The following is a 121,896-nucleotide window of genomic DNA, read 5'->3' as shown; positions in this document are numbered from 1 at the left end:
CCTTAGTGCCTAACTCCAACTCCGTCCAGGGTTCAGGTCACAGTGCCCAAGGAATATTTGTGTGTGAGTCTGGGTGTGAGGACTGGAAGTCAAAGTGGAAAAATCTTCTCCTGCATTTCCCATAGGGTGTCAGATTTTCTGGCATGTGCATAACTGCCAGCCAGAAATTACTATGCTTTGCCCCCTAAAAGTATTCTGCTTTGAGGAAGCACTGTTTAAGCTTTCTTCCTAAGCCCAGAGGTGAATTTTCAGTTGTTTAAAACCTAAGTGATTCACCTTAAGTACCCCCTCTGGTTTTTGATTCCTGAAGAAGCTGTGATAACCCTCCACTATGGAACAGAACACAACCATACATACAATACCTGGCCCACAGTGACACATAAATGCAATATAATATGTTCCCCCAAACATACTGTATGCCTTTGCGATATCTGTCACACATCTACCCATGTGGCAATCACACCTTTAATTGCAGTGTGGATATACCAAGACAAAGATGGTATTGAAGTGAAGAACATAAACAACAGGACTGGGATTTTCAAGACACCTAAGGGAAATAGGTGCCATACTCCCACTGGAATTCAGTGGAACTTGAGTATCTAACTCCCTGAGGCTTCAGGCTGGAATATCAAAACCAGGGTGCACTTTGAAAGAAGAAATGTCTTAGGATGAGGCAGGGTATAAAAACTGGAATGAAAGAAGGGCACTTAACAGCAGTTCACTTTATCACATGTATAAATGATCTAGATGATGGAATGCCCAGTAAGGGGATAGCATTTGCTGATAATACAAAACTGAGCGTGAGGAGGACAGCCAATCCACAGAGGGAATTTCAGAAGGACTTGGTAATTCTGGGAGCATGAACAAATCAGTAATTCATTCTAAATAAAAGGAGGAGGCATCTTAATGAGACAAGAGTCCCGTGGAAAAAATAATATATGATCATGTGATATTGTTCTCCTTTAGGATCTCAGCATTCAGGAAGCTACATATTCATCCTTGTGGATCTAGAAAAAAAACAGAGCTCTTCATCTTAGAGTTATATTTTACCTTTAAAAAAATGCATAATTAATTGTATACTTGCCAAGCCTTTTATGTACATGTACAATGAATGAGAAATCACTAAAAATAAAATTTAGAAGATAGATGGTGGAATAGGCATTTCTGTTAATTGAGCGTTTCTCTACATAAATATTTCCTATCTCCAGTTAGCCATAGTTCTTCTACCATCAGATTATATTTGTATTTATTTTTAAGATGATTCAGAGGAGGAGGATCTTGTGGTTAAGCACAGAACTCGAACCTGAAGACCAGAACGCTATTCCTGGCTGAAGCTAGACTTCCTGTGTGACCTTGGGCAAGTCCCTTTCAGGGGAAATTTCAAAGTGCCTCCATTGGATGCTCGGCAGTGTGTTTGCCAGCAAGTTGTGGGTGCTCAGAAAGGGAATTGTCAAAGCAGATTGTGATGTATTCTTTCAAAATATGCTCTCAGAACTTAGTGCCCAAGATGTCTAGACACTGAGGTACCAATAGGAGATGTGATCACTTTCAAACTCTCACTGCTATATGCTTTATCCTCCAGGCACAGCTGGTTTTCCCAGTTTCTAAGGTCCTTTCTACACTAGAAAAAAATACCCATTAAGCTGAGAAAAGGTTCAGTTCAGAGAATGGGTGAACATGTGGATATCTTCATTTCCCCAAATCAATTTCTCTGTGCAAGAGACTGGTTAACTTCCCTTTAGGGAAATAATAAAACAGAACCAGCAGCAATTCCATCAAGCTCAGATGATTTTTTTTCAGTTATAAATAGAAAAGGAGGTAGGACATTTGAAAAAAGCAGCACTAGTATACAAGCAATTATTTACTAGCGAAAGCTGCTATGCTAATATTTTCCTAGCTTAATCATGCAGTCTTTACAGATAAATTTCTCACCATCCTATCAAATTTAAGATGGTATTTCTTAACAGAAGATACTGTCATACCATTTAGCAATAAGGCAGTTATTTAATTTCATAATGGGGCAACAAATTGCTCAGTGGATTGGCTAAGAGAAGTCTGAAGACATACATAACATATTTTAAGTGAGGGCTCAGATCTACTTTAGCCGATAAATGTTTGGGTCAAATTTTCAAAAATAGCATCTGCGAAGGCCTATTAATTTCTGCCTGCAGTTTTGCAAGTGCAATCACTTACAGACAGAAATAATAAAATGCAGATGTCTGAATTGATCAGACAGTCAGACATCGAGGTTTTATTACTCCTCCATGAGGTCCACTAAGGAATTCAGGATTGCTACTAATTATATGTGGAAGGTGCTCAGATACTACAGTGATGGGTGGCAGTAAAAAACAGATCAGTAGGCATTTTTTACATTCATAACATTGTTGGGGCAATTCATTAGGGTTTGCTGAGCTCTTGTGAAAATGTGACTATGTTGTAAAGCTTCAGTTAAAAAACCCCCCAGTAATTAGTAAATTAAAAAAGAAAAAACCTAAATTGAATAAACTGAATGACAGAAAGATGAATGGGCCAAATACTGAGCTGATGTAAATTAGCATCGTTCCTTTGACTTCAAGTCCACTGATTTGGGCGTTATGCCGATTTCTACCAGCTGACAATCTCATCCACAATTTTTAACATCTTCAGAGCAAAATAGTGTTCCAAAACATCATCAGATGTAAAACAAAACTAAAAAAAGAGTAGCAAAATAAAACCACTTCAACAATATAAAAATCCATAAAAACAGACATTTTAGAGAGGAGTTCACTCTTAAAATGGTCAGGCTAAACTAGACATAGTGTTAACCTGGACTTTCTCCTAAGATTCTCAAACACTAGACTTTCAAAGTGAGCATGAAGGAAACTGTAACCCTAATTGTTTTGAATAATCTCACCATATACATAATTAAATTAATAATGTAGATATTAGTTCCAGAAGGGTAGCCGTGTTAGTCTGTATACAGCAAAAACAACGAGGGTCCTGTAGCACCTTAAAGACTAACAAATTTCTGCAGGCATAAGCTTTCATGGGTTGCAACCCACTTTGTCAGATGCACGAAGTGGAAACCACAGATAGGAGGTGTGTATATATACATCCAAAGGTGAGGAACATAATGGAGAGGGCAAGTGCTAACGAAGTCAATTCAGTTAGAGTAAATGAGGCCTATTCACAACCATTGATTAGAAGGTGAGAATGTGTGAACAGTGACAATTACTTCTTGTAATGAGAACCGTTCCAAGTCCCTATTCAGACCCAGTCTGATTGTGTCAAGTTTGCATATGAGTTCCAGCTCTCCAGTTTCTCTCTGAAGTCTGTTTTTAAACTACGTATGTGGTGAGATTATTCAAAACAATTAGGGTTACAGTTTCCTTCATGCTCACTTTGGAGGTCTCGTGTTTGAGAATCGTAGGAGAAAGTCCAGGTTAACACTATGTCTAATTTAGCCTGACCATTTTAAGAGTGAACTCTCTTCTAAAATGTCTGTTTTTATGGATTTTTATATTATTGAAGTGGTTTTATTTTGCTACTCTTTTTTAGTTTTGTTTTACATCTGATGATGTTTTGGAACACTATATTGCTCTGAAGATGTTAAAAATTGTGAGTGAAATTGTCAGCTGGTAAAAATCGGCATAATGCCCAAATCAGTGGACTTGAAGTCAAAGGAACGATGCTAATTTACATCAGCTGAAGATGTAAATATAAACAATATCCACATCTGAGTCCTACAAGCCAAGGGATTGACAATCTTAAATTATAGCCCAGAGCTGAAGCCTTAGCTAATGTGAATAGTACCAATGAAGACAACACATTTGAGTAAGTGACTGAACCCTTTGTGAATTCAGGTGTCTTTCATACCCCCACAATGCTCTGATATTGTTTTTTCAAGCTTGCTGATATTTTTATTGTGACTTGCAACAAATTCACAAATGATTTTTTTAAGCAAATAAAGATGCTAGGAAACAAACACTTTGCTCTTTGCAAAGTACTAATCAGATGGAGAAGATCTTGATTTACAAACATAAAGATATTAACATTTGACATATCATTACTTAAACATCAGAAGATCCTTCACATTCCCTTTGAGGGCTGACAGAGATTTAGAACATTTGTGCTCCATAGTTTTGCAGGTGTTTTAGAAGCAAAAAACAAAGAAACTTTGTTTTACATCAGCTACTACACATTAAATTTCACTGAGAAGCACTAATTTATAAAGCAGTGTCCCATACCTGGGTGTTGCTTGGCTCCAGTAACTCTGGATAAAATGATTTAACCACAGTACCAGTACAACATGCATTCTGAAAGTTTAGCATTGTGCAGAAAGGTTTAAAAAAAAAAAAAAAAAAAAAAAAGCCACATTCTGCTAGTAGTCACATTGGCATAAATCCACTGACTTCATGATTGGAAGCACAGAAATGCAGGTGCTTCAGATTACCTGATTGGTTTTGGTCTGAGTCAGATCAGTAGCTTGCCCACTGAGAGAAAATTTGCTTGTACAATTGAGCTATCAAACTTCAGTTCATTCATCACATTATATTATCAACATAGTGATAATTTATAACAGAAGACATTGCCTGTGGATAAATGACCAGCAGGGAGGAGATGATAGCTGCTAGCCAAGTGAATGAATTTTCCTAATGAAATCTGCATGTAACACTAGGGTAACAGGAACAGAACTTGCAATATCTTTCAGTAACATTGCAACACACCCTTAAGCTTGCTGAGGTCATAAGAGTGCATTTTTCAGAAAAACACAAGAAGGAGCCCTATTTCTAAAATGCAAATGGTACATAGAAATAATCATTTTATATATTCTGGGAATCTGAGTGGATTTTGTTGTATAATATATGGAAACTTTTATTTAAGTAGATGAGATTTTAAATTAATAGAAATGTCATCTTTACAGTAACTGAAATTCTTTTAACATTTTATAAATTTGATCTATTCTTTAAATTTTTAGAAGCTGATGTACCTGTAGTTTTCCATTGTAATATACTCTACCTGTATAATACAAATACAAAAAATGTATTAACCTCATATAAATGCATATCATCCTTCTATAGAATGTTCTCATTGGTTTTCCTCTCTGATAAACATTTGTATATACATTTGATATAAGTAAGATGCTATGCAGAATAAAACAAATTGTTAAACAGGATTTTCAAAACAGAAGGTCATTTTCTCAGACATAATGGGTGAAATCTGCAATAGCAACCTCTAAATTTAAATGCAGAAAATGATGGGTTCAAATTTATGGCCTGATCCAAAGAGCACTGAAATCAATGTGAGTCTAACCATTTTCATTGAGCTTTGGATTAATTTCTTACGGCAATCTTACCAACTTTAATGCACATGTACTATCTTTGGCTGCATAAGTAGTCCTATGGTATAATTACTCACATCCTAGGTGTTGGCACGGCTGGGCTCTTAGAAACTGGACTCAGACCACTTTGAAAATTTGGCTCAATAGGATTTTGTAACATATTTCATTTGGATTACATTCAACAACACAAAGCCACGTGATCTTTATCTTAATCCCATAACAACAGTAAAGTGGAACCCCAGACTAAGTGTGGTTTAAAATATCAACATTTATTTTTACAAGTTAGTAGTGTCTAATTTTGGCACATTTCACAAACTAATCCTAAAAGTGAAGAGACTGCAGTTGAAGAGTAGGCTGTAACCAAACTGTTGTCATGATGTAAACTGTGTCTAGTTCTTTCTCTTGCTTAGCAAGTTTGAAAACTGTAAATTTGGAGTGCTAATTTCAGAGCTGTTTCCACTGGCAGCATTGCAGAAACTAAACAAGGCCAGAGAATGAAAGAGCATTTCTCTAGCTTTAGATTTTTCTAAAGTCTGTTCTTGGGAGAGTTGAAGGCTTATCTGAGTTAGGTTATTCATGATCAAATTGGAAGTCAGGAGGTTTGTTACAGAACCACACCTGGTCAGGTTCTCTTCAAAAAACTGTTTATAGAGCTCTTCCACCTTTCTATCCATGTAGTTGTTCAGCGCGGAATTTGAAAGAGGCTGTTTATGGAGTGTCATACTCCTTTCTCCACCTTCGTCACCATTCAATAACTTTGTAGCTGATGTTTCAAGTGGCTTATTTAGCGGGGAATGACCTAATGGAATATCTACTGACAGTAAAACAGGGCCATCAATGAGTTCATCACTTATGTGGTCCATAATACAACCTGAATCCCTCATATAGTCTACTACATGGTCTCCTCCAATATGTAAGTCAGGATAGTTTTGATAAATACTGTGGCATGACCAGGATCTATACAAATCCAGCTGTTTTTCATGTTGTTCTCTTCCTGGTATAAGTAAAGCTGTAGATATGGTTCCTTTAACACATGCATTATTATGTTCTTTTGCAGGTAGCTCCTCTTTAGATTTCCATTGAAGCTCTTTATGATGTTCAAAATTGCTACCTTTTGCAATGATCTTGTTTTGCTTCTCAGATTCTGAAGCAAAATCTTTAATTGCTGGTGTATCTTTTAGGTGATCTTTCCAGGTTTCCCTTTCATTTTTTCTGTTTATGTGACATTTGTGGGGTTTATCTATGTTCTGGTTTCTTTCTTTGTATAGGATTCCAGTTAGGATGCCTTCTGCCAACATGTTGATCAGTGCAAGAGACTCACTAACCAACAGCGTTCACTATATTCCTACAAATACAAAGAAGCCATGTAAGGTATTACAAAATAAATGTAACAATAAGGGTTATTTTATCCTTAATTGAATAAAATGTTTTTTTTTTAAATTAAGAATGTATATTTCATTCAGACTGCAATGTATGGGTTTTTTTATTTTAGCAAACAATAGCTTAATTGCTTTTTCACCAATTTCATTTCTATAGCCAGATAAAGTAAAGCCATCAGGTCAACAAAATTCATTCTGAAAATGAAAAAATAAGAGCTAGGCCAACAATCTGATCCTTCATTTTCCATACCAGCTCAGTCTTGAACCCTTCTTTTTAATTGTGACAATTGTGCTACATTATGCACATGACTTGTTCTCATTAAGATTTAATCAATGAACTCTTTTCATCTGATGACTGTGCCAGCTCCTCAGCCGCTGTACCTCGATATAGCTCTATTGAAAACAACAGGGCAACACTGATTTACACCAGCTGAAGTTCTGACTGGTTATGTTAATCAAGCCTCTCTGCACTTTTTTTAGTAAACTAAGGCAGTGGGTCTCAACCAGGGTTATGCAGAAGGCGTCCAGGAGATACATCAAGTCATCTAGATATTTGCCTTGTTTTACAACAGGCTACATAAAAAGCACTAGCGAAGTCAGTACAAACTACAATTTCATACGGACAATGACTTGTTTATACTGCTTCATATACTATATACGGAAATGTAAGTACAATATTTATAGTTCAACTGATTTTTTTTATAATTGTACTGTAAAAATGAGAAAATAAGCAATTTTTCAGTAATAGTGTGCCGTGACACTTTTGTATTTCTATGTCGGTTTTGGTAAGCAAATAGTTTTTAGATGAGGTGAAACTTGGGGTATGTGAGACAAATCAGACTCCTGAAAGGGGTACTGTAGTCTGGAAAGGTTGAGAACCACTGAACTAAGGGGCTGATCATTCAACGTGGTTAGCTTTTCTGCGAAGAGCCTGAGTGGCTGCAACTTCCACTGCCTCAGTTTGAGCTGAGGATATTCATCACCACCCAGGCATGCTCAGCACCTTGCAGGACGGAGCCCTGACTGCAACAATACCTTGCTCATTTACATAAAAATATGCGTGTGTCACCCAACCATTAGCCAAAATTTAAGTAGATACTGTAGTGAGCGCTTAAGACTGCATCATTTTACTAAATACACTGTATTCATTCACTAGTACATTATGAAACATTATCACGAATAATTAAAAACTAAACTACACATCTCAGAATAGTTAGCTACTACATTTTGTGATTCCTTAGCTTTGCTTTTTAATTGTATTTGCTCACACATCAAGGGCTTGATCTTGCACCCTTTGGAGTCAATGGCAAAACTCCAATTGACTTAGATGGAGCAGGATCAAGCCTTTGAGCTCAATCCATCTCCGACTGAAATGAACAGGAGTCTTTCCATTGACTTCAGTGGGAATTGGTTCTGACACATACTCATTGAGGACCACATTCTGGCTGATACTTAGGTGGGAAATGAAGCAGGAGAACTCCAGAAGCCCCCTCCTCATTTTGATTCCTTTCACAATGTTGTCTCTGCACATGAGGACTGCTCCTTTTGTGCATCTCTGGAGCACTAAGGGTACTGGACTAGAAGACCTTGAGGTCCCTTCCAGTCCTACAATTCTATGTCTACACAGACCATGGAAGTGAGCCTCCCAGCCCAGGGTTGGCAGACTTGGGCTAGCAGGGCTTGCACCAGTGCTTTAAAAACGTTTAAATCAGGGGATAGCTGTTTAATATAAAGTGACACCTCTGTAGAGTAGACGTGATACCAGAACCAATCAAGCCTTAAAATAACTCTTTCCAAAGCAGAATTAAAGTACTCCACATATTAATATGAATGCTCTGATTCAGATGTCATAAGACAGAAACCAGTGCTCAGAAAAAACACAATACATAGACCCTTCAGCAGTTAAAATAATTTAATCGTTTACTTTATTTTCAATGCTTTTCACACATGCAAAGATGCAGGGTAAAAAATTTTAAAGTGCCCAGGTGCCATTTTCAAGAAACTCAGGCACTTATGAGCCTAAATTTCATTGCAAATCAATGGGACTTAGGCAACTAGGTGCCTAACTCACTTTTGAAAATGGGAGTTAAACCCAGATGTGCAAAGGTATTGAGGTGCCTGATTCCTCTTGAAATCAATGGGAGTTAGGTGCCTAAATAGCTTTGAGGATCTGGGCCTTAGTCACTTATGAAAATTTTGCCTCTAATGCTTGGAAGATGTTCAAGGTGTTAGAGCACGATGTCAAAAATACAGTAACCTTAGCAAGCATACTTGAAAAATAAATACCTGTACTTTAAGTTATTAAGGTGAAATAAGTGAGACTTTAAATTCTGAAACAAAAGATAAGCTGAGGCAAAATAAAGAAAACCAGACTTACCCTTTCAGAATCAGTATAAGATGTGGATAGTCACATAGCCTAACATTCCACTACTACAGCTGAAGCAAACTTAGGATAAATTCTCTTTGTCTTTATTCACTGCTAACGGTGTGAGCAATAACTGGAGCACACACAATTTTGTTCCTCTTTTTAAAACAGAAGTGCCGTCACCAATGGAAAACTGTGTGAGCTGTCAACAAGCAGTGACATCCAAAAGAGGATGTAAAAAATGAGACTGGATGGAAATGATTCTGGTGTAACGTTCACAACTAGCATGACTGCTTTTTAATTTTGTAATACATCAACTAAAAATAACTAAGATTACTAAAGGATTAGTGTATCTAGAAGATTTCTGCTGGATATCTTTGGTCATGCTGTCAATAATGAAACCGAGTAATACATTTCAAAATGCAAGGATGCAATTAAGCATTCTATTGCTCATTTCCATCTACAAACTGAATTTAAAAAACAACGAGAGTTCTGTAGCACTTTAAACACCAACAAATTTAATTTCTGCAGGCATAAGCTTTCGTGGGCTGCAACCCACTTCATCAGATGTAAGGAATAGAAATCAGATTGGGGGTATATATACACATCTAAGGTAAAGGAACAACAATGGGGAAGTTAGGTATAAGCAAAGTCATGAATAGATCTGATTATGAACAGGAGGCTACCAGACAACTCTCCAACATCACATTCTACAAGCCACTACTGTCCGATCCCAGTGAAGAATACCAAAAGAAACTACAACATCTACTTAAGAAACTCCCTAAAGAAACACAGGAACAAATCTACACAGACATACCCCCTGAGCCCCGACCAGGGTTATTCTATCTGCTACCCAAGATCCACAAACCTGGGAATCCTGGATGCCCCATCATCTTAGGCATTGGCACTCTCACAGCAGGACTGTCAGGATATATGGACTCTCTCCTCAGGCTCTATGCCACCAACACTCTTAGCTATCTTCGTGATACCACTGACTTCCTGAGAGAACTACAATCCATCGGTGATCTTCCAGAAAACACTATCCTAACCACTATGGATGTAGAAGCTCTCTACACCAACATTCCACACAAAGATGGACTACAAGCCATCAGGAACATTTTCCCTGATGATGATATGTCACACCTGGTAGCTGAACTTTGTCCTGACCCACAACTACTTCAGATTTGGAGCCAATCTATACCTTCAAGTCAGTGGCACAACTATGGGCACCTGCATGGCCCCACAGTATGCCAACATTTTTATGGCTGACCTAGAACAACGCTTCCTTAACATGCGTCCCCAAGCACCTCTCCTTTACCTATGCTACATTGATGACATTTTCATCATCTGGACCGACAGGAAAGAGTCCCTCGAAGAATTCCACCGGGATTTCAATAATTTCCATCCCACCATCAACCTCAGCCTGGATCAGTCCACACAAGAAATCCATTTCCTGGATACTACAATACAAATAAAGGATGGGCACATTAATACCACCCTATACTGAAAACCAACTGACCACAATACATATCTTCATGCTTCCAGCTTCCACCCTGGACACATTACATGATCCATTGTCTACAGCCAAGCCTTAAGATACAACCAGATTTGCTCTGATCCCTCAGACAGAGACAAACACCTACAGGATCTCCATAAAACATTCTTAAAACTACAATACCCACCTGGAGAGGTGAAGAAACAAATTGACAGAGCCAGACGGGTACCCAGAAATCACCTACTACAGGACAGACCCAACAGAGAAAACAATACCACCGGCCATCACCTACAACCCCCAACTAAAATCTCTCCAACACATCATTAAGGATCTACAACCTATTCTAGCAGATGATCCCTCACTCACTCAAGCTGTGGGAGGCAGACCTATCCTTGCTTACAGACAGCCCCCCAACCTGAAGCAAATATTCATCAGCAACTGTACACCATACAAGAAGATCACTAACCCAGGAACATATCCCTGCAACAAACCCCATTGCCAGCTCTGCCCACATCGACTTTAGTGACACCATCACAGGTCCTAACCACATCAGCCACACCATAAGAAGCTCACATGCACATCTACTAATGTTATATATGCCATCATGTGCCAGCAATGCCCCTCTGCCATGTATATTGGCCAAACCGGACTGTCACTACGCAAAAGAATAAATGGACACAAATCAGACATAAAAAATGGTAACATTCATAAACCAATCGGAGAGCACTTCAACCTTCCAGGACACTCTGTAGCTGATTTGAAAGTTGCTATACTTCTATAAAAAAACTTCAAAAACAGACTTCAAAGAGAAACGCAGAATTGGAACTCATCTGCAAACTTGACACAATAAAACTGGGTCTGAATCGGGACTTGGAATGGTTATCTCATTACAAGAAGTCATTGTCACTGTTCACACATTCTCACCTCCTAATCAATGGTTGTGAATAGGCCTAAACTACTCTAACTGAATGGACTTTGCTTATACCTAACTTCCCCACTGTTGTTCCTTAACCTTAAATGTATATATATATACCCCCAATCTGATTTCTATTCCTTACATCTGATGAAGTGGGTTGCAGCCCATGAAAGCTTATGCCTGCAGAAATTAAATTTGTTAGTCTTTAAAGTGCTACAGAACTCCCGTTGTTTTTGCTGTATACAGACTAACACGGCTACCCCTCTGGAACTTTTCAAACTGAATTTAGTTATTAAATTAGATGCCTATCCGATTCGAAGAGGCAAATGTTGTTTGTATGTATAGGTTTCTTGATTTGCAGGTGCAGAATATGCATGTGTGGGTAAAAATATAAAGATTGTTTTTTTTAAATGTAATGCTTAGAACAGAGCCAGTAAATCAGACTGCTGTGTCCCTCCTTGTAGCCAGAGTGCATGCAGCCAACCAGCTGCTAGCAGTTTGCAATGTCCTAGAGTTATCAGCTGTAAACTGGGCACCACAATTTGCCTGCACTTGCTGACGGCAAGAGCATATTGCTTCAGGGATGGATTTACGGAGGTGCTGAGATTCTGCAGCTCCTAGTGACTTCAGTTCATGCAGAGGTTAATTCAGCACGTTTGAAAGTGAGACCCCCATGACTCTGTTTACATGCATAGGACCAGAGGATGTCAGGGAAGTCAAATGAACAATCAAATAATCATAATGGATTGTATATTAAGTGGGTCAAAAATTGATCACATTTAAAATACACTAAGTAGACTATTATTTGCAGAATTAATGTTAAGAAAATCCAAGTGGTTTTTCTTCACTATTGGCTTCTTTAGAATGTAAAGTTCCCTTAGACCCTAATTATTAAACTATCACTCCACCTCCTCACAAATAAAATTAAGGGCACAGTTAAATATATGTGGATATTCGTCCGATCCTTTGACAGATCAACTATCACTAAAGATACATTGCGTATGTTTTCTCTTCTCTTTCATAATGACTTGGTGAACTCATTTCTTAAAATGCAGAGTTCTTCTAAGGATTCAAGGGCCTAAGCAGGTTAGATGTTTTTGAAAATCCAATTAAGCATCTATCTGCATCTTCAGGTGCCTAAATATCTTTGACAATCTTTTCCCAAATCCTTATAATATATTCAAACTATACGTTTTTGGGGGAAGAAAGTTTCTTTTTGCTCTGCATTTGTACAGGGCCTAACAAAATGGAGTCTTGATTCATGACTGGGGTTTCAATGTGCTACCATAATACTACTAATATATAATAAAAATGTCAATTTCTTACATGGAGCTAGTTTCTGACGCTCTTACTCAGGCCATGTCTATATTGATGGCGGCAAATTCGCCGCCGCCAGATTGATCTTTCTGGATTGATTGAGCTGTCAGTGTAGACCCACTCAATTGATCAGGAAGTCGACGCTAGTAAACCACCCCCTCAAGTAGCATAGCGCTGCGTCGACGGGAACAGGCACAGCACAGTGTAGACAGCGCACAGAAAGGAAGCAGAGCAGTCAACGTGAGTTACACAAGCTACTCTGTGTAGTTTGCGTAACTCATGTCGACTGCCGCCCTATCTCCAGGTAAGTGTAGACCAGGGTTCAGTGAGTAGTCCCAATGGGACTATTTGTTGAGTAGACTACTAAAATTGAATGCAAGTATAGTTATCAGAATCTGACTCCCAGTCAAACCTCCTAGCTACTTCATGAGATATCTGCCACTGAGAAGCCTGGAGGATTATGCTATAATATATTATATGTAGACAAGCCAATCAGTATTGTTTTCTTTAAATTAAAAAAGTGCTGTTTTACAAGAACACAGTCATACTTTCTTTAGTTGCAGAACCAAGATCATATTGCAAGTTTTGTTTAATCAGGTAAGTTCAAAAAAAGACAACAAAAGATCATTCTTCCTATGAAACAGTACAGGACAACATATAAAGTGCCACTGGTCCCAAGTCATATAGACAAAACAAGAGTTCATGAACTGCAGAAGACAAATGTGGATTTGGTTTTCAAATGAGTCTGTGACCAACTGATATGACTGACAAGTCATGTGTGAAAGCAATTGCTGTTTGTTAACACTGTAAAATGCTCTCAAGCACTAGTTAATAAATACACTGTTCCTTTGTCAGTGACTTTTCCATTTCCTCTTTCTAAATTCCTCTGAAGAGTTTCCCTACCTATATCATGTGATTGCTTGCATGACAATTTGAAGGCTCTCTGTGTAGATCCTCCACTGCTTTGCCCTCAATTAACAGAAATGCATACTTTTTACTGTATTATTTATTCTCTTATGCACCCATGCTATGTTCTAAGTGAATGTAAGAAACACATTTAATACAGAGCTGAGTCCAAGTGAACTCCTAAAAAATAATCTAATATTTAAAGTATATTTAAAAAAACTATTTCCACTATATCATGAATGAAATTCTCTTTCCACACAACAGATTCAATGCTGATAACAATTAAGCATTTCTCCATCTTCATTAAGATGCCTTAACCCTGACCGGGAACAATCAACTTTAAGAAGAGATGGGGTAGTTCACTCCATGGCCCCTCTACTGAGGGTACTAACTTAGTGCCAATTGCATAACATTGTTTGTGAAGCAGAGCCATGCAATAAATACAGTGAAAACACAGAGACAACCAGATTAAATAATAATTTGGGAAAAATAATTAAACTTTCTTATTAATGTGTGCCAAGGAGTCAGCAGCACCCGGGGGGGGGGGGGGGCGTAAAATATAGGCTCAATATTTAAATTAATAAAAAAAATTAAGGGAGACACCAATAGTATCTGAGAAGGTGAATGCAGCTTACAAGTGGAAGTGTAAACAGACATTAAGTCACATAAATGTGTTAGCGTAGGTCTTTGAATTACAAGTCTAAAACTTTAAACAGAATTTAAAAGGAAAGAGGTATCTGCAGATATCTGACTATAGAACTGACGTAAGGAAAATGCAGACATAGAATGAAGGCTTCCTCCTGGTCCCATACCAAGATGATGAACTGGTAAAAACAAGCATATCTTATGATTTGCCTCTGTTGCAACTCATTCTGCCATATCTCTGTCTTCACCCATTGTTTATTGTCATCTCCTGCAGTATTATGACTTTTTCACATTGTAAACCACTTGAGGCAGAGACCTCTCATTTTTATTTACTTGTAAAGTGTCATGCACACCTATGGTGGTGCATTAAAAATAAATTGTAATCAGTAATTGCTCAGGGTGAGATTTAATATATCTTTTCCAAACAAGTCACAATAAATTCCATATTTCAGTTCAGGCTATATCTTTTATACACACACAAATATGAAATAGAAGTTGATTACATTGATTGATTTAGCTAATGTAGGTCTATCTGCCTCTTTAACCCACTCCGGCAACACTACATTTTTCTGCAACCTTAATCTCTTTCAACTCCTCAAAAACAGCTCTATATGTTCCTGCAGCAACTGCCAGCCCATGACCATGTGTTCCAGCTTCTCAGTGAGGCCTCTCCTGCTTAACTGTTTATTGTGCAAGTGTATATGTTATTAACAAACACGTTTCTATGAAAAACACTAAGGGCCTGATCCTTCACCCATTGAAACAGGATTGGGCCCTAAATCATACCAGATTTGATATGCACCTGCATGAAAGGCAGAGAGGGTGCAAGAAAGATTTCCACCTTTCTTGTACCAGGATGGGAACAATCAGTCCTTGTGTTTATTATGGGTTGCCAAAAAGGAGTCCCGCTGCATAGTCTTGGGTCCAGGGAGTTCTACGGGAAAGGATGGTATCTTTTCTCCTCCCTCTAAAAAGCTGCAGTATCTTCTTGGTGCTACTACTGCCTGTGCTTGTTTCTTTGGCCCCTGGAGCTGGCTTCTCACTAGAATTTATCTCTCAGGCCCACCTGGCTCTGGGGAGGAGGCTACCATATGGGACCTAGCACCCTATGTAGCAATCTGTCAACACCCCAGCTCTCTCCACAAGCCAGCTGAGTTGCCACATGCTGAAGAGGAGCTTGTCCTAAACCCTGTTGAAGAATTGTGCTTTGGTGACACTTCTGCGCTCCTGGAGGCATCACACCTAGCTGAGGCACAATTGCTCCAGGAGTTCCACTTGAGGCTATATGGCTCTGCACTACCCCCAATATGGAGCTGTGTTTTAAAAGAACAACTGAGTTCATTATTTATACAAGGATAGTAATCATATTACTATTACAAGCCACTATCACATTCATAAAATAAACCCCTGAAATGCCATCCTGCTCAGGTACAGTGTAAACATAACTACACTTTCCTCATGAGGATTTTTAGTCCTGATACAGGATCACGTCTCTCTTGCACCACCTACTGACTGTATTGTAAATCCTACAACTGTCCATTAAGTTTGGGGCCTAGCTGAATTTTTCATAGACAAAAATGATACATTTCTTCTTTGCTTACCATTATACTTCTTCAAAACCCACTTCTTTCTTCCCATTTTATAAATTGTAGCAAATCCGAAAGATATAGAAAGAACAAGTTAATTTGGATTTATACAGTACAGTAGTAACATTTTGTATTATAATAGCACTTTTCCATTTGGGATCTCAAAGCGCATTAACAAATTAATATTCACAATACTCCTGTGAAGCAGGCGTTATTACTCCATTTTAGAGATGGGGGAAAAGTCACACAAATTGCCCAAGGCCAGACATGAAAGCAATTGCAGCCACTGGCGTTCTGTCAGCAGATATTTTGCCCTGAAGTCTACAGTGCAGCTGGGAAAGGAACCCACATCTCTTTAGCACCTAACCCCTTTTGCTGGCATGACATTCCCATATGTCTTTAAAAAAAGACACACAAATAGGACCTCAGGAGTCAGCCAGGCTGGCCTTACCCCTGGGGCACTGAGAGTTTGTGAGATGTCACAGATCTTGAGGCTCAATGTCATGCCTGCCAGACATGCGCCCAGGGGGGACTGCTGAAACCTGAGCCCCAAGAGGACAACTCCGGCTTAGTAGCTGTAGGATCACATTTGGGGCGGCCCTCTTCTTTCTTGGGAATGGGGAAAAACAGGGGCATGAGTGCTCAAGGCGCCTGGAAGATCCAGCTCCTGCCTGGGGCCCTGGTGTGCATGGCTGGACTTGGGGGGGGGGGGAAGGGCTGGAGGCCCTGCCTTGGAAAGGGGTCCCACAAATGATAGGGGCATCCCTTGACTTCCTGGGAGCATCCAACTGACAGCCATGGAGACGGGGCTGGGTCGAGCAGGAAAGACCCAGACGACACGGGGCAGGGCTGGGGCCTCCCTGCTCGGGCCTGGGGCCTCCCTAAAGCAGGGCGCTGCGGGTGGGGGGAGGGGGGAGCAGGCACCCGCTTTAGCCTTGCGGGAGGCCCGGCACGGGCGGCAGCGACTCCCCCCTTCGGCCCCAGCTAGGCCGGGCAAAACAGAGGCGCCCGATGGCTGCCCGGAGCCCTCGCCCCCACATTCCGCTTGAGCTCGCGGCCCAGGCTCCCAGTCCTACCAACGGCCGGCCCGAGCGGGGCCCGGGGCAGCCACCAGCGCCGGAGGTTGGCTGACTGAGCAGCAGGCCTGGGGCGGGGCTGACTCTGACTGACAGCCTGGATCGACCAATCCGAAGCAAGAAACGAGCCTGGCCCCGCCCGGCCAATAGCTGTTCGTTACCTTAGCAACCGCGTCGGGCGGGCGGAGGGACGGCCAGTGAGCGAGGCGCTGGCGGGTGGGGTGGGGTGGCCTGTCTGGCTCGTGCACCATGGGCACCATTAGGGTCTATTACACCAGCGTCACTGGATCCAGGGAGGTGAGCGGGGCAAGGCCCCCCCGCATCCTCCGCCAGCTCTCAGGGGCCCGGCGCCACCCTCGCGGGGCTGCACCCTCCCCCTCCAGCAGCTCCGTGCCGCCACCCCCCAGTACCTAGAGGCCAGCACCAGCTGTACACAGCTTTAGCCCCCACCCCCATCCAGGGAACCAGCGCCACCCCCACAGGCCTGCAGCCCCCCACTAGCAGCCAGGTACCCCAGCCCCTTGGGGCCTCAGCCCCTCCTGCCCTACAGCTACACCCCCAGCACCAAGAGGGGCCCCAGTTCTACACAGGGGAGGCTGCGCCCCACCCACTTACCAGCACCAAGAGGTACTTTTCCATCCACCCCCTGGACCCAAGAGGGGCCCAGCCCCCCTTCCAACCTCAGAGTCATTGGCCTCAGGGAACATGGCCCTGGCACCCACAGCGGGCAGCGCCACCCTCACCGCCCACCCAACTTCAAGATGGCTTCTCCCCTCCCCCACATGAGGAGCAGCGAAGTAGGGCCCTGCCACCTATGCTGGTTTGTACCCATCCACTGCAAACACAGTGTGAGGTTGGCAACTCCCATCCCCCGCCTACCATGAAGAGAGAGGATCTCTGACTCCCAGAGGATTCTTAAATGATTCTTGAAACCTGCAAATATTCAACAGATTTTGTTAAAAAATACCTGGAAACAAATCTCTCTCAGGCTGAGAGCATGTATGCCAGGTTCTAATCTGAATAAAAATTCAAAAGGGGAAAATATGAGCAGTGAGCAACATGTACTGCAGATGAGCTTTCCTAATTTGTTTTTGATCGGCTATTTAGGTAGAATGCTATTTCAGTGTGAGGGGGTTATTTAAAAAAAAAAATAAAAAAACCCACACAAAAAAACACCACAAGTGAGGCTAACAACAGGGATAGGAGCCTGTTTTTTAAATTTGCTTTTTTTTTTTTTTTTTAATCTAGGTGAAGCAGAGACAGGCAGAAGTTATTCGAATTTTAGACATTAACAAAACGAAGTATGAGTTAATAGATGTGTCCATCAGTGAACATCTACTTCAAGAAATGAGGGCAAAGGCTAGTAACCCTAATGCAGTACCGCCTCAGATATTCAATGGAGATGACTACTGTGGAGTAAGAAAAAAAATCTAAATTTTATTTTTTAAAAATAAGGAATACAATAAGTAGTATGCTTGTAGAGAATTTTGCATGCTAACTCCCTTCAGCTATCAGATAAATACAATAATTGATACTTGTATGCCAGTGCATTTTAGGGACTGAATACTATCTCCACCAGTCTACACAATGAAGGGTGGCAGAGATACTACTCACAGCACTCTGTTCACAAGGAGTCCTGCAGCAGTTGCTAGCCATGTCATTTTCCAGCAAATTTAGAGCTAGTCTACACTAGAAGCGCTGCATCGGTGCAGCTGCGCCACTGTAGCACATTTGGTGAAGACGCCCGATGTCTACAGGCAAGGCGGTAACTGTGTAATGGTGGGAGAAGCTCTTCTGCCGACATGTCACTGTCCACAACAGTGCTTAGGTTGTTGTAATTTACGTTGCTTGAGGGGGTAGGGAGGCTTATTCACACTCCTGAATGACATAAATTATATCAACATAACCTGTAGCATAGACAAGCCCCAAATTCCTTAAATCATAAACCATGCTTCAGAATGTTAATTGGGCTTCTTTCTGGCCGCTATATCACGTACGAAGTTGCTTGTGCTTTCCTTAGGTCTGGTCTATAGTGGCATTAGGCACCAGCTAAGCTCCACAGATGCAAACCAGTTGTGTAGATGATTTCCCCAGATACATATTGTATTATGTTTTTATGCTTTTAACATGGATAGGGCACTGGTTGTAGTCAGTCCAAAAGCTCCATTTCCTTGAAGTTACCTTGTAATTTGTTGGGAATAAGGAGATGGCTAGAATTTACTGACCATGGATTTGGCATTAGGTATTTGCATGTGCAATAAATTCAGATTGTCACATTTTTGGAAATCTTCATATTGTGACAGTTAGGAATTGGCATATGTTAGAATGTTGTTTGTGCAAGACAAAAAAAAAAAAGGCTTGCCAGCAGGGTAGTGTGTACAGCTGTTTGTGCCGGGAAAGGGCGTTTACATAACATCAAGTTTTATAAAAACAGAACTGGGATTTAATGTCATTAATATACGTATTTGCATTTCTTTTAGGACTTTGAGATGTTATATGAAGCAACTGAAAATGAAGAAGTTGGGAAGTTTCTGAAGATGGCATCAATAGACAAACCTGCAAGAGAGGAAATTACTGTCTAATGGGTGTATCCAGATTGGATGTCCAACAATGCTTCAGGAACCAAATATACTAAATATATTTATTCCCTAATTGTTTTAATTATTCAGTGTAAATAAATCTTATGTATTTTTGTGTTTGAGTATTATAGTATAGCAGATTCAGATCTTCTGTGATAGATATGGTATAATGTACCATAAAAAAGCAGTTTTTCAATCAAACCAGAAGATATGTCTTAAATGCTTCTAAACCTCTTCTGTTCTGAGACCCAACTTACATTGTTTTCCATGTTTCTCAGGAGGTCTTTTATTAAACAAAGCAGTTCATACAAGTCTTCTTTAGACCTTTGTCATAAGACAATCTTATTATCCAAATACAGTATATTGAGAAAGATCACATTTGTTATAGTCATTGAACAGTTTTATTTTTCTGAGACATTCAATAAAAGGCAATTTGTATAGTAATCAATCAATTTTGGTTTAACAGATTCTTTTTTATAGGTAGTACTACTTCATATATCATCTTTCTTCCATCATGGGACAATAAGGCATCCTACTGTTATGACATGTAAAATTACTTTCATATTCTATATATTCCTCCTTAGAAAATGTAGTCTCAGTAGTTGAAGCTGTTCCACTGTGGATAGATAATGAAAGTGTGATTGGAGTAGGGGGAGTAGAAGTGGGGTCTCCTACCTCCCAAGTACACACCCTAACCATTAGGTCACTCCCAGACTCACTCTCTGGTCCAGTAACTAAGTATTTATCCACAGTGGAACAATCATTAGACCAGAGAGAAAGAATGACTCTGTAGTCTAGTGAGTTTAAGTACCTACTGGTTTTGGCAGTTTTGTGAATCACAGCAGAACCAAAACTGTGACTTGGGCACCTAAGTATCTTTGTGGGTCTGGGGCTTTATGTCTAGTGCTTGAATGGGGTGTGGGCATAAGGCATCCTGACAGCCCCATGCATAACCAGCTGCAGTAGAACTCAGAGTTTATCAGGCATGGTGTTGAATCCTTACGGAGAGCCTTTCCATGAAGTGTTTTAGTTAATTAGATGCTAAAAGGGGTTTAAATAACATGAATAAAAATCCCTTTCCCTCTGTTAATCAGATTTCATTTCCTTGGTATGTCTGTCATATACCTCATAGTTGTCCATTCATCCACACAGTGTAAGGGTACTAATGTTCAAACACTCCTCCCCACCACCCATGTGATCAGTAAACTTGTGCCAACATATCTTTGTAAAACTTAACTCTTTCATTGTCCCTGATACATATTATTGTGTTGCATTTATCCATTTCCTCACAGTATTCAGTCTAAGCAACTCATTGTTAGTTAGGCTAGTTACTACACAAGTCTTGTCTTCACTGAAAAAAGGTGCATTAACTCAAGGAAATTAACTCAAAGTAAACTAGTGAAGAAAAAAAGGCAGTTTGTAATTTTCACCAATTAGCAGATTGATTTAAAGCTTATAGGGAAGCCTAGTCATTAATTTGACCTGCTAACTTGTGGAAACTACAAACTATCTTGTCTTTAAGACTTGACCATGAGTTAGCTAACTGAATTTAAGAACTCTCCTGTTTGGGCTTGTCTTAATTTCAAATTCTAGTTAACTTTGCGTTTTGCCCCTAACTTGAGTTCTGACCACATACAAAAGCCTCTTAACTCAAGTGTAGTGGTGCTTTTAGCTCAAGCTGGCTGGCCTGTCAGGGATTATAAACTAAATCTTGAGTTAGTACAGCTCAGCTGTTAATATAGTCACTGTGTAGTGTGGATGCAGGCTGGTTCCACTGGAGTGCCACTCGTCTGCCAATGCTTTCCCACAGTTCCCCGAGTGTATCCAGAAATGACAGACAAGTTCTTCCACAACTCACAGGGAAACTATTCATAGAGCATCTCAGTTTACTGCAGTGCAAAGAACCCTTGGATATTCCCTCAGAAGTCTTAATGCCACACCCAACGGAGTGCAGTGCCAGTGTGGACAAAGCCAGGGCCCAAGCATAATTTTTTCAGGCCCAGTACAAACTTGTAACACAGGCCCCCTCCCACACACATACCACAATCCCTCATCCCATACATACAATCTTATGAGCCATGAAATTTTTTTTTCTCATGGTAATGGGTGTTGCAGCCTAGGCCGGGCCCCCATAGGCCTCCAGGCCCCGGTAAAGCGTACCCTTCCCCACCCATGTGGGGGACCTGGACACTGCAGCTCAAATGTTTTGCAGAGTGGCTACTTTCACTCACGGTAGAGTAAGGCCTTGTCTACACTAAAAAAAAAAGTCGACCTAATAAAGTTGACTTATGGCACCTGTGGTTGCTGATGTCCACCCTACCCTCCTTGGGTCAGTGGAATGCATTCTCATCAGGAGCACTTCCACTGACCTAAGAGGGGCAGTGTGGGAAGCTGAGAGATTGGGTTCTCAGCTCCCTGCCGGGAGCCCCATAGGCTAGCTCCTGGTGGGTTCGCCCTCCCCCGCACTGTCATTCCCCAGGAACCAGCCCTGGGCTTCTCCCCTCCTCGTTCCTCACCAGGAGCTGAGGGAAGCCACCAGGGGCTTCCCCCCTCCCCATTCCCAGGGGGAAGCAGCCTGGGGCTTCTGGCTCCTGAGCACTGGGATTCCAGCTGCCCTGGCTTCTGAATTCCTTCCCTTCTCCCGCTCCCCCATCCCCCGCCTGCTCCCTGCCAGGAGCCAGAGGGCTTCTTGCTTCTCTTGTCCCAGCTCGCAGCTGGGAGCCAGGGTCCAGCTGCCAGGGACTTTTCGCCCTGCTCACAGCTGGAGCCCTGAAATTGACAAGAATGACAGATGACTAGGGATGTAGGGAATGCAGTGTCTACATTGACACTGCATCGCCCTATCTATTCCAACATAAAACCATCTCAATGAGAAGTGTAGGGTTTATTATGTTGGCATAACAAGGTAATTACATTGGTGGGAGGAGCATTTGAATGGCTACACCTCCACTGTTTTGTCGACAAATGCTGACTTTTTTCAACAAAACTTAGTGCAGACCAGCCCTTACTCAAGAGAAGTAACTTGAGTGTAGATAACTCAAGTTAACTCTACAGTGAAGACACAGCCACAAAGTTCACTAACCTCTAATAAATTACTAGCAAGGACTCAAAGTTATGAGTATATGATGCTGAGATGCTTCAACAACAACAACGTACAGGTTAAGAACATGGGAAAAAAATCAAAAGAAAAATGAATAAAACTTTGTGTATAAGAAAAGATTTTATTACTACAGTGCACATCACTGTAACCTGTAATGGCAAGTAAACATTAAATGCACACATGCAGTTTTTAATTACAGATTTTTGGAATTCTTTTTTATGAAGAGCTTTGCTTTTGAGTAACAATATTCTTTGCTTTTAAGACTAACTTTTAAAACAGTAAACAAAATATGTTATAAAAGTGAAACATAAGGGAAAAGAAAATGGATTCCTTGTGATGAAAGATCACATCAAAAGCCACCTTTTCCTAACTGACACCATGGACCACTTATTAAAACACCAAATAATAGCAAGTAAGAGTGGAAGATACAACAGAACCAAAACATTATTCAAAGACATGACAGTAACTGTGATAACTGCTCCCAATTCTGCTTTATTCTGTTCAAAAAACAAGAAGAGAGTTCATCCTATAAATAGGTAAGTAAATATGCCCTTTCCTCATTCAAAAACATTCTTTGAAACCTAAACAAAACACACAGAAATTATAGTTTAACTGAGAACACATGAATATAGTTTGGAATTCTGGTGACTCCCTGTACCGTACAATTTATGGTTGGGAATTCAGGTTAGTGCTTCTATGGAATCCAGCAGAAAGACTGCTAGCTGGTTTAATAACTGAACACATAAAGCACATAGACCCTGTGAGGACTATCATTCGTTTAGTGCATATACCAGATCAGACATTACAATTGCAGTGAGTTAGGGTCCTATCCTGGAAATCCTCACTCCTATAAGCAGTCTTTTACGAGTCGGTAACTCACATAAATGAGGACTGCAGGACCAGGCCCTTAATATGTTGTTGCCTGATCTGCTGAAGCAGGATTCTTTTACCAGGGATCTTCATTCTGAAGCTGCATCTAAATAGCCTGATCTTGTCATAGATTCAAACTCAAAACTGTCATTGAACTCAGCAGGACTTTCACATGCATAAGGACAGCAGGATTGGGCCCTAAGGCACTTTTTTTTTTTTTTATGTTAAAGAGCTGATATACAGAACCTCTAAATAAAGGTGAATGTTAAATTTCTGTCCCAGTTACTTAGTATCTATGCAGCAAACCCCACATTATGAAAATGAACTGTTTTAGTTTAATGTAATGTCAAATACATGACCCACTGTCCCTCCTGCAACCAGTATGAACATACTTGTCCCACTGTTCTAGACAGTTCAACTGAGTTCAAGATCTATTGTGGCAAAGTAGACTAAGTTGTCTAACAAGCTTTACTACAAAAGGTGCTGAAGTTGGTTGACCTATCCATGCAATCTAGATCAATTGGGTTCAAGATCAATTTGGGGGAGAGTGGGGATGTGTGGAGGAAATGTATTGAAACCCATTTTCTACATAGGTCATGTAAGTGGTGTGGGTACATGGATGGGACTAATAATCTTAATTCCAGCAAAAGGGCACAAAACTATTAACATGAATTAATAGTAAGGGAGGAGGAAGGAATGTATGCACCACATTCATTTTGTGGCTGTTACAGATACTGAAATTTTAAAGCAGCTCTTCTGGTCGAAAACCCCTTGATTTTCTTTGCAAGCTAAAAGGAGAGAATCCTTTCCAACACTGAAAATGCCAAGCCAAAAAAATCCCAAAACCTAACATGAGAAAAGATTCTAAAATAATTGTATTGGAATGATACATCAATAATTAATAAGATTGAAAGTTTGATGCCTCATCACCTTACCTTCTATATAGAAAAAAAGATGAGGGTAGGAAGAAATGAACAAATTCTTCTAAAGCTGTAACATCCATATTTTACCTAAAAACATAGTAATGTGAACCACAGAACCAATGTGTTCAGAACACCACACAGGTATAGTCTCACCTCTGTCACTCCTAAACACATGCATGAAATCTACATCAGTATTAATGGGAGTTCTACATACAGGCCAAAACAAGAATAGACAGACCACTTAGATATTTTTCAGTTTGTGTTCATGCTTTGTCCCTTAGACACCAGACGAAATAAACCAGTCCCTGTCTTAACACCCTCAGGAATGCAGATACAGTTTGAAAGTTACCATATGGCAAAGGAGGACTGGAAGGGGGAATTGGCATTGCTTTCTTAAAACTTGGCAACTTTTTCAAAGATCAGAAATAGAGATGAACTTTTTTCAGAATGTTTTGGGTCACTAAGCTGACAAAATTTGGCAATGATTTTCTATTACAGCTTCTTCAAAATAATGGATGCAATTCACAAAAGGTTATGCCATGTGTTCTTTACCCAGGAAACACAGCGAATCAGCAGGAGTATAGCAACCTGTATGTCAAATTCCATTTTCTTCACAAAACTCCTTTCAATATTCTTATGCATTTCCTCAAATTTGTCTAGTAGGTCTAGGCATAGAAGAGATACTGCCAATACTACCAGAGATCTTATTTAGAAAGACTAAGTCATGTTGAATCATGAAAGGCAGACACTTGATTTAAAACAAATAAAAAACCCAATAATACCCCACACCTCCCTCAGCAGTTAGTAGTAAGCTGACTAGAGAGAAAGCACAAAATATGCTATGGGTTCCATCCTGAAGTTTAGGCAACATTTAACTGCCCTACTGACATACAGACCAGGGACAAGAGTCAGGCATCTGTAAGCAGAAACTACAAAATGTCTATTCCAAGGCTCAAAATGAGGAAAAACATGAACTAAATGCTAATATAACTAGCCAGGTTCCAAACTCCATTATAGGTCCAATCCTGCTCATGCTGACATCTATGGGAATTTTGCTCTTGACTTCTGCGAGAGCCAGACTGCTCTCATAACAGTGCAAGGAAAAACCCTTCTCTGCTACTTATTTAGGTGTTGATGAAGATACCTCTTGTAGCTGGGGAAATGCAGAGCCTAAGAGAAATATGCTGGCAAGAGGAAAATATTTAATTATTCTCTTTTATAATTAAGCCTGTACTTCTATCCTGTTACTAATTTTGGATCTTAGAATTATAAATGTCTCAGGAAGCATTTTAAAGCACTGAATAAATTTTATTGCATCAATATAAGCAACTGCATGGCCATGATATACTACAGTCTGCAAGTAACATAAAAATCTTTACAAGTCTTTTGCTCATCTATACCACCTGTTTCTATGTCCTTATAAAGCCAATGAAAATAAAATGTGTGCCATGTTTGTAGAATGCCCCTCCAACTACAGTAAAGGCTACCTATCACTGTTTTATGGTGTCAATGCATTTGGGAAGTAGAGAGGTTTATACTGTGCAAGATACATTTAAGAATCACACATGTTAATTTTAAAACTACTCCTTACCACTTCAGGTGCACCTATGCTTAAGCTTTTAAATTGGTCTTCGTGATTTTCCAATGGATGACCATAATATGCAGGCTATGTGAATGCCCCTTTGCCAAACATCCGATGTATACCTAAGGCATGGAAAGGGTTAATATTGCACTTGGTGAATTTGCCAATACAGGATGCTGTTCTTTAATAGGATTCACAAATTCCATGGCAATACAATCCACTTTGAAAACTTGAAAGAACACTACCCCCCTGCCCAATTACAAGACTTCTTACAACTCAAACATTTAGTTCCCCACATGAAAAACTACTATATGCAACTAGTGACAACTAGAACATGCAACCAAATGTTTAAAACTATAAACAATGTGAATTTGTAGAATATTACATTAAAGGCGCTAGCTCTTACAAGTGTAAAGAAATGCCATTTCTGGCCATTTTGGCTTATTTGTGACACTGCCCAGGAATGAGTGCATATTTCACTGAGGTGCACTAAATCTTGCACATAAACTTGTAATCAAGTCATGGTTAGGCAGCTATGTGGTGAACTTGCCAATGGAAATGTTATCCATTGCTCAATCTCTTTTTTGTGGAAAGGGCCCACATTGGTCACTTAAATGAGAAATACATGGCAACATTTGTTTTTAGATCTGTATAACGTGTTACAATACAATTTCAAATTTCATTCTACAAAAGAACAAACATCACAATGGTTACTACACTACACAATACCTACAATTTCATTTTAAACCACAATTAAAAAGACTGAGAAATTACTATATTTTTGTATTGTTCAATAACATTTGAACCAATTCAGGCACTAGAATTATCAGATAAGATGTTATGTTGTTGATTGTTTTTCCCTATGTTGAAAAAGCTGAATCTCTACGTGTAAGTGTATCTGCATAATTTGTACTAAAATAGGTTTTCTTTAAGTTTACAAAAATTGACACAATTGCCCAGGCAGAGTTTAAACCACTTTAAATCAATCACTTCTAATTGATTCAGTTTCTTACGCTTCCAACTTTGCAATAGTGTCTTCCATACTCTCTACCCTAATGTTCCCATTTTCATCATATTCAAATTTATATTCGTGTATCGTGGATGCTGCAAGCACCAATCAAAACGTTAGAAATTAAATCTATTTTTCTTGAAGCAGAGACAATTTTACTGTTTTATAAAAAGCTGTGGAAGTTCCCTTTACAGAACATTTAAAGCAGTTGAAAGTCACGCTTGCTGCTTTGCCAGTGCTTCAGCTTCCTGAAATAATAAAATAAGGATTAGTAAATACTTTATCAGAGGTAACAATCTGTACATATATTTGTTACGAGTGGACATCTGTACTACATGACACAAAAATTCCAATGATACGTGGCCAAAAAGCGAGCTGCCCTGAGCCTTTAAGTCAAATGAAGCTCTCTCATTTACTTCCATGGGGCAAGTTCCTGCCATACATTGCTAAGAGCTCACCCCCGTAAAGTGCTAAGTATCCTTAACTTCCACTGAATTAAAATAGGAGTTGTAGGTGTATTCAAAGAATTCAAGTTCTCTCCACTAGCTGCTACCTTTTCCAGCCCATGATAGGTCACGTTTGTTATCCAAACAGTGTATTAAAAGCAAAAGATCAGATTTAACATTCTCTCTTTCACTATTCATGTTAGGCTACAAAAAAAGATTAAAACATTGTTAAAGTCTAGAGGATGACAGACTTTTTGAAGCATGATAGCTAGGTAAGATGTTTAGAGAAAAAAAACTTTGTATAAAAAAGCATGAAGCAATTTCACTATGGAAATATAAACAGGTTCTTGGAGAGATTTAATCTACCATCTAAATTAATATTATGATTAGAGTCCTACAAATCCATGAATATCTGCTTCATATTCGCAGATCTCCACAGGTCAGATATCCACGGACCATTTTTGCAGATCTCAGATAAACGCGGATCCAAATTTTGTATCCATGCAGGGTTCTAACTATGATGCAATGAAAAGTGGCTAGTTAACTGTGTCATAATAGAAACAATTTAACAGACATGTCAGCTAAGCTCTAGAATTGCTTAGTGATGAGAATTTTCAGAACAAATGTTTAAAAAAATACCCCACATCTTCTGGTCTTCGGTTTTCAGAAGGGAAGGGACACAGAATAGAGGGAACACAAAAAGAGACTTACTTTCCTCAGAATGATTTCTGCTATTGTCCTCCTTATTTCTTAATAAAAATGAAGATTAAATTTAATTAGATCTATTATAAGTTTCTTCCCACTAAGTGCCAGCTTTCCAAGAGCTCAGCACTCAGAACCTTCTACTGTGGTACTTATAGCCAGATTTTCAAAAAAAGACAATGTGCTGAGCTTTTCTGAAAATCTAGCCATTTATTTTGGTGCCTAAATGGGAGCAGAGCTTTTCCGAAACTCTGGCACTATATCATGAGCTTGAACAATTGTGTCTATTTTACAAATATGCAATATAAGTAAATCAATACTCAAAAAAAGGAAATCTATGCAAAATTTATACAAAATTCCTCATGTGAAGGGAAAGAGAAGAGACACAGCGAATGACCTCAGCCCTGCCCTACATATCTCTGTTATTTTTCAGATGGTGGGTCATTCTGGTTTTTTGGCCATTAGCCTATGTATCACATCTTACTGCCTTTAAATTCAAGAGTGTGGGAACAGTGCGTAGCTCTACACCACTGATTCAGGTCTCCTACACTCCCTGTAATCTGTACTCTGCTGGCCACGTTATAGGCAGAGGGGACAAAGCAATCATCCGGTGGTACAGGAGTCACACAAGCACTGTGTCCACACAAAGTTTATTCAATGGGGAGGAGGCAGACAAGGAGGGTGGGAAAGGAGCAGGGCAATAGGACAGGGGAAAAAAGATGCTACATGTTTTCCAGAGGATAGCAATATCTCACATGGCAGAATGGAACTAATGAAAAGTGTAGTGCTTCTTGTCAGTTTCTAGCAGCTCCCGCTGGCTGGATGAAGGCGCCAAAGGAATGGAATCCAGCCCTCCGTGCCAGAGATAAAGGCACCACAATTCAGGCCTTTGGGAGCAGGGGGCTCAGAACACCGCTCCAATCACAAAGTGCACCCCATGCTAAACATATTGCCCTATTCCTCTCACAGGTCAATCAACTTCCTCGCCCTTCTCAGGCCCAATCCTGCGAGATACTCAGGAAAGGCTCAAGCTCCTCAGAAGATCCGGCCCCTTGTTTGCCAATTGTCACTGTCCCCTTTCAAATCCTTCCTTAAAGCTAATTTCTCCCATGAGGCTCTTCCCTGAGCACACTGTCAGCCCTTAACAAACAATGAATCGTGAACTAACTCCCCATGGATGCATATAAGAGAGCTGCACCCCTTGAAGTCTGTACAATTAATGTATCAAGCGGTCTGTATTTGATTTATTCTGGTGTTATCTGTAGGATTGTGTATTTCCCTAAGCGTGCAGAGCCCTGAACAAACTACTGACGCTCAATAAATAGCTATTTGTCTTTCTAATAATGTTGCTGAGGCTTGGCTCCTAATGTTATTCACTTTACATAACACCCCTATATTGCTGTCAAACAAATTTTCTGAATCACTCATGGAACACGGAGTGTGCTGTCAAAATTCATCTCTCCCAGATGTGTGGTATGCAGCTTGCTCTGATACCTCCTTCCACTTTACAGAACACTGTTCAAAGGAATTATGTAGATAGCTGTTATACAACAGCCAAGCATGGCCCCTCCAGCTGCAAGGAGGTATCCCTTATCTGCCATACACTGAAATCCAAACATTTTAAGGTAAATTTCTCATTTTAAGCAGCAGCCAATCAGTTTGACCTGCTAGCATTCAACTGCCAAAAGACAAGCTGACAGCAAAAGTAATAGCAACTCTGTCAAAGTCACATGGTATAGGGTTATCTCGATTTACCAAATGATCTCCTAAAATTTAGTAGGCAACATGGGGATTAAATACATAATGGTATTGCACCTATTTGTTTCTCTTTTCCTTCCAGTCACCCTTATGAGAGTATCAGGCTGACAAATGGCCAGGCCAAGGAGGTGTGTGTTTTCCTTCACTTCAGTTATTAAGTGTCGGTCAAAGAATCAATAGAGTGGATTATGTTAGCGGTGATGTTTCTACATGAGACAGAGGGTTGGATCCTGTAAGGGGCTTAAGTGCCCTCCAGTCCCATTGATTTCACTGGGAGAGGAGTGCGCTCAGCACCTTCCAGGATTCAGCTCGAATGGAGCAATCTATTTTTTATTTATACATATACAATTCACTGACTTCACTGGGGCTGTTTGCCTGTAACAGAACAGAACTTGGCAGAGCTTATTTTTCTCTTTTAGCCTGACTGAACTCCTTTGGGGGAACATCTAGTACAGAGCCCAAGTAGGCAGGCTGTGTGCTGTGAGTTCAGAGCACATGGGGCGTAGGTGGGTGTGTAGGAGTTCTCTTGCCAAGGCTGTAGGGCTGCTCCACAGCTGCTACTGGATTCATGACATGGCAGCAGCTCCTGCACCACCAGGTGGATCTTCCCAGTTGCAGATCCACTATCCACATCTCTGCTCTGGCCTGCTCCCATAAGCTCTGTAAATGACATCGCTCACAGAGCCCTTTGCGCTACAAATCAGGCCCCTCTACATCGTAGAAATGCACTGGTTGCACTGCACACAGGGACCTCAATGCCTGGAGAGCTGGGGCCAGGATTTACTCTCCAAAATTTTGTTTGCATGAGCTATGGATGCAGGTACGAGTGACCGGGACTAGTTTTTGTGCATTTATCCAATTTGTACAGATTCTGTTCAATATTCTGCAGATGCTCCTAGAACCTGACATGGGTGCATTTAAAATATACCTAAGGAATTTAAGTAAGTATTACATTATGTGCATTTGACCTTTTGAACCCAATTAAACATTAATATGGGCATGTACCACCATCTTTTGTTATTCTGGAACTCTGTAGATCTGAGACAAAGAAACAATGGGCCATATTCATCACTAGTGTAACTCCCCTGATATCAGTGGAATTACCTCAGGGGATTAATTTGGCCCCCAGAATTTTGAGCCTCAGCCTGACCTACAACTGCACCTGTTAATATTAACTTCTCACAAACTCTTAACTCAGGTGTCTGTATGATGTATGCAGAATGGAGCATTCAAGCTACCTCTTAATTCTTAAATAAATAAAGTTTCTCCATGGGATCAAAAGGGCTGGTACTGAAAACTTGACAGTGACTCAGGGATCCTAATGCCCTCCAGTAAAACGCATAAAGCATTCCTATCCTATCTCATCAAAATCAAGGGAGGAATTCAGTTAGGTGGATCTGTATTACAGCAACCCACTTTATAAATGGTAAAGACAAGACAGCTTCAGGTAATGGAGGGTGGCGCAAAAAAGAACATTCTACGATTGACCTATCTATGGCAAATCTGTTCGGCAAAAACAACTGAGTAGCATATTCAAGACCTGTTCCATTGCAAAATCTTAGTGGCTTGTTTATTTGAATTTCATTCTTTTGCCTTTGTTTCAATTTTTGCCCCCAGGATATCGAGTGAAATTTACTAGAATGCAAGTTCCTCTGAGCAGGGATTGTGTCTGTAGAGAAGACATTGTCCAAAGTCAAGAGGCACCAAATACTAATGCAGGGTCTGATCTAGCTCCTATTTCAGTCAGCTGGGGCTTTGCCATTAACTTAAATGGAATCAGGATTGGGGCTACCCTGAAGTTCCAAAACAAATGTCAACGGTTATCATAACAAGTCTGCACACTGAATTATTCTGGGCTAAGGGGAATGGGGGTGTGGGAGGGGGGGAACAAGGAACAAAGCAGGGGGAATAAGGGTGAATACAGCAACCTCCAAATAAATGGACACACAATGCCCATGCTCAAAGCAAAAGTCTTTGGAAAGTGAACGTCAAAGCCACTGGAATAAATATACACAGCAACTATAACACATTAACAGACAAAATGTGATATTACCTATTTTGACTGGGCAAGGACAAAAGAGCTGTGAACAGGCTGGCTGCTTTGCAAGTGCCCTCTTGTGGCCTGCAGATTGCTATACAGGCAGCCTGCCTCTGTTTCCCCTCAGTAACTCTCAAAAGGATTCTCTGTTCAGAAATACCCCTGCTTAGGGTCTGGTTTTATGGGCACAACATTCAAAACACACACCACACACACCACACACACAGGCTACGGATAAACTTAAGTCGAGTACAGCATCTTCCCTCTCAGGTACTGTCTGAAAATTCCCCGGTTGTCTCAGGGATTTACTCCCAGGCCTTCCTGCCTAGAAACTGCCCAGGTATCTCAGGAACTTCCCTGCTTTAGCAAGCCACATCCAGCCCTTCATTGCTGGGCCAACTCCCCATATTTATCTGGAGTCTGCTCTCCTTAGCCTTCTGACTTCCAGGCCCAAACCTATTCCCAATAGCATTTGATCTCCTGCAAGAGCTTCCTGCTCATTGCAGTTCCTCTGCCACAGCTTCCTTCAGTTCTGTCCCCTCAAACACTCTCCACTCCCTGCAACTTCTTGCTACACTTCAGAGGACAATCACCTGATCCCTTCTCAGGTGTGCCTACTTAGTAACTAGGGTTGGCTGGCCCCCAAAAGGGTTAACCACCCTGTTACAAGAGTGTAAATAAAAGTTGTATAAATTAGTCTGAAACAATAAAGAATAACACCACCTACCTTTGAACCAGGAGGAGCAGTCAAGCCTAAAAAAGCATACATCACATTATTCTCTCTAGCGTCAAAGAAAGCGTCATAATCCTTCATGGGGGGGAGAGAGAGAGAGAGAGCGATTATGAGCCATCCGAAAATAATAAAGGGTCAGTTCAATACAGTTTACCCAAGCCCACACTGAGCAAACTAAAACTTTACAGGACTCGTGTGGGTTAAAGCACAATTCAGAAAGTCAATTCATATTTCTAGCATTAGTTCTGGTATCTGTAAATTTAAAATTTAGTACTTGAGAAAGATGCCAGGATGCAGCAGCAACAGTGAAAGCTTCATCAGCGTATCTCAATCCTGACTGGAAAACACCACATCCATGGCAATTCAGTCTTTGGTGTCTCTGCTATTACTGCTGATGATTGCACAAGATGGAAGTAGCAATGCTGTCACATGGACGCCTCTCCGCAAGGACAGAGATGGGCCCCTAACTTGTTTCATCAGAGGAGATGTCAAAGTGTTGCTATTAATCTGGGACAGATTCAAACATACTATCTGAAAATGAAAAGTTACACTTTTGTGTTACTAATTCTCAAGTCACAGTCTTACTGTTACACAAAATCATTAAAAGGAATGGCAGTGTATCTGAATGCACGAAAGCAAGTGCCACTCCCCACTCTAAAGGCCAACATCTGCATTTACACACTGCACATGTATGGGTTAAGCTTGCTTTGAGGTAAGCTCAATTAATGCACTAGCCCAGTAAACACTAGATGTCTCTGCCACATAATGTTTGGTGCTCAATTAAAGTTACAGGACAGTTACACTAACACACAACCATTTCTAGGGAGGAAAAGGAAGGTGGAGAATGAGGAGGGAAAAACACCACGCACGCACGCACACTCTGCTTTCCTTGTATTTTCTGTGTTTTTCTGACACAGAATGCAAGTCTGCCCTGAACACAAACTCTATTTTGTGTCTGATAAGTGTGGCAAGAGTTACACAATGAACCTGTGGTTTTGGCAAGCACAGCTGCTAAACACGGGCTAATTAATTCATAGGAGGCTTGTACAAGCCACCGTCATTTGGATTACTACACACATCCCTAGCTCTGATTTCCAAAGTCACATTACAGATCTAATACAGGCTTTTTCTGCCCTCTCTCCCCCTTTGCACTGAAGCTATAACTCTGGTTTTCTCTGCTTCTGTTGGGGATTCTTTTGAGGCAAGAATCCTGGCCAGACATCTAGCTTTGGAATGCCAGTAATCCAGAGAATGTGGAATTGTGGGTTGAAGTTAGTGAGGGAGCTGCCATTGAGGGCAGGCTGCTTCACATGTCCATCCATCTACAGGCAGGCAGAGAAGCATGAGACATGAGCAGAATCAGAATGCTGTAGAGTCTGCAGGGGAATGCTGTGGGCAGGAGCATATCCCGAGAGGCTCTGTAGCAGTTGGGAAGAAAGACAGACCAGGGAACTGCGAGTTTGTGGGGAGCCTGGAGATTGGAGACATTCGATGGTTGTTAAACTTGAACGTGTCTTTTTCGGTTTGTTTGTTAAATAATGTGTACAAACCCTCACTAAAGTTCTTGGGATGATAGTGCCAGATACATGCCGGAGTTGTTTGATAACAAGAAGTGTCTTGGTTGTCCGGCTTGTGCACCGTCCAGCAACCTGATTCCTAGCACAACTACTAAGAAAGCAACCCTTTCTTAGAGGGTGACCCTTGCATGCCAAGTTATTGATGCATAGCGTTTATAATCACAGCCTCTCTGCTGTGCATGTTGCACGTGTGCATACAGAACATGCATCTCAAGGTAAAATAGTAACAATTCCTGTTTACAGTGGATCTGATAAAAATAGAAGGGTGGGGTACATGTATAATTTAAGTTTCGGCAAGCTGAATTCCTGTGGTTTTGGATTCAGCTATTTAAACTGATGGCATCTTTCCTACTAACTGCCAAGTAGAATGATCACTCATGAGAATTTTTGCAGCAATAGAGTGCTGATTCTTTACACGTAAAAAGAAACAACATTTACTTTAGCCTATCTCCCATTAATTTCAAGGGAAGTTGGGGCTCTTGTCACCTCGCAGGATTAGAACCTTTGGAAGTGATGCTCTAGAACAGTAGATCAGAGTACCAGAAATCTCCTGTATGATGGGGAGGAAAATCTGCTTCTCTGCCACTTGATCCACTAAATCATTTATGTAAGAGAAATGCAGCAGATCTACTTTATCTGGACTTCAGTAAAGCATTTGACATAGTACAATGTGGAAAATCATTAGTTAAACTAGAGAAGCTGGGGATTAGTGCAAGAATTGTAAAGTGAGTAAGTAATTGGGTAAACGGGAAACAAAAATGAGGCGTGCTTAAGGGAGAACTATCAGGCTGGAGGGAGGTTACTACTAGAGTTACTCAAGGATCAGTCTTGGGACTGATCTTATTTAATATTTTCAGTAATGATCATGGCACAAAAAGTAAGTGTGAATCATCTGCAGACTTCATTAGCACAAAGTTGGGAAGTGTTATCAATACAGAGGAGGATTGGAATATTATACGGGAAGATCTGGAGGACTTTGAGCACTGGAGTAATAGAAATGGGATGAAATTTAATAGGACAAAGTGCCAGGTCATGCATTTAGGAAGTAATAAGGACTTTTAATATAAGCTGGGTGCTCATCAGTTGGAAATGACAGAGAAGGAGAAAAATCTGGGTATATTCACTGACCACGGTATCACTATGAGGCAAGCTATTTTCAGTAGAGATAGGGAAGTATTAAAGCCACTGCATAGGTCACTGGTAAGCCTTCATCTGGAAACTATCTACAATTCTGGTCACCCATGTTCAAGAAAGATGAATTCAAAATAGGATAGGTGCAAAGAAGAGCTTCTAGGATGATCAGGGGAATGGAGAGCCTATTTCATGAGATCCAGAGGGGTAGCTGTGTAAGTCTGTTTTCAGCAAAACAACGAGAGTTATGTGACTAACAAATTTGTTAGTCTTTAAGGTGCCACAGAACTCTCGTTTTATTTCATGAGAAGAGACTACAAGAGCTTTGCTTGTTTGACTTTGGAAAATGAAGGCTGAGAGGGAATACAATGGCTCCTTACAACTTCATCAGGGGGGTAAAACACTAGGGAAGAAGAACTGATTTAAGCTAAGGGACAATGTCGGCATGAGAACAAATGAGTATAAACTAGCCAGGAGTAAGTTTAGACTGGACATTAGAAAAAGGTTTCTAACCATCAGAGAAATGAGGTTCTGGAACAGCCTCTCAAGGGGATTAGTGGAGGTAAACAACCAACGTAGTTTTAAGATGGTGCTTGATACATTTATGAAGATGTTTATATGACTGGGTTGCCTGCAACAGGGAGGGGACCAAACTTGACCCAGGTGATCCCTTCCAGGTCTATGTCCCTAAACATAAAACTGATAGGCTCCGAGGAAAGCAGCAATGCCTCTCTAGAGAACATACCACTTTCTTCTTAATCTGCTACACTCATGTATGTTACAGCTGAAAACCGCATAAGCAGGTGCTTCTAAAATCTACCTAGCAACATCCTAAGCAGGAGAAGACACTACACATGACTGCTTCGCACAGCCACGCTACAAGGCTTTAAAAATCTCCTTGTAAGGAGGAGTGGTCTCTGGGATCTTCAGCTTAGTCCTATACCCACTTGAAACCATTTCCCCTGGCGAAAATAGGGACCTTTACTGTAAGGTGCCAAGAGACCTTGTCTTGCTCAGTAGGAGCTGAAGGCACTCAACACTTCCAGTACCTTGCAGAAGCAGGTCCATAGTTCTCAGACTTCTCATTGCATTGTGAAACTTGAGAGCCTCTAAGTATCAAACACTGTACAACTTCAGTGCAGCCCACAGCCCATCAGTTTGGGCTCTCCTAGCTTGAGAGTCCCTCTAATATAATATTTCCCATTGAACTGCCATAGAAAGCGATGAAAAAGAAAAACTGTGCTGTGATATTGCTATTTGAAGTTTTAGGATCCATGCCACCAGTGATTCAGGAGGAGTCAGCAATTAAAGGTTAAGGAAGAAAGATGGCTGAGGGCTTTAATTTCATTCTGGCCTGGAAGGGAATCTCCTCCTATTCTCTTGGAGATGGAGTTTTGTTTCTTTGCTCTAGGAAAAAAACATTAAGAATCAGTGTAGTTGCTTGTAACGCTTTTTCCCTTGTTGTTTTGGGCTCACTCTCTCTTTCTCCATGCTATATGTGTCTCAGTTTTCTTCAGACCTATGCTCCAAGATTATGGCAGCTAAAGACCAAACTGTCCTCAGCATAGCTGTGCTCCTGTATCAGATCCAAAGCTCAACTATGGGCAGTTTACTAGAAAAGAGAGAACTGAATGCTCAGCTGGTCATTTGCAGAGGACAGTGACAGACTCAGTGTCCTGAAAAAACCTTTGCTCAGTACTCAACAAAATTACAACAAAATATAATATAAGCAAATGCCACCAGACCAGGGAGAAGCAAAGAACAGTCTATTATTAGCTAGTCTACAGTTCTATGCCAATTACTGTTTACAGAACTCTGATCCTACAATGATGGGCACTCTAGAACTATGTACGATAGTGAGACATCCTGTTACAGCTGCACAGTTTTCTTCACTCATTGTCCCAAACCATTGTGTAACATTGCCATGCTTCATTTGACAGCTGCCCCTCAGCAATATAAAGGTGAATGCATTTCATTGGTAAAGGACATCTGTATAATGTCCCTGCAGGCATACACATGGGCTCTGGAGCTCTGTGGGAAGGATGGTGATACTGTATATAAATGAATGTTTTTATTAATGTTACAGGAGAGTTCTATAAAAAAAATAAAGAACTATCCATATATATATATATGTCAACAGCTAGTTACTAGAGACGTGCACCTCTTCATTACTATCTCTTTCCCAGCCATCAGTCCCTCAATTATTAATCATGTCATGTGACACAATGCAGAAAGCTTTTCACGTTATGTCTGAGGACCACATGGTACAATAGTTTATTATGCAAGCTTAGTTAATACACTGAAGATTTAGGTTCAAATTTTGGCTCAGTTACAAGCAAACTCCCTTTCTCTTTGTAGGCAAAAAGCCAACTCTCACAGTCACCAGGCCACGGATAGTCTATACCTTTTCTGTTGCATCTGGCACAGGTAATAGTAAGAGCAACGTTGTGGTTAGCAGCAGGATAAAGTATGGGAAAGTAAGAACAAGGCAGCCAAAGAAAAGCTTAAAATGGTTTCTTACCCCAAGATATCGGCTACCATTGAAGATCCGAGGGGGCAATGGGTTTCCACTTGCTGGTCGACACTCAGCAGGGACATTCTCTCTCATCCATTTCCGGTTCTCCTCATTGGCTGCAATGTCTTTTTCCTCAAATTCAATCTTGTTGGCTTCCAGGAAGCCTAACACATCTTGCTGCTGTTTTTTTATCTACAGTAAAAGGTGTGCGAGGGGAGAGAGGGAAGTAAACTAGTCAGTGCTCAAATAGATTATTCTGCCTTTGAGTTTCTGTTTGTGCAAGTCCAGGGGTGCAGGTCACTCACAGCACTGTTACAAATTCTTTTCCTAGGCCCGGTTACTGCCTTTAAGAAAAGTACCTCCCTCAGTCCCCCTTAATATTCTTTTTAGTGAAGATTAGTGCAAGGTGCCACAATGACAACCTGGGAGACCAGATCCTTCAAAGAAAAGATCAAATGTGGGTAACAGCTATCCAAACGTTCCCCAGGGCCCAGAAGGGTTTTGCACCCGGCACTAGAGAGACGACCACCAGTGGGAGCACAGCAGTTTAGCTTCCATGCCCAATGAATCCTCAACTCATCTGATAAGGCTGCCTACAAGTGTACCAAACATGATGGTAACTTGTGTGCTGTGGACATCTGTCCTTTAGGAAGTACGAGACTCTTCTCTCCACTCACCAAACCATTTCGCAGACAGCAGTGAATGGCCATCAGATAAAAATACTTTCAACCACTACCAACTTGGGCATGACATGAAAGACACTTTGAGACTTCAAGTGTATCATCAGCACCCTCTGTGCCCTCCTAAGGTACTTCTTTAGTGGTCTCAGAATAGCACATTCTATAATATAATGGGTTTATTAGTGGCTAACCTGTATAAGAATAAGAGTCTTACTGCAACAGTCAGCTAAGAAAGTTAAAAAAAAATACAGGTTTCTGTCACTTGATTTAAGGGTCCCGATTTATTTCCCAATGGTGCATGTGCGCTGCTATATCTGTAGGCACAGGTATGTCACAGCCCATCCTACCAAAGCAGATATCATATCACTTGAATTTCCCCTTAATGCCTCTGAAAATAAATACAAAATACAAAATAGAAACAATGGGTTACAAACACTCCAGGGATTAAAGACAGGAGTCAGAATAGTCCCTCAGAGAAGTCAAATATTTTCCAAAGAAGAGCTGAATCCAAATGCTGGATATTTGTACTGTATTTGAAACAAAACGTGTGTTTCAGTCGACATGGAGGATTACTAGAATGCAAATCAAATGAGACTCTCAAAGAACCACAAGTTCAGAAAATTCAAACCCCCTTTTTCTCCTAAGCTTCAAAAGTTCAAGACTCAAGGAATATCCGAGGTGGCCAAACTGTGGCTTGTTAGCCACATGAGGCTCTTTTACAGTTAAAAAGCAGCTCGTAGAGCCCCCTATGCCCCCCCATTCTCCGCCTACCAGACTGGGGTGGGGAGCTCAGAGCTTCTGCCCTGTGGCAAGGGGATGGGGCTAAAGGATTCTGCCCAGCGGGGACGGGGGTTTCGGGGAGGTCAGTAAATTTGGCCAGCCCTGGTATATACACCACACCATCACATAATGCAGAGTGATCTAACAATCTTTGCTTGTAGGGAAGAGTTGCTTCCCAGCAAGCCTGATTAAGCCCTTCCTTGCCTGTTACACCAAGAGTTGAGTTTCTTTCACAGGAATCACTTGATTTGGCTCCCCATAGGATTGACAAGACTTATACTTTGAAAGGCATTGTACGTGTATTCTAAACACAAACGGACAACCAAAATATTCCCTCTGGCTCTTGAAAGACCCTTACTGTAAAAGATGCACGCACCAATATACCAGTACATATTTTTAAATTAGGACATTACCCTGAGAATGGCATTTTCTTATTTCACATTTTAATCAATTATATCTGTCCAAAGACAAAGGGAGGACAGTTGTCTTGCAGAGGCTGTACCCATATGTCTAACGATTAGCCAGGTAACTGTAGTTTATTAACTATAGTTAAGTTTGCTGGAGGAGATGGTTCTGGCTTAAAATACATAGACTCACTGGAATCACAGCAAGTCCTGGGAGGATGCGCTCAGCTGAAACAAGACAAAGTGAGGACCTCGCAGCTTACTATGTATGGATCTTTCAGCTCAGACCCTCTAACACAGAGGTCCTGTCTGAACAGTGGTTACACTGACGACCCCACTGGCAATTTTCATAAGAGATGGGGCTTGCTCAATTGTTTCTGGCCAAAAACCTTTCCACCCACCACTTCTGTTCAGGGTGCTGGCTGGCTGCCGTCCCTCCATCCCAGAGCTGGCCAAGTTTCAGTGGAGCTATATAGGTATCACTTGGGAAGGGCTTTGGGACACATACATTAGAAGTGGGGCGACATCAGATACTGTGTGAAATCCTGACCTTATTGAAGTCAGTGGAAGTTTTCCAGTGAAATACCCACCATGTTTATCATCATTGTTCAAGTATTCCACAACAGTCCTTATTCCCTGGAAATACACTTCAGATACTACACACAGGCAATGGGCGCATGCCCATGTGCATGGTGGGGGAGGAGGATTACAAACTCCTACTACATTTCACAATTATTTTTTCTTTCTTGTCTGTTGTAATTTAGTCACTAGAGCAGGGGCTTTTTCATCCCTGTTCTCCTTTAGGGTTTTCCCTTGAAATGAAGTGTATGGAGTGAACAAGATCTATTCACATCCAATCCAGTGCCTCCTCTATGCTCACACATGACACCAAGTAGAAACAGGGATCTCTATTGCAAAAGATGTTACTGGCTTTACATGAAAGATGGTTTTGATTATTGCCATACATGAAATATTAGTTTCCTGAGAGAGAGACGTTCTATTTACGCTCTGGTTTGCTTCTTTATGACTGTACTAACATGAAGGAAATTGTAACCATACCTATCCCTGCAAACAATGAAAAAGCAGGGTTTAACAGTAAATTTGCCTTCTTCATACTGCCTCCTTCCCAGTGAAAGCAGCTAAAGTCCTGGCTTTTACCTAATTAGTTCATCATGACAAAAGCTGCACTCCACTAAGACGTTGCATTACTTCTAATTCAGGTCAGATACCAGACTCCCCAAGCAGCCTTTCCATATATGGACAAGTAAAAACACACAAGTCCTCAAACAAGCAGATATGAGGTCAGTGGACAGGCATATGAGCTCCAAATATGGTAGCTGAGCTTCCCTGCTTGCAATAGGATGTTTAAAAAGAAAGCAACAGCCACAAACACTAGCTGACTGTACGATCTCAGATCCAAACATAATGCCTATTAAACCATTAACATTAGAGCAGGGTTTGTACATTTTATAGATTGCTTTGGGGAGTAAAAGTCAGACCCGTAAGCACACAGGATTGAGTTTCTGAGGTATTTAAAGGAAAAATAGTTACCACAGAAATATAGAGAAGTCTAGACAACAGAGTACAGCATCTCAAACGACGCCACTGGACTCGGTTGTGTCAATTCATTTCTAGACAATTATTAAGCACCTATTCGCTCAGATTTTAGTGGTTCATTTGTAGCTATTAAAATTCATTGTTTGTCAATCCATAATATGGTGTAGTTCCATGTTTAGTTTAGATATTTAAAAATCCCAACAATTTGTTTATAAAGGCACTTAAAAATCATCAGAGGGCTTAGTGTTAGGGCCCCCACTGCTGTAGTCTCGAAGAAGGCAATAATGTTCCCCTGACTTCATCAGGTGAGCTGCTTGCCTGGAAACTGCAAAATCCAAAGCAATAATGATGACTCGGAATATTGTGTCCGTGGAGTAGTTCATAGACCGGATTAAAATCTGGGTGAGAGTACTAAATAGGAGAATGTTGCTGTGCATTCGCTGAAAAATGACTGCTAAAAATAAATGAAATGGACAGGTTAATACCACCCAGCAGAAGTAGTTCATATTATAGGCTAAACACAAACGTTTTTCAACAGGATCACCTCTGCCTCTAGGACAGTGGTTCTCAACCAGTGGTATGCGTACCCCTGGGGGTACTCAGACGTGTTCCAGGGGGTACATCAACTCATCTAGATATTTGCCGAGTTTTACAACAGGCTACATAAAAAGCACTAGCGAAGTCCGTACAAACGAAAACTTCATACAGACTATGACTTTATACTGCTCTATAAACTGTATGCTGAACTCTAAGTACAATATTTATATTCCAATTGATTTATTTTATAATTATATGCTAAAAATGAGCAATTTTTCAGTAGTGTGCTGTGACACTTTTGTATTTTTATGTCTGATTTTGTAAGCAATTGGTTTTTAAGTGAGGTGAAACCTGGGGTACACAAGACAAATCAGACTCCTGAAAGGGATACAGTAGTCTGGAAATGTTGAGAACCACTGCTCTAGGAGATTTCTTCCACTGCTCCTAAGGAGGCTTGCACTGGAATGGAAGAGGAAGCGGGGGGATAGGAGATTCTTCAGAGCCAAGTTATAAATCCCTAAATAAAATAAATACGTTTTTAAATGATGCATTTTCCCCATAAATGTTCTAAAGGAAACGTTGACAAATGTCAAACTTGAACAGGAGAATGACTTTTATAACCGGGTATTGGAAAGAGTACCTAATGCACTGGCCTGGCCTGGGTGGATAGACAGGGTGCTTGCTTACTTTAAATAAACGAACGAAAAATACCCTGATTATCCATAGACTTAGCCATTAACAGTTTGCAAAAACTGATCTAGCTAATTTCCAATAGTCTCACTTCCTTAATCTTCAACAAGAACTAATATAAACAGACCCTTAATTGAAGAGAGAACTTTTAAATCAGTAAAAATTCACAAAGTCACCACCTTGCCTTCTTACCAATCTCCTGTTAAAACCTACCTCTGCCATGAATGACAATAAAACTTGACCATCTGGAGGCTTTGAAGATTGTGACCAACCGCTACCACTAATTTATGCAATCGTGCCCACCTGTATGGTCACCTAATCTCTCTACAAACCCCTTTTGCCTGTTTATCCCCCAGTAGTATCTTGTTACAATCCTAGATTGTGAGCTCTGGGGCAGAGACTGTCTGTCTTTAATACTTTTGTACAGTGCCTAGCATAATGGGGTCTTGATCCCTGCCATGGGCCATCAAGGAGCTACTGCAATATAAATAATAAAATGTCCTCCCGTTGTCCCTAAGTACCATTTTTTATATTAGACTTCCAATACTTTCCACCAGATCTGTAAATCATAGAGACAGCACAATCCTGCAGAGGTGCTGAATACCTGAAGCTCCCATTGACCTCCATGTGCAATTCACAGCTGAACTTTGAAGTCAGTGGGAGTGGTCGGTGCCCAGCACCTCACAGTACCTGGCCTATAAAGAAGACATGTTTCCAGTATTTGAGAGGAAGATTTTATTCAGATTGTGTGAGAGAGAGATACACCTATCTGTTTCCTTATCTATTATCTCATTCTTTTTTTGTGCTCCCATCGTGTCTTGTCTTATACTTAGATTTTGGAGGGCAAGGACCATCTTTTTGTTCCATGTTTGTGCAGCACCTAGCACAATGGAGTCTTGGTCCATGGCTGAGGCTCACAGGTGTTACTGCAATATAAAATAACAGTGATTTTTTTTGCTTTATCTAGGAATGTTAAAAAACCAATGGTGACTGTGGGGAGGAAAAAAAAGTGTCTATTAATCTAGGCCAGGCATGGTGGTGGAAGTAAACCAGAGAGTAGTCATCTCAGCACTGCTCTTAATCACCCTACTAGAGATGGGAAGTAGTTCTATTCCCAAGGCAACTTACTCTAAGGGTTCCCCAAGTGACTGATGCTGGAGTGGTTGGTGGTTTGCTAGTGTGGAGCATTAGGGTATAATTAAGCCTTCAGAACCCAGCTCATTTTATTCTATATCTTTGATTAGAACTGTCGAAGCCTTCTTCTCAATTCTTAAAACGAACATTTGAACCACGGTGACAAAACACTTGCCCAACTGTATGAATGCCAGAATTACTCCTGATCGAGGGCATCTCAATTGCTGGGTATAGTTGTTGCAGAGCTGCCAACTTTCAGTAATTTATCTCGTCATTTTATCTGTTTTTAAAGATGATTCTGTTTATTTCAGGCACTCAAATATTACAGCAATGTAAGTACCTAGATATATCAATATACCCCCACTGCAATGTCACCAAGTTTTCGCTTATTCCGAAGGGCACAGTCTCCTGTTATTTTCAGTAGGACAAAAGCCATGCTTTCCTACTGTCTTGCTCTCCATGTGTGGACCAAGCCTGAGACGCTGAGAAAATACACCCAACTAGAAACATGACTATCAATGCTGAGTACCCAATCTCTGAAAATCAGCTCCCTTTCAGGTGTCTCAAGTTGGACACCCAAAAAATTAAGGCACCCCAAATCACCAATCACTTTTGAAAAGGTTGGGCTTAGTATAGTCAATAGCTGTCGTGTTTTACATCATGTAGACCGTCACAATTAACCAGAACCTGCTAACAATTTTAAACACAGCAGTCCTTGTCTACGAGTGGTAAGACATGTTTTAGATTGTGTTTAGTTAACATGATTTTGAACACGTTACCAATACAGCCCCAAGGAGACATGGAAATGGGCATGGAAAGGTAGGGACAGCAGAGAGACTGTAGAGAAATAAAGGGATGGGGTGGTTGTGAAAACACTGAGTGGAGGAGGGAGGCTGAGCAGAGACAAATGTGGGGCAGGAGCACAAAGACTGAAGGGTATACAGGGGAATGATCATGATGATAGTGAAGATAAATGTAAAGAAGGAGGGATGTTGTGGGACAGTAATACGGGGAAGGGAATGTTCATTTGGAATGAAGGAGAGAAAAGGTGGGGGCTGAGTGAATGTTGCGGGAAAGGAAAAATGACAGTAAGTGAAGTCCCCATCCGAGTAGCCAGGAAAACGGTCTGTATTTGTGTATGCTCATTTAAGGATGACTACTCTATATGAAATGATCACACACAAAGTGGGGGCAGTAGTCTTCCCCTAAACAATCAAACAGCCACTGGGCAGAACAGAATGAAAAGTGATTTATTGTGCTTGTTTAATCTCCATTTTTAAGCCAGACACAAGATTTTTGATTGCTGACAATACTGCTCTCACAAAAAACAGTTTTTTCCTTAGTATTTCTTATCATGGGTGGTTTTACTTTTTTTCCCCAATAAAAGCACAGTTCCCTGATCTGAAAAACACCACTGCTTCTGCTTTTCTGTGTGTCATTTATTCTGCAAAATATTTAGAATTACAGAAGTTAGAGGAAATCCCACACTTGTTGCTCATGTTCCTAAAATGGAGTTGAAAGGAATAATTTTAATCATATTAATCTATTTCCTTGTTTGACTTTAACTTTCATTCTGCACTCTAATGAAGGAAATACCCTTCCATTAGGTCTTATTTAAAAATAGTTGGATGTTATGAAATTGGAACCTTTAGAAACTAAAATCTGCATTAAAAACATCACAAGCTATGGTTCCAATTCTCCATTCTTAGCCCATAAATAGCACTCACTCAAGTCAAGGGAGTTTTAAGAGCACAAGGACCCTTTGTTAATGTGCTCCAGGATGATGTTTAAATATTCTGTTCTCTAATTCATTTAAAAAAAAAAAAAAAAAAAAAAACAACAAAAAACGGACTTCATTCTTCTCCCAGAGCATTTTTTCTGATTTGATAATCTGCTATAATTTCCGGAAACTTTTAACATTAACATATGCGCGCACAAACATTACATTTTAGAACTATACACTAAAAAAATACGAATCCCTCATTTGATTACTAGCAAGACCCTAAACCAGTGGTTCTTAACCTGCAGCCCAATCAACTCTCAGCTACGGCCCATGTGACACCCCCAGGGTCATACATGTAGTACTGGATGCGGCCTACATATGCAGCCCACAATGGTAAATAGGTTGAGAACCGCTGCCCTAAACTAATGATTCCGAGTTTCACTCTGCAACAGCTGACTATCTCACTAAAGCAAGAGAAACCCAGATTTCAGCAGGTAAAAAGCCTGACAAGACCATCTTGCAGATGGATTTATCTGCAATTTAAGTCTACGCCTGTATTAGATCAGTCATTTGTCAAGTGAAGTAAACATGGCAGTTCACTGAAGAGAAGCACCCCTGTCTGAAAGAGCTGTACAGGGCAGCAGATTTTGAAAGTATTGGAACAAACCACTGACGTGCTGCCTCCTACAAAAAGTTCCCCTAGCCTATGATAAACCTTGTCTATTATATATTAGGGGTACATATGCTAGTAGAGATTAGAGGTGAGGAACTGGAGGACCACTCAGTTTTGGTCAGCTTTACACCACTGCAGATGCTGTCCAAGCCACAGGAAAAGCATGACTGTGAAGGAGCACAGGACCAATATAACTAAGGGATGACTCCACGGAATATTTCTGTATAGCAAATGGGAAAATGATGGATTACAATTCCACAACCAGTTTCACTCCCTGGAAGGAACAGAGGGTCATTCCTAACAGTATTTTGCTGCAAGGAAAGGTTTATTTTCTATTTCTATTTGTTTTTAATATTCATTTTTTGAAGTGAGCTTCAGAGGGGTTCCTGTTATGTAGTAGGACTTGGATTTTATACATGCAGGGAGTACAATGAAAAGAACAGTCTATTTTGTACCTTTGTATAAGGATTCCATTTTTTTTCCCAAGTCTCCCTATTTCTCTGTTTATCAACCAGTTCACGGTACGCACTGTAAATCTTCTGGAAGTCTATTCATGAACCAGAGAAACCTTAAGTAATTTTATGGATTGAGTGGTACCACTGAACTCAGTTTTGGATAACTCAATGCAACTGCTTATGTCCATAAAGTTTCTCTCATGCCTTAGTAGCTGCAGGATTGGAGCCTTAGTTATACCAGGTGCAGTTAGCATACAGCATTCTATTCTACTAGTTAAGGGTGATGTATCCTGATTTCTATGAATGGAAATGACTCCAGGCCATATTTGTAACTATTGATAAAACTGGCTCACCTTGTGTGAGGATTTAAAATAATTTGATTTAAAAAATTAACACTGAAAATGAACCCCTCCGCTTCTGTGCCAGATCATCAGTTGGTGGAGCTATATCAATTTACACCAGATGAGGATCTGACCTATAATGTCTCACGATTAATTCAATTTTCTTCTACCCAGTACATTTGAGGGCATCCTACTTTTCTGCCAGTATCATGAAACAGAGGATATATAACTGGATACATTACTTTGAATTCACACAAATCCCCTACTGATTTCAGGACCCGAGGGACTTGGCTTCTAAAATTGCAGATCTTTGTGTACATCAAAACCTTAAAAAGTTCATCCATAACCATATTCAAGACCATTCAATGTAATGCATTTGATTTTAATTTCATCATCATGGATCATCTGAAATATTGTCACTCATTCAGCTTTTCAGTGTCATATTTTTAATGAATGATGCCTCCCATGGGATTTGACAATATTTTAGAACATTCTCTTTTGATAAGGAGGTTTTAAATTAGTATGAGATTTGATTTATACAGGAAGGTTAAAAAAAGTTTCCATATCCTCAGATGAAGTTAACATTTATACAAAGTTCAATAGCTCCCAACAGTTGGTCCTTCAAGTTATATATATAAAAATGAAACCTTTTACTTTAACATATAAAGAATGGAAAATTACAACAAGAAAAGATCTTCAAGTAAATCCTCAGTACCACAGCACTGATCTTTCAATTGCTGCAACTGAGGTGATAATACTGAAAAATAACTTTCCTTTTGAAGGAACAGGGTGACACAAAGAATACTGTACCACTGCCAAGACAAATTAATCTGCCACAGGGAATCAAGCCAGACTGAGGTCTTAACTGTGTGTTGAGCTTTAGTCTAACATTCCAAAGAATACTACAAATGTACTTACAGATCCAAGTCAATAATGCACCCTGCAAAATGTCCAGCTGAGAACAACAATTGTGCTTCAGTCTTACTTCAGTGGTTAAACAAGGACAGCACTAAGCAGTCCAAGAAGTTAACCAGCATGGCAATAACAAATAAAGCCAAATATTCTTATAAAAATGTTCATACTGATTTTGTAGTGTCATTGGTGACAATTTGTCAGATTTGGCTGCCTGTGTTGCACAGTGAATGCTGCTCTAGCTAGTTAACAAAGTGACTGTTCTAATTCAAATTTTGATAAGGAAAAAACCCTGTGTTTTGCGCTTTGCATCCTGTTTCTGATACTTTAGTGTCCTCCCACTCCCATCACGTGGGTTGCAAAAGCAGAAGCTAATACTTGCAAATCAGTTGCAGAGAAGGTGGATAGAAGCATATAATTACGTCTCCCAGTACAACACAAGTGTGAGAGTTAAGAAGCATGGCAGCTGAGTTAAGTATTTAAATGTCATGGATTCCTAGAGGCCGCATCAGGTCTGTCCTCCACCAGAGATAAAGTAATTCCGAGACTCCATTCTGAGAAGGAATATTTGTAAGCAGAATCCATTCCTTGCCCGCATTAGAATTTTCTCCACTTTATTGCTATAATATTCAAGGAACAAGCTTGTATATATAACATCTATGCCAGAAACCATGAAATGATTATGATGTAGTTCTCAGAAGTAAGGAACCCCAATTTTGCAGATGCTGTCCATCTACAACTTCCACGAATTTCACTGAAAGCAGTGGATCAGACACTCATCAGCCCCTCAGCATGTGCTCGGCACTTTGCAGGACTGGCCCCTGCAGGTCTATCCCATTATTCTAGAAGTCTCAGTATTTTGTTTCACTGTCTGATAGAACACACAGCAATTTTTAGAATTGGGCAATTATCATTACAGAACTTTAACTTTGTGCTGGCTTTTTTAAGGAAACTATTACACATATCAAAGCCACCATTTTCTCCTCCAATGCTTGGCTTCACTGCCATAAGGTACAACACTCTGGGCAACCACTGCCAACACGAAAGGAAGCGTGTGAACTAAAACAAATGTTGAAGATTTGAACAGCTCATCTTAGCAGAGCTGCAGAAGCTGCATACATTTGATTCTTATTTTTGCAAAAGTTAGGGGGGGGTTCATCTGAACATTGGCTAAGTCAATGGGAGATGCCGCAGTCCAACTGAGAGAAGAATTTGACATTTGGTATTAGTCTTTCAAAAGGCTACTGCAAGGGCCCCTTGCTTTTAACATACAGAGAGGCATTCTGTCAATAAACACAGAAGTTCAATAGAGGTGTTTACTAAATTCCTGGTGTTGCTCTGATACATGACAATAATCCACCACAATTTAGCACCAAGTTCTTTCCCCAGGCAAGCCCGTTAGGGGACACTTTTTTGTTTGTATTTTGTTCTCTCCCTCTCTTGCAGCCCTACTCCTGGCTGCAGGGAAAAAGAGAGAATGTTCCTTTCTCACCTGCTGGGTGATTAGTGGCCAAAATCCCATTTCCTCCTTTGCCCTTCTCTTGCCTGCCCCTCCTACATGAGCACTGAGGTAACTCTCAGACGCTCCACTCTACTCACTCAACATTCCCTCCTAGGCTGCCAATTCACAAGAACAGCGTTCTGTCTGCTTTGCACAACACTCAGATTAACTGAGCCATGTGCCAGTCAGGTGCACAAAACCCACGAAAGCAGCACATACGGTGGCCATCCAGACTAGATGCAGTCTGCATGCTGCAGATTGTGCATAACAACTCTGGTGCCTTTTCTTCAGTGAGAATTTCTTCATGTACACTCCAGATTCTTCACTGAAGAAATATGCGGACTAGAGAATTAACAAGTGCCTGCCAAAAACTGAGATGGTGACAGAAGTCAAGGGTGTAGAACCAGAATTCCACAGTATGCACTTACAATGTAACATTCAGGATGGATTTAGTTCTCCTCCTATGCCTTACACAGCAAAACACTCACAATATTTATTCATTGCAATTTCTAATTATAATCACTCCTCTTTGTAAAGCTGTAAGTGCCATAACATTAATTAAAAGATCAGAAACAAATTTAATATTTATTTTATTTCAGCGTTTTATTACAAAAACAGGCAAAGTCTCACTATCATTATACACACATTTCTCCAAGAGCGCAGGGTACAAAAAATAATGGCTTCTCTATGTTAAGGCTGGGGGCCCATAGGTGACATGGTAAGATTAGTTTGTAGGAAAGAGCTGAATTGCTAAAGAGCCTGGGGCCCAACAAAGATATTAATTTGGGTGGTGGTTGGGCTAACACTCAAGAGCTCAACTCTCTATTCATTATATTCAAACTGTTCTTGGCTTCATGCTTTTAAACACAAAACAAGGAGCCCTTCACAATAAGATTGTTCATTATAATGGACAAATTGTTTAACATTACACAGTTTAAATGTGATTTGTTTCTAGAGCCAAGGGAGGGGGGGGGGAATGAAATTGCCCTAGTTAGTCCATCAACCACATCACCAAAATACCCACATCTTTTCTGATGACCAAATGAAAGATAAAATAAGAGGCAGTTGGTTTTCTTATGGGAGGCAGAGACATCAGCTGAGACTCCCATGCAGCTGACAAGTTTCAAGCTTCATGCACGTTCAACACACAGAACGGAGCTCCTAAGGTTAGCTGGGAATCAAATAAACTTTGGAAGCTGAAACAGACATTGCAAAAAGATTTATAGGATAGGTGTGTGGGGCATGGACCAGGGAGCCCTGCCTCAAAGAATTAAATGAAATGAAATTGAACAGGAAAGGAATGGCATCAGCAGTGACAATCCCTGCAGGGTTTGTGGGTAGAGTTTCAGGATTGTTGACAAAGGCAGTGTCTCCCAACCCGTGTGCCGCACGTGTGCCACGGAATTTTTTGAGAAACTACTTGAGTTCTGGATTGGCTCATGAATATTCATGAGTTCATTTGGAGACTGCCTCAAAATAATTAAGGGTATCAAGGTGTGCCATGGCAGAGAAAAAGTTGGGAACCACTGGACTGAGGGCTCAATCCTGCAAGAGGCTGAGTGCCATTGCGGTCAATAGGAGCTGAGGGTGCTCCGCATTTCACAGGACTGCTCAGAACCTTGCAGGATCAAACCCTCATTGACAGAAAGCCTTAGGGCATTGTTAAACTGATTTTAAGTAGAATTCATTCTGCAGGCTCTAAGTTGGCCAACAGCAGATATTAGTGGCCAAAATGCAAAAACAAATAATCCCAGAATGGCCATATGTTTGAATAAGAACAAATATTCCCAGCGGTGCTGTTTAGACAGTGAATGCACTGAGAATAAATTATCTGGATTTTTAAACAGTGATGTTCCTGGTACATCAATACTCCAGTATATTTTATTGCAGTGGTTGAGGTACAGTGCACATGGGGCCCCATCAGTTACAACTCTAAACATATATTCCTTCATGTACCAAGAGATAAACTTTTTGTCATGCAGATAATGACAGCAGTGCCTGATAGGACTGTTATAGTGTAGTGTCTAGAGACGTCAAAAAATATTTTCAGGGATCTAAATGCAGAGCTTTAAATATTATTTTTAAATATATATTTTAGGTTTATGGTGCAGACATTTGTTCTCAGGATGGTAGCTCACACAATATATCTGGTCCCTCGGTGATTTCATACCCACACAATAATGGAAAGTGAGGAGTTAAAACCCTAACTGAAGCCATAATAGAGACTTAAATCCACAAAAGTAAGGTTTGTTAACAGTTACTGCTGCAGAGAACACTAAATATCATTACACACACACACACACACACACACACACACACACACACACACACACACACACACACACACACACACACACCCTTTTTGTAGCAAATGTAGCAGTCTAAACATGTTTGAGGGTGAAAACAAGAAATGTAATTAAACGTTTCAAACCACGAACATATTGGTTCGTGAGGACTGTTGAAAGCTGCTGTACCCACATTTGCCTTGTCTTTCAAGTAAGAATCTGTGCATGACAGATATTGGATTATACACCTTTCATCACACTAGCCGCATAATTTAAACACGTGACCTTTTAAGGGTTGTAATGGGCAGTGGGGCAGGAGGAAGAGATACCACGTGGTCATGGACATCAATAAGACTTACAAATTTCAGAAGTCCCCAGTATTCTCCTAAGGTCTAATGATATCTTTTTGTTTGGCTCATATCACATTACCAAGGACTTTATATTTATGTTGTGGGAGGGAGGCTGAAGTGCAGTCAGAAAGGTGCCAGGCCAATGTAAAACAATTCACAAAAGTTTTATAGACCTTAATTGAGGAATTAACAAGCAAAAGTTAGAGTAAAGCACGAAAAAATAGCTTCCAGACTGTGTAACTTCCCCCTGGGGTTATATAGCCAACTGTTTCTAAACATTCACCTTCTCCTTTTTCTAGCCAGATACAATGATTAAGAACTAATTCATGCAGAGAAAACAAACATGTCCCTTGCGCTATTTATGTGGGTTAGAACTTCAATTCAGCATTATACAATCCAAGCACTGTGCAGCAAAGAGGGATAGCCAATAGGTGGGAGACGCCATTCTGTGCAACATGAGCCCATCTAAAATCCACATCATTTTACATATAAACGTATGCATTCTGTGCTATGTTTATCACCACAATGAACCAGGGATTTCAAGTATCATCTTGTGAAACAAGACTGGCAGCATCAGCTCTTCCTTCCACACCTCCCATTTTGTGACTCCTGCAAACCACCTCACCAGGACCAGTGTGTGATTAGGCTGAACTTTATACTTCAGTTTAGCCTATTGTTTCTTAGTACCAATCAACGATTGTTTGAGAAGCCTGGGTGTTTCCAAATGTCAACATGAAGTAATGAAATCTAACTACCCCTGTGGTAAGAATGCAGGAGCAATGCTCATCCCTGATGGATGAGGGGCTCACCCCAGCTTTAGTTTCCTCTCCCCTTGCACAGGTGACTAAAAGCAAGATTATAAACTGAATGCTTGGCAGATAGAGAGTGGAAAGACTGCCCGTGGAATGGTCCACAAGCTTTGGGGGAGTTTTCTGTGAGTAGGTTTTTGTTTTGCTTGTGTTAAAGGGACAGCATTCACCTTAAAAAAAAAAAAACAGTGCACACTCCTGTCTGAATATATTTACTTTCTGTTATTACAAGTAACCCCTAAAATTGCTAACGCTGATGGATTAAAGTTACTTTCTCCTTCCACTGTTTATTTTGTGCATTTGACAGCAACTTGTATACAGTCATTGTCACACTTCTTCCTCTACATGCAGTCACCTCTCCGGATTGTGTTCCCCCCCCCCCCCCACACACGGCTTATGGGCGAGCTCTGCAAGGGTTACTGAAATGCAAAACAAAACTACCCTTTGTATTTCAATTACTGAAAAGGTTTTTATTCTTATTAGTTTTTATAAAGATTGTCAGAGTTTGTCTATGTCAGTTTAGACCAGAATCCAAACAAATACTGTCAGATTGCCAAACCATGCATTCCAGCATATGTGTTCTGCCTTTTTGCCAGAGCAGAGCAGCACCCAAACTTACCATGGTCATAAACACAAATTACTCCCTTACAGCATGAAAGAGCCTGGCCCCTGACACTCTCATAAATCAGCTGAACAACATTTGACTTTTACAAACCTGAAAGCTGCCTTTGTCTGGTCCAGAACTAACACAGAGGATTATAGACTCTTATCTTAGTTATCCATTAACAAATACAGCCAGCAGAAGAATATGAACCCATCATGTCCACACTTTCCAGCTGTCCTTGTGTTACACACCCATAGGTCTACTTCAATTTTGGCTATGTGTATTTTATTTTACTTATTTTTAAAGCACTTCCTGTCACAGCATCTAAGTACAATATCACATTACATTAAGAACAAATTATGCCAGCTCCGCACAAAACTACCATAATTGCTGAGAGTCAGAATATATGAAGCCATCAGAATGCCAGGAACAACATAGACATTTAAGCAAATAAACACACGATGCTTTGAAGACAGCCATGCTCCCAAGGCTGCCAAGGAGAACGAGTTGGCAAGTCAGGCGCTGGGCCCACAGCGGAAATAGCTTTGCCAGAAGCCGTGAGAGCTCAATTCCAGGTACTGACTGCAAGAACACCCCAGCCAGTCTGAACTGCCAGTGCAGGATGTAAGATAAGCAAGAAAGGCAGGGGTTCCAGGAGTAGTCCCTTAATAGAATTCGCGAAAGCACTTTAGCCATACATAAAGGAAACCTGTTGCACCAACCTCCTCTTAATTTTTCCACTCTTTCATCACTTGGTTCTTAGACTTTGTCGTCTGTTGCCTCGTTTAAAACCAGGCACAGCGAATTGCACTACACTCTTCATCTCTAAGTCTTTGTACTGCATTTCAGATTTTATCATGGTCAAATATTTCTGATTATTATTCTGTGGGAGGTGCCATGGTCTGGAGGAATAAATGCTGATGGTCAGGAAGTTCGGAGTTCTAGGACTGACTCTCATCTAGTGACTCAGTATCCAATCTAGGCTAAAGACCCTCTTTCATGCCTCCGTTACCCCCCTTTCCCCCGCCGCCATCTTCTAAAATAAGCATAATAGTTAAATACCTCACAAGGGGGTTGCAAGGCTTAAGCAGTGAATGTTATATGGGAGAGGCAATGAAGTCTAATGGAGTGACCACCTCTACCACCCATAGATTTCCTGTGTGATTTTGAACAAGTCACTTAGGACTATATTCACAAAGTGATTTAGGTGCAGTGATGGTGAGTATTGCTGTGACTAGCTTTTAGGCACCTGGTAGCCTAGTGAATTCACAATCCTGAGTTAAGCACCCAGGCTCCCTATATAATGTCTGGGAAAGTCAGGCACCTAAGAATGCGGTTCACAAAAGCCAGCACATTAGGCGACGGGCCACTTAAGCTAGCCAACAGCAGATCCCCATCCCCCACCCTCAAAGGACTTAGGCACCTAAAGCAGGGCTAGAGGGAGGTGCCTCTCTCTGCTGCAGACCATCAGCTGGCAACCCTCTCCTGTAGCCAGGCACCTAAAGTTGTTTCCTGCAAGAACGACAGCAGTCCCTGCCAAACGAAAAGGTCAAGGGGGAAGGCATTGGTGTGAAGTTAGGTGTGCTCTGAGAAGACCTACTGGATTGGGTCCTGCAGACGAGACAGGTAGGCCCATGCCTGGTTTCACCTGGTGTGAGGATCACTCTGGGGCTTAGCAGGTGTGAGATAGGTGCCCAGGTGCCTAGACCAAGACAGCAGTGCTCATGCTCAGGGGCAGACACGTAGGTGCAGAGGGATTTTAGGCACCCCAGGGTGCAAGAAAGATTTTTTGGGACATGACAAAAATTAAGGTTTAGATATTCAAAAGTGCTCAGCACCCAGCAGCTACTATTGAGAACAATGGGAGTGACTTAGGTGCTGTGCACTAGTGAAAACCCAGCCACTTTATTTACATGCTTAAGTGAAAACTCAATTTCTGAAAATTGGGCTCAGATTATGGCTGTCAAACACTTTTCATTCAAACTCATGTTTTCAGTGAGTTAAAGATTATTTCTCTCTTTCCATACATTTACATTCTACAGGGGACTCCAAGAAAGTTCTTAGATTGAATGTGAGCCTATGAAAAATTGGCAGCAGCTAAAATCCAGGAGAGGGTTAACTGCCATAATATTGGAACCATAGTAAAATCATAGGTGTAGGTCAAATTCATTCCACTATGGAATTTCAGTTTCCACGGACTGCCCAGCGATGGCTGTCACATCCTTGAGAAGCAGCTGGAGCAGTCAGCCTTAAATCAGGGGTCTCCAAAAAAGACAGACAGTAGAAGGCTATGGTTTAGGTTTATTTATTGGAAACAGCTGCAAAGAATTTGGTATTTGCCAGTGACTTTACATTGGTGATGATGAGCTTGTATTCGGGGGACAAAGCAGAAAGAAAGGTTTGACGTTTGTTTGTTTGGTTTTTGTGGACAGGATGGAAGAAAATAACTTTGCTATGGTTAACAATTGAGCTAAAAATATAACCAAGTTTCTTACAAGGCTCTTGTGGTTTGTAAGAAAAAGGGTATTTTTAGAGCCAGTAAACACAGAGACTAAATGTTCTGTTAAGATTGAAAGATCTGCCATTTACAGTACTAATTTTTGCTTTACAGAACATATTTATATTTAACTCATCTTTAAAGGAGGAGATGTAATATAACTTGTACAAACCTAATGTAAATCAGACTGCTACTGATCTATGTTACTTTCCATCTTTAATGCATTCATATTTTATAAGACTTAAAACAATGTCTTCAATATTTAAAAGTCACCAATTTTTCTCTATAAATAAATATCCAGAAAAGAATGCTACTTTTTATTTTTTTTAAACAAAGATACAGGACTAACTCAATGTAAAGATGAAAACAATACAAAGTCACTCTGGACAAAATCAATATGGTTGAAACTTCAAGTCCAGGACAGCCAACCCTAGCATTCAAAAATCCTGATGATTTTTTTTTTTTAATTTTCTTTTATTTGTCTTCTGGGTTTTGAACCTGTAGGATACAGTCAGCTCACATTTCAAGCTTTTTCTTTTATAACCATGAAGGCTAGAAAACCTTATTTTCTTTTAAATGAAAACAAAGATTCTTATGAAATACCATGACTCCAGGAACTGGGGCTTTAAGAAAAACACCAAATTGCATTACGACTTGTGACAGCTGGCAACACAACAAGTTTTAGAATAACTATTTTCTATAGCCACAGGCATATGGCCAATTCCTGCTTGCCCTAGTCACACAGGGCCAGACTCTGAGTTCCTTTTTCCCTTTGAAATACTTGACCCACAAGCAGCTCCCCTGAAGTCACTAATTGCATGAATAAGGCAAGCAGAATTTGGCTTGTACAGAACAATTGTCCTCACCAGCAATGCAAGAGCAGTGGTCTCTCATCCATTTCCATCATTTTCTTCCTGCATCTACTCATGTTAACTTCTACCCTGTCCTGAATAACATGCCATTATTGATGACCCAGGGTAGCAAACTGCAGACAAGATCAAGGGCAATACAGCAATCTGAGGGTCACTTCTGAAGCTCCCCTCTCACCTCTTTATAGACCATGCTCTTCACTTTTTGAATACGTTATTACTTGTTTTTCTCCCAGTCCCCACAGTATTAAAAATTATTATGTATTTCACATGCATAAGCTAAGCCACATAAGTGAGTTCTGCATTTTGTTCTCAAAGAACTACGCCCCACAGCCACTCTTATTCCTTGCAGAAGTGAATTCTACAGTCATGAGCCAGCAGCCAAGAAAACTGAGTCACCCATGCTCACAAGTCTCACCCTGCTATTTGACTCTACTAGTAGCACAAAGTGCTGGCTGTCTAGGACTTTCCTTGCTGCTAATTATGGTCCTAAAACATCATTTTCTTTGGCACGTGATGCCCAAATGTTCAATACACTCCCTTCTCCATTTCCACAGGTGTTACTTGTTAGAAGAAACGTACATCGCAATGGCTTTATGGAGTTTGTTTGATCTTCACACAGCATGTACACACACACAAACTTCAGTCCTCTGTGCGTAATACACAGACATCTGCCTGCTAACTACTGAGCAAGCTACCATGATAAAAGAAAAAGAAAAAACGACTCAAGTACAAAGGTTGTATATGAATTTACGCCCCCAAACTTCTTGCGTATCTGCCACATAGGGCAGAAAGGTAATTCCAGAATATAATCAGAACTTTCAATACTTATTAACAAGAAGTGAATCACACACTCTCAGAGTAGCTTGTTCTCCATATAAGTGACTAGAAATAAATGTTGCCTCTATTTCCTATCTGGAAAAATCTGTGTTCATTCTTCCTGAAGAAACAAACTGACCTCAGCTTCACTGCTATCCAAGCCAGGAGAGAAAGTTTGAATTTTCCTATTATATTTAATCTGTTCCCCTACATGCATTTGTAGTTCTGTGGTCACATTGTCTAGTGTCCTAGCCTACAATACGTATGTAGCAATGGTAAGTATAAATCAATGGCATGATGAAGTCCTGCATACCACTAGTGAAAATCTGGCCCCACTGAGTCAATGGCAAAATTCCCATTGACTTCAGTGGGTGCTCATCCCCAGGGGTATAATGCAGCCTGGAAACTATCAAATGCATAAAAATGTGGCATTAAGTGAAAACAATAAGTTATTTTTCCCTTGAGGTTGCTTGTTTTGTGTTTCCAGGAGGCTTCTGCCTTTTGACTTATGTTTAAGGCAATGGATGTTTTCACTAAACCTACTGTATTGTCTAGGTCTGATATCTGAATGTGATATACACTCACAACCTCTGTTAATGATGCACATGTGACTGAGCCCAATCTCTATGTCTGATGCAGTCTGGGTCATCAGATGTGTCCATCTTAGACCTTTTATTTTAGAGTGAAAAGAATAAAAATGCATAAAATGAAGGTGTCCATGTAATGGTTTTGTTTCTGGTCAGCTCTTCTCTGTATGACAAGCAGCCTTTTAATTTCTCTAATTTCAGCCATGTTTAAAGCAACTGGTGGAAACACTTCCTCCCATCCAAGATCAAAGGAGAGAGAACTTTGAAATTTCAGTTTTGTAGGTGGACAGCTAGATTCCAGTCATCTAGCAGCATTATCACCAATGTTAGACATGGAGGATGCAGCCCTTGGATCTAGATCAGCTGTACTCTATGCAAGACCCAGGTGTTGGAGCAAATGCAAAATTATACTTCCTTTGCACGGTCCCAATCCTGGAATCAACCTGGAACCACTTTGTAACTTGGTTCAGTGTGGAAACACCTGAGGTTTCTATGAGTCATACCGGCTAGGAACAGCCTCTCAGAGGCCATAACACCAGGGAATAGCAAGATTGTAGTATTTTCACTTTTCTCCCAGCAAAACTGTCTATGCTAGATGTTGTGAGAAGGATAGCATAGGGCCTGCTAATTCTATGGCTTAGATTCCACCATATTGCAGGAAGACTCACCTGGACAGCTAGATCTGCTGTCTAGCTCCTTGGGGTCATAACTGAAGCCAGGATCCTGGCTCCTAAGGGTTAGTAATGCACCATAATTGTAGAACAAAAGCTCTAAAGATCAATCTGCCTTTTGGATTATGTAGATCAAATCAATTTCTTCTGAGATTTAAGTTTTGAGGGTCTTTTGACCCATCCATTCCTAGGGTAGACCACCTGAAAATGCCAAGGTCAGGGCAGGCTGCAAAAGAACAGCAGATTCTCCCAGCACTGGTGGGTGACACTGAAGTCAGACTTCTCAACCAGCCACAAACAGTGCTTCTGATTCCCCACACTGGTTATCAAGAAGCTAAAACAAAAATATACACAGCCTCCTTTACTGCATTTCAGTCTCTGGCTCCCAATCAGCCACTAGGTCCAGTAAAGAGATCAGTTATTTAAAACTCTATGCTCTTTACCAAAAAGGCTCTCCTCACCCCAAAGTGTCAATCACAGCACCAGATCAATGTAAGTTTAGATCTTATCCAAAATACCATGCTGCCAGCCAATCCTTTAGTAACTAAAACTAAAGGAAAGAAAAACTATAGGATTAAATGATTAAAGCAATCACATACATACAAATGATTGGAAAGTCCATATAGTTTAGGTTTCCAGTAGATTTGTGGAGTTTGCAGGCTTGTACAGTCCCTCTGGTGTACATCCAGTACCTAGATGGGTCTCAGTCCTTTGATTCACAGTTTCAGTTGCAGATCCAGTTGATCCAGAGGCAGGTGAAGACTGATTGAAGACTGAACAACTGAAGACAAAATGGATGGGGCAGCTGCCTTTTATGTCCCTTTGCCTTTGCCATGCTGCTTGTGGAATTTTACAGGAATAAGATGGAGTCCAGGGTCACATGAGTAAGTCCTTGTGTCTCATCAGGTGTATCCCTTGCTTCTGGGCCCATCCTACCTGCGAGTTTCCTTAATGGGCCATTAAGCAGGCTAGTGCTGCAGCCATCCTTTCTGGGATGTCGCCCAGAAACACAGCACAAGTACGGATACATCAAACATATACCTAACTTCCAACAGAAATATGACACATGCACATAAACAATATCATCATACTTAGCAAATAACAACCTTTCTAACATGGCCTATCTCATATGAATATTTTAATTTTGAAATATTGATGTTAAATAATACCATCAATGGTTCCCCTAATTCAGCCAGGGTTACAGGTCTAATATATAAGTAACTTCCACATGTTAGTGAAAAAAATAGAATCATCACCCCTTAGTCTTGCTCTCAGCTCCAGAATGGAGCTGCAGTTGTTGGGATGGAAACCAGGAGGAGATTATTATTAACTTTGTTATTTTCTATTGCTGGTTCCTAAGATACAGTGAATAAGTACAGTCAATGGCTCTTTCCACTCCCCACCTCCACCCCATTTTCCTCCTCTGCTGCATCACAAAGCCATAGGTGGAATTTGTAAAAGAAAAGAAGAAAGTGAGATCTGCAACATTACTGTGGAACTAGTGAATCTGAGGGGACAAAAAGCAAAGAGACTAAGTTTGATTCATTACAGGAGAATTTAGTCATCTGCAGAAAATGGAATAAAAAGCAAAAAGCATTTTTGCCTCCATATGTTCTATAAAATCCAACTTCCAGCTAGAATTCTCCTAAAAAAGTCAGCGCCACACAGCTAATTAGAATTTTAGGCAAGTTTAATAGGTGTCAAGAAAATGTTTAATCTGTATGGCACATTGTAAATATCCTGTGGAACTAGTGTCTTTCTTGGTTCTTCTCAAGCCAACATGTTGCGTATGAACCATTTTAACTTGGATCACCACCACAGTTTTATCAGTGTGGCTAGCCACCTCACTTTAAGTAAAAGAACTCCATTAAAACCAAAATCTTCTGACGGCCTTTTAAAAGCATCATCACACCCATTTCTTGCAGAGTAAAGTGTTTCTTGCAAGAAGACCTCTGAATGATGGTATCAAGAGTAATCAATTCCACCTGTATTTTCTGCATTCCTAACTTTTCTCACCATGGAAGAGTATGCCCAAAAATTTTTCAAGGAAACTTAGCTCCTGTGAACATTTCTACTGTGGCTCTAAGCACAGCAAAGAGCCACATTTGGGGTGTACCTGGTAGAAAAATGTCATTTTTCTTAAGTTTCAGGAGAGTATCATATTGCATAAAAATACTCTTATCACATTTGAGAGAGTAAAAGACTTAAATTGTCCTCCTTTAAGTTTTCTGATGGTTGAAACCATTATTCCTTCTACTTGTAATTTACTTATTACATATAAAAATAGAAGCTTTTTGAGTTCTCCAAGTTGTCAAGTTAACTACATACATATAGCTGCCAAGCAATTTTTTTAAAAAACATTTAAAAATTGCTTCTAAGCAAAGAAATATCTGTCAAGTTTCAGCCTTACTGAATTTTTACAAAGACATAAAGCCATACTGAAAGGTAGTGTTTCTAATGTTAATATTTACAGTCCCTGAACTTTTCCAGCACAGGAACCCCAATTCAGAAAAGCATCCCTATTCAGGATAGCACTTAAGCATGCATTGAAGTCCCACTTCAGTCCTTGATACCAGGCATGCTCTGAAATGGCAGTCCTGAACTGGAATGGCGGTAAGCACGTGGCAGTAAGACCTTTCCTGAATCAGGGCTGAGGTGCATTCGGTGTACCCAAGACTTCTTGGTATGACCACAACTCCTTCCTGCTTTACTCTTAGCTGAAGGTAACAGATGAGTACCAGCAGTGGAGTCCTACAGCCTTTTTTAAGCCTTCCCTTTTAGATGTTCCTGTCTCTGCCCAAAATATTGGTGCCCACACCTCAAACTGGACTAAAGCCAGTGTTGCAAACAACACTCTTGAGTCTACAGCTTCATGTTTAAGTATAAACAAATAATGTAACAGTTCTATATGTTCTAGAGAATTTAATTTTCCAGCTCACTGACTAATTCAGCCATCTAGGAAAGCAACACTGACTATGAGTTGAAGCTAGACAAATTTAGTCTGGAAATAAGGCATACATTTTTAAACAGTGAAAGCAATTACCATAGGAACAATTTACCAAGGGTTGTGGTGGATTCACTTACACTTTTTAAATCAAGATTGGGTTTGGCTTTTTTAAATCTGGTCTAGGAATTATTTGGGGGAAGTTTTCTGGTCTGTGCTGGAGGTCAGGCAAAATGATTATAATGGTTCCTTCTAGTCTCAGAATCTATAAAAAGCCATCAATGAACTAGACAATGATCCTGGAAAAAGAGCAGTAACCTCGTAAGTCTGTGGTAAAGATAAACATCCTTGCTGTAATCAGAGTCAAAGCCTTGAATCTCCCACCTAAAATACAGGGAGACATTTCTGCTAGCTCTATGTTTTCCTTACACTGCTAGTCTCAATCATGATTCTCTCCCCCACCATTACTCCCCCCCAAAAAAGGAAAAGGAAAAAAAAAAAACGAGAAATTGGGACAAGCAACATAATAAATTGCTAGACCAACCTTGCATGCAGTCCTAGTTTTGGCACCCTCCACCCTTATTCACGTGTGCAGGTCCACTAACTTCTGTGAGAGTTTGGCAAGTGTAAATAATGCTTCAGTCAATGACTCGGGGAAAATAAATGTATTTGCTTTAAATCTGCAAATATTTATTAATAAAATAAATAAATACTTAGCACTTATATGCCAACGTATGGATCAGAGCTTACAAAGTGCAGAGCATCTACTTTTAACTGACGTCAGAGGGAGTTAAGACCAGTCAGTTCCTTGCAGGATTGGGCCCTACTTCATCAAAGCACTGTGCAAATAGGAAGTATTCATAATATACCCTGCAAAGCAGGCATTTCCCATAGTTATACACAGTATATAAATACTCTGAACAAAAAGCCCTTTCAACCTTAACTCTGGAACATAATTCCCCATATCTGTGTACATATTCTCATGTGCTTAATAAATCCTTTCTATTTAAGAACAATAGAATGTCTGCCACTGTGGTTTTTATTTAAATTTGCTGTGATTAGCTTTTGCAACAACTGCAATCAGCTGAATCCTTCGAATTCTGCTGAAAATCTGAATGTGATGGTTCAAATCATTCTATCAAGGGTTTAGAAGAATTTCTTTAAAAGAGAGAGAGAGAGTGACCGCGAGCGCGCGCGCCCCAGGTTAACCATTCAGACATGTTCATGTAACATTTCATTTTCTGCCATCTAAAAGCACTTCTTTAGAATAATTAATATTATTCTATCCAGAGAGACATTCAGCATGGAGCTATTAACAATATAAAGGAATACTTCATGCAGATGTTGTTTACAGAAGATGTGCTGCAAACTCAGTACTGTGGCCATTAAAAAGTTACTGCTCAATCATATTATAACATGTTGTATAAGTTAAATCCAATATAAATATTATTTTCAAAATGAATGATTATTCTTAAACTACACATACATCTGATTTCCCCTCAAAATTATGCAGTTCAACAAAAGCCTCCACCAGATTAGTCAGAGTATGACTAAAAATAAAACGAGATGTCTACCAGTATTTCCTTCTTCCTATCATTTGGCAGTACTGATTTGTACTAAACCCACAAAGCAGAAAAGAAGATATAAACTGTTCAGATAGGGATGCTTCATCTAATTAAGGCTTTTGGAATTAAAAGTTTCAGTGAGTGCTATTCAGCCTTGTCCACACCAGTGCATTCCGGTTTTGCTTCCAGCATTGTAACTCAAAGGATGCCTGTGAAACACTATACATCCTCTTCTATTGACACATCAGTTTGGGACAGTACTTCAGGTTTGTCACCCAAAAAGAATAGCTCTGATGTGGGTATCTTCCCCCGATCCTCTAGTGAAGACGAATGCAAAGAATTCATTTATCATCTCCACCATGGTCTTGTCTGCCATGAGCGCTCCTTTAATACGTTTGTCATCTAGTGTCTCCACTGCCTATTTGGCACGCTTCTTGCTTCTGATATACTTAACAACTTAACAATATTTTACGGTTAATTTTTGCATCTTTAGCAAGTTGGTTCTCCAATTCTTTCCTGGCCTGCTACTTCTATACTTTTTTATTTGACAAAGTTTGTATTCCTTCCTATTTTCCGCATTAGCATCTACTTCCAAATTTTATAGAATGTCTTTGCACCTTTAATGGCCTCTATTACTCTGCTGTTTAGCCACAGTAGCATTCATTTAGTCCTCTGTCTTTTTTGATTTGGTTTATACATTAAAGTCTAAGCCTCTATTATGGTGTTTTTAAGTAGTCTCCATGCTCCTTGCAGGCCCTTTAGCCTTGGGACTGCTCTTTTTAATTTCAGTCTAACTAGCATCCTCATTCTTGTGTAGTTCCCTCTTTTCAACATAAATGTTACTGTGATATGATTTTAGTATCTTCCCCCTTACAACAATGCTACATTTAATTACATTATAGTCACTATTACAGAGCAGTTCAGCTACAATTACCAGTAGGACCAGATCCTGTGCTCCACTTAGGAGTAAATCAAGAATTGCCTCTCCCCTTGTGGGTTCCGTAACCAGCTCCAAGAATCAGGCGTTTATGATGTCTGTTTATTTTCATCTCTGTATCATGCCTTGAGGTGACATTTACCCAGTCAACATGAGGAAAGCTGAAATCACCCATTATTATTGCATTTTTCTAACATCTCTTAGCATTTCACAATTACAATCATCATCCTGGTCAGGTGTTCAGTAGAATACTCCTACTGCTGTAGTCTCTTTACTCAAGCATGGAATTTCTATCCATAGAGATTCTACAATACAGTTTTATTCATTTAAGATTCTCACCTTATTTGAGTCTATACTTTTTTTTTTTTTTTAATTTTTATTTTTTTTTAAAAACAAACAGAGTGCCAACCCCCCACCAGTGCATCCTACTGTGGCATTCCTACTGATTTTGTACCCTGGTATTACTGTGTCCCACTGAATATCCTCATTCCACCAAGTTCTATGATGCCTGTTATATCAATATCTTCATTTAATGCCAGGCACTCTAGTTCACCCATCTTAGTATTTAGATTTCTACTATTCGTATATAATCCATGGAACCAGAGAGGAAAAATTCAGTGGAACAGGAACGTTTTATTTCCCCACATACTGTATATCTTGGATAGTCCTCCTCTGAAAATGATTTCCATCTAGCTTGACAGCACTGCAGACTGAACTACACTGCCCAACAATGACAAGGAAAGATCACAGTAGCGCATTGATTTAGTTTCATTGCCTTTTGACCTCCGTATAAGACTGCAAAAATCACTAAGGCCAGCTCTACAGTACAGACTTTTGTGCAAAATAGCTATGTTAGTCAAGGATGTGATGAGCTGTGATTTATGACTAATACAGCTGTGCCAGCAAAAGTCCCTTGTGTAGGTGCAGTTATAGGAGAACAACTGTGGTTTTGCTGGGGGGGGGGGGGGGAGGGAGGAGACACGCAGGAGGGAGCTGGAATAAGCCATACCAGCAACAGGTTTGCCTGTATAAACTGTGTCCACTGTATAAACTGTGCTTTGCCAGTAGAGGATACCGGTAGAGATTCCTAGTGTAGATCTGATCTAAGTGTGCTGGTGATTTTTGTGAAGCCCACTATGCTCTGGATTGAGACAGACCATCCTTTATATAGGCCATCAAAACAGAGTCAGTTGTCCACATCTTTTAGTCACTACCAGCTTGAGGAAGATTTGAACCAGTAACTACGCATCCCTAGGCACAAAAAATGTTGTGATTTTTTTTTTAAACTATGTTTGTTTCCAATTGATCAAAGCATAGAACAAGTTCAGTGTGCAAGACACAAAATTCAGTGTTTACATAGTGGTACAGCAATAAACTCTAACCACTACATCAGCTGCCAAACAAATTTCTATCATCATCAATCACTTGGCATAACAGAAATAAAGTCATCGAAACAGAACACTGACATGATCTAATTGTCTCTAGCTATTGGAATAAACATTGTGGTTTGCCTAAACATTCCAGCAGCAGGGGGCTGCCTGTGAAAATGTGCTATTCCACTGAAATTCTTTAAGAACAGTATTTGGGAGTGAGTGAGGGAAGATCAGATTAAAAGCCACGCAGCAAATTCCTAAATCGCAAAGGAAACAAATGTTTTCTTTTCAGTGACTAGCAACAGCAAACAGGACACTTTCAAGCACAGGCTGCTCCTCCCATTTAGAACAAGACCTGAGCTGGTCTGCACATTTTTCTTTAATTATTAATCAAGCATGCTGTATTGCAGAGTGGTGAGTGAGGTGGCTCTTGCTTAGAAGTGGACCTGCCTGCAGGCACAGTTTTCCTCACTTATAAATAACTGTGCTTATCCTGAGGGAGAAACTGGAATGTGGCAGAAAAGGGGAAACGAGTATTCCATTTCATGGCCAGAATAAAAACACAAACCAACTGTCTGATCCCCCTCGCTCCTCAAGTCTCATACAGAGTTTATAATGCTTAAAAAGACTTAGAAGCTCCACCATGATTACATTACAGGAATTTCAGCAATGCATAACTGCTGCTGGACTGATTAAGAAGTAGATACTTGGATTTCCTAGGGAGATTGAGAGAAGAAAAGGGGGAAATATTGCTAAATGTATATAATTTTATCTCTTTAAGAAACAAGTAAAAAAGCCAAACCCTTTAGATTCTCTCTCCATAAACTAGAAAAATAAGTTAGTCTCTTTTAGGTGCAAAGCATTTAGCTTTAGGAAGTAAAAGCACTTTCAGAAAACAAGGAAATCAACCTCCCCCATGGCCTTTTTCCAGGTGTAAAACATGAGCTGTGCTGCCTCTGGCCTGGGGCTTGTGAGGAGAGGTCCAGTGAGATGGGTGAGGAGACAAACATGGGTTAGTGGCTTGGAGGTTAGAGAAACAGGAAGCAAGTATTTACCCCATATCAGACCTCAGCTTTCCCAACTCTGGCTCTCATAGAAGGTGAGAAACACACACTTGCACATTTATCATAGCCACTATTCAGGTTTCATCCTCATTATCATGTTTCCAGATGAGCAGCTTGAAGTAGCTGTTAGTATGTATTAAAATATCCAGAGCACTTTCAGCAATAGCTTCATCTCTCTCTCTCTCTCACACACACACACACACACGGAAGCCACTTGTGTAATTGTGTTTCCTCTTTCACTGACTCATTTAGACTGCAAGTCCAAGGATCTCTCTAGAAGAGGGGGGAAAAAACCCAGTGCAAGCGACAAGAGAGAAAAGAACTCCGGCATCACAGAGACCCAGGATCATCTCGGGCAGCAGAAATTGAGCAATTCCCCTTCACACGTAGGGCCAAACCCCGGCCCCCATTGAAGCCAATCCGAGCTGTGCTGTGGGTTTCTCGTGGTTTGGCCCGCCCCCCTGCAGACAGATGTGTAACCCTCTCCTCCCCCGCAGACAGATGTGTAAAACCCCTTCCTCCCCGCCCTCGCAGACAGATGTTTATTTTTAACCCCCTCCTCCCCCGCAGACAGATGTTTATTTTAACTCCCTCCCCCCCCACCCCTGCAGACAGATGTGTAAGACCCCCTTCCTCCCTCCTCCTGCAGACAGATGTGTAATCCGGGCTCACATCCACGGGCACAACCCCGCCAGCTGAAAACGTCCCCAAAACTTCCCTCAGTGCCCTCCCCCGCGCGCTGCACAGGGGCAGGCGCCTCTGCACAGGGGAGCGAGGAGGGATTTCGCTTGATGAAAATGTTGCAACTTCGCGCGGGGCGGCGCGCGGGGCTCCCCCTTACCGCCGTGGAGCCGGAGGAGGAGGCGATGTAGACTCGGATGACCATCCTGACGGAGAGCAGCAGCAGCGACGGGGGACGCGGCGCCTCGTGCTGGGTGTGCGCGGCCGGACTCGGACTCGGAGCTGGAGCTAAGCGGCGCAGAGGCAGAGCGCAGGCGGGCGGGGCCGTCCCAGGCACTCACTCACTCACTCAGGCCTGGGGGAGGGGCCTCTCAGCCCCGCCTACCCGCGCCGTGCCCAAAGCGGCACTCTGCCAGGAGTTGCGTCCGAGGTTGCACTGAGCATGCGCACACCAGTTGACGTGCGCCTGCTCAGTGACATTTGCTGAAGCCGCGGCGCTGCCCTCACTCGGGATCAGATCCTGCTGCTCGCTCTTTAGTGGGGCTGGAAGGGGGCACGTTGGGGGCGGGGCGAGCAGGGGGCGGAATTTTACTGGCCGGGGGGGTCAAGAAGCAGCTGGAGGCAGGGGCAGGAGAGGGACAAAATGTAGCCTGGGGCAGAGGTGCTGCCCGCCGGCGGCAGAGGGTGAAACCCCAGCACGAGGAAGGAGGGGCAGGGGGGTGATGGTTACCCCCTGGGATAAGCCGCTGCCCTGTTTGCAAAACTACGGGGGAGGGAGGATTTTTTTGTGTCCCCGCTCACGTTGTATGTTTCGGCAGCGGCTTCCCAGGGCTGGGTTCTTAGGGGCACAGGCATCCCATGCCTGGCAGCGCCTCAATATCGGCTGTAAGTTGCGGAGGTGGTACCGGACCCTTGAGTCACTGAAACATTCACCCCCTCACAAACTCTGTGTCACGCACCTTGAGTATTCAAAAGGATCCCTTATCAGTTGCTATGTCTGCATAAGGGTTCACAAATGTGTCTTATCTGTTGTGATTCCCTGAATTGCACTCCCTTCCTTCTCATCCATTGTAAGTATAGTGTTGCTCCTGTTAAAAGGTTATTTTTATTAGGCTAATTACTCTTACCACTTCATCATTTACCTTTGTTAGCATTGTGTGGATCCATGTCATCATAGACTCATAGACTGTAAGGTCAGAAGGGACCAATATGATCATCTAGTCTGACTTCCTGCACAAGGCAGGCTGGGGAACCTCACTCATCCACTCCTGTAATAGACCTCTGAGCTATGACTCTGTTATTAAAGTCCTCAAATCATGGTTTAAAGACTTTAGGGTACAGAGACTCCACCAGCAAGTGAGCCATGCCCTATGCTACAGAGGAAGATGAAAAACCTCCAGAACCTTTGCCAATCTGCCTTGGGGAGAAATTCCTTCCCAACCCCAAATATGGCGATCAGTTAAACCCTGAGCATGTGGGCAAGACTCACCAGCCAGACACACAAGAAAGGATTCTCTGTAATAACTCAGAACCCACCCCATCTAACATCCCTTCACAGGCCATTGGCATCTTTACCACCAGTAGTCAAAGATCAGTCAATTGCCAAATTAGGCTGTCCCATCATACCATCCCCTCTATAAATGTATCAAACTTTTGAAGCCAGCTGGGTTTTTTGCCCCCACTGCACCCCTTGGAAGGCTATTCCAGAACTTCACTCCTCTGATGGTTAGAAACCTTCATCTAATTCAAATCTAAATTTCCTGATGGCCAGTTTATATCCATTAGTTCTTATGCCACATTGGCGCTAAATTTAAATAATTCCTCTCCTTCCCTGTTATTTATCCCTCTGATGTATTTATAGAGAGCAATCATATCTCCCCTCAACCTTCTTTTGATTAGGCTAAACAAGCCAAGCTTCTTGAGTCATTGTGCTATTTATTTTTTATTTTAACAGCAAATACTCATTTGTGTGGCTTCAGGACTGATTTCCTAGTCTGGTGTCAAACCTTTGTTTGCATTTGCTCCACCAATGAGGATTGCCTTTTGCAACCATTATTTTGCCTCTGACTCCAGCAGCCCTTTTCACGTTGTTTTTTCACATGTCGTTGCTTGTGTGTAGAACTTGATTCTCAAATATACAATAAGGGAAGTATAATATTGTAACTGTGTGGAATATGAATAACCATTTACAATATTACTGATATCAATATTACAGAATTGCAATAAATACCATATAAAATATGCCATGCAAAGTATGGATTGAAAAGTCATGATTCACTAAGATAGATAAGCACGTTTTACATACATAAGCATGTATGTATCAGCTTTGTATTATGAGTCCTAAATATGCATGGTATACTTGTATTTCAAACTTGTGCTGTGTTTCTGCATGACACCCCCATACAGGATGGCAGTAGCATTTAGCCTGCTTGACAGCTCATCCAGTGAACTAAACTGTGCAATTAATCCAGTGAAAGAAGCCAGGGACTACAACTCATGAGTCAACAGAACACGTAGGAACATGCCATTGGCTGTAGGACTCTGAGCTTTTTCATGCCATGTGCTGTATGGCTATGTCTGGGACAAAGGAAATAAAGTCTCACGGCAAAAAGAATAAAAAAAGACAGCTGTACCACCTGCATTTTGTCTTCATTCCTGGTTTCTACCTCTGGATCCACAGTTCTGGAAGAATCTACTCTCCTTTTGCAGCCTGCGCTGACCCTGGCATTTTTAGGTGGCTACCCTAGGCACAAATGGGTCACAACTATCTCATAAACATCCTTCTATAGGGCAAAAATCTTCTGTACTTTTTGCTGAACAAAAGAACGACCATAGTGGGTCAGATCAATGGTCTATCGAGCGCTGTATACTGTCTTCTGACAGTGGCCAATGCCAGGTGTTTCAGAGAGAAAAAATAGAACAGGCAATCATCAAGTGATCCATCCCCTGTTGTCCACTCCAAGCATCTGGCAACCACAAGTTTGGCAACATCCAGAACATGGGGTTGCATCCCTGGCCATCTTGGCTAATAGCCATTGACGGACCTATTGTGAGGAACTTATCTGATTCTTTTTTGAACCCAGTTATAGTTTTAGCCTTCACAACGTAATGAACACACATCTACAACCCCAAGATAGCTTGACAACCACAAGAATTCAAAAATCAGGAGTTATAGACCCCCAAGTCATGAAATTATAAAAAAAGAACACATGATATGGGTTCCTTTTATGTGCCTCTTTGATGATGAACCAGCCTTTACGGTGTGGTAGGCCCTGGTCCACAAAAGCATAGTTTTCTATACGGTTGTCATAGTTCATACTAAGCATGCCATGTAAGATATCTAATAAAAGGTCATAATCTGCTAAAACCCATTGGGCTGACAAAATATGTGTATCATTAGCGTGAATCTAGTTATAAAACTTTTGCTGTTTAGATGTTACAAATTAGGCTGCAAGTTTAACAACCTTTTCTACAAGGGCGGTGAGGTCAATGCCCAGGAAGGTGTTCACAGACTATTATCCTGCAAGAGAGTTCTAACTGTGATCAGAGAATCTACAATTCAGTGACTGTTGCACAAGCACCATATAGGGCAATAATCAACCTTGTGAGTCAGCAGAGTCCACCTGAACATGCTTAATAGCCACATGGTCAAAAGATATAAAATAAGGGACAGAGGCACTTGCCTTGGCCTTTCTCCTCCTCCCAACCTATGCTGAAACTGAAAGGTACAGAGACTGCAACAAGATACTGGACCCAAGGCTCAGAAAGAGGCTTGTGCATTGAAAACAATAACATCTACTGGGATGAGAAAAATGCTTAATGTAGATGCTGCCTAGTGTTACTTAGAATTGTGCAGTGAGATAAGTATTCTGCCATAGGCACTTATTCTTCAGCACTGTGCACCCTTCAATCAATGACCTTCACACAAACTGTATGGTTACGTTCTGCTTTTTAAACCTTTTCCATGCCTCTGATCATTATGATACTGAGATGTGTATGTTATATGGGTTTCTTTATTTCAGATTCTTCAGAATTGCAGAAAATTGTTATCTCCAAAAGAGCTGTACTAGGCAAAAAATGAACTGTGATCAACATCAGTATGGCAGGTAAGGACAGGGTTTCAATATATATTCTCTTGTTTTCCAAATACATTATACATTATCTTCAAACAACCCTGCATGTGTTTATTTTAAATTAACATTTTTTGCTGTTATATTTCCTGTCCTGATTTACTGTGACTGTATTTGGTTAAAATCTTATAGGTGATCTAATTATTTAGAATGACATTTGATCTCTATTGATCTAATACAGCCAGATTTTGTAAGACACAAATACTTCGAGCTTTTGCACATAGCTCAGATTTACTTATGTCTCTCTTGTAATTGGCCTAATAATGATGCATTGTAGATGTTGGTTTACCCTGCTTATATGTCTGCAATGTACAGTCATACCTATTACATGAAGTCTGATTATTATATGGATAGATAATACATGTTTGCAGTAATGTACATGTTAACATTGTGAAATGTTTTCTTCTGTGAATAATACTTAGGAAAACCATTTGAGTAAAAAATTGCATAGGTTTTGGCATATAAGGTGAGTAACACATATCCTGAAGGAATGGATAAAGGAGGCTGACTTAATCTGCATCTGCAAAATATTCTTTGCAAGGCAATAAATAATTTTTTTCATGTAATACACATACATATGACAATGGAATCTTCAGCATATAAATGATGGAAAATCTCCTTTGCCACCTATGTAAGCGATGCAACAGGCGTATTTGTCGATTACATGACAACTAAGTATGCATTATAAATATTACCCAGAAACCTTATAATGTAGCTTTATTTCTCAAGTATGTTATCCAGTGTATCCAACAACAATCCATATATGTTCACTGAGCAATGATTTTGAGTTTTAAAAAAACATTCAACATCAAATTCTCACCTGATAGTGAAATTCCTTTAAATGAATATGCCTTATAATGAATCAAAGACTTTGAAAATAACTGACATTAGGTTAACTGTAACATGTCTCCATCTTCTCTGATAATCAGTGGAACACCTTTCCATTCTGCAAAAGGAAGAAAGGTTGCAGTTGTGCACACCATGAAACAAGCCCAACAGCTCTTTGAACAGTATCATGACAGTGCACAAGGTGAACATCAGGGAGTACACAAAACAAGAGTTGCGCTGACTTCAAGATACTATTGGCCAAGGATGACAAACGACATCACAGATTGGGTATGTAAAGTAATTAAATTAAATCCTGAAGTATGTAATTTACAATTTAATACAAATTTGAAATGTACAGTGCAAAGAATGATATTTATACATTTGGTGTGAAAATGTAAACTCCCCTCCCTCGCAATAATATTTTCAGACAAGAAGGTTAATGTCATCATATTGTTCCGTCCAGACTAGGTTGCGTGATGTCTGCATTGCCAGAAAGTGGAAAAGGAATTAAATGTGGATACCACCTTGAAGAGCATAAAGGTACATTTTGTACTCTGAGACATCTACTATGTTTCTTCAGAAATTTCTTTTTCATCCTTTTCATTCTCAATGCATCATGAATGTTCTTAGTGCAGACAGCATATATGTGACATATTATTCACTTCCTTAAAAAGCAGTAACAAATCTTTGAAGGATATTGTCAGAGATAATTGTTGATCATTATCTATTTTTCTTATGGCTACACAATGAGGCCTTGAATTCGCAGCAGTGAGTGCAGTGCATACAAGTGGCACACCAGAGTGCAACAATGACCTTTATTGCTCCTTGAACTAGCATGGCATATTTCTTCAGGTTCATTCTTGTATCTTTATTTCCTATCCCTTTCTTATATTTGTTTTAGGTTTGTTTGTTTGTATTTTTTTCTTTATTTATTTTTCTTCTGTTTTTAAAAATGTACAATAGATTCTGACTGTGTGGCTGTTAAAACCACGACAGTGTTTAGTGTGCTAGCTACAGGCTTATTGAGAACATTCATTTAGAGAAATGCAAAGTCAGACAGTAACCTGTATCCCTGAAGTTGGCCCTGGGACTTGGTGGGAATGGATTTAATAGGGCCATTACCAGCAGCAAAGAAGGGATACCAGTATATAATGACAGACATGGATTAGTTTAAAAGACAGGTGGAAACATTTCCACTTTGAAATAAGTCAGCATATAAGGTGGCTAAGAAAATGTACAAAATTATTTTTCGATTTGGATGTCCACAGCACATATTGTCAGATTGCGGTTCTGAATTCAATAATAAGGTAAAAACTTCTTAGTGAGGTTATTTTTACTATTTCTTCAATCACACTATCAGGTCACAGATACCTGATGGTGAATATGGGCTTCATGTAACCTGATGGTGAACAGTGAGGGTTTTTTATATGTAGATTGTTGCAGAAAGTTTTTGTAATCACCCACCTTGTTTTTTGATAACACTGCTGTCAGTCAACCCAATCAGGGTGTCTTCAGACCCACCAAAAATAATCCCCAACATATGATTCCAGATACTAATACTAAAAGATGGGATGGTAAACCACAGTAAGTAAACATAACAGCAATAGTGATCAAGCAAAGGAACATTCTTTTGGACGGGTTTGAATGTAACTTTATGGCATAACTATTTTTCTCTATTTAACCTGGATATTTGTCAATAATTGGTAATAGAACGTAGCTTCACCAGCCCCCATACCCTATCCCACAAAACAATAGATTGTCTGAAAACACTAACAAATCCATCAAAAGGTAATTGTAGGGGGGGGGGAATTACAGTACTAAAGACAAGTAGAATGCACCATGCTAGAAGCTGCAACTTGCTTCTAAATGTTCAGTCAATGTATTGCATTGCAAATCTTTTTACCATAGCACATGATCAATGAACAATGATCATACCAATGCACTGTGATGCCCTTCTCCTTCTCCCACCTTTTTCATTATATATAATCTGTCTCAGTCAAGACTGTATGCTTTCTTTTTCTTAACAAAAGAATCAATAACCATTTGTTACAGAGCATTGTGGAAGTTGGTTGATGACACTGAGAATAATTAGAATTAATTTCTTGATGACATTTTATTTTCTTTGCAGTCTAATCCAAACGCGACAACCAGAATGTCACCCTTTTGACTACAGTATGGCTTTGAAGCATCGTTTCCAGACCAAGTCTCAGAGAATTACATTTTAAGTATATTGAAATACCATCAGTTTTCTTTTAAATGTCATTCTGTGCATCTTCATTTTATAAATGGACCTTCTCTGTTATTCTCTGTTATTTTGCAAAACTATCAAATTTCAGTGAACTCGGTAAAGAAGACTACAAAAAGTACAGCAAGAATTTGAAATCTAGAAAGGATGCTGGCACTGCACTGACTTTGAATAATATTTCTAAAGCACAAGAAAAACAACAAATACAATATGCTAGAAGAATGATTTCTAAATATGACAATAACATTTGAGCTTGTGGACTGTGTTATGTTACTGAATGCAAGAACGAGAACAAGAAAGGGAGGGTTGCTGCAACCAACCTGTCGTGGACTATACAAAGTTACCATTGTTGTGGGCAAAAGAGGTCAACTGGAAACCATTTCAGGGAAAGTTTTAGGATCTGTGTACAGTATCTCCCACTTAAAACCATTTAAAGACACTGCAACATTACGTGCTCAAAACAGACCTGAGGAAAACACTGAAATAAGAAATTGTTGTTGGGGATGTGACCCTTCCGTGCCTAGGGCAGCCATCTGAAAATGCCAAGGTCAGGGCAGGCTGTAAAAAGGGAGCAGATTCCCAGCACTGGTGGGGTGGCACCGAAGCCAGACTTCCCAGCCAGCCGCAAACTGTGCTTCTGATTCTCCCAAACCGGTTATCAAGAAGCCAGTACACTAATACACACAGCCCCCTTTACTGCATTCCAGTTTCCGGCTCCCAATCAGCCACTAGGTCCAGTAAAGAGACCAGTTGTTTAAACTCTATGATTTTTACTAAAAAGGTTCCCTCTGACGCCAAAGAGTCAGCCACAGTACCAGATCAATATAAGTTTGGATCTTACCCAAAATACCACGCTGCCAGCCAATCCTTTAGTAACTAAAACTTAAGGTTTATTATAAAAGGAAGAAACAAACCATTAGAAAAATGTCAAAGAGTCAAAGCAAATCAAATGCATACAAATGATTGAAAGTCCATATACATCAAGTTTCTGGGAGAATTGTGGAGTTTGCAGGCTTGTACAGTTCCTCTGGCATACATCCAGTATCTGGATGGGTCTTAGTCCTTCGGTTCAGTTGCAGCTGAATTGATCCAGAGGCAGGTTATGTGTCTGTAGCTGAACAGGAACAAAAAACAAAATGGATTCCCCAAGCCTCTGCCTTATATACCTCATGGCCCTGGCCATGCTGTTTGTGGAGTTTTACAGGAACTAAAATGGAATCCAGAGTCACATGGGCCAGTCCTGGTGCCTCATCAGGTATGCTGCCTGTGGAATTTCACAGGAACCAAAATGGAATCTAGAGTCACATGGGCAATTTGAAATGCTGATATATCAAACATATCCATAACTTCCATTTCACATATAACACATGAATATAAACATCATCATCTTACTTAGCACATCATAGCCTTTCTAACAGTACCTGACATGGCATATCTCACATGAATTATTATGATTTTGACATACTGATGTTAAACCATACACCAAACACCGCCTCCCGCCCTCCCCAATCCAACCAGTGTGACACCCCCAACGCGAGATTGGTGTAGAAGGGAGTAATCAGAGCTCCTGAATACACCTCAAGGGCCCCCCTTATCCAGCCAGTGTGACAGGGGACATTGGAAAAAAAACATCCTCAGAACATATTGGAAAAATAAGTGATGAAATATCTCACAAGCCTCATGACAGCAGAGTGATAAACGTGGAGGTCAGAAACATGGAAGAAGAGGAGTGTGCAGTGGAAGAGGTTGCAATCAGCAATCAAAGCGATGTCGATGACATGTTTATAAAGGATGAGGAAGACAAACAATGGTTTCTGAAAGGTTAAAACCACACCTTTTATTTTTGAAATATTTGTGACCATACTTCCATTTATGAAGTATGTTAAAAGTTTTCATGTAAAAATGGCAGTATGGTAACACAGAGAAAAAGGAAACTATTACCATGCATGTAACGTGTAATATTTCTTTTCTAGTAGTTTTTACAGACCCAATGTCATACAAAGAGACTGGAAGCCAAAGTGGGAAGTATCAGTTTGTATGGCAGTTCATTTCATGGCCTGAAGCCAGGAGGATGGCTGGCTGATGAGATACATTTTAATAGCAGTAAACATGTATGGTGACTGAATTTATTCAGCAAATCTTATTTGAATTTTACCTATCCTTTCATCATATTTGTAAGTTATTGATGCGTAACTGTGTTGTATGGTCAAGAAAGCAAGTTGAAAGGTAGGCCACTTATTGAGACGGTACATGGAAATGTCAATGATATCAATAATTAAACTATCAGATGAATATGGGAGAAAAACATATTTAAGTCCAAATAGCCTCAAAGTGTGAATATTAACCTCTACTTGCAGCCTTTTACTGTACTTTCTGCTGGCAAACATGTACTCATAAGTATTTGGAGGTGTATACCGGAAATACAATCCTTGACATGTTGAATGCTACATTACATTTGCTACACAGTGAGGCCATGACTTCAACACCGGTATGTGCAGTGGTTAGTCAGTTTTTAAAGTAAGAAAGACAGAACGCATGCAGGCTTTTTTTTTTTTTTTAAAAAGGTTTGTAATCTGCCTTACTTATCTTATTTGTAACACTAAGGATCTCTTTCATGTATGTATGTATGAACTACATTATGTTCTTTGAGTGCCACAATGATGAATCCATTTAAGAACCTTAAGTGTCCGTAGTTTCCAGTAGCATTCTATCAGGCAGAACAAGACAAATGAAACTGAAGTAGGTAAATGTTAACAAGTTTCCTGCCCAACAGGGGTAAAGAACATTTTCTTAAACTCAGTTAAGCACAGTCTTAAGAAATCAAATAAAATGCTATGTTGGGGAATGAGTAATAGTAACTATGGGTATGTCTACACTGCAGAGTGAAGTCAATTTACTTTAAATCGACTTTCACCTGCCAATTTTTAGAAGTCGCAGGAGCGTGATCACACCATGCTCCATGCACCGGGCTCTTGCGTCCCCACTCACCGCACTTGGGTTGACATTCAAAGCAGTGCAGTGTGGGTAGCTATCCCACAATGCAACTAGCGCCGGAGGCTGTTGGGAAAATTGTTGTCGACCCATGATGCAACGCTCCTTCTCCCTCCCTTCCTGCCCCAAACAAACAGGAAACGGGTTTTCGCGCCATTTTTGTATGCCACGCGCTCGCCATTGCTGCAGACACGTGGAGACCGCTCAGCTCTGCACTATCATTGTGAGCATCACAAATACTTCACAGCTTATCCTGGAGTATTTTCAAAGGCAAGAGAGGGGCCGAAGCACAGAAAACAGCGATGTCACCAAGGCTGCCCTGCTATAAGCCATAAAGCTGAACAATTCCTGATTGCTGCAGGCTGTCACACACATCATCTTTAGTTGGTGGAGCACCAGTTCTGTTCCTGGGAAACAAGCACAGACTGGTGGGATTGAATCGTTATGAAGCTGTGGGATGATGACTAGTGGCTGCAGAACTTTTGTATGTGAAAAGCCACTTTCTTTGAGCTTTTCGCGATTCTCCCCAGCCCTGAAGCACGTGAATACTCATTTGAGACCAGCTCTGAGGGTGGAGAAGTGAGTGGCTATTGCTCTGTGGAAGCTGGCAACCCCCGACTGCTACCGGTCAGTTGGGAATCAATTCAGAGTCAGTAAATCTACAGTGGGAGCTGCTGTGATGCAAGTGTGCAGGGGCATCAGTAGACTTCTGCTATGAACGGTAGTGACTTTGGAAAAAGTGCAGGACATACTGGATGGGTTTGTCACAATGAGGTTCCCAAACTGTGAGGGGAGAAGGGGGGTATTGATGGCACACATATCCCTATCTTAGTACCTAACTACCTTGCAACAGAGCACATAAACTGCAAGGGGTACTTTTCAATGGTGTTGCAGGCTCTTGTGGATCACAGGGGTCGTTTCATTGACATCAGTGTGGGGTGGTCTGGAAAGGTGCACATATTTAGGAACTTGGGTCTGTTCAAGAAGATGTAGGCGGGCACTTTCTTCCCAGAACGAAAAATAAACATCAGGGATGTGGAAATGCCAATAGTGATCCTGGGAGATTCTGCCTACCCCTTGCTCCCGGGGCTAATGAAGCCCTACACCAGGCACCTCGACCTTTTAATAACAGGCTCAGCACTTGCAGAATGGTGGTGAAATGTGCATTTGGCTGTTTAAAGGCCAGATGGAGATGTCTCCTTACTAAGCTAGACATCAGTGAAAAAAACATCCCATCAGTTATATCTGCGTGCCCCATCCTTCATAATGTGTGGGAAGCAAAGGGAGAAAAGTTACCCCAGGGTTGGGCTGTGGAGGCTGACAGGCTGGCTGCAAATTTTGAGCAGCCAGATGCCAGCTCTATGCTCATAGCCAACCGCGGAGTGCTTCATCTTCATGAAGCATTGAGAAACTGGTTCTGCAATGACCTGCAGTAATGTCTGTATGTTTTATGCCTTTCTTTCCCATCCCACTACCATCAATATCAGCACCCTCCACTTCTCTCCCCACCCAAGCTATGAATTAATAAAAAGACATGTTTTTTAATGCTACAAAGTTTTATTAATGAACATTGCTGGGGGTGAGAAATGAGAGTAAATTCACAGTTTAAAGTGACACTGTGTAAGCAAGTGTGGTTCTTTGCAGTTCTTAATGGGGCTGCCGCGTCCTTCTTCTTGCCTCAACCGGGGTGGAGTGCACCACGTACTGAAGCCTGCCCCATCTCCTCCTAGACTGCTTGGGGGAGAGGGAGGGCAAGAAAGCATTAGGCGGAGAAGCGTTCTGGAGGGGTTTCAGAGGGACTCTGTCCCGCTATTGCTCTTCCTGAAGCTCCACAAGATGCCTGAGCATGTCCAACTGATCCCTCTTTATACACAACATCTCCTGCTGCGTACCACACTCCTGCGCAGATCTTCTATACTCCATGTCCATGTCCAGTTCCTGGGACAAAGACATCCTCCCTGCTGTGAGCTCTGTCTCAGCAGCCACAGAGGTGTTCATGAGCTCACTGAACATGTCGTCCCGTGATTTTTTCCCCCTCTTTCTGATCTGGGAAAGTCTTTCTGCAGCAGATCTGCTGGCAAGGGGGGGAGGGAGGAGTAGAGTGGGGGGGGGGGAGCAAGGCCGAGGTGTCTACAGCAAGACAATAAAAGCACAATGTTGTCATTGTTAGCAGACCCAAAGAACTGAAGCAACTGCTACAATGTAAAAAGCACTCCCCTTCATGTGCACACGTCTAAGCCAGACCCACATTCCATTCTGTACATCTCAGAAGGTTAGGGTCAGACTGCCATTACAGAGATGGTAAGCCAGGGGTCCTTTCATCTGTTATAAAGAGGCTTAATTAGCAGTAAAAAACACAGTCCAAAATGTATTATGAGAGGGATCACCAGCTCCCCGGTTACAGACAGAGGAACAGTTTGGGAGGAGGTGGGCAGAGATGATCAGAGGACACTACAGGTGAATTGTAGCATCAGAAACCATAGGCCAACTATTGTAGTGACCCACTATGGCCATAGAAAGGGGACTAGAGGATTAAAGGGGATTGACTGTACAGCTCGGGTACTTTAAACGTGCACTGTCTTCCCTAAGTGACCATGAGCGATATCAGTCTCGGGAGGGTAATGCAGGAGGAAACGGAAGAGTTGCTGCAAGCATCGGGCTACAGGCCTGGCCCTTCTGCTGCTATGCGGTGTTCCGCCATGATTCCGGCTCATTTAATTGCAACGTGGCGTGGAAAAGTATCCTACCATGGCAGAAGAAACAAGGCTGCCCTCCCCAGAAACTTTGTGCAAAGTGTAACAGATTACCTGCATGAGAGTTTCCTGGAGATATCAACGGATGATTCTCAAAGCATACCTCTGCACATAAATAATCTGTTCTGGGAGTAAAACTCCAGTGTCATTTGCTAACACCCAGAAATACCCTCCCCTTCAAACAAAAAGGCCATTTTAAAAGTTGGATCAGGGACATAACTGCTAAAAAGAAAAAAAAGAAAAAACCTCACCAGATGTGCTTTCCCTGGGATCACGATTGTTACTGCTGTCCTGTATGTTGCTGGACTGCTCTGGGGTCAGGAATAGGTCCTGGCTGTCTGGGAGAATGGATACCCTACTCTCGTGCACTCTGCTTTCCTCATCATCATCCTCCTCGTCCACAGAATCCTCATCATTCTCCCTGGACTGGGATTCACCGGAGGTATCAATACTTCGTGGTGGGGTCACCGCCGAGAATTGCATGCAGCTCCTCGTAAAAGCGGCATGTTTTGGGTGAGGAGCCAGAATGGCTGTTAGCTTCCCTAGTTTTCTGATATGCCTGCTGAAGCTCTTTGATCTTTATGTGGCACTGCTGCACGTCCCTGTTGTGCCCCTTCCCCAACAAGCCCTGAGATATCTTCCCATATATATCCAAATTTATTTTGCTGGCTCTGAGCTGAGCCAGAACACTCTTCACCCACAGACCGATGAGATCCAAGACCTCTGGTCGACTCCATGCTGGAGCGTGTTTGGGCTGTGCAGTTGCCATGAAGAGTTCAGCTACAAAGCTCTCTCCATGCTGGCTACACAGAAAATTAAAATTCAAAATTTCCCAGGACTTGAGGGGAGGAGCTATTTCCTGTTTGCATGGCTATGTAACAGCAGAGCGCAAATGTCCAGAGTGGTCACAACGGGGCATTATGGGATAGCTCCCGGAGACCAGTAACATCTGACTTACGTTATGACTTACGCAAATTCGACCCATGAAATTCGAATTACACACTATGCCACTTGCAGAGGTGGTTTTATTAGGTCGACTTTTACCGCGCTTTGAATTGATGGAACTAACGTGCCAATGTAGACACATACTTTAGGAGTTCGACGTAAGCGATGTTACATCAACCTCCGTTGCCAGTGTAGACCAGGCCTATGTAAGGACATTGTGAAATACAGTATAATCCACATTACATAGTTTGCTTTATTGCCAACTCTAACAGCATTTCTCTCTCTTTTTTTTTTTTTCCAGTGAACACGGAGTCGAATTATGCAAAAGATATATTATTGCTTCCTTTCAATGCATCTAAGCATTGGGTTATTGTGGTAAGATGTTTTTCATTGTTATGCTTTGGGATAGTCTACACTAAATGTAATACTGCACAACAAGTTCCAAATACTGCTGTGTAACATTGACGTACTTATCTGTATTGTGAGTTTTCAATAAGTTTAATACATACGAATGAAAATGAAATTTCAATGTAACATTTGAAATTCTGACAATTGCTTTTTTAAAAATAAAATATTAGTGTGAAGACTGTGATGATGTTGTTAATGTAAATTTTAAAAATATGGTCTCTACTGTTTTCATCAAGAATTCACAACATGATTTTGTCTTGTGTGTTAATGATAGATTACAAGTGAGAATCTGCATGGGATGTTTTGAGAAAGCATTATTAAATTGTTGAAATGATCATATTACCAATCATATTACCAATATTACCAATATCTTATTACCAATAGAGATAACATTGATGGAAAGTAAAGATTTGTTAATAATTGACCCCTTGTGTGATAAGACGACATATGAAAGAGACTTCCTCAGGAATCAGAGGTGATTTTTAGATACTTATTTTTACAGGTCATATGTAGTGTCAGTGTGAAAGTATTTTCAATAAAAGTAACAATGAGGCTAATATCTTCCTGATAACTACAAAGAAAAATGGAAACAGCATGTACTTTGTACTGACTATGCTTACTAATGGACATTGAGTGAACTCATGCAATTTGATGATGCCTAACTACTTCACTTGAAGGTAGGCATGATGTAGAATGAGTGAGAAGGTTTATTAGCAAGACAGGACACAGGCAATCAAGTCATATATAGAGTAAGACTGACAGAATAATGTGAAACCAACTGTATATATATATGAGTACTAAGTCGTTGCAACCATTCAGTAAAGAGAGAAAGAAAGGAGTAGTACACATGTGCACAAACTGTAATAAAAAGCAAAACACACTTATACAGTTGGCTACTGCACTTCCTACAAATTTCAGATCCTTCATCTACCGAGAAACTGGGAAATCCACAATGAATTGGAAAACAAAAATGTTGGAACATGAGATAAACAGACAGGCACAACTGCAGACCACTCATCCTTAAGGTATTCAATACCAAATTTTCCTTATTATTTGTTATTGATGCATAATTATGATGTGTTTTCTAAATACAAGTGTTATTAGTTTGCAGAAATGTATTTACAACATAAAGACATCAGTACTGTTGAAACCACACAAGAGGCTCTGAAAACGTTTAGAAGAAAAATAGCAATTCTTTTAATGAAGGAATCAGGTAATAACTTTGTTACATATACCTAGTGACCCCAGAGTATATGAGAAGATAACAGGAAGAGTGGAATTCTGTCACATAACAAACAGTTACCCCACTAAAGGTATATTCAGATATGTCACAGGTTTGGTTCTGGAACAGGTTTGGTTCTGGAATGGTGAAAATGTATGAATAATGTATTCAAATACTGAAAAATGTGGAGGGAGCAAAGACTTGCTATTGACAGAGCAGTGAAATGTAATTTGAGATTGTTATAGCCCCCAACGGCAAAGTGAAAGTTAGAGAAAACTAGCCTGGGGTACCAAATTTAAATAAAGTTATAATACCCCCTCTCCCCTCCCCCCCAAAAAAAACATATTTGCAAAACAGTTAATTAATTTAAATAATTGACATTAATTAATACATCAAGATTTCTATATAGAGTTTTGGTCACAATGTCATAATAATCTGAGTACATTGTACTGATTTTTCAGAGAGCATGGAAGAGGACTGCAAAGACTGCAACTTTGTCAATTGCCCCACAAAAACTGATTGTATGATGGTAAGAAACACAAAATTGTATGAGGAACACATACCATATGTTGAAGCAGATATGTAAGGAGAATATGACTGTTTGTATTACAAGAACAAAAGTCATGGCCCAATATCTAGCCAGTTGGATATAGATCCAACCAAATAACCTGCATAAGTATCAGGATTCTTGTAATAATTCCACGGTTGTAATCATTTTCACCGCTGCTGATACTGATATCTTGCGGACTGATTGTACATAGAATGAATATAATTTATGAAATTATATCAGTGAATAGAAATGATAGTTATCATTATTACATCTGTGATTTCATTTTCTCATCTATTACTTATCAAAGGTCCAGTGTGAGTCTTGTAAGAGGTGGGTACATATGCCCTGTCTTCCAGAGGGAAACAATGAAGAAAACCTAAATGATGGAAGAAAGAGTACAGATGCAAAAAGTTTCCATATTTCAAATGTTTACCAAAAATGTACATTCTATAATTGTTTTATTAAGAGAAATATTTTTATTTTCTTGGAATAACACATCTGGAATATAAAAGATAAATAGAAAAGTTTAATTTTACTGTTAATTTCAGAAGGGAAATAAATGTTAATAATTCTGCATCTGTACATATGTTTAGATGCTTGTTTTTGAAGAAATGTTGGAACAAAAACAAACCATTCTTGATTATATATCTGGTTACAATAATAAAGTTTTTACATTTTGAAAAAATACCTCTCTTTATTGCTATGATAGGCGTAACTGAAACTTGGTGGAATGAGGATAATCAATGGGCAAAGTAATACCACGGTACAAAATATGTTGTAAGGACAGAATAGGTCTGTAGCGAAGTGGTGTGGCCTCCTTCTGAGGCCGACATTGAGGGGCCGATGCTCGCCATCTGGTGGGCAGGCCCGGATACGGCACCACTCGCAAAGCGGAAGTGCAAGAGCGGGACGGGAAGTATAAAAGCCAGGCCCTGCAGCTGCTGGAGGAAAAGGTGGTTTTTCCCCCCAGGGCTTGGACTTGAGCCTGACCCCAAACCTGCTAAAGGGCCACCTGAGCTGCCTACTGGCTGGAACTTTGAAGGCTTGCTGGAGCTAAGAGGCCCCGCGACTGGGAAGAGCAGTCTGCTGTCACTGATTGGGAAGAACTGCCTACCATCTGTTACTGGCCAGAGCAGCCTACTCACAACGACTTGGAGGAGCTGCTGGACGCTAGCGACCCTGAGGGCCTTCTGGGATTGACTGCACCTCACAATCTACCCTGAGGAAGTGGACCACACATACACAGGCAGAGGGGGAGGAAGTAGCCCACGAATAGCCAACTGTGGGCCAGCTGTGTTCAAACCCAGGCACTATTCAGTGTGTTTTGGCGGGAGCTCCACTGACCCAGTGACAGAATGCCCTGTCACTGTTAGGGCCCTGGGCTGGGACGCAGTGGAGTTGGGTGAACCTGCATCCCCCTCTCCCCTGGCCACCCCAACCCTGGGGTAACTGCCCCTCATCCTGCTAAGCCTCAATAGGCTGTAGCTGGTTGCTCTATTTGCCTGCTCTGCCCAGCCTGAGGGCCCGGCCTACTGACTCTTTGCCTGCCTGTAACAAAGTGGCATGGCCTCCTTCCGAGGCCAACATCCCGGGTCAACCCTAATCTGTTACAAGATCGTCCTGGTGGGGGAGTGGCACTATATGTGAAAGAAGGCATAGATTCAAATTAAGTACAAATCTTAAATGAACCTAAACGTAACATAGGTGTCTCTGGATAGTAACTCCATCCTTGAATAATAACAATACAGCAGTAGTGATATACTACCAACCACCTGACCAGGATGGTGATAGTGACAGTGAAATGCTCATGGAGATTACAGAGACTATAAAAATTAAAAACTCAGTAATAATGGGGGATTTCAGCTATCCCCATATTGACTGGGTATATGTCATCTCAGGATGGGATGCAGAGAGAAAATTTCTGGAGACCTTAAATGACTGCTTCTTGGAGCAGCTAGTCCTGGAACCCACAAGGGGAGAGGCAATTCCTGCTTTAGTCATAAGTAGAGCACAGATCTGATGCAAAAGGTGAATATAACTGAACCGCTTGGTAACAGTGAGTAGAATATAATAAAATTTAACATCCCTGTGGGGAGAAAAACAACAAAGCATCTCACCATGCGAGCATTTTCAGTGTAGAAAGGGGAACTACACAAAAATGAGGAAGTTCGTTACATCAAAAATAAAAGGTACAGTACCAATAGTGAAATCCCTGCAAGCTGCATGGAAACTTTTAAAGATAGAATAATACAGGCTCAATGTAAATGTATACCACAAATTAAAAAACATAAAAAGAGGATGAAAAAAGTGTCACCATGGCTAAACAACAAAGCAAAAGAAGCAATTAGAGGCAAAAAGGCATCCTTTAAAAAGTGGAAGTTAAATTCTATGGAGGAAAATAGAAAGGAGCATAAATTCTGGCAAGTGAAGTGCAAAAATATAATTAGGAAGGCCAAAAAGAATTTGAAGAACAGCTAGCCAAAGACTCAAAAAATAACAGGAAAAAATGTTGTAAAGTACATCAGAAGCAGGAAGACTATTAAACAACTCGTGCGGTGAGGTAGTTTATTGTGACAGAGGTACCCCATCTGCCAGAATTTGCTACCCCGGAACAGAGGATCTGAAAGGTGAGAGGGAGCACACTGTGACAGGCACACCATCCGCATCCTACAGGAAACACCCCCTCCCCCCCCCACGGTTACCACTGCCAATTGAAAGGCTGCACCTAAATAGCAAATAAGGAAAAGAAAAGCGATGGTGGAATGATTTCCTGCAGCGTGTCTCATTGAAGTGGGATGTCTAGTTGCTGGTAGGACCAGTGATGTACCTAGGGGGATAACCTGAAGCTCTCTCCATGCTGTAAACAGAAACTGGTGTAAACTCAGTCTAGAGTTTGCTAGCACCTCCAGCATGCTTAGACCTGAAAGCATACTCCAGAAATAGTGGAAAGGAATTGATATGCACTAAGGCAAACTTGGCACCGGGCAACAGCACTAAATCCAGGCAATCAGCCCTGCAGACTAGCAGTAATAACCAGACACATTTTGCATGCAAAAACCATGTTTTTTAAAAAAAATCTAAAGCCTTCGTTGCAGACAAATTACCTGCACTAATTAACAATGCAGCAGCCATAAAATAGGATAAACCCCCCAGTGTCCTAGCCCTGCTTGTAAAAAAAGAGAAAAAAAGAACAAAACACACAGAAACATTTTCTAAATTGAGACCACGTCCTTTTTTAAAAATATGGCATGAATCTTAACATCTAGCCATTACAATTCCTAGCTTTGGATGCAAAGGAGCAGATTTTTTCAAGATGCACCATGATGAACGTGTGGTAACAAAAATGAAAACTGAACCCCAAGTGGATTCATTTTTAAGTATATATGCTTGTTTAAATGGGATCTTTCTCCTTTACAGCCACTCCTATTTCATCATAGTTATTTGTAATCATTCCACAACTCCCAGTAATATCAACATTGACATAAATTAATTAAAGTCTTCAGCTGAAAGAAGAGCTGTGAGAGGAAGAATCCTAGGACCCAATTCTGCAAGATACTAGTTCCTCTCGGGAAGGGCTGAGCTCCTTCAGCTCCAAATTGAAACCAGGAGTTAGGAGGCTCAGCTCCACACGTTAGGTGCTCTGCACCCTTGTAGGAATGGGCTCTTACTCAGACACAAATATCTTCAACAACAACAAGGGGACCGTGTGTATTGCTTTTGTATAGGGTCATTGCATTGCATTGGTTTTGTATACAGCCGTTGCATTGCATTACATCACTTTTGTAATCAGTTTTCTATCTCCCCTGTGCTGCTGTTGAAGATATTTGCTTACATGATACTATTCAAATAGGGTCCCTGCTCACCGCCCCAGACAACTTACATAAAAAACACAGGTATAAAGAGAAGAAAATAAAATACAGAACAAACACACTGCAGAGCTCATCTCTGTATCAGGAATGTTTCATGAACATATGGGTCTCTGGAACTTTTTGATAGAGGAGACTGGCAAAGGTGAATAAGGTGGCTTTTTCAACCATAAGGCATGGCATAAAAGAAGGTACAAATTCAGGAATGGGTGAGGGAGATAAAAGAGCCTTCTGGTTCTATTTCCATTTGAGTCAATGGCAAAAACTCCCACTGATGTCTATGGAGCAGGATCTGACCCAAAGAAAACTTAAAGAGAGCAAGAGGAGTGGGCTGGGGTGTCCACTAAGAGATGGGAACAGAGATCCTACAAGATGGAGGCAAGAAGGCTTAAATCTGATGCTGACTGAGAGTATCCCAGGGCAGGGATTCGAGGAATAGCAATGGGGAGTGAGAAATAAAGAAAGATCAATAGGACAGAAAGACCAAGAGCTGCTCTTGGCAGTAGCATTGAGATTAGAATGGAGAGGAAAGAACTGGGGAGACCAGACAGGAGGAGGGGGTTACAGAAGTTGAGATGAGAGAAAACCAAGGAATGGATAAGGGTTTCAGCAGCATGGACGGAAAAGAAAGTGGGGATTTCAAACAGATGTTGCAGAGGAAGAAGCAACAGGATTTACACCTTGTAAATGCTTTCTTTTAAAATGTACTCCAGGGTGATAGTTTTTTTTTAAATTAACAAATTTCGCTTCTGGTCAAAAATATAGAGCTACTTCCATATTTATTAAAGAGTTAAAAGACCTCCATCCTTAGGCTACTCTCAGTTATCTAAATGCAGTTTATACACAATTAAAATTTCAATAGACTACATATCAGTGCCACTAAAGCAATCACCCTCTGGTAAAATACACCAAACAAATTAAAGAAGTTCAGTATAAACAATTTTAAAACAATAGAATGTCAGTCTAAACAAATGCACTGAAAAGGAATACATTCTCTTTCTTCATAGCTGTCCCTAGGGCCTCCCAGCCAACAGCTGTTGTGTACAGAGTTAATAACAATCACTTAATCCCAGAGTTCAAGGAAATACATCTCACAGGTACTCAACCTGTTCATTCTCATTCTTTCTGAGGGATGTATGCTTCTTCTTACTTATTCCTTATTATTAATCAGTAGTTTATATAATGCCATCCAGCACCATGGTGCTTTATCAGGACTCTTTGGCAACTGTAATTATTATTTATTATCATTATTATTATTTATATGGTAGGAATACTCAAAGCCCCAATTAAAATCAGGGACCCATTGTGAAGGGAGCTATACAAACACATCTGAAGAAACACTCCCTGAAGAATTTATATCCTAATCTCCTGGAACCAAAACTATTCATTTCATAGAGGGTAGAAACTACACCCATTGTTTCTGTTAAGCTTCTAAATTCCTCAAACCAGATCTCTTGGCTAAAAGAGTTTGCAGATTATACAGGCTGTACCTGTATCATTTGTAATCGCTTTGAATAAGATATAATTGGTTTATGGAATTTTAAAAAACTACAAACCTTCAAGTGGGAAAGGCCTCAATCCAATCAGAGGTGCAGAACCCCAATGAAATCAGTTGGGAGTCTTGGAACCCTTTACTGTAAACTCTACGTAAACCTCAGGACACTCTTAAAAGGTTCACATGTCACTGTGAATAACTCCAAAATTAAGCACATGACCTTATACACAATACTTCTGTGAACTAGCTCTTATTCTGGGCAAATGAATAAAAGAAATATGGAGTTTTTAGTTCAAGAAGTTTTTGAGATCACATGCTATTCCAAAAATTTTTTAGAATGCTTTTCCAAAACATGAGAAACCATTCTGTTTCAAACTCTCATATCTCAGAACTTCTCCAACTCATAGCAGACTTTCTCCCAAGAAAGAAGTTATTTGCCAAGAGTCCTCATCTGTGATATTTCAGGCGGAAAAGATGTTTTTTTATCTTAACAGAGGAGGAAAATTGAGGCTCATGTTTCTATTGGTAACTGTCTTACATTAACCATGGAGTTGCTACCATAGCAAATAACGAGATGTATTTCAGATTATATGAAATCAGAACTTTAGGTATACATTTTCAAAGAGGTAAGTGGAATGTACAGAATTAGTACAGATCCTATTAAGTGATGCATCAATATGGGAGCAATCCAACCACTGGGTGAACGTGTCTATTAGCATCAGATTCTGCTGCACTCATTTGCCTTCAACTATGTTCATAGCTAAAATCTGATAAACAGAACTGATGACCTCAAAGGACCTTAATTTCTCCCATCTGAAGGACACATACCCAACATGGCCATCTCACAGAAGAAAGTAATATAATTTATTAAATAATTAATCTGATGACTTTTTGCTGACCTATTACAGGAAATTCACATTTCAGTTCCATAATGAGTAAATGTTCCAAATTTCAAGGTTCTAGCTCAATGGGAACATAGAGATTAATTGTGTCAGTCAGTCACCATTAAAAGTGTCTGGCTTATGATAGCTTTTCAGCTACAACACGGTTTGCCCTGAGATATTAAATTAGGCACTGACCCTGCAAGGAGCTCCATCCACATGGGCAGAACACTGCAGCCACATGGACTACCTTGCGGGAGCGGGGCAGTACATTGTAAGTTCTTTGGGTTGGGATTGTCTTTGATTATATATTTGTCTAGCACAAAGAGGTACTACTGCAATGCAAATAATGAATAAAAATAATAAGGTAAGTACTATGCAGTTAAACTGTGACACATTATATCCTGTAGGTTTCCTTATGGGTCTTTTGCTCCAACTCTAACAGTTAACACTTGCAGTCACAGCAAAACAGTGAAATAAATCATTCTCAATGGGCTGGAAGACCAAAGAGTGGCAGAAGACAGTGAAGTGGAGTGGAGCCAACATGGAAGTGGGCAGTTCTGAATGGAACATAGGGAGAGAATTAATTTAATATCTACTTTCTCATCAGCTCTCCTCTTCCTCATAAAATCTGTGTTTTACTGTGTTGACAGTCTAGTGACTCGAGCTGTGCCCTCTCTTCCTTGCCTACTAAAAAACCTGTTCTAATCATCAGTCTCCAAAGTGTACTTTAACAGTCATTTTAGCTTCATAAAGGAATAAAATTTATTAAGTTAACAGCAATAAATGCACTGGGTATTATTATAATAACTAAGTTCTCCTGACTCATAATAGTAAATTTTTACACTGTTGGCAGAATATTACATATTATCTATTCCCATGTCACTCATCTAAAACTCATGCTATTTTTGTTTTCACTACTAAATAGTTGTTGAAGTACTTAATTGTCCTTCTCACAGCAGACCAAAACCACAGTCAAAACTAGGGAATCAGTATTATCTTCTAGGGGGGGAAATAAATGTTTTGTGCTGCCACCAAAACAACACTTATTTCATTTGTATAAGGGGATCAGATCTAAGAGTTCTTTTTCTCCCTCACTCCTCTGTGCTGCTAATGCAGTGTGTATACATATGAGGTCTTCATGTTAGGCTATTTCTCTCCCTTCATCATTTACTGTCCACAAACTGCAGACACAAAGTAAAGGAAAAATAATTATTGCATTTAGTTCTAGTTTATGTTATATATATCTATGTAGGTATATAATTATAAACCAAGGACTTGATCTTACTCCCGTTAAGGTCAATGGCAACACTCCCATTGCCTTCTGTGGGAGAAGTGGTTTTAAGTATGCCCTGGATCTTGACATAAATATTTTTCTCTTGCTATATGGGCAGAATTCTTGATGGGCTGGTTGCCTGTGGATCTAAAGCTCAGTTTCACACAGCAGCTTAGGTGCTTACCTCTACTTGATTTCCAAGGAAGTTAGGTGCCTAAATAGGTTTATGAATCTGGGCAGGCCTAAAAGAAGAATTTTGCATCTAGTAAGAGAAAAACAAAATTCCCTTTTCTGAAGCCAGAGACTGGTGGTGGTCTCTGAGCACTGACCATTTAAATTACTTCTCTATCTAAAAAACAGATGTATTAAGATCTGAGGACTAAATGTTTGACTGAACACCAACGGACTTCATCTTGTACAAAAGGTTAGGCTCTCCCCCCTGCTGCACTGCTGTCTGAAATTCATGTAGCTGGAGCAAAGAAATAAGGAGATGCTTTATGCCGTCTTATTCGCTTGTGTGGCTGTGTAAGGCAGCTCACAGTCTGTCCCTATATGAGGATGGGAACCATACAGCACAGAGTGCTAGCTTTCACTTTGTGTTTCCTTGTCTCTGATTATTTGTTTTACAATCATAGGACAAAAGGAGTTAGCCCAGCTTACAGTAGATCTGAATTTGACTCTTCAGAATATAAAGCTGTATTTAGATATGACACAAAAAACCCAACAAAAGTACCATAAATATCTACTCAAGTGTTACAACCTGAGCTAATGTGAATTTTTTATAACAAATGTATTATGCCAAGTTCATTTCTAGTGCCACTCCACTGAAGGCAGTGATATTTACCCAAAGAGTTTTAAGGGGGAGATCAATATCAGACACCTTTACAAACTTTGGTCACACCTCTAGACAGAAGGAAGAGTTCTCTTTGGACTTGAAGCAGACCACATGAGAAAAAATGTTGGAGAAGTAGTTTTTTGTGGCTTTTGTAACAATTCCTTTCCTTCCCAAAATGAATTAATTCCAAACACTCATGAAAATGCAGTGACCCATTATGAATACATTAGATAAAGAAGCATTTACTAAATAAAAATAAATATATGTTACAATTAATTTTCAAAACAGTTTTGAGATATCCCTCTCAGTGTTTCAGACCTCCATAAATATGCATAGTCTCTCAGCAGAAGCTGTCACTTGCCTTATGACTTGAGCAAGAGGCCCAATCTGATTATGTCGAGCAGAACTCAGGGAATGCACATTTGCATAAAGGAGAATTTTAAAGCTGTTGTAAAGTATGTTCAAATTTTATTAAACAGTGGTTTAACCAGAGTCACTGGTACAAGCAGCTAATATGGGAAGCTGACCAGAAATCCTTGATGTACACTAGAGTATTTCCTTTGAAGTCAATGGCACAATACTAATTTACGCCTCTCTCCCCTTACTGTAACAAAGAAGCAGAAAGATCACTGAACTGTCATTCTAGGCAAGCAGATTGATAGTTGAGAAAAGCAGAATGAAGTTCTGCTTCTATTCTAAATCTTTTAAAGGGATTAGAGGAAAAAGTTAATGGCCTGTCACAGCCCAAGGAGTGAATCAGGCTGCAATATCTAGTTTGGAGTGAAATAAAATTCTGAATAGCTGAAGTCAGAAATTTGTGGATTTGATCATTACAATAGAGGAATACTTTACAACTAAACAGAGACACCTACAGGAGCAGTTAGAGACCTTCAAGAACTTCTAGGCAAGGAAGACAGTTAATTGCACCTTAATTCAAAATATAAAAGCTAGGTAGCGTTCTCTTAAAAACTGACAAGTCTTCATTGCAATGAGTATCAAAGCCATCATTGTCCTAGCCAGGGTCTACTTCAACCTATCCTGAGTTCCTACAAACTGTTATTGGAATATTTTCGGCTTGCAGCACAGGGTGTCAGTCAGATAGCTCCCCCTGAAGGTGAACTGCAAAGATTTTACAAAGGAAAAGAAAAAAGAAAAAATCCCACACAGTTAATAGAATGGACATGCCAAAGTGAAAATTACAAGGACATTTAAAATATATTCAGAAAGCACTTCCTCTTTCACTTACCTGCCAAGACTTTAGTTCATCCTTGGTGCAATCACACTCGGAGGTAATTTGGCCTGTATTCTGTTATGGGCCAATCCTATCTCTTTGACACCGACAGGTAGGTTTGATTTACCCTTGGATGACCAGGGATGCAAAGCAGTTTTTAGTCTTTGCTGTTCACCTCTAATTTTAATCGGAGTCAGTGACTACATATCTGAACATCGTGGTGAAATTCAAACTTTTTAGTGATTATTAATGAGAGCTCATGATTTTCAGACATGCTGATAATGTTATTTCGCAGTGTGGCTGCTTTCACTCAAGGTAGACTAACTCAAGAGGAGATGATTGGCCCATAACAGAATACAGACTAAATAACCTCACAGTGTAATTGCACTAGAGCAGAATTTGGCCCTACAAGTGCTGAATTATTACTATATTGCATTTTTTTAAATGAAAAAAATCCATTTCTGTGTTATTTGCCTGACAAGATATGAGATTTTGTGCGGATCCTTCAACCAATCATGACATTCAAACCTCCTCTGACAGTATTCCCTGTACTGTTTTTGTAGTTGTGATGTTATCAATTGTTGGAAGTTGAAAGATTTCTTTTAACTCTAATTTTATTTAAAATGTACAATATAAATTATTAGAGCACGGTGAATGCTGCAAACAAATTCTGAAAATATTTGTTCTAATGTTTACACAAGTTTACTCCAAATGTATTCATTCCCCTTTTGTGTTCAATTTCCACAGATATCCTAGAAGTTTAGTTTACTATTGTGGAGTGGTTATAGAGTTCCTGGTCAACTACAGTTCCCAAAAAGATCCTCTACAGTTACCAAAGAGTGGTGCAGTGGGGAGCTTAATCAATAAAGGAACTTCTTGGTTAGGGAGTTCTCAGGTTGTTACTTGAAACACGGTTCTTTTTGTCTATGACCTCACACTACATGGTGTCAGAAGCGCAAAAGGGAGAACATAGTTTGGAAGACTGATCACTCAGATGTCCTCAAAGACTTGATATTTAGAATACTGCTCAGGACTATTTAAATGTAATTGATACGGAGCCACACTGTAAATAGTTCTAAGGAAACTGAAGTTTCTTTTGAACTATTGGGTGTTTATACATTAGTTTATAATTTAAATTTAAATATTTTATTATAAAAAAAGGAAAATGTGGAGTGGTTATAGAGTTTCTGATCCTCTACAATAATGGATACAATTAGGATAATGGAAACAATTAATTTTAAGCCAATATCAGAAAATATTCATCAAAATTGAATCTTAAATTTGTAAACACAAGGATCCTGATTCTCAGAGTTAAGTTTATCCAAACTGGGAACTGGAGCATACCATGTAATTATGTCCAACTAATCAACAACTAATCAACACAGCTTAGATTTTGAATACTCATAATGATCTGCTCACACACAATCTGTAGACCAAGAATTATCTGTAGGAATTATTGAGCAAAAGATCAAATGCAGAATAAATTTTAGAAAACTATAAGCTCATGCAATATCCAAGAAGAGGAACAGAGGTACAGTTATATAAATAAATAATTCACAATAATTATTTGTTCAGCTCTACAAATGACAGAGAACATATATATATATACTAGTCTTAAAATATTATAAATCATAAAAATAAGTAGTTAAGTATATCCCACAGGTACTGTATTCATAATTGTCTTTTCATACATATACATATATACAAACAATTATGATGAATGTATGAAAATATAATTATTAATAGAATACCTGTCTTTTTATGTTTTATAATATTTTAAGACTAGTTCAGGTTACTGAATAAGTGGAAAGGGGTTATTAGTGTTAATTGGCTTGTAAAAAGCCTCGAGCAGCCTTGTCACCTCACTATCTCATTTTCCTGACTCATCACAGATTTCTTTTCACTTATATCAAACTACTCTCCTTGAGAAAGTGTTCATACTTCATAAGGCAATGACAGAGTCACTGCTCCAATTATCCTCTTTCCCCTTCACCACTACTCTGAGTTGCTCATATTGACTGCCCACTAAACTGATTGGCACACCATGCTTTGAGATATACCTTTGCATTTTCTAGGTATGAATTTGCTATTGTCACTGAATTTTACAAACATAGAATACTGATGGAACTGACTGGAAAGGAAGGGGTTAAACAGCTACTTTGGACCCAGGTAACCCCATCCCACCACACCTGCAAAACATGTATGAGATAGAGAAGGTTCTTAAAAGGAAAGCAGAACAGCTGAGTAGCTGACAGGGAGTGGACATATACTAACCTAAGCTCTGAGCCCTGGGAAGGAGCATTGTTGGAGTTCCTGCTGCTTGAGGCCTGGCTATAGAGACTTTGCCAAACCCACAGAAAAGTGATTGGTGACCCTCAGAAGGACTGACAGTTTATCTCTGATTTCAGGTCTGATAGGAAATGATCCTGGGAGGCAGCAGTATAGTATTTTGGGGTGCAAGACTTAACTGCTTACCCCTGGGTCCTGGATTGGAACTCGGTGGAGAGAATGGACCCTGGTCCCCCTACAATAGGGTTGCCAAAGGCAGACATCTACCCATGATATGGGGAATGTAGCTGAGAGAAAGACCTGAAGACAGAAGAGTCAAGATTCTGAGATGCCGACCATAGAGAGGCCCAGAGACCCTTGTCTAATCCAGAAGGCTACCCTATTACTCGCTTCTATATATAATGTGAAAGGGATGGACATCAGTGTGTGACTTGGCTGTAGGGCTGAATCATGGAAGAGGCAGACTGTTGCAGGGCCAAAGTGACTATCAATAGGGGGCGCCAGGACAAAAGGGAGACTGCTACACCCTACCTGCCACTTCACAGTGTGTAACCACCAGTCTTCATTTAGGATAGTTGTAAGATGCTATTAAGCTTCCTTGTGGAAGCAGGTGGCTGAAACAATAGCAGCCTCCAGGTCAAACACGGGTATGTCACTACCAAAAACAAAGCCCCCTAAGGCAGACATAGGCAGAGGGGTTTTGCTGGCTATTGTTTTATGAAGGTTTGTGTGTCTGTGAGAGAAACAGCAGAAAGACCAGAGATACTGAGAGACAAGGCAGCAAGGAAGGTGGTCGGATACTATGGTGATGAGTGCGGTATAAGAACTGAGAATAGAATAGAAGGACCAGACATAGCCTGAGCAAGCACAGGCAGCATGGCAAAGCCTAGAGACAAGAGCTTGTTGGGCCACCTGCTGGCTGAAAGGGGCTTGAAGTTGAGAGCTAAGAAACTGTCTCCTGTGTTTGATTTCTCCTTTATTCAGGGAAACAGAACTTGTACGTTCTTTGCAAATAAACAGGACTAAATCAAAGATACCTGACTCTGTCATCAATTTCTCCTCCTAAGAGAAATGATCCACAGGGTTCCAAACTTTGGCTAACAAGTTGGGTTAAAAAAGGGGTAACAATACATAGCTACATTAAAGAAGTTCAACTGGCAAATGTGAACATGATTTTGACTAATCTAATGAAATTTCAAGCAGAGAGCCAATCATAGTAGCTGAATGAAAATCCTCTTTCACTAGAAACCAAGCAGGAAGTGGTAACTTCTCCATAGAAAGGCCTAGAAGAGCAGGTTTTCTTCAGATCACCTCATATATGATTATTGAATTCTTGCTGTTTTTTCTAACTAGATAGGTAGGTATGGAGAAGTTTCTATTGTAGAAATCTGCTCTTCACAGTTGGACAAACTCTACATTACTTGCCTGAAACTTCTGGGAAGCACTTTTGAAATGTGGAATTTGGAAGAGTATAGGACTTTTCTTTTCACACCATGTAGATAATACATTAGCTGAATGACGGAGTTAAAATACAGGTGAAACATTTATAAATTATGCTGCAGAATCTTAGCAATCTTAGCGTAGGTTTTCTGATGTTATCTCCAACACCACATCACAGAGCTGAAGCTACCCAATGTGGTGGCCAGACAGGACTTCTGGCATCTGAGAGGTACTGGAAGTAAGTTCCCTTATCTTTTACTGGTGTAGTTATTTAGCATGACACCAGATCTGAAGGATGTAGCAACTGGTGCATTTCAGTTATAGTAAGACTAGATATGGCAAGCCCCCTTTGCTACTTTTGTAATGATAGTGAAAACTGCAGTTCAAATGAGAAACCAGCTCGTTAGTTTTTCTATGCACATTTGTGTGGCTTGTTCATAATTGGTATGGGGCATTTCCAGAGATGGAACAAATCTTTGTTTCCTTGAGATTTTTCTATGATATCTTGGATAGAATTAGAGCTATTTTTTTGCCCCCTTTGCCTGGTACATTAAGCAACTGTCAAATAATTAAACTCCAACGTATACAGTACAGATGGTATTCTGATTGAAACAACTGATTTCCATGTTCTCATTAGATATAATATTCTTCTTTCATATGGAAGTAGAAACATTTACAAGTTCATATAAAGATTTGAAATCCATTCGTGAGCTTCAGGAGGACGGAGATGGCAGCTTTGCTATACCTTCTGGAAATGAAAAGATGGGATATTTGTTCACAACATGTTCAATAGTTTGGAGGTCTCCATATTAACATTGTGGTGAATTCTTGATACTCCATTTGAGCATTAGGTGTGGGCATCTTTCATGTAATGTCCTAATACAGTTGATAGTCATCCACTGTCATCGGCAGAATAAGAAACAAGGCAGTTTGACGGTGGGATCATCTCTAAGGAGCTTGTTGCTTACATCAGAACCTGCCCATTGCATCCAGTAGGAGTTTTCTGGGTTGAAGTTGGATGACAGAACAACTTCTCCAGCTGCCCAGAATATTTGGTGGGACTTAAGATGAGTGCGAGGTGGATTAACAAGTTTCTAGTGGAGTGGGAGCTTTTGGTTAGCGAGAGCTTTCTTGTACTCTTGCAACGTAGCCATGTCTCACTGGATGTTTGGAGGAAGGATGTTTGCGAGGACTGGAAGCCAAGGCAGTGGAGTGGACTTCAGAGTACCAGTTACAAGTCTCAAAGCTGCATTTAGTTGGATATTGACAGAACATATATGAGCTTCTTCCCCAAACAGGTGCACAGTACTCGGCCATGGAATAAAATAAAGCCAACATTGCCATTCGTATCATTTGAGCATCATAACCCCAGCTACAGCCTGCTAGCTTTTGGATGATATTGATGCAACTCTTTGTTTTATGGCTCATCTGCTTCAGATGTTGTTTATGCAATTGAGGATGACTCCTAGGTAGTGGCGGTTAGGACTGATGGTGATTGCCTTGCCACAGACGTTTACGTTTAGCATCCTCTTAGCTTCCGAACTGCTCAGATGGAAGGCTGACAAAAGTGTTTTTGATGGATTGGGTTTGGGTCATTAGTACAGAAAGTAGTTTTCCATCCTTTTCAGACCAGCATTTAGGGTGTCTTCTGCTTCCATGAGCGTTGTGGCCTGTGTCATTAGTGCCAGGTCATCAGCATAAATGAACCTGTGGCATATCACTTCAGGCACATCACTTATATATAAGTTAAAAAGGGATGTTATTAATACTGATCCCTGGGGAAAGCCATTGTGCAGACTCTGCTTTTTGCTAACCTGACTTCCTGAATAGACACGGAACATGCTGTTTAAAAGCATTGACCTAATGAGACAAAATGGCAGGTTAGCTTCAGCAGTAGGCCCTTGTGCCAGATGGTGTCATAGGCTGATGACAAGCTGATAAAAGCTGCAGCCATTTTAAGCTTCCCTCATCCTGGAGACTACAATCCCTCTGGAACAGATAGGTTTCAGGGAAAGATGAAGGTGCTGTGACTGGGTATATATTATTGAAATTAGGTATAATAATCATAATTTTCATTCATTATGGACTACTGAGTATAGGGGAAGATTCCCTATTTGAACTTTGATATTTGGTCTTTCCATCAAAGGTCATGAAAAGGTCACCAGTTTGTCTCATTGATTTCAACAGTAACAGTGTATAAATTTGATACATTTTAGGTGTGGCTTAACCAGCAGGATAGCAGAAAACAGTATAGCCTCTATTAAAAAGGAGGAATGGTGTTTGGGAAGGTGGACTCAGAAAGTTCTATTATGGACGACGGTTGGAGTTGAGTGCAGGACACCTGAGTGAGAACCCAGTGTACAAAAATCCAGGAGTCACCAACTCTGTTTCATAGATTTTAGCCAAGAAAATGATCAAAGGCTAGTATCATCTGTGCCAGCACTGAGAGCCAGGATCATCTGAAAGCTAGATGACTGTCAACTAGTAGATATATAGGGTGGGATTTTCCATTCCTCTCATTGAAGTCAAAGGGAGTTTTACCATTGACTTCAATGGATAGTAGAGTTAAACCAATTCTAAGCACTTTTGAAAATCCCACCGGAACTATGTAATTTCACTAGGTATAGGTTGTGGGGTTTTTTTAGACATGTCGATAACATTTGAAAATGAATATTATCTAAGAAATACAAGTGACCTTGGAAGTTTTAATATTTCAGTGGTTTTGCTCTAACTACACAGAGGCTGCCATTTCCCTGTTAATAGGTAAGAAGTGATATCAACTCAGACAGGGAGAAAGTAATTCTGCACTGACATCAAAGAGAAAGTATGGAATTTTCCATAGTTTATAGGTAGATTTCAATATGTAGTGAATTGATAAAGGTTTGTTTGTTTCTTTGGAATTGACTTATTTGTTCACTTTACAGGCAGACAATAACTGAGAGTTTTAGATTAATATAGATAATCTGTGCTTCCTTTACCCTACAGCTTATGGACTCATTGTCCCTTTCCTATATGCCTCACCACAGTCCTAGACTATTCCTTTTATTGATGATTTTGTTGCATGTTTCAATGAAACATTTAAAACTTTATTCACTAGTTTCTCCGTCATCCAAATTGCCAAACATTTTTATCCATATTAGTATTTACCCCACATTTAGTTACAATATCATGCTAGTTGCATTTTAAAATAAAATAAATATCTACCAGCATGTAGGAATACATGTTTCACAAACCCTTTGCAATTCACCTTTAAACATCCATTTTTATTTAGTAAAGTTGATAAGATATCTATAATTTGCTTTAATTTTTATCAGTGAGAATGATACAAGGAAGGAATGGCCTACTTTAATTTCTAAAAATTATACATGACAAGTTTCTAACTCAATAAGTACTAGATCCAACACATGGGAATTCTTCATTAGACCTCATCTAGACAGATAATGAGGAAGTGATCATGGGGCTAAAAGCTAATGGTAGTTAGGGCTTGACTAAACGGAGGTTTTAAACCAGATCAAATTGAGCTGATCTGGTTTGAAAACACTTGCGTACTTATGATGCATCCCATCACTGCATGATAACTCAGCATTTATTGCAAATCTGGAGTCCTCTTGCAAAGTGAACTAGGTTTGCTGCAAATTGAATTAGTTCAGGCTATTGTTCATGAGGACGCAATTGCTGCACGCCACTTTCTGTATGCTTCCAATGGCTATCCCACTGTGCTTTGCAGGTCAACTATTACTGACCTGTCTGTTTACCTTTTTGCCCTCCTACGCCCTGGGATGACACCCACCCCCTTTAAAAGCTGATACAGAGACTGATTTTCCCATTTGCTTCTGGCTCCTAATGCATCATTCTTGCAATAGAACCACAATTGTACCCCAGAAACCCCACAACATGCCTTATGCAGCTACCTGGAGCAGTGGTGAGACCCTGGATCTCATCACTATCTGGGGAGAAGCATTGGTTCATGAATGGCTGTGGCCAGCCATCAGAACCAAGATCTTTTTGTGAACAATGCAAAGCAGATGAACAGGGGGAGGTCATGGTCAGGATGTCAAGTAGATCTGGATAAAGAGTAAGCAGCTCAGGAGAAAAAGCATTGAAACATGGGACAAAAGGAAACAATCCATGAGCTGTCCATTGTTTATTCAAACAGTGGTTTGTTGATAAATTGTATAGTCAATTGCTTGACCACACTTTGGTTTATTATGAAATATATTCAAGAGGCCAAATAACCAATGTCAGTCAGGTTTATTGCTCTAAGCCAATAATAATATAGGGCAGAAAAAGGTTTTATGTGATTCCAGTCTCTGGGAAGTCGTCTTGTGCAGAGATGTTACATTCATCTTACACAGAAGGTGGGCTCCCAAAGTTACACATTTCAGCTGGTATTATTTATATGATGATTTTACAAGTTCCACATCTCTTTACGCATCACTAAAATCTAACCCATCAGTTTGTCCCAGTTCCCAGAATTGTTATGTTCCTTCCTTATCTCTGTTTGGGACTAGCATTCCAGGTATTGGTTCATGAAGATATTATCTTGCTTGCGCCAAGACATAAAATGAAGGTATCTTGATTTTGACAAGTTTTCTATCTGTTTATGCCAAATATTTACTTCAGAAAATGCAAGGTGTCATAGGATACTTAGCATAAGTGAACAGAAGTTTTTGTCATAGGCCTGTGTAATGGTATAGGCCAGTGTGGACTACATCACTGTTACAATACTTGTACTTAATGTTATTGGTGCTTAACGCACACTAATATATATATGGTGTGGATACTACATATTATTAATATGATATTATGCTAGCCAGCATATATTAATCAAAAGATTATAAGAAAAATTTGGTTAAAACCCATAGTTCACAAGAGATACAAGTAATCATGACTTGATTACATTTGTTGTGTGCAAACAGAATAAAGTCCAAAACAATTATATATATACTTTTGGGGCATATAGATAGATAGATAGATAGGTGCTTTAAAATGACAGTTTCTCAAAGATGAAAAGAATTATGAGCCAAATCAGCTAGAAGAAAAAATTTAAACAGAAAAATGTGAATGATAATAGAAACTGTTTAAGAACATTTTACTAGATGCCCTGAAAAGTTAAAATTCCACAATCTAGAAAGAAGACCACACTGGTTAAAAAAAACAGCCTGGCTTAGATGGGAAGTGAAAACAGCTATAAATATACATATAACAAATGGAAGAAAAGGAAACCTGATAGTAATCAATATAAAATCAGAAGCTATGGATTGTAGAAAATTGACAAGGGAAGCAAAAGATCACAAGGAGAAATCTGTGGTCAGCAGAGTTAAGAATAATAATAAGGAGTTTAAATATATTAGGAATCCTAACAATGGTATTGATCCATTAATAGATGGGAAATGGTAGAATTGTCAATAAAAATGCACAAAAGACATGTGTTCAAAAATATTTGTTCTATATTTGGGAAAAACCTAGGTGATGCAGCCATATCATGTTGATGAGGTTAATGATGAAATACTTTCCATTCCAACAATACCAGAGGATGATGTTAAACAAGACGTGAAAATCAGCAGGTCCAGTTAACTTGCATCCACGAGTTTTTAAAGGGCTGGCTGAGGAGCTCTCAGGACTGTTAATGTTGATTTTCAATAAGTTTTGGAAGCTTAGGTTGTGCCAATATTTTAAAAGGGTAAATGGGACAACTTGGATAATTATAGATCTGTCACAAATCTCCATTAATTCCTCTCCTGCTGGTGGATGCTCTATTCAAATGGATTGGCACAGTTGCAGTGACACAGTTCCAGTGGCTGTAGATTTATCTTAGTAATTGTGGACTATCCCACTTTATACCTGGAAGTTGTGCCCTTGGATTTGGCAACGTCACAGGCCATAACTAATGAGCTATTTAAAATATTTTCCTGAGCAAGGATCCCGTAGATGATATTAACCAATTAGGGGAGTGCGTTCATGTCCCAGCTAATCCAGGAGCTACGGTCTCTCCACAGACACACAGGTTAGTAGAACACTTTAACAGGGAACTGAAGGGAATGCTGTGAACATTTATGACTACTCAATCCTGAAACTGGGATAAGATGCTCTCGTACCTATAGTTTGCAGTCCAAGAAGTCCCACAGTCCTCTATGGGATTCTCAATGTTCAAGTTATTATATGGGAGACAGCCCAGGGGTATTTTACACCTCTTGCAAGAATCCTGGCATGGCCAAAGTACAAAGGCCCAGAACATAACTCAGTAAGTCCTCAGTCTATGGGAATGACTAGACACAGTAGGGGCCTTTGCCAGAGAGAAGTTGAGGCTGCATAACATTCCCAAAATACAGGAGGTCAGATTAGATTTGATGATCACAATGGTCCCTTCTGGCTCTACAGTTTTAGGAATAATCTCTGAGGGTTAGATTCACAACAGTACTTAGATGACTAACCCCTAGAATTAGGTGACTAAGTCTCATCCTTAGGGCACTACTGCAATTCACAAAACACCTGTTCCGTTGCTGCCTAACCCTGTAGGCACCTAACCTTGGTCAGAGCCTAAATTTTTGCAGGAAGGGTTTCCTAGGCACTCATGTTTCTGCTTCCAAGCATACAAACTGCTCCCTCACTGTAGGTGCCTGAGCATCTATCTCCTACCTATGTTCCAGTGTGATTCACAAACCAAGTGAAGATAAGCGCTCACCTATCTAACCCACATATAGGATTGCTCAAAGTTCATCTAACTCCTCACCGCAAAAAGTCCCTCCCTTATAACCCATGGTCTCCTGCATTCTGGGTGAGTGCTCTACCGCTGGACTAAAATTGATAAGGGAGGTCTACCACTGCAACAGCTGTTGTGTATGGAGTTAGGCGCTCTGACAGCATGCCTACCAGATTGGGCCACACACACGAGTTAGATGGAGGAGCACCTATCTTCCCCAGCTTCATGAATCGTTAACAGAGATAGATGCCTCCCTGCAGCCCAAACTTAAATGTCTCTCTCTGAGAGGGTCAGGACTTAGAACATGCTTCTGTCATCAGCATCTCCCGTTAGCTAGCTTTGGTGGCACCCAATGTGCTGGCTTTGTGAAACACATTCTAAGGCACCTATCTCTCCCAATACATTGTATAGGAAGCCTAGGCACCTAACTCATCCTTTGTGGATCACAGTGTTCCTGTGATTTTCTGGATGCCTAAAAATTAGGCATTGCAATGTTCAGAGTCACAACACCTAAGTCCCTTTCTGAATCTGGGCCTGAGTGTGTGGGGACATTTGTTCTTACACCTGGCATTCTTTAATCTGAAACCGTTTTTAGCCTATGCCCAACTCAGAAAGCACGGCATATGAGATGATCAAATTGTTACCTCTTTTGGCCCAAGTGGTCAGGCAATATTTTGGGCCTTGCCAGGCTTCTTCCACTATGAGGAGAAATTGATGATACAACTCAGGTATTTGTTTGGTGCAAATCTGTTTATTTACAAAGAATGTACACAAAGTCCTGTTTCCATGATCAGAGTAGAAACAAATAACAGCAGGCAGTTCAAGTCTGCCTTTCCCGCAAATAGTGTGTCCAAAAGAAGCTGTCTCTCTTTTCCTCCCAGGGCCACGCTTGTCACAATTTCAGGGTAAATGCACCTGTATCCCTCTGCTACATGTTCCACTGAGCTCCTGGAGTTCCTAGTCCGGTCTTAATTTCCAGAAGCCAGTCTGCCTAAAGGCCAGTATTTTCTCTCCGAGAGCTATGAACAGTGCATTGCCAGCGGTTACAAGTTACCACACAGCTTTCTAAGCAAACCTATTTATTCTTAAGGTAAAAATATTACAGAGAAAACATACAAAAATAAATAAAAATAATAGAAGTTCCTATACACATGCTAAAAGCTTACGAGAGATCACCTATCAGTCTTGTGGGGCCCAGGTAAGCCAAAGTCTTTCCAACCCTACGGCAAGGGTTGGGGCCCTTGGTCAGGAGGTCCCATTGGTTTGCTGGATCAGAGAGATGACTGAAGTCAGTTTAAACACAGCATTTTTATATCAAAAGCCCTTTCTTTGTTTGTTGGTTTCTGGAGAATCTAGTTTGAACCAGTTTATGCAAGCCTCCAGAGGTGAGCCTCTCTGGAGATTTTTAAAATCTAAGTGATTCATCTTAATAACCCCCCACTTTTCTGGGCTTCTGGCAGTCCCCCCCACCCCAGAGTGATATACACTTGTATACTGGCCCACAGTAATATATAAACCACTCATACACTTAATACAACATGAGGCGCAAAGAGCTTGCATTTGGTTGCAAAGTCGTCACAACACTCACAATTGTTTCTGTTGCTTTCTGTCTCTAACACACAAAGATGCACACTGCTACTACCAATCACTCCTGCACCTGTGACTAGTCTCAGGTAAACCCCAGCCCACACTGCTTGATTACTTTGCTATGCTGTCCATTGCCTATTGTTTCCAGCTGTTACTATCATCAAGGGATACTTAATTGTTCTTTTTATTTAGTTTAAAAGGAAGAGTGCTTAGCATACCCATCAGCATTAACGCAATCTGTGAGTGTCTATAGATCAAAGACCCATTTGATGACAGCCATTAGCACGTTCCAGCATAACAATATAGTGCAAAAGTTTACCCAACCCATATATTTAGGAAGAAGTAATTTCCTAGTGATTACTAAGATCAATTTGTTCCATGAACATTTTCAGAAGAGTCCAAGTATTTTTATAAAACAGCAATGGTGAAAAGGAAAGGGTAGTAAACATTATGTAAAAGTTAGTTGCGGAACTAATCCTGTGTATAGTTTCCAAAAAACTCAACCACATGAAGATGTTCACAGGAAGCCTCATACAATCTTGGGTCCCAGTTTAATGTTATTAGGATGTTCACAAGCTACCCCACAGGATTTTAGATTGGTTTTTATATTCAGAGGGCCACATATAACTTTAGACCCCTGTTTCAATGCTCACACAGATCCCCCATTAGTCCTTAGGTCTGAGCTAAGAGCTGTGGCCCACATCCTCAAAGGTATTTAGGCTTCTAAATTCCACCGAAATCAATTTAGGCTCCTAACTTCCATTGAAATGAATGGAAATTAGGAACCTAAAGCCATTTGAGGACCTGGGCCTGCATGCTTGTACAACTAAAGGATTTAGGGTGGAGGAGCAGAAATCCTGTAGTGAACTGTGTCAATTAGCTATTGTGGAATCATCAGTGGAACTTGCTTAACCACAGAAAAAACCTGTATCTGAGACTTCACCTCAGTCAGGACCCACCCTAAACACAAAGGAGTTTGAGAACAAGTATGCCAAATTTCATTAGTCTAAATTCAGGTTTAGGTGTTTAGTTTGTGACTCGCTTTTGAATCCTTCATGACGACAGGTGCTACCACACACTCCAACCTTAGAGAAAGATACAGAAAGATGCTGCATTTCTTAAAGAAAGTGGCTGCTTTTCGGAGGAGTCAGAGGGGTCGTAGGGGACTTTCCACAACCCAAATATTGGACACTTATTGACGTAATATGCAATTTCTTGTGATCTAGAAACCAGATCTTAAAATAAAATTGACCTTCCCCAAACAACTGCCACCCCACACCTTACTAACAGAACTGGTGCCAGTCCTGAAAAGGACTCTATGGCATGCACTATGCCTGTTCACACAGCAACAAAACCGCGCAGCACACGATGCTTTTCAACAGGTAGGCTTATGAGGCTGGCAGGGCAGGGCAGGCCCCAGGGTTCATTCTGCCCACATAAAGCAGCGAGTGCAAAGCCCACAGGCTGCCTCCGTCCTAGTAACACCTACTAGTCATAAACAGGCTGTGTTGTGTATTGCAAATTGGCCGGGGAGCCCCGCCATCTCGTGCCAGGCAGTTGGAAGCAGAAGCCCCTCACAGGAGCCAGCATGGAGCGGGCCCTGCCTCAAAATCCGAGGGCATGAGCCGGCCCATTCTTTCTCTTCACTCCATGGCCCCACACACCCATAGCACGGGGTCGTTGGGGCCCCTGCTTTCCCTCTGGCTACCCCCCTCCTCCTCCTGCTGGGCTCCAGCCCCTGGTGGGGGAGGGAAGGTGCAGCTGGCGAGGCAGCCATGTTGTTGGGCTCAGGGACGAGCAGACACAGTCCTGCTGCCCGTGGTAACTTTCAGGGAAGTTTCTGTCACGGCCTCTGGGGGGAGGTGGGCGGGAGGGGGCTCTGCAGCGGTTACCCAGAGCGGGGCACACGGCCTAGGGACCCCCTCCCGCTCCCCGGGGAGCCTCTGTCTGCCTACACCCGGCTCCCCACCCAGCAGCGCTGGCTGGCAAGCAGGCCGGCCACCACTGCGCTACCTCCCCCACCAGGCTGGGGACGCGACGGGAGCCCTATTCAGCGAGCGCTTTAGGCCGGCTCCCCTGCGCAGACAGCGTAAAACCAGCCGCTTGCCCCTGCGTGCGCGGGCGAGTCTCTCTCGGGCTAAGGCTCCGGCTCCGCCTCCCCTGCTCTTGCCTGAGCCTCCCATTGGCCAGCTGCTACGTCCCTCTCCGGCTGGACCCATCTCGCGCTCCCCATTCATGCAGTTTGGTTGCGTGTTGGTGTATTTTACTGTTTGCAATAAAGAGGGGGGGATTTTTTTTTTGTTCAGTTTCTGCTGCAATTAACTCTTGGTCCCTTATATAATTTTTTTGGGCAATTTTGCAGAACGGTTGAAACAGTTTTTTGTTTGGTGATTGCATTTATTTTTTTTAATATATCGCTATCTGTTTTGCAATCAACTATTAAGGTGCAACTATGCCCAAAAGAAAGGTAAGTACAAAAAATAAGGGGGGAGGGAAGAGAAATGGGGAATGAAGGGGAAATATTAGAAGAGCGTTTGCAAAAAAAAAAAAAAAATCTATAATTTATGCGTGTGTATATAGAGTTTTTTCATATTATTTTTTGTGCATGTCCTAAAGTGGAGCAGGAGATGATTAGAATGTGCGGTCGGGCTCATCTGTGCGAGCAGGGGAGCCTGAGTTCACTTTGGGCTGTTTTGTTTGCAAGGAGAAGGCTAAGCAGTGTCTCCATGCTGGATTACAAACAGCCATAGTGCTGCTGCTGCCCCTATGGAGAATACAGGCAGGCAGAGCTAGCCACGCAAGGCTGTGCTTCTCCAAGCGCCCCGAAAAGCGCACGGTTGAATAGCCGGAACCATCCCATTAATCGCCGGGGGCATTTTAGTGTTGATTGGGCCATTGCCCGGGAGAATTTGAGGCTAAATGGTGCCTCTTTCTCCTGCGTTTGCCTTTGTTCTCCTTTTTTTTTTCCTCCCACTTCTTGTCATACCAGATGGTTGTGCAATGGTAATTTGGAGCCATTAGGCGGCGCAGAGTTTGAAAACTGTCCTTAAAGGAAAGAGGGGCTGGCGAGGGGATTCACACAACAACCAGAATTAGTAACTTTGGCTCTGCTGAGCCGGTGTCTTTCCCTAGCGGCCTCTTTGCAAAGGGCCAGCAGCTGGCCCCGTCAAATTCCAAAGGCTAAAATGCGGCTGCCTAGCAGGGGCCGGTGCAGCTTTTTGCCCGCGTGTGTATTTTAAGGGTCAAACTCTTGGCTCTCCCAGCGTCTCCCCTTTATTTAGCTGTGTTGCGGGTTTGCATTTTGAAGGCATTCTGCTATTAAGTCAGTGACGACCCAGGCATTTCCTATCTTCTGAGATATACAGTTGCGGGGGACAAGATTTTCTTGGGGGGCCTGGAATTGGGTGTAGCCTTTAAGGCTGTGCAATGTCTGAAACGCCTCCCTTCCTCCCACTAGTCCAGAGTGCACTAAAACAGGTCCCCATCCACCCACCCACCCAACTGTTGCTGTCTCTCCCCCATAGTGTAAGTGGGACGCCTCTGGGCGTAGATGGTAGCCTTGTCCTTGCATAAGGCCGACAACGACCTTGTTGTTGCAGGTAATTTTTTGGCGGGAACTTTTTAAATGTGGGGGACGCTTTGACGCAATGATGTTTAACAAAAGTAGGACTCCGAGGCATTGTGGGAGTTGTAGTCTTTTGTCTAGGAACTTTAAAGTGGTCTTAGGAGGCCCCTTACACTGATATCATTTGATTTGTAAGCACAGCTGCAAAGTTATAGCTGTGGGAAGGAGTGGAGGAAAAGTTATACACTTTTTTTTCCCCCTTGATCACTTTGCAAACCTTATTTACTGCCAGGGATGGTATGAATGAAAAATGCACAAGGTAGAAGGACAGTGAGAAGAGTTGGTAATATGAGAAACTGCAAGGATGTGAAACCAAGGAGAGGTGTTTTAACTGGAGAACTAACACAGGAAGATAAAACTGACTGTGATACATTTGAAATTTGTGAGTTTACTTTTTTGTATGTGGCGTGAAGACTAGTTTAGAGAAAATGGCATGCTAATATTTTCCACCCTCACACTGAAAATAGGTCCAGCATTAATTCCATTTTTACAGACTTCGTTATTCTGGTCCCTGCTATGATAATTCTCAAATGCCTGTGGGCTAGCATTTGACATTGTTTCCCTTTTATATCTGTAAAGAATGCAAACCTTTTATGTTTTCCTCTTTTAATTTTTTTTGTAGGCTGCAGCTGAAGGCGAGGTAAAGGAGGAGGTAGGTTTCTTTATAAAATATTAATAAAGTGAACTTATTTCTCTAAGAACTTGTGTGGTGGTAAAGAGTTTAAAAGAAGTTACTAACTGAGGTCCCCAGTCCCAAGGAGGTATCTGTTTGCACAGACCTTGTCTTTGAGCACAGTCACACGAATCTGTGCTAGCAGATTTTGTTGCAGGTTCGGGGTATCAGGGATGAAATATGCACTGATCTGGTATGCTGGGGTCCAGTCCATTGGACTGTAACATAAGAGACATTTTGGAGAATTCACTGGCTATCTTAGCTGTTTGAAACTGGGAGCTTTGATGAACTAATATGCAGAGATTTGGAGAAGGCTGTTCCTGATACAGGAGAATTTCTAGCTCCACAGCAAAAGAACATCAGTTTCAGGATAAATGTGACCACAGTCTCGGAGACTGCTCCTCTTAGGTATAGAGATCTAACTGTGCACAGCAACTTACAGTGTTAGGTCCTTACTACTTACCTGGATTTGGTGAAAAGGGGGGAAATGGTGAAAGAAATTACAGTTCTATTTTTTTTTTTTTTAAAAGGCAAACCGATCGTATCCAGACTTCTATAAATTACCTTAGTATTTGTTTAATGCTTCATTAAATAACGGTTACATCAAATTATTCTATGATTTTATAATTCTGAGAACATATGGCTCTTTTTAAAAATTTTAGTGACACCTCTTTCTTTATGCAGCCAAAGAGAAGGTCAGCTAGATTATCGGCTGTGAGTATATTTTTTTTAATTGATTTTGTGATGTATGTGATGATGACAATTGAGGGAGGTTGGGGTACGAAGAATAATAGTTCTGTCTGTTCAGCTCTCAGACAACATGGTGATGAGCACAGTATAGTTTTATAAGTAGATATGTGTTCACATTTGCATTTAAATATTCCCATGGCTTGTGTACCAAGATACTATAAAACCTACTTGCAAATTTTACATGTGAGATAACAAACCATCACATGCAGGAAGAATCCTGCAATCCTTACTCACATCAGTAGTCCCACTGATTTCAGCAGCACAACTCTTGGAAAGAAGAACTGCAGAATTGGGGGCCCAAGATCTGCAAATTCGAGCATGCAATTTAAAGATATGGGAGAGTTCAGGGCAAAGCCAAAGTACTATATAGGGCCAGTCTCGCAGATGCTGTAGGCCTAGGAGTCCTCTTCCACATGCAGAACACTCATAGGATTGGGTTCAGTTTATGCTTCCAAAGTAAATTATAGCTGCCATGCTGGTGAAAAGTTGCACCTTATTTTCGTTAAACAGAAGATGCCTATGCTTACAGGGAATCCTCTGCAAAAGATAGGAGTAAAAGTCACCTCAGACAACAAGAAACTTGAGAAAAGTTTAGTGTCCATTTCTACATCCTGTGGGGATCTCTACTTAAGATGCTGCCATATGTGTCGTAGTGTGAGACTCTCATCTCCCCCTACGCAGTATCTGTACTTTATTAAATACTTCAGCCATAACCACTGCCACATACTTCATTTTTTCCTCATGTATCTGGATGAAATGACATGTACTAATTTATATACTTCAGTCTTGTGGTAAATGATTATGGTCCATATTCTTTTCTGGTCCTTTATACTACAGAGGGGAGCATATGGCCCAGTGTCTGTGCTTTTAATATATTTTAAATCTAGCATAAAGAATAAGTATGTAGAGGTTATTAATAAAATCACTGCAGTGCTCTTCAGAGGCTATATTTCTTATCTTACTATATGCTTTTTGTACAGAAACCTGCTCCACCTAAACCGGAGCCAAAGCCCAAAAAGGCAGCACCTAAGGTAAATATTTAAGAGATATTTAATATACTGGTTTTCTTTCTCAAAATATATTTATAGGAAAGAAGTCTATAAATAATCAGTTTGCTTTTTAATGAGATTATGTATTTAAATGTGTATTTTGCCCAGTTACAGGAATCTCCATCAGTAACTTAAAAATTATGGATGGCAAAGAGCTATTATGTGTTCTATTTCACCCTATCACCAGTGCAGAAGAATGTGGTAAATTCTTGAGTGATTTGTCTGATGAAATTTTAAGTGAGTTGTGATGAGTCTTTCACTGCTTGCCATGGGAGGCTATTCAGAACATCATTCTCCTAACAGTAGGTGTGGAATAGAGACTACAGAGCCATAATTGTAAGCAACTGTGGTAGTTATGCCTATAATTAAGTGTGCTTAATACTTTACATTATAAGGCCCTGTTTTCAGTAGCTTATTAATTTGCCAGACTTTAACCATTGGGGTTATAAATTTCCATGCTTTATCTCCTTCTCAGGCTAGATATTTTTGGAAATGTTCAGCATAAACATCCTTTCTGAGAATGAAGTTAGCAAAATTACCTATTTTTTCCTGTTTTTTTTTTTAAATTAAGTTTCCAACCATTTAGTTAAAGCTCACTCATACTTTGGAGCAGGAATTCAAAATTTGGCAGAGGAGAGTTGTGGGATCAAAGAATGCCTTTTGTTGGTCTGTTGAAAATTCACCCAGATTTGGCCAAATTATAGGCCTCTGAGCATCACTATTTGCACATGCTCAGTAGAGCATGTTAGAGGCTTGCTGCTAAAATACCTGAACAATCCAACTGTCCTGAGCATGCTCTGTGACTCACAACTCCCTTTGTGGTTCTGAATGGATAACCAAGCAAAACAACAGCTGCAAAGTATCCTTTACCCTATGAGAAAGAGTACTAGGGTGGAAGCCAGGAGACCATGAGTTCCAGTCTTAGCTCTCCACTTTCTGGTGTTTATAATTCTGTACTCTTAACAGCCCTTGTTATTAAACCAGGCCTCATATGCCTTAAGGGATGGACAGTTGTTATTTTCCCTCCCCATTTTACATTTGGAGTAACAGAAAGGTTGCACAAAGTCATTTCAGGGACAGCTGGGAATAGAACATATGTCTCTAATATGGCAGATGCAAGTCTCATCCATTTAGGCACAGTACCTTTCGGGGAAAAAAGGTTTCAAATCTACATACTTAGTTCTAAAGTTGAGCTACTAGACCAAATCCAGAGTCAGTAACAGAACCTAGGAAGCCAGAGACTGAACATTCTTCTACTGTCTCACAAATGGACGTGTGCAAGGCACTAGCAAAGTGTGTATTGACTACCTACAGTGGCTAATCCACATAGAAGATGAGAGCCTACTGCTGCTACAAGTCACTTTTTTAGCTCAAATGGTAGAAGTCTGTTTTGTGGGTCTAAAGTTCCTAGGTTCAGACTCTGCTGCTAATACATGCAGAAGTCAGCGTGGTGCCTCATGACGTTCTTTGTTTTTTCAGTATGCTTTTTTAAAAAAAATCTAGGAAACTACATACAAAAAACCTAATAGAATGTTAGTTGCAAAACTAATTCTTAAGAAATATCACAGTTAAAGTTAAGTGTGGACAGTCAATATGGCCCCCTAGTCCATAGCATCATGATGCAGTCTGTAATTAAATGATCACGTAGTATTTGTTCTACCAGAGCAGTGTCTCATTCATTGCACAATGAATGAGGCGGTGCATTGCAGGAAAAAAGAGAATGCTTTTGTGTCTAAGGTACTAGACTTGAACCCAGGGGAGCTGGGTTCTATTTGTGGCTCTTTCAGAGACTCCAAGGAGATACTGGGTGAGGCTATCACTGTTTACACACAAGGGGATGGAATGAAGGTTGCACAGGCTACTGTAATTCTGGCATTTTCCAATTTTAAGTGCTTAACTTTCCATCATAACATTATTTTAACAGCTTTTTGTTTATAATTGTAAGAATAGATCTCATCTTCTGAAATTTATTCATATTAAACAAAGCAGGGCTAAAAAAAAATCAACTACTACATGTAATCACATGACTGTATTAATCAGTTGATGTTGCCATGTGTGCGCTTTTCATCCATTCTGGAAAAATTAGTAAAATGACTTTGGCCTTCCTCCCATGGAAATAGCTGCAGGAGAGGGCCTGGGAATGGAAAACTCCATGTGGATTTCCTTGTGCAGCTTTCCTGGGATCATTCTGTTCTGGGGAGAGAGATCACACACCAATGTTGCAGAACGGCCCATAGTTTTGTCCCCAGAAGCCATGGATTGACACTGATATCCTGGGATCCATAGCAGGCCATGGCTTCTTATGTGGTGACCCTGTGTTTCCAATCAGATTCTCTGACAGCATGGCTCAATAAGGGTTGTGCTACCAAGGAATCCCCAGCCATTGGCTGCTCCTTCTTTCCCAATAAAGAGGGGGCTGTGGAAGAGTTAATAAGACTCCATTAGTTTTCTGTGGAAGAGAGACAGGAATGGATTCCCTTCTCTAGTCGTCAATCCCCAATCCTATGGAAGGATGGATCCACAAGGATGGTGCTCTGAAGGTAGATCACCACTACTGTTCCTTTGTTTGGGAGGTGGTGGGAGGGAGAGATACCATGAATGGGACACTCCACACTCCTAGTAATGGGCAAATATTCTGGCCCGTTGACCTTTATGAATATCTCTTGAGGCTTTAAAAAAATGGTCCCATTTAGTGAGTTTTGTCATGTAGTATAAAGTAATTGTCATACACTATTAGACTAAAAGTGTTGAAGAAATAGGTGAACTTGTAGCCGTGTGGGTCCCAGAATATTAGAGAGACAAAGTGGGTGAAGTAATTGGGCCAATAAAAGATATTACTTGCCCAATTTGTTTCTTGAAGAAATAAATACATTTTCATGGTTTGTAATCACTGAGACCACACCATCTCTTAAAGGATTTCTTATGAGCAGTAATTTTCCAAGTATTCATGGTCCTCTGTCTTTTGGAATGGAAGAGAATGTTAGGGTTAGTGTAATCAGAAGTTTTGGCACGCAAGTGCAAATCCTTGGAATTAAAGTTGGTGAGAATCTTGGTATTTACTATTGTGAAGCTGTGGTTTGATTCAAAAGTATAGAAGGTGGTTACCTCAAAGTTATAGTGTCGGGGCTTTTTTCCTTCTTTTGATTTAGCTGTGGCTCCCCTGTACAAAGTTGCAACATACATTAAAACTTTATTTCAAACTTTTTTTTAAATATCTGTAGTGATACTGTTGAATTCACACTAATCAAACCCAATACATATTGCTTGGAACAGTAAGGAATACTTCTTCAATATTCTTTGGTGACTTCAGCTTTCCTTTCTCCCTCAAAATATTAATTAGATGAGTCTCTTTGAAGAATTCTAGTGTTTCCATTGACTGTGCACGCTCTTAGATTACTCTTTCCTTTAATATCTTTTGGGACGTAGCTCCACAGCCAAAATGCAAGCTCACCAACATTTTTAGCTAATTTAATAAAATGTATGTTTTAAAATGCGAATTTCTTTAATACCAGACATAGGTTCCTTTGACCTTGTCCTTCTAGTGTATTCACTCCCAGTAGTGTATCAAGGACAGGGTAGAGGATAAGGGACTTCTTGATAGAAATTTTCATCTGGTACAATTAACAAAGGTGAGGTGCATTTCCAGTAAGTAGTAGTAAGTTATACAGACACAAATTTTAGACTTGAAAATATCGATGCTTAAATGCAATCTCCAGTTTTGTATGCATCTATCAAACATTTTTGTTCATGTGATTTACTCTAACAGAAAGAGAAGGCAGCAAATGATAAAAAGGAGGACAAAAAAGCAGCAGCAAAAGGGAAGAAGGGAGCCAAAGGCAAAGACGAAACTAAGCAAGATGATGCTAAAGAAGAAAACCATTCTGAAAATGGAGATACCAAAACTAATGAGGTACCTTAACTGCAGTGAATATATTAAAAAGCATAGTCATAAACAGCTGTGTTTTTATTGCAGCTGCAGGGACAAGGAATTCCTCTTATTTTTCAAAAGGTGACATAGTTAATTGATAATGTATTCTGTAAGGGCCAGCTCAGGTAACTGCAATGGGGACTTCTTTCAGGAAGCAATGAAGCAACTTTTCCTTCAAACACAACCTGGAGTGGAATCCTTCCACAGCTGTGCTGTGGCCTCATGCTTTTCTTCCTTCCCTTGGGGCAGGGAAGAATCTGAAGACCTAGGTAGCTGCAGATCCCCTGATGTGTTCCCTGCCCCACTCTGGGTTGGACTTTGTGCAGGGTATGTGCCTACTCTTTGAATCCTGTCATGCTGATTCCACACTGTGGGGCCTATTATACATGTAGAGGTGGGATTAGGTTTGTTTCTATGCAGAAATGTACATTGGTCTGGGAGTGGAGGACAAGAAGGGATGGGGCATAGATACCATGTGTGGGTGGTTCTTCTCCCTGCTTAGCATGCAGATTCTAGTTTACAAGCTTTCAGTTCAAAAAAGTCTTTCTTCAGGTGTTGAACATTCTTGTATTGTTTAATACCTTTAAAGAAAAGGATTTCTTGACGCAACAGCTTGTATGATATAAAGTAAATATTGGATCAGTATGTGCGTAAGTGTCTTTTAAAAGGTGTGAGTAGTTTTTTTACGGGAAGGTGGAATCTGTTGGTAGCTAGGTTTGTTGTGCAGTAAGAATATTTTTTAAAACCAGCTAAAAACTATGTTTGTAAAAGTCTGGACAATAGGGAGGCAGATCACTGCAGTTTTACATACAAGTTTCAGATTTCCTTTCTAATCTATAGAAATGAGGTCTTGTATTCTGCCGCCAATATATGGTCGCTGTGAATCTAAAAAATATTCCACATCTCCTTAGATTTACCTTAATATTCCAGTGTTAACTTCAGCATCTGTCCTGTTGGGTATTTTTTTTTTTTTTTTTTTTAATTTGTAACAGTTGTCAACCAAAATTCCAGTTTGTATCCTCCTGAGTAATTTTGTATCCTTTTCCAGTTTGGTAAATTTTTTTTGCAAACTAGCTGATCCAGCGTGCGGTTTAGAATGGAGCTTGCTTAGAGTGAAAATGTAATATTTCTGTTCTTCCCAAACACTTCTAGGCACCAGCTGCTGAAGCATCCGATGATAAGGAAGCCAAGTCCGAGTAATGTTAACCTTGCCCTATATTTCCATCATCTGGTATCCATACCTCCATGCTGTATTGTTAACAGAGAGGAATATTTTTATCAACTATTTTATAAATGCAGGTTTTTTTAGCATGAATTTAATTGTGGAACATCTTCATCTCGGTTACTTGGGAATAAAATCCCTAACAAACAAACAAACAAAAAACAAAAAAAATCATTGTTTTTAAATTTCGTGATTGTAATAGTTTGTATGGTACATGGAAAGAATAAGTGGTGGTAGCTTTTGACTTCTGTCAGTGTGTCCCTTTTTGTGTAAGTCATGCTTACAGACTTCAGATTTTAATTTTACCCTTGTATGTGTTGTATGGTTTCTTAAAGTGGGGAAGTCTCAAAACAAATAACTGCGTTAAACATTCCAGTGGTTCTGTGGGTTGCTTTTATAAAGAAGGTGAGATATTTTCATGAAAATCCTAGGAGCTGGAAATCTGTTTCCCAAATGTAACTTTATTTTGTCAGTTTTGGAAATAAAAAGTGTAATCATGTTTTTAAATGAAATACAAACATTTCTTTTAAAAGGGCAGGTTGGTTGTATGTACCCACTGTTAGGAATTTTGCTGGATTTATCTTAATAAAAAAGACTCCTCGAAAGTTGATTGTGGTTTGTTGCTTGTGCTGTAATCTTGTATTGCTTGAAAAGTAATAAGCCTCCTACAGGTGGTCAGTAGCACAATGCTTTATCTTGGAAAAACTGTGCAGATAAAGAGCTTGAATTCACAATATGATCAATGCATGGGCCTCTAAGCCATTTTCTCCAGCTGTATAAACAAATACCACTTTCTGGGCCATATCCTCAGCTGGTGAAGCTGGCACAGGCACATTGATTTTAATGGAATTCTGGTGTAAATGAGCATGCCTGGTCTTACATCTTCAAGTAAAGATGTATGTCCTATTTCACCAGTGCTAATGCTTAAGAGCTATTAAGCAATGATGATGTACTTGGCATTATTAAAATATATGGCCTAACCATTATAAAAGTTAGGAGCATTAACCTTCCCCAAATTTAAAGAGCAGGACCTATTTAACTTGGACCGGCTGCCTGTCCTTCTGATATGTTTTTTCATTTCTTCTTGTAAAACTATTGCACAAGCTTCTGCATAGAGGCTTAAAGGGCTTAAATCAAACCCTAAATAGTAAGAAATGGCTCTTTGTAGTGCTAAGGGAATGTTCTATAGTAAGTCTATGTTCTATACCATTAGAGAAAATTATGAACTTTCACAATTTTTATTTATACTTTACTTATTTAAAAATGTATTGTGTGCTCCTGAAATCATTTTAGACGCTTCTTTCCTCTCCTTTAATAGGAGGCACACAGGTCCACAAAAGTGTTTTCCATTAATGCAACACTCTTCCCAATTAGTGTCAGCCTCATTTAATTGGGAAACAGTAACTAGGCTCAGGGCCAGGGTTTATATGGAGTAATAATAGTCTTCTACCTAATTTTATTCATGTGACTCTATATCAAGGATGTTTTAAATTTTCCTCCTAAAGTCTCCTTTTATTCAAAAGGCTCAGCTCACACTGATGGCCAGATATGTCGCATTTGGTCAGAAGCAAATTGACTGGCACTGCAGAATTTAAAACCTTCTCTGTTTAAGACAATTTAGCAACCAAAAATATGAAATACTATGTGCTTGTGTAGTTTTTTTCCTTTTAAATACAAGAAACCAGCTGATATGATAGGTTTTAGTATAAGCCTTCGAAAAGGCTAGGTTTGGCTTTGAAGGTATGTATATGAGGTACTGCAGAGAAAGATACAGATGATATGAGAACAGAATATGTTTTGCACTTACTTCTAGATTTATTTTTGTAAGGGATGGGGAGGACAAAATGTGGGTTGTGAATTTGACCCTTAGTGTGCGAAGTCAGAACTTGCATACAAACAGACGAGTATTTTTAGGTGTGTTCAGTAAATTATAACTAAGTTGCAAACAGAGTCCTTACCTGATATTTACATGACAAACCTGTTTCACTACATTAATATGAATTGTAGAACTTGTTGGCATTAGCCTCCCTCCTCATCATTCTTGTACTCAAGGTACCCATCTATATTACCACTAAACCTAAGTTAAAAGTCAACAGTTAAAAGTGGGACGCAAGGGGAATGGGGCTTGTACTAGTCCTTGCTTTTTTTTTTTTTTTTTTTTTTTTTTTTTAAAAAGTTTGAACAATTAAAAAAAAATATTTTGCCCTTTCTGCATTTTAAATTAAATTCTTATCAACCCAGGCAGTCTCACTGACCAGAGAACGAGTGAGGTTGTGATCAGAAAGATACAACCTCTTGGACCTCTTTCTTTTTGTAAAGAAGCAACAGCAACGTAACGATTAGACAGCTCCAATTTATTTTTGTTGTCAGGTCACTTTTAAATTGTTAACTTGTGCGTGTATGTCAGTTCAAGCCCTGGAATGTCCAGGATTTTAACCCATTTATCTGATGTCATTATTATTTCATTTGTATTATAGTATTGTACAAAGGAACTTTATAACACATAGTCATGGACCCTTTGTCAAAGAGCTGTCCACTTGTGTAGAAGTGGCTTAAAAGAATGGTATCCTGTAGTTAAAACAATTAAGCTTCAAGATGAATAGTTGAAATTTCCCCAGATCACTTTCAGTTGCTAGTATTTTAGTATCTTCCCAACTTTACTGAGAATGGTTGTAAATGTTTTAGGACCTGATCTTTCCTTCCCATAGAAAAACTCCCAAGAGAGAGAAAAATAAAAACACAAGTGTTCTACAGAGCTGGTCCATCACTTTGTCTCCTCAGGTATATGATAATGGCTCGGGGAAGAGGCTGATCTCTCAACAGATTGGCCAGAACTCTTGTGACAAAATATCCCCCATTCATTATTGAATAATCACCAATAGCTCAGCCAAAGGCTATTAATAGAGTAGCTGGGGAAGGATGGGAGTGGGTTGTCTTGTGGATCTACATGAACTAAAATCAAGATAGGTTAAAAGAAACTCCACATCAGTTGGTGCCTCTCAAAAGCTCTGGGAGGCCAAACATACATTAAAAAACCTGATGCTACCAGAGTAACCAAACATCAATCAAAAGCAGCAGTATTTCTTCTCTCCACTCTACGACCCCTCATCTTGTCATGTGACCTATAGGGCTTTAAACACTAACACCCCACCAGTCAAATCCCACCCAGTGCTGCCTCAGTCCTTCACAAATGCCCACTGAAACAGACAGCAAAAGAGAGGGATCCTTACAAAGAATACGGTCACCTTTTATTCTGAGGCAGATCCAGCTCAGGCATTCTTCCTGATCTCAGATGGCAGCAGTATGGCATGAGGAGAGGGGTGAAGATTACAGGCCCTTTAGGACTTTACAGGTCAGCAAGTTCGTGCTGAGAGACTATATAGTGAACTCTTCTACATTTAAAAAACAGTTTGCCTAAAATGTTGCTATCTCATTCTTCAGACTTTTGGCTGGAACCACAGAAGATTTCATACTTATTTGGAGAAAGTTAAATAAATTACAACAATTACCTGCTTTCAAATTTCAAGAATTGGTTCTAGTGCTAACTATTAGTTTGCCAAAGTTATTGCAAAATAGTATTTCATAATTGGCAGTCACATAACAGGGTGTTGGGTACATTGCAAATTCTAGATGGAGGTACAGATGGACATCATAAACAAAGTATTCTCTCTTTGTCAGTAGAGTACATGTTAAATTTAAGAAGTGATAACCAGCCAGAAGGTAATACGTTACAATTCTACAAATGAAAAATATTTTCTGAATTTAGCCTATGAGTAAAGTTCTACCACCATTCTGGCCGCCTGTTCTTTGGAGGAGCTCATGTAACTATTGTAGGGCCTGATCCAAAGCCCTCTGATGTCAATATAAAGACTCCCATTGATCCCAGTGGGCTTCGGAGCAGCCCCATAATGCCATAAGAGGAAAATGCGTAAGGTTCTTATTCGCATCTAAAGTAATATAGCACCAAGCATGCAATACGCTCTACAAGATGATTTATTCTAAAATTGACTTAAAAATAGCTGGTCTGGATGTGCTGGTAACATAAGCTGCTGCTTCAAACCAAAACAATTTTTCCTTCACATTTAACCTCTATTCACTTAAAGTGAAGTGCTTTCAAGTCTTGTGATCTAAATAATTGTAGGTATAAAAAATATTTTCATTCTAACTTAGGGCCCATTCATATGCCAGGGTGTACATCACGTGCTAGTTGTGGTCATTCTATGTCAAGTCATATTTCTGTGTTTCAATATCCAGACTGTTACAGCGCAATTGTGTGTGTTTGGTATTGTACCTTTCCTCCTCTTCGGTGCGAATGTAAGAGTTGTTCTTAGTTCTATAGTAATTGCAAGCATCAAATTCCATGTTTCCAACAAATAAAGAAAAAACTGTTTGAGAATTTTTACAGAAAAATCTACTTGTGTGTTATTCGTGACTTTGCTATGGAAATTTAGAGTTTCACACAGAAAACAGATTACTTTTCCCCTAACAAATCTTCATCACTAGTTGATCCTGCCATTTTGGACACCGGTTGCCTGATTTTAAAAGCAAAAAACCCCACTTTGACATCTAGAGCTCATGCTATTTCTTGATTGGTTTATGGTACATCCAGATCAGATCCAAAGGGGCAGAAAGTTTATAAACTATTAAATGGATACACTTTTTTATTATATGGAAAAGGTTATTGGAAATGAATTCAACTGTGAAGGCTCAGCAGGAATGCAAGAAGACAATCATTACCTTTTACTGTGATTTTTGTAGTTTTTTTAAATATTGTCTTATTTCTGGATGTGTAAAGTACTGATTTAGTTCTGTAACACCCAGAGCATGAAGAATCTGATCTTTAATGTCTGTTAAGAAAGTCACGGAGTTGCCAGCAATAATTGAACATGTGGGAGTTCAGTTATTGTTATTAATAATAGCAAAGATCCTAGAAAAAATATGATGTAATGAATGGATGCATGAGGCTAAGGACAGAGACAGTTCTGAAGCATTGTGGTTAATGTTGCTAACCAGCAGAATAGATTTAAAGTCAGGTTGGCGGCAACTTACCATTACAGCACTTGAATTATTGGACAAGATACATATAAGAATAAGTATGGACTTGGATTTTAAAATGAAACGGTAAATGTAGACTAGCTGGATATAATATTTTAGATAGTAATAGTTTGGTTGATGTTGCTTGAAGCACTGTTTTACAAGAATCAGTTTCTTTCTAAACCCCAAAATTAGTTGCTACTGATGTTTTCATTTACTAAACATAAAACCTGTGAAACATAAAAGTTGAGCTTTAAAGAAAATCTCTGAGTTAAGGCTGCCACAACCTACTTAGCAAATTCTGTTTTGTCTAGATAGTGTAGCACATCTGTATTGTGAATACAAGGTTCTGGAGATGATGTGTGAGAATGAAAGGATGTCTGGTACAGAGAGATCACATTATAATGTCAAGATGGTTACAAAGTGCTTCTGGTGCGAATCACTGATGAAGACTACATTACCACATCAAAATGAAACTTTTTTAGCACAAATCTAGAGAAAAAGTGTTGTTATATCTAGATGACAGCAAA

The 121,896-nt window shown here is 40.4% G+C and overlaps 4 protein-coding genes and 1 long non-coding RNA gene across 7 annotated transcripts; 3 read left to right on the top strand and 2 right to left on the bottom strand.

Moving 5' to 3' along the window:
- Nucleotides 1–3,804: 3,804 nt before the first annotated feature.
- Nucleotides 3,805–17,063, bottom strand: LOC137153976 (TLR adapter interacting with SLC15A4 on the lysosome-like). 3 transcript variants are annotated; one of them, XM_067549748.1, is made up of 3 exons: nucleotides 17,006–17,063; nucleotides 15,945–15,973; nucleotides 3,805–6,665 (listed from the first exon to the last, which is right to left on the bottom strand). In XM_067549748.1, exon 3 carries the CDS (start codon nucleotides 6,616–6,618, stop codon nucleotides 5,710–5,712), a length of 909 nt encoding a protein of 302 aa, XP_067405849.1. In that variant the 5' UTR covers nucleotides 6,619–6,665; nucleotides 15,945–15,973; nucleotides 17,006–17,063; the 3' UTR covers nucleotides 3,805–5,709. The 3 variants fall into 3 exon arrangements, with proteins under 3 accessions (XP_067405849.1, XP_067405850.1, XP_067405851.1); XM_067549749.1 differs by lacking the exon at nucleotides 17,006–17,063 and having other exon boundaries at nucleotides 15,945–16,081; XM_067549750.1 differs by lacking the exons at nucleotides 15,945–15,973; nucleotides 17,006–17,063 and adding an exon at nucleotides 9,077–9,379.
- A 176-nt stretch (nucleotides 17,064–17,239) lies between these two features.
- Nucleotides 17,240–20,542, top strand: LOC137153975 (SH3 domain-binding glutamic acid-rich-like protein 3). Its single transcript, XM_067549747.1, has 3 exons — nucleotides 17,240–17,302; nucleotides 18,254–18,421; nucleotides 19,486–20,542. Exons 1-3 carry the CDS (start codon nucleotides 17,255–17,257, stop codon nucleotides 19,585–19,587), a joined length of 318 nt encoding a protein of 105 aa, XP_067405848.1. The 5' UTR covers nucleotides 17,240–17,254; the 3' UTR covers nucleotides 19,588–20,542.
- Nucleotides 20,543–22,787: 2,245 nt separating this feature from the next.
- SH3BGRL (SH3 domain binding glutamate rich protein like) lies at nucleotides 22,788–67,778 on the bottom strand. The gene is made up of 4 exons (XM_067548363.1): nucleotides 67,571–67,778; nucleotides 37,975–38,160; nucleotides 32,740–32,820; nucleotides 22,788–27,316 (listed from the first exon to the last, which is right to left on the bottom strand). Exons 1-4 carry the CDS (start codon nucleotides 67,613–67,615, stop codon nucleotides 27,284–27,286), a joined length of 345 nt encoding a protein of 114 aa, XP_067404464.1. The 5' UTR covers nucleotides 67,616–67,778; the 3' UTR covers nucleotides 22,788–27,283.
- A 3,652-nt stretch (nucleotides 67,779–71,430) lies between these two features.
- LOC137153974 (uncharacterized) lies at nucleotides 71,431–74,748 on the top strand. Its single transcript, XR_010919985.1, has 4 exons — nucleotides 71,431–71,516; nucleotides 72,470–72,656; nucleotides 72,832–72,908; nucleotides 74,497–74,748. It is a non-coding gene; the product is annotated as an uncharacterized lncRNA (long non-coding RNA).
- A 32,548-nt stretch (nucleotides 74,749–107,296) lies between these two features.
- On the top strand, nucleotides 107,297–116,940 carry HMGN5 (high mobility group nucleosome binding domain 5). Its single transcript, XM_067548362.1, has 6 exons — nucleotides 107,297–107,552; nucleotides 109,333–109,362; nucleotides 110,068–110,097; nucleotides 111,114–111,164; nucleotides 114,949–115,092; nucleotides 116,263–116,940. The coding sequence occupies exons 1-6, from the start codon at nucleotides 107,538–107,540 to the stop codon at nucleotides 116,308–116,310; spliced, it is 318 nt and encodes a 105-aa protein (XP_067404463.1). The 5' UTR covers nucleotides 107,297–107,537; the 3' UTR covers nucleotides 116,311–116,940.
- The last annotated feature ends 4,956 nt before the right edge of the window (nucleotides 116,941–121,896 follow it).

The sequence above is a fragment of the Emydura macquarii genome, unplaced genomic scaffold (genome assembly GCF_026122565.2).
Source record: "Emydura macquarii macquarii isolate MOO-44397 ecotype Brisbane River unplaced genomic scaffold, CSIRO-AGI_Emac_v2 contig_1253, whole genome shotgun sequence".
In the NCBI taxonomy this organism is placed as follows: domain Eukaryota; kingdom Metazoa; phylum Chordata; order Testudines; family Chelidae; genus Emydura; species Emydura macquarii.
Note: the sequence above shows the minus strand (reverse complement) of the source record. Positions and strands in the feature narration are given on the sequence as shown.

Excerpts from the sequence above, each read along its gene's own strand:
- LOC137153976 (XM_067549748.1), bottom strand. The coding sequence starts at position 6,618 with ATGTTGGCAGAAGGCATCCTAACTGGAATCCTATACAAAGAAAGAAAC.
- HMGN5 (XM_067548362.1), top strand. Across the intron at positions 109,363-110,067 it reads AAGGCGAGGTAAAGGAGGAG|CCAAAGAGAAGGTCAGCTAG; the intron begins GTAGGTTTCTTT and ends TTCTTTATGCAG. Across the intron at positions 115,093-116,262 it reads GAGATACCAAAACTAATGAG|GCACCAGCTGCTGAAGCATC; the intron begins GTACCTTAACTG and ends AAACACTTCTAG.
- LOC137153975 (XM_067549747.1), top strand. The coding sequence starts at position 17,255 with ATGGGCACCATTAGGGTCTATTACACCAGCGTCACTGGATCCAGGGAG. Across the intron at positions 17,303-18,253 it reads GCGTCACTGGATCCAGGGAG|GTGAAGCAGAGACAGGCAGA; the intron begins GTGAGCGGGGCA and ends TTTTTAATCTAG. Across the intron at positions 18,422-19,485 it reads ATGGAGATGACTACTGTGGA|GACTTTGAGATGTTATATGA; the intron begins GTAAGAAAAAAA and ends CATTTCTTTTAG.
- SH3BGRL (XM_067548363.1), bottom strand. The coding sequence starts at position 67,615 with ATGGTCATCCGAGTCTACATCGCCTCCTCCTCCGGCTCCACGGCG. Across the intron at positions 38,161-67,570 it reads CCTCCTCCGGCTCCACGGCG|ATAAAAAAACAGCAGCAAGA; the intron begins GTAAGGGGGAGC and ends CTTTTACTGTAG. Across the intron at positions 27,317-32,739 it reads CTGCTCCTCCTGGTTCAAAG|GAAGCTGAAGCACTGGCAAA; the intron begins GTAGGTGGTGTT and ends TTATTATTTCAG.